General features: G+C 48.3%; 3 protein-coding genes across 4 annotated transcripts; 1 reads left to right on the top strand and 2 right to left on the bottom strand.

Annotated features, from left to right (window-relative positions):
• Positions 1-13879: 13879 nt before the first annotated feature.
• On the top strand, positions 13880-28950 carry sqstm1 (sequestosome 1). The gene is made up of 8 exons (XM_067995966.1): positions 13880-14454; positions 18561-18656; positions 20237-20451; positions 21695-21839; positions 22468-22557; positions 24405-24661; positions 26116-26329; positions 27698-28950. Exons 1-8 carry the CDS (start codon positions 14286-14288, stop codon positions 27853-27855), a joined length of 1344 nt encoding a protein of 447 aa, XP_067852067.1. The 5' UTR covers positions 13880-14285; the 3' UTR covers positions 27856-28950.
• On the bottom strand, positions 28726-52658 carry mrnip (MRN complex interacting protein). The gene is made up of 7 exons (XM_067995967.1): positions 52550-52658; positions 43053-43112; positions 36503-36600; positions 35235-35304; positions 33908-34059; positions 32307-32415; positions 28726-30880 (listed from the first exon to the last, which is right to left on the bottom strand). The coding sequence occupies exons 1-7, from the start codon at positions 52607-52609 to the stop codon at positions 30146-30148; spliced, it is 1284 nt and encodes a 427-aa protein (XP_067852068.1). The 5' UTR covers positions 52610-52658; the 3' UTR covers positions 28726-30145.
• Positions 52659-54617: 1959 nt separating this feature from the next.
• On the bottom strand, positions 54618-137138 carry LOC137332259 (TBC1 domain family member 9B-like). Of its 2 annotated transcripts, XM_067995957.1 has the most exons (22): positions 136862-137138; positions 123982-124092; positions 120460-120578; positions 118606-118834; positions 114535-114793; positions 111302-111509; positions 108930-109139; positions 108129-108299; positions 105513-105663; positions 102391-102605; positions 101350-101467; positions 97210-97495; positions 96232-96361; positions 95025-95123; positions 91979-92047; positions 89014-89254; positions 85632-85697; positions 84275-84352; positions 78335-78385; positions 66821-66898; positions 61816-61919; positions 54618-60417 (listed from the first exon to the last, which is right to left on the bottom strand). In XM_067995957.1, the coding sequence occupies exons 1-22, from the start codon at positions 136977-136979 to the stop codon at positions 59707-59709; spliced, it is 3822 nt and encodes a 1273-aa protein (XP_067852058.1). In that variant the 5' UTR covers positions 136980-137138; the 3' UTR covers positions 54618-59706. The 2 variants fall into 2 exon arrangements, with proteins under 2 accessions (XP_067852058.1, XP_067852059.1); XM_067995958.1 differs by lacking the exon at positions 78335-78385.
• Positions 137139-143587: the final 6449 nt, after the last annotated feature.

The following is a 143587-nucleotide window of genomic DNA, read 5'->3' as shown; positions in this document are numbered from 1 at the left end:
CCTTTGACCTCAACTCCACTTTCCCGCCCGATCCCCATTCCCCTAGAATCCAAAAATTTATCTATCTCAGCCTTGAACATATTCGAAGAATGAGCATCCACAGACTTCTGGGGCAGAGCATTCCAAAGATTCACAACCCTCTGATTGAAGAAATTCCTCCTCATCTCAGTCCTAAATAGCTGACCCCTTATCCTGAGACTATGCCCTCTAGTTCTAGACTCTCCAGCCAGGGGAAACAACCTCTCAGCATCTACTCTGTCAAGCCCCCTCAGAATCATTGTATGTTTCAATGAGATCACCTCTCATTCTTCTAAACTCCAGAGAGTATAGGCCCATTCTACTCAATCTTTCCTCATAGGACAACCCTCTCATCCCAGGAATCAATCTAATGAACCTTCATTGCACCGCCTCTAAGGCAAGTATATCCTTGCTTAGATAAGGAGACCAAAACTGTACCCAGTACTCTAGGTGAGGTCCCACCAAAGCCCTGTACAACTGTAGTAAGACTTCCTTACTCTGGTACTCCAACCCCCTTGCAATAAAGGCCAACATGCCATTTGCCTTCCTAATTGCTTGCTGTACCTGCATGTTACCTTTTTGTGTTTCTTGTAAGAGGACACCCAAATCTCTCTGAACACCAACATTTTCTCACCATTTAAAAAATATTCTGTTTTTCTATTCTTCCTACCAAAGTGAATAACCTCATATTTCCCCACATTATACTCCATCTGCCACCTTCTTGCCCACTCACTTAACCTGTCTATAACCCTTTGCAGACTGTTTGTGTCCTCCTCACAGCTTACTTTCCCACCTAGCTTTGTATCGTCAACAAACTTGGATACATTACACTCGGTCCCTTCATTTAAGTCATTAATATAGATTGTAAATAGTTGAGGCCCAAGCTCTGATCTTTGCGGCACCCCACTAGTTACAGCCTGCCAACCTGAAAATGACCCGTTTATCCCTACTCTCTGTTTTCTGTCCATTGACCAATCCTCTATCCATGCTAATGTATAACGCTCAACCCCATGAGCTCTTTCTTGCATCACAGTGTCTCTCTTGATTACAGTATAGCAAAGTTATGTGCAAAGTCCAAAGTTATTTAGCAAGTTTATGCTTACAGTTCAATGCTGTTGACAAGTTAACAACATAAAATACGGGTGTCCAGCCCACAATTTGCAGATGACACAAAACTTGGAAGTGTAGTAAACAGTGAGGAGGATAGTGATAGATTTCTAGAGGGTATAGACAGGCTGGTGGCATGGGCGGACATGTGGCAGATGAAATTTAACACAGAAAACTGCAAAGTGATTCATTTCGGTAGGAAGAACGAGGAGAGGCAATATAAACTAGAGGGCATAATTCTAAAAGGGGTACAGGAACAGAGAGATCTGGGGTATATGTGCACAAATCATTGAAGGTGGCAGGGCAGGTTGAGAAAGTGGTTAAAAAAGCATACGGGATCCTGGGCTTTATAAATAGAGGCATAGAGTACAAAAGTAAGGAAGTCATGATGAACCTTTATAAAACACTGGTTTGGCCACAACTGGAGTATTGTGTCCAGTTCTGGGCACCGCACTTTAGGAAAGATATGAAGGCCTTAGAGAGGGTGCAGAAGAGATTTACTAGAATGATTCCAGGGATGAGGGACTTTAGTTACGTGGATAGACTGGAGAAGCTGGGGTTGTTCTCCTTGGAACAGAGACGGTTGTGAGGAGATTTGATAGAGGTATTCAAAATCATGAAGGGTCTGGACAGAGTAGATAGAGAGAAACTGTTCCCATTGGCGGAAGGGTCAAGAACCAGAGGACACAGATTTAAGGTGATTGGCAAAAGAACCAAAGGTGACATGAGGAAAAACTTTTTCACACAGCAAGTGGTTAGGATCTGGAATGCACTGCCTGAGGGAGTGGTGGAGGCAGATTCAATCATGGCCTTCAAAAGGGAACTGGATAAGTACTTGAAAGTAAAAAATTTGCAGGGCTACGGGGATGGAGCAGGGGATGGGACTAGCTGGATTGCTCTTGCATGCTGGCCGAGCAGACGCAGGACGTCCCTCCCAGCTGGACCGTCCCCCACCCCCCCCCCCCCACCTGTCCCAGGTGGAGAAGTTCCTGAGGAGGAACCCTTTCGACCACAAGGCCGTCAGACAGTGGTCGACACAAAACGTTCTGAGAGTCCTGCAAGGAAAGGAGAGGGTGGACTCGATCGATCTTTTCCCCGACCAGACGGTGGACGACATTTGGCAGACTGTCTTGCCCCCAGAACTGACAAACAGGCACCAGCATGTAGCCTGGATTGTGGTGAGAAAGGCCCTCCCAGTGCGGTCCTTCCAACGCGCACGAAATCTCTGCGCCACCGCGAGCTGCCCTCGAGGCTGCGGCAGAGAGGAGACCGCCGTCCACGTCCTGAAGGGCTGCCCCTTCGTGCAGAGGGTGTGGAGAGAGATGCGTTGGTATCTGTCCCGGTTCATCCCAACAGTTCGGTAACACAGGACGCTGTGCTCTACGGGCTGTTCCCTGGGACGCGCACCGAGACGGATATCACCTACGGCTGGAAGATCATCAACTCGGTGAAGGAGGCCCTTTGGTCCGCCTGAAACCTGCTAGTCTTCCAGCTGAAGGAGCTGTCCATGACCGAGCGCTGCCGACTGGCACACTCCAAGGTCCAGGAGTACATGGTGCGGGACGCACTGGAGCGAGGTGCGACCTACACAAAGGCTCTATGGGGAAAGGTCACTGTGTAAGGCCACCCCACCTGGTATTGTACAGAATGAGTCATAAAAGATGTACTGTGTTTGAAGTGTAATATTGGGATCGCATTGTGTACGATCTGTATTGTATTGGTTTGAATTGTATTGGTTGGAATTGTGATATTTACATTGTACTGTGTGTATCTTTAAATTCAATGAAATAAAGTATATTTTGAAATTTAAAAAAATTCTTGTCAGACCAGTGGACTGTCTCTTTAAATTTTACTTCTAAAAAAGCACGTGCTGTGTGAAAGCTCCCTGCTCTTTGTTTTGTGTAGATCCGCCCTTGTTTACAGACTGAAGTTGCTAGAAGCTTCGTCTTTGTCCTTATCATTCAGGTCTTTTCACTTAACTGGAACTCCAACACATTGGCAAATACAAAGTTACAGTTTACCATTTATATACTGCAGTCTTTGATTTCCTGACAAGAATTCAAGTTCTCTCAGTTGTGCTTTATGAAATATCGATATTAAATGTGTTCATTTGGCTCGTACTTAATAGTGGCATCCAATCCATGCCTCTATCGTCTTTCTCCCAGTTTTTAATGACTCGAGAAGTGTTGAGAGAGTCAAATTCTGTCTTAAATGGCCTCTGCCTATAAGGTGTCAGTGATCTTACTGTCTAGTTACCATCTCACCGACTTGTGGAAGTAGTTTTTCCTTATTTACCTTAACAAAACCTTTATCATAACTTTGAACAACTCTATCAGATCTGCCCTTGACTTTCTCGGCTCTAATGAAAAGAACCCCATTTTCTTTTGTCTCTCCTCACAATAAAGCCTCTGATCCCTGGCGTCATCCTCGTAACCCAGAGGGCTGCTGGCGATTTGAAATTAAACCCCAGCAAGAGTTAGCGCTTTCAGCAGAGGAAGGGAGAAAGTTGGAAGAACTATTTTATTTTAGCAGAAATCGTAGGCATTACGTTGCAGGTAAATAAAAACAAAAATTAGGCCTGTAGTGATTCAGCAATTTGGTCTCTCAACAATGATTCAGAAAATACAATAATCCAGAGCCCTGAATACCCCCTGACAGCTCCCCATCACATCATCCATTCCCAGAAAGCTACCGTATCACCTGACTCTGAGTCACATGATCATGTGACTAAAGTACATATTGGGGTTAATTACCTTCATTATGTCATTTCTGGATTCTCACTGAATATGCAGTTACGTAAAGAAAGTGATTCAGAAACATCAGGAAAGTACTAGAAAATGTCTTCATAAACAACAGGACAATTCAGCATTATGTAACATTCATTTGAATGTATTTCAGCCATTTTGATATACGGCATATTAATGACCTGGACTTGGGTATAGAGGGCATGATTTCAAAGTTTGCAGATGACACAAAACTCGGAAATGTAGTGAACAGTGAGGAGGATAGTAACAGACTTCAAGAGGACAGAGAGAGTCTTTTGAAATGGACAGACACGTGGTAGATGAAATTTAACACAGAGAAGTGTGAAGTGATTAATTTTATTAGGAAGAATGGGGAGAGGCACTATAAACTACATGGTACAATTTTAAAAGGGGTGCAGGAACAGAGAGACTTGGGGGTATATGTACACAAGTCTTTGAAGGTAGCAAGACAAGTTGAGAAGGCTGTTAAAAAGCATACGGGAACTTTGGCTTTATAAATCAATTGTAAACAATTTTACAACACCAAGTTATAGTCCAGCAATTTTATTTTAAATTCACAAGCTTTCGGAGGCTTCCTCCTTCCTCAGGTGAACGTTTTTCGGAAGCCTCCGAAAGCTTGTGAATTTAAAATAAAATTGCTGGACTATAACTTGGTGTTGTAAAATTGTTTACAATTGTCAACCCCAGTCCATCACCGGCATCTCCACATCATTTATAAATCAAGGCATAGAGTACAAAAGCAAAGAAGTTATGCTAAACCTTTATAAAATACTGCTTAGGCCTCAGCTGGAGTATTGTGGCCAATTCTGAGCAGCACACTTTAGGAAGGATATCAAGGTCTTAGAGAGGGTGCAGAGGAGATTTACTAGAATAGTACCAGGGATGAGGGACTTCGGTTATGTGGAGACACTGGACAATCTGGGATTGTTCTCCTTAGAGCAGAAAAGGTTAAGGGGAGATTTGATAGAGGCATTAAGAACATAAGAAATAGGAGCAGGAGTAGGCCATACAGCCCCTCGAGCCTGCTCCACCATTCAGTCAGATCATGGCTGATCTTTAACCTCAACTCCACTTTCCTGCTCGATCCCCATATCCCTTGATTCCCCTAGAGTCCAAAAATCGATCTATCTCAGCCTTGAATATACTCAATGACTCAGCATCCACAGCCCTCTGAGGTAGAGAATTCCAAAGATTCACAACCCTCTGAGTGAAGAAACTCCTCCTCATCTCAGTCTTGAATGGCCAACCCCTACTCCTACAAATATGCCCCTCTAATTCTAGACTCCCCAGCCGGGGGAAACAAGCTCTCAGCATCTACCCTGTCAAGCCCCCTCATAATCTTATATGTTTCAATGAGATCACCTCTCATTCTTCTAAACTCCAGAGAATATAGGCCCATTCTACTCAACATCCATTTGTTCAGAATCATGAGGGGTTTTGATAGAGTAAATAAGGAGAAACTGTTTCCAGTGGCAGAAGGGTTGGTAACCAGAGGACACAGATTTAAGGTGATCGGCAAAAGAACCAGAGGAGACATGAGGAAAAGAAAATTATGCAGCGAGTTGTGATGATCTGGAATGCGCTGCCTGAAAGGGCGGTGGAAGCAGATTCAATAATAACTTTCAAAAAGGAATTGGATAAATAGTTGAAGGGAAAAATTTTGCAGGTCTATGGGGAAAGAGTGGGGGGAGTGGGACTAATTGGATAGCTCTTTCAAAGAGCCGGCACAGGCATGATGGGCTGATTGGCCTCCTTCTGTGCTGTATCATTCTTTGATTCTGTGAAAAGAGTTGAGAGTGTAGTTTCTTTTAAGCATTTACAATATTTATATTTGAACATTTTTTCCGCTTCTGAAGTCACTGACTCTTGCTGGGTTACAGTTCCTTGGTTCCAGCAATCTGCCAGTATCTCACTCAAGAGGCCATTCTCCATGTGTGAGCTAGGGTTGCCAATTCTGGTTGGACCGTATTCCTGGAACATGATCTCCCATGTCCAACCATTGCACTCTCGCCATTGATAGCCCGACATGGTGATCGGTCAATAATGGCGGCTACGATACCCACAGTCCTCTGCGCTCCAGAAACTGCTGTATCCATCCTAGGCGCATTGCGTCTCTGCTGTTTGTTCTGAGTCCGGCCGGAGTGAAATAGGAGAAGAAAATGTCCCCTAGGATCCTGCGGGCTGCTCGCAGGTGTGTCCGGGAGATTCGTCGTTAACTCTGGAAGATTCAGGACAGTCCAGGAGGGTTGGCAACCCTAGTGTGAGCCCAGAGGAGCTATTCAATGGGGGCAGGGAAGGATTGGAGTCGAACCTGATCTTGTTCAACAACAACTTGCATTTATATAGCGCCTTTAAGGTAGTGAAACGTCCCAAGGTGCTTCACAGGAGATCAATCGGACACATAAGGAGCTATTAGGACGGGTAACCAAAAGCTTGGTCAAAAAGATAGGTTTTATGGAGCGTCTTAAAGGAGGAGAGAGAGGTGAAGAGGCAGAGAGGTTTAGGGAGGGAATTCCAAAGCTTGAGACCTAGGCAGCTGAAAGCACGGCCGCCAATGGTGGGGCGAAGGAAACTGGGAATGTGCAAGAGGCCAGAATTGGAGGAGTGCAGAGATCTCGGAGGGTTGTAGGGCTGAGGGAGGTTCAGCCGGAGTGAAACAGGATTGTCCGGGAGATTCATCTAGAACTCTGGGAGACTCCAGGACACTCCAGGAGGGTTGGCAACCCTAGTGTGAGCCCAGAGGTGCTATTCAATGGGGCAGGAAGGATTGCAGTCCCGTTCTAACCCTGATGTGGAGATGCTGGTGATGGACTGGGGTTGACAAATGTAAAGAATCTTACAACACCAGGTTATAGTCCAACAATTTTATTTGAAAATCACAAGCTTTCGGAGGCTGCATTCACCTGACGAAGGAGAAAGCCTCCGAAAGCATGTGATTTTCAAATAAAATTGTTGGACTATAACCTGGTGTTGTAAGATTCTTTACCGTTCTAACCCAGCATTACTCGCATGCACTTTTCAGCAGGAATCGCTGCATGGCAATCAGGAGCGGGAATCCTGGGAAAATTTTCCCCTCTCTAGCCCGTCACACCTGAGATCAGGTAACTGAACACCAGATCAACCTGGGTCATTCCTGGTTTTAACATAACATCCAACAGTGGATTTACCCACTGAATCACAGTGGGAGCTCTGGAGCTTGGTGTCAGCTGTGGCTCAGTGAGTTGCTCTCTTGCTTCTGAGTCAGAAGGTCATGGGTTCAAGCTCCATTCCAGAGACTTGATAATCCATGATGTGAAGATGCCGGTGATGGACTGGGGTGGACAAATGTAAGGAATCTTACAACACCAGGTTATAGTCCAACAAATTTATTTTAAAATCACAAGCTTTCGGAGATTATCCCTTTCGTCAGCTGAATGAGTGAAAAGGTTCTCAAATCGCATATCTTATACTAGGCTGGGACAGCATCACACCAATCAAAAGGTGTCGTTGTTATTCAAACAGGCCAGTCACGGAGAACAGCACGTCCCAGTACACTGGATATACATTGTGTCAATTACACAGACAGGCAGAAAGAAACCCAAAATGGCAGAGAGAGAGAGAATATTAAAAAACATAATTTTTTTCCCTTTTTTGCTGGTGGGGTTACGCTCAGCGTGACATGAACCCAAGATCCCGGCCGGGTTCCGCACCCATGAGGACGGCCTCAGCCGGGATCTTGGGTTCATGTCACGCTGCGCGTAACCCCACCAGCAAAAAAGGGAAAAAAATTATGTTTTTTAATATTCTCTCTCTCTCTGCCATTTTGGGTTTCTTTCTGCCTGTCTGTGTAATTGACACAATGTATATCCAGTGTACTGGGACGTGCTGTTCTCCGTGACTGGCCTGTTTGAATAACAACGACACCTTTTGATTGGTGTGATGCTGTCCCAGCCTAGTATAAGATATGCGATTTGAGAACCTTTTCACTCATTCATCTGACGAAGGGGATAATCTCCGAAAGCTTGTGATTTTAAAATAAATTTGTTGGACTATAACCTGGTGTTGTAAGATTCCTTACATTTGATAATCCAGGCCAACACTCCGAGTGCTGCGCTGTTGGAGGTGCCATCTTTTGGATGAGACGTTAAACTGAGGCCCTGTCTGCCCTTTGAGGTAGATGTAAAAGATCCCACAGCACTATTTCAAAGAAAAGCAGGAGAGTTCTCGCTGGTATCCTGGCCAATATTTATCCCTCAACCAACATCACTAAAAAAAAACAGATTATCTGGTCATTATTACATTGCTGTTTGTGGGATCTTGCTGTGCACAAACTGGCTGCCGCGTTTCCTACATTACAATGGTGATTACACTTTAAAAGTACTTAATTGTCTTTTGGGACATCCTGAGGTTGTGAAAGGTACTATATAAATGCAAGTTCTTTCTTTTTCTTTTTTCTTAAGCAAGCTCAGAGTGTGTTGTGTTGACTGTCTGGCCTGTGATATGCCCCAGTTGTTTTACAGTAGTCCGATTTTGCAAATGTGCTTAAGTACACAAGAACTAATCATATAGTCAAAAACTAATCCTGCAGCAAACTTCACTCTACAGCATTGAGAACTTCTTAAGAATCCTAAACCTCTTGGTAGAACAAAGTCTGTAACCCCACCCTGTACAGTTTGACTTGTACAGTGAAACAATGATGAAAGTGAGTGCAATATTCTACAGCTGTTCACATGGCCTGCAGTCAGATGATTCTTTTCAGGCCAGAACTGGAGGGGACGGATCCTCTGTTAAGACACAAGAGTTCTTAAAACCCTCTTGTGCTTTAAATATTTTTGTACTGCGTGCATAAAGGATTCGATTATCAAACTCGGGACCCTGGACTCGAGGAGTCATCTGTCAGTCATCAGCAAATTTCTGTTTTTTTTTGTGTATTTGTTAACTTGCCAACATGTTATTTCTGTTGCTGTAATGAAAGCACTGGTTTCCTTTGGGTGGCTGGAAGTTAGGACATGGGAATCCTGGAGTGCGTCAATATTTGAAATTGATCCTTCATCACAGTTAAGTTTAAAAAACCATTGGTGCATGGCATGTAATTATAAATTAAACTATCTTTTTAGTAATATGTAAAGTCCTAAACCCCAATAAATTGTTCAACGCAACCACAATGTCTAACTAGGAGGCACAGACACAAGCTCAGAGTAGAGGAACAGGAGGAGGCCATGCAGCCTGTTCCGCCAATCGATTAGATCATTGGTTAATCTGTCCCTCAACTCCATTTACCTGCCTTTGCTCCATATCCCTCGATACCCTTATCCAACAAGAATTTATCGATTTCAGTCTTTGAAATTTTCAATTGATCCCCAGCAGCAACAGCCTTTTGGGGGGAGAGAGTTCCAAATTTCCACTACCCTTTGTGTGAAAATGTGCTTCCTATAGAGAGAAAATGAACATGCAACTTAGATGCAACTACTTCACAGAGAATATGTGGAACACACTGCCCAGGGAGACTGTGGAGACCAATTGTGAGTAAATTCAAAAGGGAGCTGGATAGTTTCTTGGTGAAAGAAGTGATTGGGGGGTCTAAGAGATGAAGTTTGTTATAACAGGAATATTCCAGCTTTTTGTCCTCACAGGCCGCTCAAACACACACTGCGTTTGTTTTCATATCTTCCTGCTCTTCCCTTGGAGAACAGTGTGAGGATTCGCAGGCTGATTAACAGTCTGACAGGCTGTGACGTGAACACTTCTTCCATGGCCGTAACCATCCTTATATCCCAATAGGAGAGTTAGCCCTGTACGGGGGGGTGGTTTTATAGACTCCCACAACCCGAAAGATGAGGGGGGGCCACCCACATCCACAGGACACGAGAATCCTGCTGGATGCCAACCCAGAATTCAGAGCCAGAGCTCCGGTCTCCGCTCCCCGGGGCCGTCTGGAGCTCCGGTCTCCGCTCCCCGGGGCCGTCTGGAGCTCCGGTCTCCGCTCCCCGGGGCCGTCTGGAGCTCCGGTCTCCGCTCCCCGGGGCCGTCTGGAGCTCCGGTCTCCGCTCCCCGGGGCCGTCTGGAGCTCCGGTCTCCGCTCCCCGGGGCCGTCTGGAGCTCCGGTCTCCGCTCCCCGGGGCCGTCTGGAGCTCCGGTCTCCGCTCCCCGGGGCCGTCTGGAGCTCCGGTCTCCGCTCCCCGGGGCCGTCTGGAGCTCCGGTCTCCGCTCGGCGGGACTGTCTGGGGTGGGGTTTGAACCCTGCACCTTCTGACTCAGAGGCAGGAATGCTCCCATTCGGCCAAAGGCCGGCTCCTACATCACGTTGAGCCACATGTAGAGTTTAAATCAACACTCCCTTGATTTGCAGATATCTCAAAACTGCCTTCACAAATAGGTCTTGGTGTTCTGATTTAGGATTTATCCATCACTGTAAGAACAGTCCTTTACAAACCTTCCAGGCCCACAACATTCAAACTGGACAGGCCAGTGAGTCAGAAATAGAATTGAGTTGCCACGGCTTTGCGGGTCAGACCACCAGATCCTGTGGGCTCCGTTTGCCCATCAGGCCACTGTTTGGACACCTCTAAGCTGTGGTGTGTTTTTGAACTTTGGGACTAAACAGGTGACTGTCAGTAGACTTTCTGACCCTATATATTATCCATAAGCTGCAATCTAGAATACTCTGTGATGCATTTTACTACAAAATATCTACTCATTTATTTATTTAGACCGTTAGAATATTAACAAAGGTCCCATTCTTATCAGGAAAGGCTGAACAGGCTGGGGCTCCTTTCCCTAGAAAAGAGAAGGCTGAGGGGTGACCTTTGATGGAGGTCTTTAAAATTATGAAGGGGTTTGAAAGGGTAGACCTTCTGGAGAGTGCTACCCACTGAGGCACGGCTGACACAGACAAGCCTCTGTAACAGAGATGACGATCTAATTCTTGGGCCAGACAAAGCTGCAATACTCCAGATAATTGGCCAGTCAGCCTAGCTCATCATAATCATAGAATCATACAGCACAGAACGAGGCCATTCAGCCCATCGAGCCTGTGCCGGCTCTTTGAAAGAGCTATCCAATTAGTCCCATTCCCCTGCTCTTTCCCCATGGCCCTGTAAATTTTTCCCCTTCAAGTATTTATCCAATTCCATTTTTGAAAGTTATTACTGAATCTGCTTCCACCGCCCTTTCAGGCAGCACATTCCAGATCATCACAACTCAATGCGTAAATATTTTTTCCTCATGTCGCCTCTGGTTCTTTTGCCAATCACCTTAAATCTGATTACCAACCATTCTGCCACTGGAAGCAGTTTCTCCTTATTTACTCTATCAAAACCGTTCATGATTTTGAACACCTCTATCACATCTCCCCTTAACCTTCTCTGCTCTAAGGAGAACAATCCCAGCTTCTCCAGTCTCTCCACATAACTGAAGTCCCTCATCCCTGGTAGCATTCTGATAAATCTCCTCTGCACCCTCTCCAAGGCCTTGACATCCTTCCTAAAGTGTGGTGCCCAGAATTGGAGATGTAATATTCCAGCTGGGGCCTAACCAGTGATTGAAAAAAGGTACATTAGTGTAGTGCTTATAATGGTGGACCAGCAACCTAGAGATTGAGAATTCAAATCATTACATGGGAATTGGAATTCAACAAATGTTGTAATTTGTGGGCTGGCACCAGGGGGAAAAATAAGAACATAAGAAATAGGAGCAGGAGTAGGCCAATCGGCCCCTCGAGCCTGCTCCGCCATTCAATAAGATCATGGCTGATCTGATGCTAACCTCAAATCTAAAATTCATGTCCAATTTCCTGCCCGCTCCCCGTAACCCCTAATTCCCTTTACTTCTAGAAAATTACCATGAAAAGTTGCCAAACTGGTTCAGGGAAGGAAACCTGCCTCTCCGGCCTGACCTACATAATGACTCCGTGCCCACACCGTGTGGGTGCCTCTTAATGCCCAGTTGATAAAAATAGCTATGGGATGGGGAAGTAAATGCGGCCTTGGTACAATTTCTCATATCCTGTGAACAAGTAGAAAAACACTAATGGATCTCCTGTGGCTTTATTGGACCATGTGGATTTCCTCCAGAGTGCATGAGTGATGCTGTGGGTGTAGCATTGGGAGGGTCTGTGGCTTCCAAGTTTCTATCGTCGCAGTAAGGAGTGTGCGGCTGTGGGCGCGACAATGAGCCTCAGAATAGTGACAACAATTACTACACTTCAAAAGTAATTAATTCACTCTGAAGTGCCTAAAAACATTTCTGCCGGTTATACAAGATGCCATACAGATGCAAGTATCATGGAATGATAGGCCATTCGGCCCATCGTGCCTGTGCCGGCACTTTGAAAGAGCTATCCAATTAGTCCCACTCCCCCGTTCTTTCCCCGTGGCCCTGTAATTTTTTTTTTCCCTTCAGGTATTTATCTAATTCCCTTTTGAAAGTTATTATTGAATCTGCTTCCACCGCCCTTTCAAGCAGCGCATTCCAGATCAGAACAACTCGCTGCCTAAAAAAATGTTTCCTCATGTCGCCTCTGGCTCTTTTGCCGATCACCTTAAATCTGTGTCCTCTGGTTACCGACCCTTCTGCCACTGGAAACAGTTTCTCCTTATTTACTCTATCAAAACCGTTCATGATTTTGAACACCTCTATTAAATCGCCCCTTAACCTCGTCTGCTCTAAGGAGAACAACCCCAGCTTCTCCACATAACTGAAGCCCCTCGTCCCTGGAACCATTCTAGTAAATCTCTTCTGCACTCTCTCCAAGGCCTTCACATCTTTCCCAAAGTGTGGAGCCCAAAATTGAACACAATACTCCAGCTGCAGCCTAACCCGTGTTTTATAAAGGTTTAGAATAACTTCCTTGCTTTTGTACTCTATGCCTCTATTAATAAAGCCCAGGATCCCATATGCTTGTTTTTTTAAAAACAGCCTTCTCAACTTGTCCTGCCACTTTCAAAGATTTGTGTACATACACCCCCAGGTCTCTCTGTTCCTGCACCCTCTTTAAAATTGTACCATTTAGTTTATATTGCCTCTCCTCATTCTCCCTACCAAAATGTATCACTTCACACTTCTCTGTGTTTTTTTATTTTTTTCTCCTTTTTTTGAAGGCATCCAATTGTTTCAAAACAGTGACTTTTTTTTGTTTTTAGGCCCCCCTTTTATAAGAAGGGGGGGTTAGGGTGTGTTTATGTGCAAAAAAAACCCCAAAGAAAACCAAAAACCAGTGTCAAATTAAGCTTTTATTATTTTTGTCCAGGATGCACTCCAGCCCCTGCAATGTCCACTGGTCGCGAAAAACCTCAAGCATTCTGGCAGACACCGCGTGCTCCATCTCCAGGGCCACCCGGGCGCGGCAAATTCCGCGGAAGAGAGGCAGACAGTCGGAGCGACCGCCCCCGCGGGCCACGACCAACCTGGACCTGTGGATAGCCACCTTGGACAGGCCCAGGAGCAGGCCCACGAGGACGTCCACCGACCTGCCCGCCCCCCTCCTCACCGGGCGGCCAAAGATCAGGAGCGTGGGACCGAAGTGCAGCCAGAACTTGAGGAGCAGCCCCCCCCCCAAATAATCAAACAGGGGCTGCACATGTCTCTGTGTTAAATTTCATCTGTCATGTGTCTGACCATTTCATCAGTCTGTCTCTGTCCTCCTGAAGTCTGTTCCCATCCTCCTCACTGTTTACTGCAAGTCTTTAATATTGTGGTAGAAATTAATATGTTCAATTAGAAATGAATTTATTGTATTGGTAAATAATTTAATCTACTTATTTTCCCCTCCTTGGATGCATTTTTGAGCATTACGTTCTGGAAAGTAAGATAATAGCAACCATTTTGAAACACAGTTTAAACATTAAGTGTAGTTGTGCAGAGATCTCCGGGGTGACGGGACGGCCTGAAGGGAAGGCGGGTCTTGTTGTGCAGGCGGCGCTGCGCCGAGTCCCTGTCGGTGCTCGGAGTCCCCCCTCGATGGGTTGGAGCAATAAGAAGCAACGTCACCTTCGCGCAGGAAAGGAGGCAGGAAATCTCGGAGAAAGTGTAAGGAAAAAAGGAAGGGGGTTGGATTTGTGCTGAGTAACAGCCGGATCCAGGGGAGGAGGGGGAGGAGGTGAGTATATAAAGCCGGCGCCGAGCAGTCCGGCTTCACTCCGCCTTTAACAGTGAGGAGCCGAGTCTCGCAGTCTGGGTCCTGGGCAATTTCTTGCTGCGCAACTGACGCCATCGATACAAAGTAGCGACATTTCCGCCACAAAGTAGCGAAAGCTCCTCCGGAAAGTAGCAGAATTTTCGCCACAAAGTAGCGAAGGCTCCTCCGTGAAGTAGCGAAATTTTCGCAACAAAGTAGCGAAGGCTCCTCCGTAAAGTAGCGAAATTTTCGCCACGAAGTAGCGAGCGGCGATTACACGCCATTCGGTCCGGGGTCCGAGCATGGCTTTCAATGTGAAGGCTTACCTGCTGGGGAAAGAGGAGATCAACCGGGAGATCCGCCGCTTCACCGTCGATCACAGCGTCTCCACCAACTTCGACCATCTCTACAAGAAGGTGGCCGGGGTCTTCCAGTCCCTCCGGTCTGAGAACTTTCAGATGTATTACAAAGGTAAGGGCTCGAAACTCCCCCCACCCACCCCGGGGGAGAGTTGATGCAATAAACTCTCGGGGTCATGTTTGTTTTGGGTTCGTTTTCCGCCTCCAAATTCGTACTTTTATTGCCGGGTGGGTAAAGCCTATGTTTGTCTAAATGCAACTCTTTTTTAAAAATATAATTTGCAAATCGTTTAATTGGTAAATTGAGACTGTTGTCTGGGGAGTATCGACTCTTACCGCCGTGTTTACCCGGCCTCCGCCCAGTAATAGCCACTGACCTTCGGAACTGGAGCGGGGACTGATCGTGAGAATTCCGTGCCGATCGGGATCACTTCCAGACCAGGTTTTTTTTAATCAGGCTCCTGGAATCCGAATTAAAACGAGGCAAACCCTCTGTCGGGTTGCCAGTTGTTCCGTTGCCCCACTTTTACCTGTCTGCTGGCCTTATCCCTGCTGTAGAATGCGGAAACCCGCTGACCACAATATTGTCAACACAAGAATCTCCACCCCTGGTAATCCCTTCTGCTCAAATTCTTGCTTTAAGACAGATCTGTGACTAGTTTTTTTTAAACTGTGAAACTGTCTTTTCCACACTTGACCTGTTCCAGAACATGAGTGAGTGCACTCTCCACTGACTGGCAGCGTCTAAAGTTACTTTAACACTTTTATGTTAACACTCGAGCCTGTTCACCATTCAATTCGATCATGGCTGATCTGTAACTCAACTCCATTCACTTCCTACTCTTGCCCAACAAAAAAGTGTCGATCTTAATCTTGACAATTTTAATTGACCCCCCCCCTTTTTTTGGTTTTGGGGGGGGGGAGGGGAAGAAAGATTTCCAGATTTCTACTACCCTTTGAGTGTGGGGGAAAAAAATGCTTCCTGATTTCCCTCCTGAATTTTTTAAGATTATGCCCCTTGTTCTAGATTCACTCATTAGAATCATAGAAGTTTACAACATGGAAACAGGCCCTTCAGCCCAACATGTCCATGTCGCCCAGTTTATACCACTAAGCTAGTCCCAATTGCCTGCAATAGAATCATAGATTAGAGGAAATAGTTTCTGTCCAAGTGGCCAGTGGTATTGTGTGGAGCCAATGAGACGAGTGGATAGTATTAAATGAGCCAAATCAAAAAACGTGACAGACTTGTGTTATGAGCACGTTTAAAGTGTGACTTACGATGCACGCACGTTCAAAAATTGGAATACAAAAGTTACTGCATGAAGCTCTTCCCCCTCCAAAGCAGCAGCTTATAGCCTTTGTCAGATTGAGACCTTGAATTGCTCGTCAAAGTGTAGGTTTCTACAGATTCTCTGCACAAACAAAAAAACGGCCAGCAGTCATCTGGGCAGCCATCCAGAAAGTTTCATGTTTTAAGTATGTGACTTAAAAACAAACATTTATCTTGTTCCAGCTGCTCAGAGGATTGTGGCTAGAGCATAGGAACAGGAGGAGGCCATTCAGCCCCTAGAGGCTGTTCTGTTTGAATCAGATCATGGCTGATCTGAGCTGACATTTTGCTTGAGTTCTAATTTCTTCCCTCACCTTTACTGCCCCCTGCTATTTTTTTTGTGTGTGTGTGTTTCCAATAATCCCCTGCAACCAAAAGTGAGTTCCCAAGTAATGTACAACCACTTTGTCTTATTCTGGGAGCCATGCATGTCAGCAACAGTGACTTGCATTTATATAGCGCCTTTAACATAGTAAAATGTCCCCAAGAGATTAATCAGACAAAATTTGACACCGAGTCACATGAGCTATTATCATAGAATCATAGAATCATAGAAGTTACAACATGGAAACAGGCCCTTCGGCCCAACATGTCCATGTCGCCCAGTTTATACCACTAAGCTAGTCCCAATTGCCTGCACTTGGCCCATATCCCTCGATACCCATCTTCCCCATGTAACTGTCCAAATGCTTTTTAAAAGACAAAATTGTACCCGCCTCTACTACTGCCTCTGGCAGCTCGTTCCAGACACTCACCACCCTTTGAGTGAAAAAATTGCCCCTCTGGATCCTTTTGTATCTCTCCCCTCTCACCTTAAATCTGTGCCCCCTCGTTATAGACTCCCCTACCTTTGGGAAAAGATTTTGACTATCGACCTTATCTATGCCCCTCATTATTTTATAGACTTCTATAAGATCACCCCTTAACCTCCTACTCTCCAGGAAATAAAGTCCCAGTCTGTCTAACCTCTCCCTGTAAGTCAAACCATCAAGTCCCGGTAGCATCCTAGTAAATCTTTTCTGCACTCTTTCTAGTTTAATAATATCCTTTCTATAATAGGGTGACCAGAACTGTACACAGTACTCCAAGTGTGGCCTCACCAATGCCCTGTACAACTTCAACAAGACATCCCAACTCCTGCATTCAATGTTCTGACCAATGAAACCAAGCATGCTGAATGCCTTCTTCACCACCCTATCCACCTGTGACTCCACTTTCAAGGAGCTATGAATCTGTACTCCTAGATCTCTTTGTTCTATAACTCTCCCCAACGCCCTACCATTAACGGAGTAGGTCCTGGCCTGATTCGATCTACCAAAATGCATCACCTCACATTTATCTAAATTAAACTCCATCTGCCATTCATCGGCCCACTGGCCCAATTTATCAAGATCCCGTTGCAATCCTAGATAACCTTCTTCACTGTCCACAATGCCACCAATCTTGGTGTCATCTGCAAACTTACTAACCATGCCTCCTAAATTCTCATCCAAATCATTAATATAAATAACAAATAACAGCGGACCCAGCACCGATCCCTGAGGCACACCGCTGGACACAGGCATCCAGTTTGAAAAACAACCCTCGACAACCACCCTCTGTCTTCTGTCGTCAAGCCAATTTTGTATCCAATTGGCTACCTCACCTTGGATCCCATGAGATTTAACCTTATGTAACAACCTACCATGCGGTACCTTGTCAAATGCTTTGCTGAAGTCCATGTAGACCACGTCTACTGCACAGCCCTCATCTATCTTCTTGGTTACCCCTTCAAAAAACTCAATCAAATTCGTGAGACATGATTTTCCTCTCACAAAACCATGCTGACTGTTCCTAATTAGTCCCTGCCTCTCCAAATGCCTGTAGATTCTGTCCCTCAGAATACCCTCTAACAACTTACCCACTACAGATGTCAGGCTCACTGGTCTGTAGTTCCCAGGCTTTTCCCTGCCGCCCTTCTTAAACAAAGGCACAACATTTGCTACCCTCCAATCTTCAGGCACCTCACCTGTAGCGGTGGATGATTCAAATATCTCTGCTAGGGGACCCGCAATTTCCTCCCTAGGACAGGTGACCAAAAACTTGATCAGAGGTAGGTTTTAAGGAGCGTCTTAAAGGAGGAGCCAGAGGCGGAGAGGTTTAGGGAGGGAATTCCAGAGCTTAGGGCCTAGGCAGCTGCAGGCACGGCCGCCAATGGTGGAGCGAAGGAATTGGGGGATGCACAAGAGGCCAGAATTGGAGAAGCGCAGAGATCTGAGGGTTGTAGGACTGGAGGAGGTTACAGATAGGGAAGGGTGAGGCAGTGGAGGAATTTGAAAACAAGGATGAGAATTTTAAATTTGAAGGGTTGCTGGACCTGGGAGCCAATGTAGGTCAGCGAGCACAGCGGGTGATGGGTGAACGGGACTTGGTACAAGTTAGCAGCTGGCCTCTGGCTCCTGGAATCAGACTTAGTCTCTGTGGCCATGAGTTTTGTCACATAAAGAAGAACATAAGAAATAGGAGCAGAAGTAGGCCATACGGCCCCTCGAGCCTGCTCCACCATTCAATAAGATCATGGCTGATCTTTGACCTCCTCTCCACTTTCCTGCCCAACCCCCATATCCCTTCACTCCCCAAGAGTCCAAAAATCTATCGATCTCCATCTTGAATATTCTCAACTGTCCCATCAGAATGGCCTTTGTCTAACTCTTGGGACCGACTGACCTGTGTTCAACCACAGCTCGGGTTGGCTGCTTTATATTTTCCCCATCCTTTGTCCCTTTTTACCCCATGCCCTTGAAGTGCAGTGAGTTTTGGCCTGATGTGGGGTGGGGTGCGAGTATTAATTTTGAACATTGTATGGTTCGAGTTGAATCTACAGGCTGAGTATCCTGTCTTTTCAGATGAGGAAGGAGACATGATTGCGTTCTCCAGTGATGATGAGCTGATGATGGCCCTGTCGTTCCTTCAGGAGGGAACCTTTCGCATCTACATCAAAGGTAAGATTTCCTGTCGCTCTTTGCTAAAATCAGACCGTTAGTCGTTCACGTTGTCACTGAGATCTGTGGGTGCAAAAATTTTTTTGAAAAACAATATCATCGTAAACTATCCAAACGTGGGCTGCACCTGGATCTGAGGGCTGAATATCATAGGAACAGGAGTAGGCCATTCAGCCCCTCGTGCCTGCTCCGCCATTTGATAAGATCATGGCTGATCTGTGATCTAACTCCATATACCTGCCTTTGGCCCATATCCCTTAATACCCTTGGCTGCCAAAAAGCTATCTATCTCACATTTAAATTTAGCAATTGAGCTAGTATCAATTGCCATTTGCGGAAGAGAGTTCCAAACTTCTACCACCCTTTGTGTGTAGAAATGTTTTCTAATCTCACTCCTGAAAGGTCTGGCTCTAATTTTTAGACTGTGCCCCCTACTCCTAGAATCCCCAACCAGCGGAAATAGTTTCTCCCTATCCACCCTATCTGTTCCCCTTAATATCTTTTAAACTTTGATCAGATCACCCCTTAACCTTCTAAACTCCAGAGAATACAACCCCAATTTGTGTAATCTCTCCTCGTAACTTAACCCTTGAAGTCCGGTCAAGCAACACTGAAGTTTGCCGTGTGTTGGTTTAAACGTTTTTCTTCCCTGCTACTTTCTTGTGTATTGGTAACAATTTCATCACTTTAACCTGGGGTAAGATGCCTCGATAAATGCTGCTCTCATTTTGCATCGGCTTGTATGGTTTTTGCCACGTTCTCCCACCTCCGTTAACAACACAATCCAGAACAATGAACTGAAGTGTTTTACAGGCCAGTAATCTTTCTAAAGGGTTTAAATGAGGTTTCAAAAGGCCCTTAAATTTTAGGAAGTCCTGGACTATACCTGTTACTTGGAGTTGAAATTGTCTCTTGTAGGATAGTAATGCAATTAGCCAATTAATCTTCTAAATCATTTTTAAAATTAAGTCTTTATGTGGGCATCGCTGGCATTAAAATCCTTAGTTGCCCTGAGCAGGTGGTGGTGGGCTGCCTTCTTGAATCACTGATGGTGGTTTGCTACAACTGAGGTGCTTGCTGGACCACTTCAGAGGGCCATTAAGGGTCAACCACATTGATGTGGGGACTGGAGTCACATATAGGCCCAGACCGGGTAAGGACGGAAGGTTTCCTTCCCTGAAGGTAATCACTGAACCAGTTGGGTTTTTATGACAATCCGACAGCTTCACGGTCACTTTTACTGAAACCAGTTTTTAAACTTTTTTTTTAAAACTACACTGAATTCACTATGCTATGTACCTGCACTGTTTGTCCTCCAACATTTCTGATTTAGATTTTGGGAAGGGAGGGAAAGAAAAATCACGGTGTTTTAAATAAGTGATATCCTTTGTCAGGGTCGAGGGACAAAGATGCACTGTTGCTAACCCATCCCTGATCCTCAACTCCTCGCTGATCTGTAACCATTAAATCATTGCATCAGTCGCCCATGCTGTTCCCAAAAGGACTATTTAACAGGCTATCGACCGAGCAATCTACACACTCGCAAATACTCACTCCTCCTCCTAATTTTTCAAATCTAGAAAAGAAGGAATGCAAACACGGACAAGAGAAGGCTGCTGGGCCGATTCATCCAAATGTCATCTGTGACGTCTGCAATGGCCCAGTGGTGGGTCCTCGCTACAAGTGCACGGTGTGTCCTGACTACGATCTGTGTGGCACCTGCAAGGGGAAAGGATTCCACAAGGAACACGAGATGATGCTCCTGCAGGCCCCTCAATTTTTCCATCCATTTGAGGTGAGACTGTCTGTTTTTCTGTGACGTAGTTTACAGTGAACAAATCTGTCTGTTTCATAAAACCAGACCAGTAATAATCCGCCTCCATTGGTGGGCGGTGCCATGGACTGTGGGCACTTCCGACAATGATTTGGTTGAGATCCACGAGAATTGGTTCTATTCTTGCGTAACGTCAGAGTCTATAATCACTTGTCCCCTCTGTTGGTTCAGTGGGTACAAATATACTGTTGTGTTACTGAGCCATGTGGACCAGGAAGGTCCAAGTTCAGTTCCTGGGTTAAGCTAGCTCATCTTGTCTATGGAGGGGGGAGTGGGGAAAAGATGGGCTGCAGTTGGTCTCCCTGTCTCTGGGCTAGAGATCCTACTCCTGCTACGTATTTAGGGACCCTGGGTGGATATCGGGTGAGAATATGGTTGGTTGGCATTAGCGATGTTGACCCTCCAAGGATTACACTGGTACCTGCTGACCAAACGGCCACAGAAATTACCACTTGAGTGAGGCCTGATGCCACCTGTGGAATCAGAACACAGTTGGACTTGTCACTATAAGTGTACCTGGCAGTATGCTTCTCATTGGCTAAGTACAGAGCCTTGGTAATAATGGCTTGACTCATCTTCTGCTCAGCATCATCTCCCCAGTTAAGTAGTATGGCCTGGGGGGAAGGTGAATCATAGAATCTTACAGTGCAGAAGGAGGCCATTCGGCCCATCGTGTCTGTGCCGGCTCTTTGAAAGAGCTATCCAATTAGTCCCACTCCCCCTGCTCTTTCCTCATAGCCCTGCAAATTTTTTTCCCTTCAAGTATTTATCCAATGAAAGTTATTATTGAATCTGCTTCCACTGCCCTTTCAGGCAGCGCATTCCAGATCATAACAACTCGCTGCATTTATATATTTTTTTTAAAATCTCATCTCCCCCTTCCTGGTTCTTTTGCCAATTATCTTAAATCTATATCCTCTGGTTACTGACAGTTGCTCTGAAATGCCCAAGAAGATTGAACCTCTGACCGTTCTCAATCTAAAACCCTGCACTTGGCCAAACCTCCTTGTATAACTTGTCATCTGACTACAGTGATTTATGTCCTGCCATTCCCAATTATAAGTATCGAAATCAGCAAAGTGGGTCACGTTACAATTAGCCTAAGGGCTCGTTTACAGTTAGTCGTCTCCCATCGGGGATGCACAAGTGTGTGTATATTTTATATACATACTCGGTTTAACTTTGTTTCTCTTGTCCCGAACAGCGGTTTCCCCGAGGGATGTGGTTCCACAAGAAGCGAAACGGAGGTCTGTGTCACTGGGCTATGGCACAGCAGGAGTCCTTTGCTCAGGCTGCAGCTTCCAGTAAACAGCAGCCACCAGCTGCAGACCAGACTCCGGCTAAGCAGGGTAAGTTGGTTAACATGTGTGTTGTGTGTCAGCCAAGGTGAGGCATGTTAGTGCTGAGGAATACTTTGTACATTAGGAACCCACCTGCTGTAGCATGGGTTAAGTGCCGATTAAAACTACTTTTTTTTTTACTAGATAGTACTGAAGCTAGATTTACTAGAATGGGACCAGGGATGAGGGACTTCAGTTATGTGGAGAGATTGGAGAAGCTGGGATTGTTCTCCTTTAGAGCAGAGAAGGTTAAGGGGAGATTTAATAGAGGGGTTCAAAATTATGGAGTAAACAGGGAGGAACTGTTTCCAGTGGCAGGAGGGTCGGTAACCAGAGGACACCGATTTAAGGTAAATGGCAAAAGAACCAGAGGGGAGAGGAGGAGACTTTTTTTTTTGTTTTATGCAACGATGGCCTCTTAAACCTCACTCACCCCTTCGAGTGAGATTCCTGTCTCGACAGGGTACTGAATTGTTCATAAGGTTTCTCTCAATTTTAGAGAGGGGTGGGTAAGAAAACAAAAGTAAATATTTTGTAGTTAAGTATTTGGACTGAAAGTGCTCAGATTGGAACAGGAGGAAACGCGATTGCTTGAAGTGTAAGGTAATGAATTGTCTGTTTTTGAATCTTTCTGCAGCCGCACCTTCTGGGAGCCAGAAACAAGACCCCAATGTGAACTATCTGAAGAATGTGGGACGAAATGTCGCTGCCATGCTCAGCCCACTGGGTAAGTTTGGAAGCTCCCAGACCCTACAGTTTCTCAGGTCATGACCTTGGTGGGTTTTGTGGCGATTGCTGCCTCCAGTGTTGACCCCTGCTCTTGCCCCATCGGCCCCCTGATCAAGCTGGGTGTGGGGGGGGACACGTATGTCCCTTTTGTAGATGTGTGTGTCTGCCATCTGCCGCCAGTCACCACTGACACTGGGACCCCCTTTCCAGGCTTGGGGAGCTGGAACTCCCAGCTTAGGGAGCACACCCCCCGCCCCACCCCACTCCAATCACCCTGGGTATCATTTTACTTTGCGAGGGGCAGACTGAAGATCCGATCCATGCAAGGCAAAGGGGCAACACCTACACTTGGCGGAGACCCATCACCATTTTCCCACGCATCTGCCCTGACTTCTGAAGACCCCTCCCCCTGGGGGAAAAGGCCACTTGTCTGGGGATTCCTTGGCCGTTCCGTCGAAGTTAAGGCGTCGGAGTGGGAAAATCCTCATGAAAATTCCCCCATCTCTTGTTAGAATCGTAGAAATTTACGGCAGAGAAGGAGGCCATTCGGCCCATCGTGTCCATGCTGGCCAATTTAAAAAGCTATCCAGCATAATTCCACTTTCCAGCTCTTGGTCTGTAGTCTTGTAGGTTACGGCACTTCAAGTGCATATCCAAGTAATTTTTAAATGCGATGGGTGTTTTTGCCTCTACCACCCACTCATGCAGTGAGTTCCAGACCCCCACCACTCTCTGGGTGAAAACATTTCTCCTCCGCTCCCCTCTAATCTTTCTACCAATTACTTTAAATCTATGCCCCTGGTTATTGACCTTGCTTCTAAGGGAATTAGGCCCTTCCTATCCTCTCTAGGCCCTGCATAATTTTGTACACCTCAATTGAATCTCCCCTCAGCCTCCTCTGTTCCAAAGAAAACAATCCCAGCCTATCCAATCTTTCATCATAGCTAAAATTCTCCAGTCCTGGCAACATCCTCGTAAATCTCCTCTGTACCCTCTCTAGTGCAATTACATCCTTCCTGTAATGTGACCAGAACTATACACAGTACTCAAGCTGTGGCCTAACCAGTGTTTTATACAATTCCAGCATTGCCTCCCTACTCTGATATTCTATGCCTCGGCTAATAAAGGAAAGTATCCCGTATGCCTTCTTAACCACCTTATCTACCTGTCCTGCTACCTTCAGGGATCTGTGGGCATGCACTCCAAGGTCCCTCACTTCCTCTACACCTTTCAGTATCCTCCTGTTTATTGTGTAATCCCTTGCCTTGTTTGCTCTCCCCAAATGCATTACCTCACACTTCTCTGGATTGAACTCCATTTGCCACTTTTCTGCCCACCTGACCAGTCCATTGATCTCTTCCTGCAGTCTACAGCTTTCCTCCTCACTATCTACCACAGGGCCAATTTTTGTATCATCTGCAAACTTCTTAATAATGTCCCCTACATTTAAGTCCAAATCATTCATATATACCACAAAAAGCAAGGGACCTAGTACTGAGCCCTGTGGAACCCCACTGGAAACAGCCTTCCAGTCACAAGAACACCTGTTGATCATTACCCTTTGCTTCCTGCCACTGAGCCAATTTCCCTTGGATCCCATGGGCTTTTACTTTTCTGACCAGTCTGCCATGTGGGACCTTGTCATCTTGCTAAAATCCACGTGCACTACATCAAATGCGCTACCCTCATCGACCCTCCTTGTTACCTCCTCAAAAAAAAATGTAATTGAGTTAGTTAGACACAACCTTCCCTTAACAAATTCATGCTGACTCCTTGTTGTGGAGTTCTAAGGGTTTGTCTACAGAGTCTGTCCGTGCTCAGGCTTGTTCTCACTTTGTGTTGCAGGTATCGATGTCGACATTGATGTGGAACACGAGGGGTGTCGTTTTAAAGCAGCCGAGTGCTCCAAAGACGGACAGCCTCAATCCGGTTCCGTGGTACCCGACACACATCCTGGTCCGTCATCTGCCGACCAGAGTGAGGGGAGAGCAAAGGCCAGCTCCAATCAGCAAAGAAGTGAGGCGGTGCTAATGGACGTGGAACAGTCAGCCGCAAACCAGAATTCCTTTGAGACTTTCAACCCCATCGGTGTGGGGTCCGAGGTAAAGGCAATACTTTGCACTGACTCCACTCGGCTACAGAGCACGGATCAAAAATTCAACCCATAACTGCTCAACAGATAGAGGCGTCTACCCCTGCACACTTAAGATTTGTTTAATATTCATTTTCGGGATGTGGGTGTTGCTGGCAAGGCTGGAATTTATTGCCCATCCCTTGTTGCCCTGAGAAGGCTGCTGCCTTGAACGGCTGGTAATGTTTTGATACAACTGAGTGGTTTGAGAGGCCACTTCAGAGAGCAGTTAAGAGTCAACCATGCTGATGTGGGTCTGGAGTCACCATATAGGCCCAGGCCGGGTAAGGACGGCAGGTTTCCTTCCCTAAAGGACATTTGGTGAACCAGTTGGGTTTTTAGGACAATCTGACAGTTTCATGGTCACTTTTATAGATACCAGCTTTTTATTTCCAGATTTTCAAAATCTCAAACTTTCCACAGTGGGATTTGAACTCTCATTATTGAATTATTAGTCTAGGCCTCTGGAATACTAGTCCAATAACATAACCACTACACTACTGTACCCAGAATCTGCATGTGCCAAGAGCAGTGAGCACAAAAGTGGTGAGAGGGTAGGAAGGGGGAGATGAGACAAATGGCCTCCTTCTGTGCTGTATCCTGCTATGACTTAGAATGGTGCAGACAATTCTACCCATCTCAAAACAAAGGGTCATGTACAATAAAATAAATATTGTCCTTACCCTGCAGGACAAGGGGACATAACCTTAAAATCAAAGATAGGCCATTCAATCACACAAAGGGTGGTAGAAGCGTGGAATTCTCTCCCAGTGGATGGTAGCCCAATTAATAATTTTAAATCTGAGATCGATAGATTTTTGCTAGCCGAGGGCACTAAGGGTTATGGAGCCAAGGCGGGTGGATGGAGTTAGGGTACAGATTAGCCCTGGTCAGTATTTATCCCTCACTAAAACCGATTATCTGGTCGTTATCATTTTGCTGTTTTGTGGGATCTTGCTGTGCACAAATTGGCTGCCGCATCTTTTACATTACAACAGTGACTATTCTTCAAAAGTAGTTCATTGGCCGTAAAGTGCTTTGAGATGTCTTTCGTTCAGTAGGGGTCACTGGTGATCAAGGTCAGAGATTCTACCCCTGCTCCAGGGCCACTATTATCACTTGCAGTGACCCTAATGCTGCCTTGGTTAAGGTCAACTGAATCCACACAATCCTGGGCCCTCCCTAAGCTGTATGACAGAGCATGAGATCAGCCATTGAGCAATGTGGAAGGGTCATTATCTGCCATCTGTTTCAGACTAATGTGTATTAATGTTTTTAAAAACAAATGCTCTTGAGAGTAAGCAAGTTAATTTGCAAAATTCAGTCGGAAGAGTAGAAAACTATTAATTTATTAACCCCCCCCCGCCCAGGTTGAATTGTATAATGTTGCCCTTTTTAAAATGAATTGCATTCCCTTCCCGTCAGGCACCCAGTGTTGACAGTAACAGTGAAGAGGAATGGACTCACCTATCACCAAAAGGGGTCGATCCATCGACTGGGGAACTGCAGTCAATGCAGCAGCTTCACCTGCAGGAGAATGAAGAGCTGCACTCTTCAAACCAGCAGCAAGGCTCCGGCTCCTATCACCTGGGACCCACCGGACTGAGAGAGGCAGCTCTGTACCCGCACCTTCCACAGGGTAAGTGGGGCTTTACCCACCAAGCAATTCGTGAAATAATATTGGTTGGAGGGTGATTTTTAAACTGTAGGTTGCGCACTGCCCATGGACCTGGCTTTCTGTGCAGTCCAAAGGGAGCTTGTGTAGGCTGCACATTGCCTTTTGATCCCTGGGTTCTGGTTTTCAGTGTGGTCCAGACAAAGGGAGCTTAGGCCTTGCAGCCAACACGGACGTGTGAATTCTCTTTTCTAATGAGTTGTGGTGCCAAGACTGTACTTTATTGGCCATCCCTAGAAATGAGTGGGTGTCTCAGACCAGTACTTGCTGGGGAAAGATTCTACTGCCTTTCTCCTGGCGTTGTCTGGTCACAAGATGGCTGATGTGGGAAATGGTAGGAGATTCTCTTGGACAAAGCCAAAGCACATTGTTGGGTCTGAGTAAAGGGAACTTTTGTGACCTGCATATTTCCAACTGGTTCATTTAGATAGCGAGTAAGAGTGGGAACTCTTGCTTTGCTTCCTACATTATGACAGTGACTGCACGTCCAAAGTACTTCATTGGCTATAAAGCAATTTGGGATTGCCTGAGGTCATGAAAGCTCTCCATTCCCTAGCTTGGGGACTGATTCCAGTTGTATCACTCTTCACTTGGTTGAGGCCTGTGAACTCCACACATCCCAGGGTTGAAACCTGGGATCTTTCTGGTCTGTGTGGCTGTTTTTTTTAATTATAAAGCAAATAAGACCAGACACCACCTTATGTTTTACGTAGTGTCTTTAAAGCAGGAAAACATCACAAGGAGCGTAATCAGATATATACCAACGAGCCTTTCCAAAAATATTATGCCATTTGTTGATGTTTTCATGGATTTCCTTACTCATATACCCCAGAACAGAGTCATTTAAATTTTTTTTATTTGTTCATGGGATGTGGGTGTCGCTGGCGAGGCCGGCATTTATTGCCCATCCCTAATTGCCCTTGAGAAGGTGGTGATGAGCCGCCTTCATGAACCGCTGCAGTCCGTGTGGTGAAGGTTCTCCCACAGTGCTGTTAGGAAGGGAGTTCCGGGATTTCGACCCAGCGTTCATGAAGAAACGGCGATATATGTCTAAGTCAGAATGGTGTCTTGATGGGGAACGTGGTGTTTCCATGCACCTGCCCCTGTCCTTCTAGGTGGTGGAGGGCATGTGTTTAGGAGGTGCATTCGAATAGTTTGCACCAGTTTTATTTTAAATGGGTTCACCCCTCTAATATAACAAAGGAATCTCCATAAGTAAGAGCCCACGGACTAATTTCCTCCTACGAGTGCTGGCTAACACTTGGCCTCTTGCTAGAATTTTGCAGCGGTGTAATTCTGAGATGAGCTTGCGTAATGAGTGTTCTCTTCCAGATGCAGAGCCCTGCCTGATAGAAGCCCTGTCCCAGATGCTGTCGATGGGATTCCACGATGAAGGAGGGTGGTTGACCAGACTCTTGCAGACCAAGGAGTGCGACATTGGATCAGCACTGGACGCCATGCAGCCTGCGAAGGGACCGGCTCGCAGATAATCGCTTTTGAAGAAGAAAAGATCCAGCAGCAACACCTATATCCTAATTTTGCAAGATTATCGGGCTGCTACGCTTCTGTTAAGGGATTGTAACCTTCTCATGTATGCACTCTTATGCTTAAACAATTCTACTTTCAGAAAGGTTCTCTGTGACCCCATTTTAATTAGTGGCTACAGGTTTTCCAAGGTGACCGGCTTAGTCAGAGTGTTGACAGAGCTTCCACGGGTTTGATTCTGTTTGCTAGTTGTTTTTTTAAAAAAAAATTACTTAAATCCCTTTTCTGCCCCCCCACCCCCAGCCATCCTGCACATGTGGAGTTGAATTTGTTTTGTTGTTTGCTGTCCTAATTCACAGTGGGTGGGTTGTGGTGATTAATTCACCAAATCACTGCACTTTTAAAATACTGTGTTGGTGTTCAGTTGGTCCATCCGCTCACCAGTGTGAACTAGGGGAAGTGTGCTATTGAAGTAACACAATTCACTACTGGGTAATTGATGGAAGTTACTGTTTGCCATTATTTACAATGGTTCAATTACATTTTTATTCACTGTTATTAATACTTCTGTTACTAATAGGCACAGGCCTGTCTTCTAGCAAGGGAGGGTATTTTTGCACACAGCAACTTTAAAAAAAAATCTTTGTTCCATTTGTAGTAGGAACTGTATCTTTAGAATAAATGAGGGACCAAAAATGTTTGGAGTGGGGTGGAAGTGGAGAGAGAGCAAGAAATAAAACAATTACTACTAAAGCTTCAGGGGAAACTCTTTGGGATCGATCTTGGTGAAGAGACAGCTGTGGTTTTGACAACAAATGAAAGGAGGACGACTGTCCTCTCACTCGCTGTAGTGTTTGACATTAAGACTGCTTGAATTTGAACTTTGGGCCTTTGTCTCTCTCTCTCTCTCTCTCTCTCTCTCCCCCTCCTTCCCACCTGCTCCATGTGATAGTTTCCCAGTATTGTGCAAACAGATATTCAGCTCCGGTGAAGCCCCAGCCCTCCATGTGATTGCACTTTAAAATGTTATAATTTAGCATTACAACTTGTCTGTACTTTTTAAACTTTTTCCCTTACAATAAAAGCTGCATTTAAAAACATGATGGGAATTAGTTACTGAAAAACAGTGAAACAAACCCACTTCAACTCACTCACTTGTTACAGGAATGCTTTTAAATAGGTAGTAAAGTGGCTAATATAATAACTATTCAATGTTTGAGATAGCAAGCTCACTGATGGAGACACATGTGTTCAAGGCCATTCAGCCCAACAGGTCCATGCTGCACCAAGCCTCTCACCCTATCAGCATATCCTTCTATTCCTTTCTCCCTCATGTTTATCTAGCTTCCCCTTAAATGTGTCTGTGCTCGTCACCTCCACATTCTAACCATTGAAGGAAAAGAAGTTTCTCCTAAATTCCCTATTGGATTTATTAGTGACTATCTTATATTGATGAGGAACCTCATTGAACCATATTGAATTCCTAGCTCAGTACCAACATTTTCACAACACTTAGAGGCACATCCTGGATCTTGTGCCCTATAATCGGACTAACATAGTGCCACCAACTTTAACATAGCACAGTGAAGTGTTTTAATGTAGGAAACACAGCAGCCAATTTGTACAAAGCAAGAGCCCTCAAAAAGCAATGTTGGTTGAGGGATAAATATTGGCCAGTACACTGGGATGAACTTTTCCCCCTGCTCTTTGAAATAGGTGGGTGTAAAAGATCCCACGACCACTGAGGGGGCAGACAGGGCCTCAGATTAGCATCTCCTCAGTACTGGGAGTGTCAGCCTGGATTATGTGCTTAAGTCTCTGGAGTGGGACTTGAACCCACAACCTTCTGCCTATCCACTACCACAGCTGACACCCAAACCCCACTATCAGCAACAAGTCAAAGTGAATCAACCTGACCTTTATCCAGAGTGCATAATCCTAGAATTCATTCTCCATTTTGCTCCCCACACTTGAGAAAGAGATGAGTTGGGTATGAATTTGACCTCATTTCAAGGCTGGGGAAAATAGGATATTTTGCATCTGTCTCTTGCTGTTTAACTACATCCCAGTAGCTAAGCCACTTCTATAGAAGTGAGTGCACCCTGAAGAAATGGCTGGGGCAGCAGGGAAGGACAGTTGCTGCTGCTTCATTGTCTGAAATAATCTCTCTGCCCCACCTTTCATTTTAAGAACTCATTTCAGATTAACACCAGTATTAAAAATGCACAGGTAGATTGGCTTGAAGATTGTATCACCGGGTGCCTTTTGTTTCTTGCTGCGAAACCCTGGGAAAAATCACAGATCGTCAAAATCCTCGTCGGTCTGGAAGAGCGACAGGAAGTAGCCGGGAGCTGCGGCGGGCAATGGCTGGGCTGGGCATCGACTAGGTGGTGGAGCGAGCGGGGGAGAGAGGGGCCACGATTTAGGGATGTGGGAAACTCGGTCAGCATCACACGCCGGGATATCCGTCATCGCTCCGCCTGCTTTACTCGACGGTCCGTGACTGTCACTGGCAAGCTCAGGCAAACCGACCAAAACTGTGGCTTCTTCGACAAGTTCCAGAGAATTGGTACCAAGTGGCACAGTCACGTCCCCCTCGGTAGCTCCTCCAGTGGTGCACGGTAAACATGGCCAACCGTCACCGGCCAGCACCAAACCTGCAGCAAGATCAGTTCTCTTAATATCTACTTTACCATCCACATAATCTTCATGATCTTCGAGTACAGAATGTGCCCAGGGCTGTTCAGTGGATGTAGGATCTCTCTTCCAGGTTGGATAGCCCTTGGGCCCACAGCTAATGGCGTCTTGATCCAAGAATTTATTGCCACGTGGTAGGAATCTCTCCCACCTAGAGGGCTGTGCACCCGGCGGTTTGGCTGGGAAAGCAGCTCTGCCATTCTGGCTCTCCATCCCCAGCCCTGCCCTTGGGTTGGATTCTAATTTGGACTGGTTTAAAACATCACTCCTTTGTGTTTCTCCAATCTCTGGGTTCCCGTAGCTGATCTCATTTGGTGTAGTATTCACGTACTTCTGCAACACAGAGAAATAAATAACTGCATAAACTTAATGATAAAAGAACACAAGAAAAGACAAGGACGAAAAATGCCCATTTGGTTGATTGAAACCCATCCCTCTGGTACCCCGACTCCCCCATCAAAGCCCATCCCTCGTACCCCGACTCCCCCATCAAAGCCCATCCCTCTGGTACCCCGACTCCCCCATCAAAGCCCATCCCTCTGGTACCCCGACTCCCCCATCAAAGCCCATCCCTCTCGTACCCCGACTCCCCCATCAAAGCCCATCCCTCTGGTACCCCGACTCCCCCATCAAAGCCCATCCCTCTGGTACCCCGACTCCCCCATCAAAGCCCATCCCTCTGGTACCCCGACTCCCCCATCAAAGCCCATCCCTCTGGTACCCCGACTCCCCCATCAAAGCCCATCCCTCTGGTACCCCGACTCCCCCATCAAAGCCCATCCCTCTCGTACCCCGACTCCCCCATCAAAGCCCATCCCTCTGTGCCCTAACCCTATCATAGTACCCAGTTGTGAACGTCTCACCTCTTGTTTGTTTACTAATCCATGTAGCAGATTATTCTTAACATTCATCAATTTTTGAGGAAAGCAGATTTTCCAACTATTAGTTTTCAATTAACCTTTCATGGATTTAAATGGACGTTCCATGGTGCCACTTGGTCGACTTATTTGGAATATTTTGGGATTGCCTTATCTAAAGCATTTGTTATTTTATACACCTCAGTGAGGACCCCTGGTTGGGGAGTCAAGGACGAGAGTCATCAATTTAAAATTGTCACTAAGAGAGTGAGATGATAGCAGAAACTTCTTTACACAGAGGACTGTTAAGAGCACGGAATGTCTTGTTACGGGGAGTGATTGAGACAGAGACCATTGCATTTTTTTTTTAAGGGAAAGCTGGATAAATATTTGAAGCAGAGAAAAACAGAAGATCATGAGGAGAGCGCAGGGACAATGTGATTAGCTTTAGATTGCTCTAGCAAAGGGACAGCACAAACAAGGTGGGCCAAATGGCCTCCTCCAGTGCTGTAAACTTCTCTGGTTCTGAAAATCACTGCAAAAGGTGAAGTCGGCCCTTTGGTCTCATCAGTCCAGAACACCGAGCCCAACAACTTCCTTTTGCAGCATCCAGATGTTGAGTTCTGGGCCTTACATAGTTCCTGCGAGAGGCTAAGTTCCCTCCCTGTGGGTAGGTCAGGACTTTTCCTCCGCGGTGGGAGAATGTCGGGCTGTTGACAGATGTCCCATGTAGTGGAACAGCTGAGCAATGACTGTGCTTGTTCCTTGCTTTGACTGAGAGCACCAACTGGAAATGGGGATGGGAAAAGAGAGAGGGGACCCGACTTCTTTAAACAAGCAAGCAGCAGAGGCTTCCCAGGGATGATCACTTGGTTCCCAGTCACTGGCAGCGGAGTTCTCACCAGGTAACTTCTCTTTTTATTTCGCGCAGACTCCCTTTCGTCGTTATCAGTGCAGTATCTATATGGATCCAGGGGCTCGGACTCAGGGTGTAATCCTCTTTTACGTTTACTAGGGACGAAAAGAGAAAAGACACCGACACAAAGATACATTTAATTTTCCTCACTGGAGTCTTCGAACTGGGTGTCTCCTCATCCTCGGTCACACCCCCTTCCTCTGATTTCCCTACCCTCATTCAGTATCTCTCTCTCTCTCTCTCCCACATATCCCGAAGGCATCCCTCAATCTCTCCACTGCCATGGTCTCTATTGCTGACAAAGCCACTTGGACCCACTTCCTCGTTTCTCTTGCTAACCGTGGCCTCTGCCTTCCCCCAAACCCTCGACAATGTGCCCCTGTAAAAAAAAACAATCCTTAGCTCCCACTTCTACTCCCAAAACTCCCTATTTTCCGGCCCTCCATCTGCCGCTGTCTCCATCAATCGACTCCATGGTTTCTTTACCTCGACCTTTGGAGCCTTTGTCCCCACGAGAATCTTCGTTCTCCCACTGACAGCCACCTTGGCTCTCTGTCCCCAAAATATTAACTTGAAACTCCTCGTAAATGTCTAACTCCCTCCATGGCCTTGCCCCTCGGCAGCCTCCTCTGCCCTTAAATCATCCCCAGAACACGCTTTTTCTCTGACTCATCTTGCACCTCCTCCTTCATTTCTCACCATCATTGGCAGCATCTTCACCCAACTTCAATGGGGGGAAGGGGGGAGGCAGAGCGGGGAGGGGGGAAAACAGAAAATGAATGGTGGGGCATCACTCTGCCAGTGCTCGAGAATCTGGCCCAATTTGTTTTTTCAGATTTCTCCCCTCCTGTACTGACGGTGAGCCTCCCCCTACAGTGGGCCTGACCCTGATCCAAAGGCCACTCTTTGCGCGAGCATGAGCAAGACCACCTCAATAGTGGGGACATTACAAACAAGTCAGGTCGCATCCTGTCCGAGTCAGCTCGGGCTCACTGCATAGTTCTCAGGAGCAGGGACCAGCTGATTTCCCCTCACCCTCCTTCCTACCCAAGACAGTTAGTGTCCCCCGCTAACCCCCAGGACAGTTAGTGTCGTCGTCCCCCAACCCCCAGGACAGTTAGTGTCCCCCCCCCCCCCCAGGACAGTTAGTGTTCCCCCCCCACCCCCCAAGACAATTAGTGTCTTCCCCCCCCCTCCCCAGGACAATTAGTGTCTTCCCCCCCCTCCCCAGGACAGTTAGTGTCTCATCCCCCTCCACCCCTCCCCCACATACCCAGGACAGTTAGTGTGTCTCCACAACCCCCCCCCTTCATGACAGCTAATGTCTCTCTCCACGCATCCCCCAGGACAGCTAGTGTCTCTCTCATCTCCCCCCCTCCTCCAACAAGGACAGTTAGTGTTTTCCCCCCCCACCCACCCCACCCATGACAGTTTGGAGAGACCACACCACCCTCCCCCCACCCACCCCGCCACCCCCAGGGCTGTTCGTGTCCCGATCTGACCTGCATGGCTAAGCACCACACCATGTGACTTATTACCCACTGACCTAACAGGACTGTCGTGACATTGCACCCCGTGACCTCTGACCTTCGACCCCTGCTGGCATTCCTTCCATCTGCCTGGAACTGCTGCCGGTCTGTGTATACAATCTCTCCCTCTCCTCCCTGCCCCTCCGCCGCTTCTTCCACAGGTTTCTGCTCCAGGTAAACACTCCAGCGGCTGCTTGCTGGGCTCTCAACCTGAGTCAGAGGACAGTTTGCAAGAGACAAAATTAGAAGAGTAACATTAAACTAGTGCTGGATTTCCTTAATGCAAATACTTTCACTTTCGAATGTAACACTTCAATTTACATCGTACCATAGTGCCTGACACAAATTGCTTCAAAGGTCAGATTTGTTTTTCGGAGTGCACTGGTTGTTGATCAAAAACAGCAGCCCTTTGCACTCAGCAGCGTCCCGCCAACAGCAATGGCCAGGGGTATGGTAGTAGGTCACGAGTTCAAATCCCTCGCATGGCAAGTTGTGAAATTGAATTAAAAAACCTGATAATATATGGATAGATTGTCATAAAATCCCAACCGGTTCACTAATGTCCCTTTAGGGAAGGAAACCTGCTGTCCTTACCCGGTCTGGGCCTGTGTGTGATTTCAGTCCCCACACCAACATGATTGATTCAATGCCCTTCAGGGTAACGAGGGATGAGCAGTAAACACTGCCCTGCCAGTGTTGTCCACTTCCCAAGAACAAACAAAATTTGTTTTCTGAGAGGAATATTGGCCAGGACACCGAGGAGAACTCCCTGCTCTTCTTCAAATAGTGCCATGGGATCTTTTACGTCCACCAGAACAGACAGGACTATGGTTTAGCATCTCATTTGAAACATGGCACCTCCGGCAATGCAACGCTCCCTCAGTACTGCACTAGAGAGTTGGATTATGAGCTCAAGCTCTGGCTCAGAAGCGGGAATTCTACCAACTGAGCCCAGCGGACAAACCTGATCCCTTCAATAAAACTGAACTAAGTTTCAGGACTTTACCATAACGCAATGATAATCACACAATACATGACCTCCAAGAGAATGGTCTACATTTCCTTCTAGTGTGGCTGATTTATCCTTTCAGTAAAACGCAGGGGCACGGAGGCTAATTGTAACATTCATGCAGGTAAATGTCATTGCAGATACTAGAGATTGGACCTGGGACCCTCTGATGTGTATAGCTCAGTGCTACAATGAAGACCAATTTTACCAGCTGAGACATCAAGGGAAGACACCTCCAACTGAGATTCAAAGTGTTGGGCTCCCAATATTAAATACAAGTGTGGGTTTGGTGAAACTCCAATACCACCGTACGCTCAATTGGATGGAGAGCTGATGTGATAATGAGAAATCTACCCACCATTTTGATCTCTCTCACCTGCTCACTCTCCGTACCAAGCCTTCGGGAATGGCCGCCATCGTTGGAAAATGTTGGCTCCTCAATGGAACTATCCAAAAAAGAAAAGAAAATCCCAATAATGCAAGGAAAGGTACAGATGATGTGGAAGTAAAGAAGAGTAACCCGGACATCGCCTGTATAAATCCCACCAGGGCAAGTTGTGAAAGTAAACTCAAAAAGATCTGGTGATTTGTGAAGTGGCACCAGAAAAATTGACTGAAAATTGCCGGATTGTTGTAAAAACCCAACTGGTTCACTCATGTCCTTCAAGGAAGGGAACCTGTCGGCCTTACCCGGTCTGGGCCTACGTGTGATTCTAGTTCACACACTGCCCTCTGAAATGTCCTAACACGCCGCACTGCTAACAAGCAGTTGTACAAACGGATCACCGAATGGAAAATCGCTGGTTCCTTGCCCGCGATTTCCCTGCGTTAGTGGAGTTTGCGGATTCACCCCATTAATTAAAATTCTTTTACAATCTCTCGGAGTCCTGCAACTGATCGTTTAACCTACTAATCCCCCAGAGGAAAAAACTCGCACCCCGGCAGCATCTGGTTTGCCCGCCAGTTGTTAAGTAAAAGAGAGAAAATATGGAGGGCCCGGGAGTTAGCCAGGAAACAAGGTCCATTGTTTTTTGTAATGAAAAACTTGGTGAGAATATCTTCAAATCAGGCAAAATAAACTAAAATGGCACAATTTAGTTTATACAGGAACAGAGAAACCTAGGGGTGAATGTACACAAATCTTTGACGGTGGCAGGACAAGTTGAGAAGGCTGTTAAAAAAAAGCACATGGGACCTTTGGCTTTATAAAGGGAGGCTTGGAGTACAAATCACTAGGGAGATCCCGGCCGGAGTATTGAGTTCAATTCTGGGCACCACACTTTAGGAAGGATGTCAAGGACTTGGAGAGAGTGCCTGGTCCCAAATGCTATTCACTGACCTTTGCTAGAATGCAGTGCAGGTGTGTGGATATTTGGTGAGTCAGAAGCAGGCTCTGCTCTCCATGGTCAAATCAATTCACTCGTAGCAAATGATGAAGTGGGAGGGGATGCCCATGCCTGTGGAGTCATACCTCAGCATGTCTTTAAAAGGTCGATAAGGAAAAGATTAATGCTGCCAATGTTAACAAAGGCAAAAAAAAACCCTGAATCATTAAAACTGCACATCAATCGGCCTGCTCCACTCCTGTTAACTAGCAATTAAGTAATTAGCCCGTAGGACAGACTGTACAGATCGAGGGGTTACCAAGCGGCTATTTCCATCGCCTGCATCCTCTCCCCCTGCAGCATGTTCAGCTTCTGTACATGTTGTCTACAGTCAGCCCCCGAGCCCTGGCCATGTACCTAGAGAGAATGTAATGTAAAATCATTAATCGTACGAAACGACGAGAGAGAGAAACTGCATTTATATAGCACCTTTCATTGCCTCGGGACGTCCCAAAGTGCTTAACAGCCAATGAAGTACTTTTGAAGCGTAGTCACTGTTGTAATGTAGGAAACGCGGCAGCCCATTTGCGCACAGCAAGATCCCACAAACAGCAATGACATAGATGATCAGACAATCTGCTTTTTGGTGAAGTTGGTAGAGGGATAAATATTGGCCAGGACACAGGGAGAACACCCGTGCTCTTCTTCAAAATAGTGGCCATGGGAGCTGTTACATCCACCTGAGAGGGTAGATGGGGGCCTCGGTTTCACATCTCATCCGAAAGATGGCTCCTCCGGCAGTGCAGCACCCCCTCGGGACCGCCCCTCCGGCAGTGCAGCACCCCCTCGGGACCGCTCCTCCGGCAGTGCAGCACCCCCTCGGGACCGCCCCTCCGGCAGTGCAGCACCCCCTCGGGACCGCCCCTCCGGCAGTGCAGCACCCCCTCGGGACCGCCCCTCCGGCAGTGCAGCACCCCCTCGGGACCGCCCCTCCGGCAGTGCAGCAACCCCCTCGGGACCGCCCCTCCGGCAGTGCAGCAACCCCCTCGGGACCGCCCCTCCGGCAGTGCAGCAACCCCCTCGGGACCGCCCCTCCGGCAGTGCAGCACCCCCTCGGGACCGCCCCTCCGGCAGTGCAGCACCCCCTCGGGACCGCCCCTCCGACAGTGCAGCAACCCCTCGGGACCGCCCCTCCGGCAGTGCAGCAACCCCCTCGGGACCGCCCCTCCGGCAGTGCAGCACCCCCTCGGGACCGCCCCTCCGGCAGTGCAGCACCCCCTCGGGACCGCCCCTCCGGCAGTGCAGCAACCCCCTCGGGACCGCCCCTCCGGCAGTGCAGCAACCCCCTCGGGACCGCCCCTCCGGCAGTGCAGCACCCCCTCGGGACCGCCCCTCCGGCAGTGCAGCACCCCCTCGGGACCGCCCCTCCGGCAGTGCAGCACCCCCTCGGGACCGCCCCTCCGGCAGTGCAGCACCCCCTCGGGACTGCACTAGTGTCAACTCGGTATAAGGGCATACCGAATAAGGATAAAAAGTCTAGAACATAGTTCAGAGTCTCAAGACAAATATTGTGCACTCAACGGGATTATGGAATTTTTTCATCACTTATACTAGTTGACAGGCTCGTGAGTTCTTTGAGAAGTATTCAAGGAATATTATTCCTACTGTGAACTGCACATCTTTTTGTACATCTCCCTTAGTCCCACTAGTGAAATCACATTCAATGAAACATGTTGAGTGATTTCAGTTACGTGGAGACTAGAGAAGCTGGGATTGTTCTCCAAGCAGAGAAGGTTAAGGGGAGATTTCATCGAGGTGTTCAAAATTATGAAAGGTTTTGATAGAGTTTATAGGGAGGATCTGTTTCCACCGGCAGGAGGGTCGGTAACCAGAGGACACAGATTTAAGATAATTGGCAAAAGAATCAGAGGGTTGTTTGAATACTTTGCGTCTGTCTTCACAAAAGAGAGGGACGAGGCAGACATTGTAGTTAAGGAGGAGGAGTGTGAAATATTGGATGGGATAAACATAGTGAGAGGGGAAATATTAAGGGATTAGCATCTTTGAAAGTAGATAAATCAGCAGGCCCGGATGAAATGTATCCCAGGCTGTTAAGAGAAGCAAGGGAGGAAATAGCGGAGGCTCTGACCATCATTTTCCAATCCTACCTGGCTATAGGCATGGTGCCGGAGGACTGGAGGACTGCTAATGTTGTACCGTCGTATAAAAAAGAACAGAGGGATAGACCGAGTAATTATAGGCCAGTCAGTCTAATCTCAGTGGTGGGGAAATTATTGGAATCAATTCTGAGGGACAGGATAAACCGTCACTTAGAAAGGCACGGAGTAACCAAGCACAGTCATCATGGATTTGTTAAGGGAAGGTCGTGTCTGACTAACTTGACTGAATTTTTTGAGAAGGTAACAAGGAGGGTCAATGAGGGCAATGCGTTTGATGTAGTGTACATGGATTTTAGCAAGGCTTTTGACAAGGTCCCACATGGCAGACTGGTCAAAAATGTACAAGCCCGTGGGATCCAAGGGGAAGTGGCAAGTTGGATTCAAAATTGGCTCAGTGGTAGGAAGTAAAGGGTAATGGTCGACGGGTGTTTTTGTGATTGGAAGGCTGTTTCCAGTGGGGTTCCGCAGGGCTCAGTACTAGGTCCCTTGCTTTTTGCGGTATATATTAACGATTTGGATTTAAATGTAGGGGGTATGATTAAGAAGTTTGCAGATGATACAATAAATTGGCTTTGTGGTTGAGTGAGGAGGAAAGTTGTAGACTGCAGGAAGATATCAACGGACTGGTTAAGTAGGCAGAAAAGTGGCAAATGGAAATCAGTCCGGAGAAGTGTGAGGTAATGCCTTTGGGGAGGGCAAACAGGGCAAGGGAGTACACACGAAATGGGAGGATACTGTGAGGTGTAGAGGAAGTGAGGGACCTTGGAGTGCATGACTACAGATCCCTGTAGGTAGCAGGACAGGTAGATAAGGTGGTTAAGGCGGCATATGGAATACTTTCCTTTATTAGCCGAGGCACAGAATATAAGAGCAGGGAGGTTATGCTGGAACTGTATCAAACACTAGTTAGACCACAGCTTGAATACTGTGTACAGTTCCACATTACAGGAAGGATGTAATTCCACTAGAGGGGGTACAGAGGAGATTTACAAGGATATTGCTAAGACTGGAGAATTTTAGCTATGAGGAAAGATCGGATAAGAACATAAGAACATAAGAAATAGGAGCAGGAGTAGGCCAATCATGGCTTATCTGATCCTAACCTCAAATCTAAATTCATGTCCAATTTCCTGCCCGCTCCCCGTAACCCCTAATTCCCTTTACTTCTAGGAAACTGTCATAAGAACATAAGAAATAGGAGCAGGAGTAGGCCAATCGGCCCCTCGAGCCTGCTCCGCCATTCAATAAGATCATGGCTGATCTGATCCCAACCACAAAACTAAAGAACACACGAAGTAGGAGCAGGACCCGGCCACACAGCCCCTGGGCCCTCTCCGCCACCCACAGGGCATTGACCGATCCGAACTCAGCTTCATGTCCAATTTCCTGCCCGCTCCCCGTAACCCCTAATTCCCTTTACTTCTAGGAAACTGTCTATTTCTGTTTTAAATTTATCTAGTGATGTAGCTTCCACAGCTTCCTGGGGCAGAAAATTCCACAGACCTACTACCCTCTGAGTGAAGAAGTTTCTCCTCATCTCAGTTTTGAAAGAGCAGCCCCTTATTCTAAGATTATGCCCCCTAGTTCTAGTTTCACCCATCTTTGGGAACATCCTTACTGCATCCACCCGATCAAGCCCCTTCACAATCTTATATGTTTCAATAAGATCGCCTCTCATTCTTCTGAACTCCAATGAGTAGAGTCCCAATCTACTCAACCTCTCCTCATATGTCCACCCCCTCATCCCCGGGATTAACCGAGTGAACCTTCTTTGTACTGCCTCGAGAGCAAGTATGTCTTTTCTTAAGTGTGGACACCAAAACTGTATGCAGTATTCCAGGTGCGGTCTCACCAATACCTTATATAACTGCAGCAATACCTCCCTGTTTTTATATTCTATCCCCCAGCAATAAAAGCCAACATTCCGTTGGCCTTCTTGATCACCTGCTGCACCTGCATACCAACTTTTTGATTTTCTTGCACTAGGACCCCCAGATCCCTTTGTACTGCAGTACTTTCCAGTCTCTCGCCATTAAGAAAATAACTTGCTCTCTGATTTTTCCTGCCAAAGTGCATAACCTCACATTTTCCAATATTATATTGCATCTGCCAAATCTCCGCCCACTCACCCAGCCTGTCTATATCCCCTTGCAGGTTTTTTATGTCCGCCTCACTCTCTACTTTCCCTCCCATCTTTGTATCATCTGCAAATTTTGATATGTTGCACTCGGTCCCCTCCTCCAAATCGTTAATATAGATTGTAAAGAGTTGGGGACCCAGCACCGACCCCTGTGGAACACCACTGTTTACTGGTTGCCAGTCCGAGAATGAACCATTTATCCCAACTCTCTGCCTCCTGTTCGATAACCAATCCTCCACCCATGCCAGAATATTACCCCCAATCCCGTGATTTTTTATCTTAAGTAATAATCTTTTATGTGGCACCTTGTCGAATGCCTTCTGGAAGTCTAAATATACTACGTCCACTGGTTCCCCTTTATCCACCCTGTACGTTATATCCTCAAAGAACTCAAGCAAATTTGTCAGACATGACTTCCCCTTCATAAAGCCATGCTGACTTTGTCCTATTAAATTATGCTTATCTAAATGTTCCGTTACTGTCTCCTTAATAATAGACTCCAAAATTTTACCCACCACAGATGTTAGGCTAACTGGCCTATAATTTCCAGCCTTCTGCCTACTACCCTTTTTAAATAACGGTGTTACATTAGCAGTTTTCCAATCTGCCGGGACCTCTCCTGAGTCCAGGGAATTTTGGAAAACTATCACCAAAGCATCCACAATCCCTACTGCCACTTCCCTCAAGACCCTAGGATGGAAGCCATCAGGTCCAGGGGATTTATCCGCTTTGAGTCCCATTATTTTACTGAGTACCATCTCCTGAGTGATTTTAATCGTATTTAGCTCCTCCCCCCGTAGAGCCCCCTGTTTGTCCAGTGTTGGGATATTCTTGGTGTCCTCTACCGTAAATACTGAAACAAAATATTTGTTCAGCATTTTTGCCATCTCCATGTTTCCCACCATTAATTTCCCTGTCTCATCCTCTAAGGGACCTACGTTTGCCTTAGCCACCCTTTTTCTTTTTATATAACTATAGAAACTCTTGCTATCTGTTTTTATATTTTTTATATCTGTTTTTATATGTCGATTTCTGTTTTAAATTTATCTAATGATGTAGCTTCCACAGCTTCCTGGGGCAGCAAATTCCACAGACCTACCACCCTCTGAGTGAAGAAGTTTCTCCTCATCTCAGTTTTGAAGGAGCAACCCCTTATTCTAAGATTATGCCCCCTAGTTCTAGTTTCACCCATCCTTGGGAACATCCTCACCGCATCCACCCGATCAAGCCCCTTCACAATCTTATATGTTTCAATAAGATCGCCGTTCATTCTTCTGAACTCCAATGAGTAGAGTCCCAATCTACTCAACCTCTCCTCATATGTCCGCCCCCTCATCCCCAGGATTAACCGAGTGAACCTTCTTTGTACTGCCTCGAGAGCAAGTATGTCTTTTCTTAAGTATGGGCACCAAAACTGTATGCAGTATTCCAGGTGCGGTCTCACCAATACCTTATATAACTGCAGCAATACCTCCCTGTTTTTATATTTTATCCCCCTAGCAATAAACGCCAACATTCCGTTGGCCTTCTTGATCACCCGCTGCACCTGCATGCTAACTTTTTGATTTTCTTGCACTAGGACCCCCAGATCCCTTTGTACTGCAGTACTTTCCAGTCTCTTGCCATCAAGATAATAACTTGCTCTCTGATTTTTCCTGCCAAAGTGCATAACCTCACATTTTCCAATATTGTATTGCATCTGCCAAATCTACGCCCACTCACCCAGCCTGTCTATATCCCCTTGTAGGTTTTATATGTCCTTCTCACTCTCTACTTTCCCTAGGCTGTGGTTGTTTTCTTTGGAGAGGGGAGGCTGAGGGGTGGTTTAATTGAGGTGTACAAAATGATGAGGGGTCTAGATAGAGTGGATTGGAAGGATCTATTTCCCTTAGCGGAGGGGTCAATACCAGGGGGCAGAGATTTAAAGTAATTGGTAGAAGGACTAGAGGGGAGCAAAGATTTTTTCACCCAGAGGGTGGGGGTCTGGAACTCACTGCCTGAAAGGGTGGTAGAGGCAGAAACCCTCAACTCATTTAAAAAGTACCTGGATGTGCCGTAACCTACAGGGCCACGGACCAAGTGCTCGAAAGTGGGATTAGGCTGGGTGGCTCATTTTCGGCTGGCGTGGACACGATGGGCCAAATGGTCTCCTTCTATGCCGTAAATTTTCTATATTTCTATGATTCTAGGGGAGATGAGGTGAATCTTTTTTTCCTCAGCGAGTTACGCTGATCTGGAATGCGCTGCCTGAAAGGGTGGTGGAAGCAGTTTCAATAGTTTCTTTCAAAAGGGAATTGGATAAATACTTGAAAAGGAGAAATTTGCAGGGCTATGAGGAAAGAGCAGGGGAGTGGGACTAATCAGATAGCTCTTTCAAAGAGCCAGCACAGGCACGATGGGCTGAATGGCCCCCTTCTGTGCCGTAATATTCTATCATTCAAAACCAGGCATTCCTGCCATTTTGTTAGCAGACCTGTCCCCTCCCCATGTCAACAATACTCTGGTACAAAGAAAGTTCTTACTTCACGCTGTGATTTAGTGGATCTCACCTTCAGCACTGACTGTTTCTCTCCACATAATTTGCAGTTCCACTTCTTGCTCTTTTTAACCTAAAATGGGTAATACCAATTAAAAGTGTCAGTAAAACGCACATTAAACAAAAGCAAGGCATGCCTGAAAGGGCGGTGGAAGCAGATTCAAAAGTAACTCTCAAAAGGGAATTGGTTAAATACTTGAAAAAATTAAAATTTGCAGGAATATGGGGAAAGAGCAGGGGAGTGGGACTAATTGGCTAGCTCTTTCAAAGAGCCGGCACGGGTTCCATAGAAAAGATACAGCACAGAAGGGACCCATTCGGCCCATCGTGTCCGTGCCGGCTCGAAGACCAGCGGGTGCCCATTCCAATCCCACCTTCCAGCACCCGGTCCGTAGCCCTGCAGCTTACAGCACTTTAGGTGCAGGTCCAGGTACTTTTTAAAGAGAGTTGAGGGCCCCTGCCTCTACCACCAATTCGGGCAGCGAATTCCATACTCCCACCACCCTCTGGGTAAAAAAGATTTTCCTCATGTCCCCTCTAATCCTTCCGCCAATCAGCTTAAATCTATGTCCTCTAGTTCTTGAACTCTCTGCTAGGGGAAACAGGTACTTCCTGTCTACTCTATCTGGGCCCCTCAATTTTGTACACCTCAATCAAGTCTCCCCTCAGCCTCCTCTGCTCCAAGGAAAACAACCCCAGCCTATCCAATCTCTCCTCGAAGCTGCAATTTTCAAGCCCTGGCAACATTCTTGTAAATCTTCTCTGCACTCTCTCCAGAACAATTAAGTCCTTCCTGTAATGTGGTGACCAGAACTGCGCACAATACTCCAGCTGTGGCCTCACCAGCGTTTTATACAGTTCCATCATTACATCCCTGCTTTTGTATTCTATACCTCGGCTAATAACGGAGAGCATTCCGTATGCCTTCTTCACAACCTTATCTACCTGTACTGCCACCTTCAGGGACCTGTGCACATGCACTCCAAGGTCTCTCACTTCCTCTACCCCTCTCAATATATTCCCGTTTACTGTGTATTCCCTTTTACTGTTTGCCCTCCCTAAGTGCATTACCTCACACTTCACCGGGTTGATCTCCATTTGCCACTTTTCCGCCCACTCCACCAATCCATTGATATCTTCTTGGAGTCTACAGCTATCCTCTTCACTATCAACTAGACGGCCAATTTTTGTGTCGTCTGCAAATTTGCGAATCATGCCGCCTACATTCAAGTCCAAATCATTAATATATACTACAAACAGCAAGGGACCCAACACTGAGCCCTGTGGCACACCACTGGAAACGGATTTCCATTTGCAAAGACATCCATCGACTTTTACCCTTTGTTGCCTGTTACTGAGCCAATTTTGGATCCAATTCACCACATTCCCCTGTATCCCATGGGCTTTTACCTTTCTGACCAGTTTGCCATGTGGGACCTTGTCAAATGCCTTACTAAAATCCATGTAGACAACATCCACATCAATCCGCATCAATCCTCCTGGTCACTTCCTCAAAGAATTTAATCAGATTTGTAAGGTATGACCTTCCCTGAACAAATCCATGCTGACTATCCCTGATTAAACCATGCCTTTCCAAGTGACAGTTTATCCTGTCTCTCAGTATTGATTCTAATAGTTTGCTCACCATCGAGGTAAGACTGACCGGCCTATAATTGTTCCGCCTTTCCCTCGTAACCTTTTTAAACAATGGTACTACGTTTGCAGTCTTTTAGTCCTCCGGTACCTCCCCTGTATCTAGTGAGGATTGGAAAATGATCCTCAGAGCATCAGCTATTTCCTCCCTGGCTTCCTTCAATAGCCTAGGAAACAATCCATCCCGCCCTGGTGACTTATCAACTTTCAAGGATTCCAGTCCCTCTAGTACTTCCTCTCTCGTTATGTTTACCTTATTCAATATTTCACACCTCTCCTCTTTAACTACTATGTCCAGATCATCCCTTTCCTTTGTGAATACGGAGACAAAATATTCATTTAAAACCCTACCCACATCCTCTGCTTCTACACACAAGTTACCCTTATCATCCCCGATAGGTCCCACCTTTTCCTTAGCTATCCTCTTGTTCTTAATGTACTGATAAAAACATCTTTGGGTTTTCTTTAATCTTACTAGCTAATATCTTTTTTTCATGCGCTCTCTTTGCTTTCCTTATTTCCTTTTTTACATCATCCCTGTACTTTCTATACTCCTCTTGGCTTTCTGCAGTATTTAGTTTTCTGTGACAGTCATAAGCTTTCTTTTTCTGCTTTATCTTGCCCCGTATACTTCTAGACAACCAGGGGGCTCTAAATTTGGCAGTGCTACCCTTTTTCTTTGAGGGGACATTTCTGCATTGTACCCGTAGAATTTCACTTTTTAGTGCCTCCCACTGGCTTGCCACTGATTTCTCCTCAAGTAGTTGTGTCCAGTCCACTTCTGCCAAATCACCTCTTCGTTCTGTAAAATTTGCCTTCCCCCAATTTAAAACATTTACTCCTGATTTAACTCTGGGTTCGATGGGCCGAAAGGCCTCCTTCGGTGCTGTGTGATTCTATGAAATATTTTGGGAACAATGTCAATATTTTCCTGATATTTATGCCTGTTGCTCAAAGGAATAGGCCAAAAAAAAACATTCAATTAGATCGTGGCTGATCTGTAAATCAAATCAATTTATCTGCCTTTGATCTGTATCTCTTGACACCCTTAGCTAATAAAAATTTGTCAATCTCAGTCTTGAAAATTTGAATTGTCCTCCAGAATCCACAGCATTTTGGGGGAAAGTGAATTCCAGACTTCTCCTACCTTTGTGTGAAGAAGTGCTTCCTGACATCACCCCTGAACGGCCTAGCTTTAATTTTAAGATTGTTCCCCCCACACCCTTGTTCTGGGCTCCCCCCCCCCCATCAGAGGAAATAGTTTCTCTGTATCTAACCTAGCAAATTCTTTTTTCATTTTAAACCCCTCAACCTTCTAAACTCAAGAGAATACAAGCCTAGTCTACGCAACCTGTCCTCATAATTTAACCCTTTTAGCCCTGGTATCATTCTGGTGAATCTGCACCACACCCACTCAAGGCCAATGTATCCTTCCTGAGGTGCAGTGCCCAGAACTGAACGCAGTATCTCCAGATGGGGTCTGACCAGGGCTTTGTGCAATTGTAGCCTCGCTTCCTTACTTTTGAATTCCAACCCCCTTGAGATAAAGGCCAACATTCCACTAGCTTTTACTGATTTGTGTACACGGACTCCTAAATGTCTCTGCTCCTCCACAACTCCTAGTCTCTCATCATTAAGAAAATATTCCAATTTGTCTTGTTTTGGATCGAAGGTGGATAACCTCACATTGAACTCCATCTGCCATAGTTTTGCCCACTCACTTAATCTGTCTACGTCCCTTTGTAACTTCCTGCTCTCATCTACACAACTTACTGTGCCTCCTAACTCTTCAAACCTGAATATGGAACTCTATTCCTTCGTCCAAGTCATTAATTAATATGGTGAAAAGCTGAGGTCCCAGTACAGATCCCTGGTGAAAACCACTTGTCACATCCCGCCAATCAGAGAACGAACCCATTATCCCTACTCTCTGTCTCCAACCTCCCAACCGATTCCCAAGGTCGAGGATTTGCAATACAGTTTTGAAATTTAAGGATTTTTGACCAGGTTGTCCCGAACGCCCTTTTGCCTTATTGTTTACATCGAGTCTACTGCACAGAAACAGGCCATTCGGCCCAACTGGTCTATACCAGTGTTTATACTCTACATGAGCCTCTTCCCTCCCTACTTCATCTAACCCTATCACCGTATCCTTCTATTCCTTTCTCCCTCATGTGTTTATCGAGCTTCCCTTTAAATGTATCTACACTATTCGCCTCAACTACTCCTTGTGGTAGCGAGTTCCACATTCTCACCACTCTCTGGGTAAAGAAGTTTCGCCTGAATTCCCTATTGGATTTATTAGTGACTATCTTATATTTATGACCTCTAGTTTTGGACTCCCCCACAAGTGGAATCATTTTCTCTATGTCTACCCTATCAAACCCTTTCATAATCTTAAAGACCTCTATCAGATCTATATCAGGTCACCCCTCAGTCTTCTCTTTTCTAGACAAAAGAGCCCCAGCCTGTTCAGCCTTTCTTGATAAGTATAGCCTCTCAGTTCTGGTATCATCGTTATGTGAATCTTTTTTGCATCTTCTCCAAATGCTTCTATATCCTTTTTATAATATGGAGTCCAGACCGGTTCACAATACACCAAATGTGGTCTAACCAAGGTTCTATACAATAACTTCTCTGCTTTGGTTTGAGCCCCCACAAGTGATGATCAATCTCTACAGGTTACCCCACCCAAAGGAAGCTGTGATCCCTCCCCCTGCTACAGCAGAGGCTGATGAGGCAAAGAGCTGATGCTGTGATGCACACAGGGTGGGGCAGGTCTGGGACCTACCAGGGGTTGGTTCTGTGCTTCCATACACGCCAAGAGATCGCTGAGCGAGCAAAGGCAATTTGGCCCATCAGAATTTTTTTTGATTCGTTCATGGGATGTGGGCGTCACTGGCGAGGCCGGCATTTATTGCCCATCCCTAATTGCCCTTGAGAAGGTGGCGGTGAGGAAGGGAGTTCCAGGATTTTGACCCAGCGACGATATATTTCCAAGTCGGGATGGTGTGTGGCTTGGAGGGGAACGTGCAGGTGGTGTTGTTCCCACGTGCCTGCTGCTCATGTCCTTCTAGGTGGTAGAGGTCGCAGGTTTGGGAGGTGCTGTCGAAGAAGCGTTGGCGAGGAGCTGCAGTGCATCCTGTGGATGGTACACACTGCAGCCAGAGTGCGCCGGTGGTGAAGGGAGTGCCAATCAAGCGGGCTGCTTTGTCCTGGATAGTGTCGAGCTTCTTGAGTGTTGTTGGAGCTGCACTCATCCAGGCAAGTGGAGAGTATTCCATCATATTCCTGACTTGTGCCTTGTAGATGGTGGAAAGGCTTTGGGGAGTCAGGAGGTGAGTCACTCGCCGCAGAATACCCAGCCTCTGACCTGCTCTTGTAGCCACAGTATTTATATGGCTGGTCCAGTTAAGTTTCTGGTCAATGGTGGCCCCCAGGATATTGATGGTGGGGGATTTGGCGATGGTAATGCCGTCGAATGTCAAGGGGAGGTGGTTAGATTCTCTCTTGTTGGAGATGGTCAATGCCTTGCACTTGTCTGGCTTGAATGTTACTTGCCACTTATCAGCCCAAGCCTCCAACATCACCAACTGAACCATTATTTTAAGGAATACTATGTTCCTTCCTCTACCTGGGTTAAAATACTGGAACTCCTGACCTAACAGCACTGTGGGAACACATACACCACACGGACTGCAGCAGTTCAAGAAGAAGGCCCACCACCACCTTCTCAGGGCAACAAGGGATGGGCAATAAATGCCGGCCTCGCCAGCGACGTCCACATTCCAAGAATGAATAAAAACCTTTTCTGAAGCCATATAAAGCAGTGTTAGTAACATCTCCACAATCAGCCTGTTATGGTTGGGGATTTTCTCTCAACATTTCCTTCTTGTATTCACAGCAAAAAGGCATTTTCCATAAGTAGACAGAGCCTCCTATGAACTGAAATGTGTGGCCTTGTACCTGGGATAGAAACTAGAGTAACTTGCTTTTATATACAACTTTTAACATAAAGAACGGCCCAAGGAACTTCATAGGTAATTGTAAGGAAATTGAATGTTGAGCCAGGAAGGGAGAGATTAGAAGGATGATCGAAGGTTTGCTAAAGAAATGGGTTTTGAAATTTTTTTTGCAAGGTGACAGAGAGTAGGAACCATGGAGTGAAGGTCAGGGGTCACAAAAGTCCAGAGACAGAGAAAGGATCTCTATCCACCGTCACCCTAGAGCCTTGGTACCTCCCCACAGCCCTGTTCTCACCCCATTGCCTCCTCGCTGCCCCCCCCTAGAGCTCCGGACCCTCACGCTGCCCCCCTAGAGCCCCGGACCCTCCTCGCTGCCCCCGACCCTCCTCGCTGCCCCCCTAGAGCCCCGGACCCTCCTCGCTGCCCCCCCTAGAGCCCCCCTCCTCGCTGCCCCCCTAGAGCCCCGGACCCTCCTCGCTGCCCCCCCCCCAGAGCCCCGGACCCGCCTCGCTGCCCCCCCACTAGAGCCCCGGACCCGCCTCGCTGCCCCCCTAGAGCCCCGGACCCTCCTCGCTGCCCCCCACCCCAGAGCCCCGGACCCTCCTCGCTGCCCCCCCTAGAGCCCCGGACCCTCCTCGCTGCCCCCCCCCTAGAGCCCCGGACCCTCCTCGCTGCCCCCCCCCTAGAGCCCCGGACCCTCCTCGCTGCCCCCCCCCAGAGCCCCGGACCCTCCTCGCTGCCCCCCCCCAGAGCCCCGGACCCTCCTCGCTGCCCCCCCCAGAGCCCCGGACCCTCCTCGCTGCCCCCCCCTAGAGCCCCGGACCCTCCTCGCTGCCCCCCCTAGAGCCCCGGACCCTCCTCGCTGTCCCCCTAGAGCCCCGGACCCTCCTCGCTGCCCCGCCTAGAGCCCCGGACCCTCCCGCTGTCCCCCTAGAGCCCCAGACCCTCCTCGCTGCCCCCCCCCCCTAGAGCCCCGGACCCTCCTCGCTGCCCCCCTAGAGCCCCAGACCCTCCTCGCTGTCCCCCTAGAGCCCCGGACCCTCCTCGCTGCCCCCCCCTAGAGCCCCGGACCCTCCTCGCTGCCCCCCCCTAGAGCCCCGGACCCTCCTCGCTGCCCCCCCTAGAGCCCTGCACTCTCCCCCACCCACCGTGTATTTTGCTCCGCTTCAAATGTCCACCTCACAAAGACTGAGACATAGTTGGGAAAATGGGACTGCAATTAGACGCACTTTTGCCTTATCTCAGGAACCTGGGGGCCGGGCTCTCCTGGAAGGACCGGGCCCCTTTTAATGGGAGTTACAGGCACAGGGTCACTTTTCTGAAGTTCTGGTGATTTACCGCAGGGACTCACTCCCCCCCGGGACTCTCTCACACTCCCCCCCACCCCACTCCCCCCCGGGACTCTCTCACACTCCCCCCCCCCCCCCCCCCGGGACTCTCTCACACTCCCCCACCCCCCCCCCCCGGGGACTCCCTCACACTCCCCCACCCCCCCCGGGGACTCTCTCACACTCCCCCACCCCCCCCCCCCCGGGGACTCCCTCACGCTCCCCCACCCCCCCCGGGACTCTCTCACACTCCCCCCCCACCCCCCCCCCCCCGGGGACTCTCTCTCACTCCCCCCCACCCCCCCCCCCCCCCCCCGGGACTCTCTCACACTCCCCCCCCACCCCCCCGGGACTCTCTCACACTCCCCCCTACCCCCCCCCCCGGGACTCTCTCACACTCCCCCCCACCCCCCCGGGACTCTCTCACACTCCCCCCCACCCCCCCCCCGGGACTCTCTCACACTCCCCCCCACCCCGGGACTCTCTCACACTCCCCCCCACCCCCACCCCGGGACTCTCTCACACTCCCCACCCCGGGACTCTCTCACACAACCCCCCCCCCCCCGGGACTCTCTCACACCCCCCCCCCCCCCCCGGGACTCTCTCACACCCCCCCCCCCCGGGACTCTCTCACACTCCCCCCCCCCCCCCCCCCCCCCCCCGGACTCTCTCACACTCCCCCACCCCCCCCCCCCCCGGGGACTCCCTCACACTCCCCCACCCCCCCCGGGGACTCTCTCACACTCCCCCACCCCCCCCCGGGACTCTCTCACACTCCCCCCCCACCCCCCCCACCCCCCGGGACTCTCTCACACTCCCCCCCCACCCCCCCCCCGGGACTCTCTCACACTCCCCCCCACCCCCGGGACTCTCTCACACTCCCCCCCACCCCCCCCCCGGGACTCTCTCACACTCCCCCCCCCACCCCCCCCCCGGGACTCTCTCACACTCCCCCCCCACCCCCCCCCGGGACTCTCTCACACTCCCCCCCACCCCCCCCCCCCCCCCCCCCCCCGGGACTCTCTCACACTCCCCCCCACCCCCCCGGGACTCTCTCACACTCCCCCCCACCCCCCCCCCCCCCCGGGACTCTCTCACACTCCCCCCCACCCCGGGACTCTCTCACACTCCCCCCCACCCCCACCCCGGGACTCTCTCACACTCCCCACCCCGGGACTCTCTCACACCCCCCCCCCCCGGGACTCTCTCACACTCCCCCCCACCCCCCCCCCCCCCCCGGGACTCTCTCACACTCCCCCCCACCCCCCCGGGACTCTCTCACACTCCCCCCCACCCCCCCCCCCCCCGGGACTCTCTCACACTCCCCCCCACCCCGGGACTCTCTCACACTCCCCCCCACCCCCACCCCGGGACTCTCTCACACTCCCCACCCCGGGACTCTCTCACACCCCCCCCCCCCCCGGGACTCTCTCACACCCCCCCCCCCCCCCGGGACTCTCTCACACCCCCCCCCCCCCCCCGGGACTCTCTCACACTCCCCCCCCCCCCCCCCCCCCCGGGACTCTCTCACACTCCCCCACCCCCCCCCCCCGGGGACTCCCTCACACTCCCCCACCCCCCCCGGGGACTCTCTCACACTCCCCCACCCCCCCCCGGGGACTCTCTCACACTCCCCCCCACCCCCCCCCCCCCCCCCGGGGACTCTCTCACACTCCCCCCCACCCCCCCGGGACTCTCTCACACTCCCCCCCACCCCCCCCGGGACTCTCTCACACTCCCCCCCACCCCCCCCCCCCGGGACTCTCTCACACTCCCCCCCACCCCACCCCCCCCCACCCCACCCCACCCCCCCCCCACCCCACCCCCCCCCACCCCACCCCCCCCGGGACTCTCTCACACTCCCCCCCCCACCCCGGGACTCTCTCACACTCCCCACCCCGGGACTCTCTCACACTCCCCCCCCCCGGGACTCTCTCACACCCCCCCCCCCCCGGGACTCTCTCTCACACCCCCCCCCCCCCGGGACTCTCTCACACCCCCCCCCCCCCGGGACTCTCTCACACTCCCCCCCCACCCCCCCCCCCCCGGGACTCTCTCACACTCCCCCCCCACCCCCCCCGGGACTCTCTCACACTCCCCCCCCACCCCCCCCCCCCCGGGACTCTCTCACACTCCCCCCCACCCCCGGGACTCTCTCACACTCCCCCCCCACCCCCCCCCCGGGACTCTCTCACACTCCCCCCCACCGGGACTCTCTCACACTCCCCCCCCCCCCCCCCCGGGACTCTCTCACACTCCCCCCCCACCCCCCCCCGGGACTCTCTCACACTCCCCCCCCACCCCCCCCCGGGACTCTCTCACACTCCCCCCCCACCCCCCCCCGGGACTCTCTCACACTCCCCCCCACCCCCCCCCGGGACTCTCTCACACTCCCCCCCCCAGGGACTCTCTCACACTCCCCCCCACCCCCCCCCCGGGACTCTCTCACACTCCCCCCCACCCCCCCGGGACTCTCTCACTGCACCCCACTCCGGGGGCCCCGGGGCTCTCTCACACGCCCCGCCCCGCCCCGCCTCATCCCAATCCAATCCAATCCCATTTACCTGCTGGACCTGGAAGGTTTTACAGAGGTAGCATCTCAGCGCCTGGAATTGCTGAGCCATTCCCGGGACCTCGGGCTCTCACTCAGAGGCCCGGCGCCGAACTCCAGGCCGAGGCCGTCTCCATGGAGACGCTGCAACTTCCCGCCAAAAGGATCCTCGCCCGCAGCGCCCCCTGCCGGCGGGAGGCCAGGCACCAGCCACAGCGCCCCCTGCCGGCGGGAGGCCAGGCACCAGCCACAGCGCCCCCTGCCGGCGGGAGGTCTGTAAATGCCATTACCCAGATGCTGTTGTGGATCATTCATCACAGGTGTACATTTATTTTTAAAAATAAATCAATATTCAGATTTAGTTACTCAGACTGGTGAAAGGTGGGAAGTGGTGTTCCACAGGGATCGGTGCTGGGACCACTGTTGTTCACAATTTACAGAAACAATTTGGTCTCGGGAATCAGAAGTACAATTTCAAAATTTGCGGAAGACACCAAATTGGGAGGTGTAGTTAATACAAAGGAAGAAGGCGAGAAAATAAGGAAGACATTAATAAACTTGCAGAATGGGCGTGTAATTGGCCAATGAATTTCAATATAGTTAAGTGTGAGGTGGTACATTTTGGTAGGAAGAATAAGGAGGCCACACACTGCTTGGATAATAAGAGTCTAAATGGGATAGAGGAGCAGAGGGATCTGGGGGAACAGATACACAAATCACTAAAAGTAGCGACGCAGGTTAATAAGGCCATAAAAAAAGCAAATCAAGCACTGGGGTTCATTTCTAGAGGGATAGGATTGAAAAGCAGAGAAGTTATGTTAAACTTGTATTGAACCTTGGTTAGACCACACTTGGAGTATTGTGAACAGTTCTGGTCTCCATATTATAGAAAGGATATAGAGGCACTGGAGAAGGTGCAAAAAAGATTCACAAGGATGATACCAGAACTGAGAGGATATAATCATCAGGAAAGGCTGAACAGGCTGGGGCTCTTTTCTCTAGAAAAGAGAAGACTGAGGGGTGACCTGATAGAGGACTTTAAGATTATGAAGGAGTTTGATATGATAGACGTAGAGAAAATGTTTCCACTTGTGGGAGAGACCAGAACTAGAGGTCATAAATATAAAATAGTCGCTAATAAATCCAAAAGGGAATTCAGGAGAAACTTCTTTACCCAGAGAGTGGTGAGAATGTGGAACTCACTCCCACAAGGAGTAGTTCAGGCGAGTAGTGTAGATACATTTAAGGGGAAGCTGGATAAACACATGAGGGAGAAAGGAATAGAAGGATATGCTGATAGGGTGAAATGAAGTAGGGAGTGAGGAGGCTCGGTTGGACCATAACTGGCAAAGACATGTTGGGCCGAATGGCCTGTTTCTGTGCTGTAATTTCTATGCAATTCCATTATTTGGCCTTCACTCCACTTTTAGTTTTTATTCCTGTTTTTCTTCATCCACTTGGTCTGACTCTGACAGCTGAGGGTGGGTCCACAGTAACTAGAGGAGCTGCCAGGGCAGGAGGGAAGCCAGGCCCCAACTCTCCTGTCAATCCGTCACACTCTGTCACCTGTGGCTCACTGGGCAGCCTTTTGCACCTCTCAGTCAGAAGGTTGTGGGTTCAAGTCCTACTCTGGAGAATTGAGCACATAATCCAGGCCGACACTCCCAGTGCAGCACTGGGAGAGTGCTGCACTGTCGGAGGTGCCGTCTTTCGAATGAGGCGTTAAACCGAGGTCCCGTCTGCCCCCTCGGGTGGACGTAAAAGATCCCACAGGCACGATTTCGATCGAAGAAGAGCAGGCGAGTTCTCCCTGGTGTCCTGACCAATGTCAGTAAAAAAAGATTATCTGGTCATTATCACCTTGCTGTTCGCAAATTGGCTGCTGCATTTCCACAGTGACAACACTTCAATGATATAAAGCGCTTTCGGGTGTCGAGGAAGGTGTTGGATAAATGTAAGTCTTTTTCCTCCCCCCCCACCCCACATCTGGTTGAGTTGCCTCGGCCCCGAGATGTAAACAGCTGGTGCATATTGAAGGGGGGGGGGGGGTTGAAAAGAACAGACAAAGAGGAGACACCAAGTTAAGGTGCTAAACTTCAATTTTATTTCAGTCCTGGTCCGTTGATCAGACCAATACACTAACACCAACAGGCAAGGACAATTAAAAAAATTGCAATTACATCTCCTTTCCATTCAAAATAAATTAATTTGCAGCCAAGGATGCGATTAAGACTGCCCAGTCAATCATCGTAACTAGGGGACGCTTATTAACGATGCACAGACCCAGAATTCCAGGGGTGCAGCTGGGTTTGTATGTGCCGATAATTAAAAGCGAAAGGAACCTTCCAGAATTGCGCCGGCGGGTCTCTGCTTCCACCGTTGGACTGCAGCGTTAACACCGGCGTAAACCGACATTTTGCAAAAACGGTTCGAAGGTGGACCTTGCTCCTAAGCCCCTCAAGAGCCTCATCGATAAGAGCATATAAGAGCAAACCAAACCTGCATCCGCTCCGCTCACTTGGAAAGAAATCAAAGCTTTCCTGATCGGTGCCTGTCCTGTGATCCTGGGCCACAACAGCCAGCAAGGTGACAGGTTCGATCCCGGGTCCGTGCCAGTGTTGGCGACATTGTTGCTATGGTCGATCTAAGCTTCGAGTGCGAAACACGGCGCCCGCAGGCACGGCCCCGTGTCGGTTGTGGTTCGTGCACTGCCCCCCTCCCCCCCCCCCTCTCCCCTCCTACGTCGAATCGAGCTGCCCAAACGCTCGGTCTTGGCCTCGCACATCTAGAATTGAGCCACTCGAGTGAAGCGTTGGGAGGTTGAGGGGGAGGGGGAGGGTGGGAGGCCAAAAGACAACACTGGAAACAACCGTGCTCGCGTCATTTTCAGCAAACTGCAGCTCCTTTTTGAGAAATTATTGCACCAAAATCAACAAAAAAAAAAGGATCCGGGTACAAATGTAATTTTATCCCAACCGTTCCCATGGAAAGTGAAGGTCGTCAGCTGGTTTGGAAATTTGAGCATAAATGCAAAAACCATTAAGGTGGAGCAAGATCCCAGTGTAATCCGGAGGATTGGGTAAATCTAGGTGAACTTCCCATTGCAACCTTTTTTTTTAAACTTAAATGAAAAGTTCAAGCAGATGCAACGAACTGGACGAGTTCCCATTTGGGCAGCGACACAGAACCAGAGGTTCCAGGATTTACGTCATCACTCGGGGTTGCCAACCCTCCAGGGATTGCCCTGGAGTCTCCAGGAATTAAAAGATTCATCTCCAGGACACTGCTGGGAGCAAAAACCCCCAGGGAGAAAAATCACAGGGGGCAATTAAAAAAAAAATTGTGCGTTTTTCATTTTCTTCGAACGCTTTCGTTTATTAATTAAAAAAATCGGAGATGGGGGGGCGGGTGGGGGGAGAAAAAAGGCTGTTTGACCGACGGTCACGAATCATCCAATCGGGTGACCAATAGTCTGTCTGCTTTCCGATTGGGCCGTGGGAAGGCGGGGCACCGTGAGGATGGACGTGTTGGGTGACCAATGGCAGGAGGGGGGGAGCGGCTGGAGGTCATGTGATGACACCTCCAGGAACATGTCCAGCCAGAGTTGGCAACCCTCTAGTCTGTAACGCAAATTACACCAGGCTGCTGCCAGGTTGGAAAAGATCAGAAGGTTCCACGATGCTGTGGTCTCAAAGAGCGCAGGTTGGAGACGAGACGAGGCCCTAATACTCTGACCCATAAAACCCCCGGAGCAGCACCGAATAATTCTCCCAACGGTTTCTCTCCGACAACAGGATGTAAAGTTGACTTTTTATTTTTTTTAAAAATGGGGACACGACCAAAAAAAAAAACCGAAAAAGGAATCCGTACGACTCCTGACATCACATTACGACACAAACAGTTTTAAACTTTGCTCCCCTCTTAATGTTTCGAACCACGATCAAGTATTGGAATGAATTTCAACCTCACTCAGGTACTTTTTAAAATCATGCGTTTATCTGTTTTTTTTGGAACCCACAGACTGTACAATCAGGCGAGCGAGAGGCGCTGCAGAGAACTTTCCTTCCTGCACTTTCAAAAGTTTTACCCCGCGCGACATTTTAGATTTCTTGCTCCGTGTGAGCGTCGTCCGCCGAACAATTCGAAGAACAGGTAGATAATCTGCAACGTTACTTTTTAATATATAACCTAACCCTAGTGTTTATATCAAAGTGCAAAGAAGTATTTGACAAATAAAAAGCCGGTTGGCTCATCTCTGGTTTAGTCAGAGGCTCGGGGGCCAATGGACCAGCTCCCTTGGGAAGAAAGTGCAGATGCTCAGTGATGGGGCTACGGAACCTCCAAAGCAAGAACTGCCGTCACATGCATTCAATCAGGAACAGGAGAGAGACAGCGGGATAAGCTCACCTTCTGAAATAACCCCCAAAACGATGAAACCCCCCCCCCGCCAACGTTAGGACAAACTGCAAAATGCGGGAAGTACCGAGCCTACAGCCCAAACTGGAACCCGTCATTACCTCTTCACAGATGGTGAAAGGACCTGTGTATTTTCCAGCATTATCCGGATCAGGGAACTGCTACAATTGCGTTGTCGTTAGGGAGTAAAATAGAAGGGGGGGTTAAAGTGCTCCCACTTCTGTATCCGCCCCCCCATTCCACTGCCTCAACACCGCGACTGACGGCTGCACGAAACAGGATCTGTGCATTTAAGGGTCCGCTTAGAGAGAGGGAGAGCGAACTATCAAGAAAAGGAATGGTATTAAGAGAGAAATAGCTTAATTTAGTCGGAGGCTAATTTAGAATGGGGCACCGCTCAGGGAGGACGTTTTAAATAGATCAGCCCGTGAATATTAATTTGTGAATATATTTACAGATTAAAAGGAATCGTTCGCTCTTGGATAATTCTTTCAAAGAGCCGGCACAGGCACGATGGGCCAAATGGCCTCCTTCTATGCTGTAAGATTCCATGAGTAGAGACAACATCAAGTTCAGGGTCAAAACGGCGGATACTCAGATTATAGTTAACGGAGCAGGCGATGAGGAGGAGGTTGAAGCCTCTGGATAGTTTTGAGTAACGTAATGCATCGAGAAACAAATCGTCCGAAGAAAGTGGTTGCTAAAAACACACCCCCCCCAACCCAGCTCTAAAACGTGCCTCAGCGTGCCTGGGCTGGGCCTGGTTAAAAATAAAAACCAGAACCAGGATCCATACTCCTGATCATTATACAGTGACCCCCGCTGGAAACTGCATGCGCGTGTGTGTCTGTGTGTCTGCATGCATGTCTGTGTGTGTGCGTCTGTGTGTCTGCATGCATGTCTGTGTGTGCATGCGTCTGCGTGCGTGTCTGAGCACGAGGCTCTGTGTGTGGATGTTGGATGTGGACGAAACTGGGCTTGGCTCTGATGTCCCCTCATCTCCCCCCCCCCCCCCCCCCCCGCCCCCCCAGCACCCCAGTCAAGTACCCCCTGCTGACACTCTCTGCCTAGTCTCACACAGAGAACAGTCACTTGGACAAGTTACCGGAAAGCCCCTGAACTAAAGGGCGTATCTCATTCCGACCGACCCCGGTTAATGTCTTTCATTCATCACATCAGGGGGGGGGTTTTGACAGAGTAAATAAGGAGAAACTGTTTCCAGTGGCAGGAGGGTCGGTAACCAGAGGACACAGATTTAAAATAATTGGCAAAAGAACCAGAGGGGAGATGAGGAGAATTGTTTTTTTACGCAGCGAGTTGTTCTGATCTGGAATGCGCTGCCTGAAAGGGCGGTGGAAGCAGATTCAATAATAACTTTCAAAAGGGGAATTGGATAAATACCTGAAGGGAAAATATTGCAGGGCTACAGGGAAAGAGCGGGGGAGTGGGACTAATTGTATAGATGTATTCATAGAGCCAGCACAGGCATGATGGGCCAAATGGCCTCCTCCTGTGCTTTATGACTCTAAGATTTAAACTTCAATAATCGCTGTTCATGATTCACCAAACTCTGATTTCCATCCCTTGCGATTGTCAGTACACATCTAGACCGTCTCAAATAAATTAAACAGGGTAAAATCAAAGGCTTTGCTCGCCTGAACTCCCAGAGATTCACACCCTGTGTTAAAGGCCCCACTGATTAAATCCAAAAAGGGCTAAAATGAGCAAATATTCAGGTCACTTCCTTCCCCTGCAGTGAGAGGAAGTTAGTTTTACCCTCTCTGACCGCGCCCCCCCCCCGGTGTTTGAATGAAACGCTCAGGGATATCCTGAAGTTGACTTTGTTTAATTAATGCTCGGCCCAATCTCACAACTGCTGCAAGGTCGAGGTTCAAATACTGTTGCTCCCGCCCCCCTCATCAAAATACTGATACGGTCATTTCTTCACAGTTCTGTTAAAGCTCAGCTATTTTCAACGCACCTCTCTTTCTCTCCTCTCTCCCCACTCCTGGATACGCCCTGAGTAATTTCGTCCTACCGTAAAATCTGTGTATATATTCGCACCAACGTGCAAGTTTCTATCACCTCTGGCTACGGGAAAGGCAACTTATACACCAGTCTGACTTAAACGGTACTGTTAAAATAGTGATATATATCGGTGTAAACACTTTTTACAACAATAATCAGCTCCACCAAGTGGATCCATGGAAAGGAGCAACTTTGGGGGAGTTTTGAGAACGGCTATAATTGGGGGGGTGGGGGAGGTTATAAAACTTAATACAAAAATTGTTTTCACATTCTGTTTTGTCGCTTGCAGACACGATATTTGCCTTTAAGCATAAGAATGTGAAATCACACCACGAACCCCTGACGATCACTCCTCCTCCTCCTCTCCGCCCCCCACCCCCCCACCCGCGGCTCGGTTAACGGTTAAAGGTGCATTTTAGGGTTCTTTGCCCCGGGTTAGGTGAATCGAGAGGGGGCGCCTCGCTGAAAACAGAGACCAGCCCGATTCGTGTCAGGGTTAAGGGTCGAGCCCCTGGCAGGACTTACACTCCGAATCGGAGGGGCAAGAGGCCGGCTAGTCTTGCCAACAGGCCAGTGGAAAACTGGTAATCTGTGCGGAAATCTCTCTCTCTCTCTCTCTCCCCCCTAGAGTAAATATAAACTTTTAGCACATGATGCTACGCGGGTTTAAAATACAGCCCAGCTCCGACAAGTCGGGTCGACACTCGAGCTCGGGCTGGGGTGAAGTCAGCCGGACGATGGCGATAGCTCCTGGTCACTGGACGAGCTGACCTGCCGCTCCATCGCCCTTTGACTCTTGCACTTTGCGACCTTGGGCCCGACCTCCTCTCGTTTCTCGAAGAAGCTGACCAGGGCGGGCTCGGTCAGCACGGAGGCCAGGATCTGCTCGAAGGAGATGGACCAGTCTGCGTCGATGTTGCTGGCCCGCCTTTGGACGGCCGCCGCCGGGTCGCAACCGACCAGGACGGTGTCCTCGGAGATGTCCTCGCACGGGAGGGAGCCTGAGCTCACCATGGAGTACGAGGACATTGAGGTGTCGTCCTTCACCTCCTCATCAGATAACAACTGGGCTGGCAGGACCTCCCTCTCCTTCGCCAAGCAGTCAGTCAGCTTCATGCGCTCCACCTGGGCCTTCAAAGCGTCACTTAAAACGTCCGGCGACTCACCGCCTGCTTTGGGCTCAGGCTGTGCTGCTTCAGTCTTTGCCAGTTCCAGCAGGGCGGAGGCACAGGCCCCCTCCTTACCCTGGACTCCCCTGCCCTTGTCGTCCCCGTTACCGTTCCCCCTCCTCGCCGACTGGCTCGAAAACTGTTTGCCGACCTCTCCGATCTGGAGCAGTAGCGTGGCGACGGTTGCTATGGCGTGGTAGAGCTCTCCCTCGTCGGGGTCCTCGCTGAACATGTTGTACAGGGTTTTGCACATCTCTATAAACTGCTCCTGTGGACAGACGGCAGAGCAAAAATGAAACAGCGTGAATCCTCCGGAAAGATTTGCAAAAAAAAAAAGATATGGAGAAAGGACATTAGGAAGATTAAAAAAGGGGAAAAAAAATTACAGGGCTCTGGGGAAAGAGCAGGAGAGTGGGACTAATTGGATAGCTCTTTCAAAGAGCCGGCACAGAAGCGATGGGCTGAATGGCCTCCTTCTATGCTGTATCATTCTAGGATAACATTAGAAACAGGAGTAGGCCATTCAGCCCCTCGAGCCTGTTCCGCCATTCAATTAGATCATGGCTCATCTGCACCTCAACTCCATTTACCCGCCTTTGCTCCAATGGCCTTTGATATCCACCAAAAATGTTGAGCAGCATCGGGGTCAATTCAAGCAACCAGCCAGGAAGGGGAACAGATTTACAACTCGCATTTATATAGCCTTTAACGTAGTGTCATGAACAAGTGCAGAAAATAATCAATAAGGCGAATGGAATGCTGGCCTTTATATCTAGAGGACTAGAGTACAAGGGGGCAGAAGTTATGCTGCAGCTATACAAAACCCTGGTTAGACCGCACCTGGAGTACTGTGAGCAGTTCTGGGCACCGCACCTTCGGAAGGACATATTGGCCTTGGAGGGAGTGCAGCGTAGGTTTACTAGAATGATACCCGGACTTCAAGGGTTAAGTTACGAGGAGAGATTACACAAATTGGGGTTGTATTCTCTGGAGTTTCAAAGGTTAAGGGGTGATCTGATCGAAGTTTATAAGATATTAAGGGGAACAGATAGGGTGGATAGAGAGAAACTATTTCCGCTGGTTGGGGATTTTAGGAGTAGGGGGCACAGTCTAAAAATAAGAGCCAGATCTTTCAGGAGCGAGATTAGAAAACATTTCTACACACAAAGGGTGGTAGAAGTTTGGAACTCTCTTCCGCAAATGGCAATTGATACTAGCTCAATTGCTAAATTTAAATGTGAGATAGATAGCTTTTTGGAAACCAAAGGTATTAAGGGATATGGGCCAAAGGCAGGTATATGGAGTTAGATCACAGATCAGCCATGATCTTATCAAATGGCGGAGCAGGCACGAGGGGCTGAATGGCCTACTCCTGTTCCTATGTTCCTATGTTCCTTGCTATTGCTAGAGTCAAATTTTGTCTGATTTACGCTCCTGAGAAGCGCCTTGGGACGTTTTACTACATTAAAGGTGCTGTATAAATGCAAGTTGTTGTTGGTGGGATCTTGCTGTGTGAAATTTGGCTGCTGCGTTTGCCCATTTAACAACAGTGACTACGTTTCAAAAATAATCAATTGGCCGTGAAACACTCTGGGACACGCAGAGGGTATGAAAGGCACTGTGTAAATACAGGTCTTTCTTTTAACCATATGATTGGACCTGGTACCTGGTTCATTTTGGTCAACTCTTTGATATTCTCCTTGCGGTTTTCTTTCTCCCGTGCCCACATCCTCAGGTGGTATTTGTAATCCTGGGAACCACTCTTCTCATCTACACAGAGATAAGGTTGCTTAGTAAGAGACTAGACTTTGACCACAACAGCCCGTCCACAATGAACCTTGAAGCCTTCCGTCCACAGGCCCAGGAACTAGTTTATTTTTTTCCAATATTTCCCAAGCTGGCTTGGGACCACAATTAAGCGTCACCGCAATAAAACAGAGTCAGCAACAAACACGGCCCAAAATCTCAAACTGGAGAAATGGTTTTCCCGAGATGCGTAATTTGAGGCGAGTTAGGATACGGGCAGCAGAGTTTTGGAAGAGCTCAAGTTTATGGAGGGTGGAAAATGGGAGGCCGGCCAGGAGAGCATTGGAATTGTGCAGTCTAGAGGTAACAAAGGCATGGGTGAGGGTTTCAGCAGCAGATGAGCTGAGGCAGGGGGTGGAGACGGGCGATGTTACGGAGGTGGAAGTAGGCGGTCTTGCAGAAGGTGCAAAAAATGATGACACCAGAACCGAGAGGTTACACCTTTCAGGAGAGATTGAACAGGCTGGGACTATTTCTCTTTTTAAAAAAAAAGAGAAGGCTGAGGGGTGACCTGATAGAGGTCTTTAAAATTATGAAAGGGTTTGATAGGGTAGACAACAACAACAAAAACAATTTGCATTTATATAGCGCCTTTAACGGAGTGAAACGTCCCAAGGCGCTTCACAGGAGCGATTTTTAAACAAAATTTGACACCGAGCCACATAAGGAGATATTAGGACAGGTGACCAAAAGCTTGGTCAAAGAGGTAGGTTTTAAGGAGTGTCTTAAAGGAGGAGAGAGAGGCGGAGAGGTTTAGGGAGGGAATTCCAGAGCTCAGGGTCTGGACAGCTGAAGGCACGGCCGCCAATGGTGGAGCGATGAAAATCGGGGATGTGCAAGAGGCCAGAATTGGAGGAGCGCAGAGATCTCGGAGGGTTGTAGGGCTGGAGGAGGTTACAGAGATAGGGAGGGGGCGAGGGCCATGGAGGGATTTGAAAACAAGGATGAGAATTTTAAAATTGAGGCGTTCCTGGACCAGAAGCCAATGTAGGTCAGCGAGCACAGGGGGCGATGGGTGAACGGGACTTGGTGCGAGTTAGGATACGGGCAGCAGAGTTTTGGAAGAGCTCAAGTTTATGGAGGGTGGAAGATGGGAGGCCGGCCAGGAGAGCATTGGAATTGTGCAGTCTGGAGGTAACAAAGGCATGGGTGAGGGTTTCAGCAGCAGATGAGCTGAGGCAGGGGGTGGAGACGGGCGATGTTACGGAGGTGGAAGTAGGCGGTCTTGGTGATGGAGAGGATATGTGGTCAGAAGCTCATCTCAGGGTCAAATAGGACGCCAGGGTTACGAACGGTCTGGTTCAGCCTCAGACAGTGGCCAGGGAGAGGGATGGAGTCGGTGGTGAGGGAACGGAGTTTGTGGCAGGGACCAAAGACAATGGCTTCAGTCTACCCAATATTTAGTTGGAGGAAATTTTTGCTCATCCAGTACTGGATGTCAGACAAGCGGTGTGACAAATGAGAGATAGTGGAGGGGTTGAGGGAGGTGGTGGTGAGGTAGAGCTGGGTGTTGTCAGCGTACATGTGGAGCCTGATGTATTTTTGGATGATGTCGCTGAGGGGCGGCACGTAGATGAGAAATAGGAAGGGGCCAAGGATGGATCTTTGGGGAACTCCAGAGGTAACGGTACGGGAGTGGGAAGAGAAGCCATTGCAGGAGATTCTCTGGCTACGACTGGATAGATAGGAATGGAACCAGGTGAGCGCAGTCCCACCCAGCTGGACAACGGAGGAGAGGCGTTGGAGGAGGATGGTGTGGTCAACCATGTCAAAGGGTGCAGACAGGTCGGGAAGGATGAGGAGGGATAATTTACCTCGGTCCCAGTCACGTAGGACGTAATCTGTGATTTTGATAAGGGTCGTTCCAGTACTGTGACGGGGCGGAAACCTGATTGGAGGGATTCAAATATGGAATTGCGGGAAAGACGGGCACGGATCTGGGAAGCGACAAGACGTTCAAGGACTTGAGAGAGGAAAGGGAGGTTGGAGATGAGGCAGTAGTTTGCAAGGTCAGAGGGGCAAGGGTGGGTTTTTTGAGGAGGGGGGTGATGATGGCAGATTTGAAGGGGAGGGGGACAGTACCTGAGGAAAAGGAAACCATTAACAATATCAGCTAACCTGGGGGCTAGGAAGGGAAGTTGGGTGGTCAGCAGTTTGGTGGGAGTAGGGTCGAGGGATCAGGAGGTGGGTCTCATGGTCAAGATGAGCTCGGAGAGGGCATGAGGGGAGACAGGTGGGAATCTAGAGAAAGATGTGAGTTCGGGGCTTGGGCAGGGGGGAACCTCGGGGGAAGTTTGGCTCGGTGAGCTAGGGGAAGGGAGGGAAACGGCAGAGGCAGCTGAACGGATGGTCTCAATCTTAGTGACGAAGTCCATAAGCTCCTCGCACTTGTTGCTGGAGGTGAGGGTGGAGGAGGCAGGGGAGAGGGGTTTAAGAAGACGGTTTGTAGTGAAGAGAAGCCGGGGGTTATCGTTGCATTCCAGGGTGAACCCTTGGAGTTAAGGGAGCGGAGATGAGGGCCGTACAGGGGGAGGTGACCAGGGTGAGAGAGAGTAATGGTTTTAATGGGGACAAGGGCATCAAAGGTGGAGGTGAGGGTGTGATTGAGCAGATCGGTAGCTGCAGAAATGTCGTGATGAACGGAGGGCCAAAGGCTAGAGAGTTGGGAATTTGAAAGTGCCGTTGTAAGTGACTTGGGGGAAGAGTTTTTTCCAGGGGCGAACACAGAAAGAAGTGGGGTTGGGAGGGGGGATGTGGGTGGAGAGGGCTACAAGGAAATGATCAGAGATGGCCTTATCCGTGGTTGACACGATGGGAGTAGAGAGGCCACGTGAGATGGCAAGTTCGAGGGGGTGGCTGTGAATGTGGGTAGGGGAGTTTATATGGAGGGAGAGATTAAGGGAGGGCAGGAGGGCAGTGAACTCAGAGGAGAGAGAGCACGATGAGTTGAGACGGAGGTTGAAGTCACCGAGGATGAGAAGTCGCTCGGTGCAGAGGCTGAGGGAGGAAAGCGGTGAAGATATCTCGGTGAGAAACTTGGCGTGGTACTTGGGTGGGCGGTGGAGAACGAGGACTTTAAAGGAGAGGCGAGATGCTCAAGGAAAGAGAAGGTGCCAGAGGAGTAGGGGGACAGACCAAGGTGCGATTCGGTGATAAGGGCCTCACCGCCACCGCGGCGGTGTGGGCGGAGCAAGTGGTGGAAGGTATGGCCAGGCAGGGAGGCTCCATTGAGGGGGGAAGGTGTCATCACCCGTCAGCCAGGATTCCTTCAAGGCCGTGATGTCGATGCAATCATCCACAATAAGCTCACGGATGGCAAGGGCCTTGTTTACAAGTGAACGGGACATTCTGGAGGGAGATGCGGAGCGGGGCGGGGAGAGCTGATCCGCTGGCAGAGACCACAGGGTCAGCCCTGGGAGGTGTAGGCTTAGAGAAAATGTTTCCACTTGTGGGGGAGACCAGAACTAGGGGGCCATAAATATAAGATAGTCACTAATAAATCGAATAGGGAATTCAGGAGAAACTTCTTTACCCAGAGAGTGGTGAGAATGTGGAACTCGCTCCCACAAGGAGTGGTTGAGGTGAATAGCGTAGATACATTTAAGGGGAAACTAGATAAACACATGAGGGAGAAAGGGATAGAAGGATATGCTGATAGGGTGAGATGAAGTAGGGAGGGAGGAGGCTCGTGTGGAGCATAAACACCGGCACAGACCAGTTGGGCCGAATGGCCTGTTTCTGTGCTGTACATTCTGTGTAATTCCCTCCCTGCACAACCGTTATGTTTTTTTTAAACTGTAAGATTGGACGCGATATAATTTCAGTGACCTTCGTAGCAGATGACGAACCATCCAAGACTGTGGAATCAGTGACGCAATTCCCTTACGTGGGTGGTATGATTCCCTCCAATGGGGAATCTCTTGTTGGCTGCTGTAGGGACTTTACACTTGGGAGCTCCGCAATGAACTTTCACTCCCATATATGGAGGTCGAACACAAGTCACAATCTCAAAGGACGTATCTACAAAGCATTAATAATATCCAGGTATAAACATGGCCTGGAAACGTGGGTAACGAACAAGCGAATCGGTGGATTCGATTCTGGATCGCCTCGCACACCACTAAAGGTGAGGCCTCAGGACAATATCTCAAGTGAGACCCACCCCACCCAACAACACAATCCGACCGATCGACCACCGCTGTCCCAGGGCTGGGGGGGGGGGGGTCTCGTCAGCGACCCTTCCGGTACAGACACCTCGTACATTGCCCCGAGTCCGACCCCGTCACAGCCTTCACCACCAAACCATCGCCAACACGGGAGAGGCCATGAGGCAGACCCAGAACAAGATGGGGTGGCAGCATTGACGTGCCCCTCAACCGCCTGGGCCTTGCTGCCAATGGGGCACAAGTGAGAACCCATGGACCGGAACGGTAGGAAGAAGCTCGTAGCAGCAACGCCCTCTCGTGGATAAGACCCTGGACACTCAATTTGTATTTTTTTTAACTAAAAGATTAGAAGAGTGGACAATAAAACTTTGTTCATCCAACTTTCTTTCAAGTCCAACCAACTTTCAAGTTCAACCAACTTTCAAGTTCAACTAACATTGAGATGGATTATTGTATTTTGGACCAGGTACAATCAACACCTCTTCTGGATTTGGTACTTCTCAGTGAGAGGGGGTTTAATGGTGGGGAATGGAACACTTTCCACTTCACTCACTCCGTGTCAGCGTTGGTCAGAGTCAAGGCAGTCTATAAACCCTTTCTTCCTTTCAAAAGTAAATCATTGCTTGTTGTTAAGTGGCTGAGGGATGTCCTGCGGATGCAACAAGGTGAGATATAAACGCAAGTCCTTTCTTCCAGTACCTTTCTTTGGCTTCGGCTTCCCGTTCCCGGCCCCCTCTTGAATCTGTTGTCCACTCGCTTCACCTGCTGCAGTCACATCTGGAACAAATCAGAACCGGTAATAAGTACAGCAATAAAATTACTGGTTGGGCCCCAGCTGGGGTGTTGTGTTCAATTCTGGGCACCACGATTTAGGGAGGATGTCAAGGCCTCGGAGAGGGTGCAGAGGAGATTTACTAGAATGGTACCAGGGATGAGGGACTTCAGTTATGTGGAGAGACTGGAGAAGCTGGGATTGTTCTCCTTGGAGCAGAGAAGGTTAAGGGGGAGATTTAATAGAGGGGTTCAAAATTAATTGGATGGCTCTTTCAAAGAGCTGGCACAGGCACGATGGGCCGAATGGCCTCCTTCTGTGCTGTACCATTCCATGAAGTAACGAAGCTTTTCAAAGCCGAAATGCACCGCAGGCAAATATTACCCGTTTCAGATTTACCTTTAAACAAACGTCACGCAGGAAACAGTGAGGTACAAATTCATCTCGAGCAATAGTGCAAAAAGGGCAACAGCAAATCAGCCGCCCGTTATTACACTCCGTCCGATTTTCCTTTCTCCTTGAACTCAATTCCCTATCGCCCGTTTTGCAATACTGCCCAAGACGGGTTTACAGCCCCGACTGTGTTTGAAATGGAATGGATCTGGGAGAGTTGAATTAAAGCCCAAGGTCCAGAGACTGGGGTTTAGTTTACAGGTGCCGCTGATCTCGATCAGTATCCAGCTCGCTGATGTGCTCTGGAGCCCCGGATCTTCCAAATTGCGGCAATGTTTTGCTTCCTCCTCCTCCTCCGCTTCGTGCAGCGCCAACTCATGCTGGTCACCCTCCATTAACAACAGCTTGCATTTATATAGTGCCTTTAACGTAGTAAAACGTCCCAAGGCGCTTCACAGGAGCGATTATCAGACAAAATTTGACACCGAGCCACATGAGGAGATATTAGGACAGGTGACCAAAAGCTTGGTCAAAGAGGTAGGTTTTAAGGAGCATCTTGAAGGAGGAGAGAGAGGCGGAGAGGTTTAAGGAGGGAATTCCAGAGCTTAGGGCCCAGGCAGCCGAAGGCACGGCCGCCAACGATGGAGCGATGAAAATTGGGGATGCGCAAGAGGCCAGAATTGGAGGAGCGCAGAGATCTCGGAGGGTTGTAGGGCTGGAGGAGGTTACAGAGATAGGGAGGGGCGAGGCCATGGACAGATTTGAAAACACGGATGAGAATTTTAAAATCAAGGCATTCCCAGACCAGGAGTCAATGTAGGTCAGCGAGCACAGGGGTGAGGGGTGAACGGGACTTGGAGTGAGTGAGGATACGGGGCAGCAGAGTTTCGGATGAGCTTAAGTCCACGGAGGGTGGGAGACGGGAGGCTGGTCAGGAGAGCATTGGAATAGTCGAGTCTGGAGGTAACAAAAGCACGAATGAGGGTTTCAGCAGCAGATGAGCTGAGGCAGGGGGTGGAGTCGGGCGATGTTACGGAGGTGGAAGTAGGCGGCCTTGGTGATGGAGCGGATATGGGGTCGGAAGCTCATCTCAGGGTCAAATACGACGGCGAGGTTGTGAACAGTCTGGTTGAGCCTCAGACAAACACCCAACTGGCCTTTCATCGTGTGTCTGTCTAGATTAGCAGTTGGCAGGAGATCACAGCTTAGACCAGACCCATGGGAAAATGGATAAAAACACCACCCACAGCGATACCTAGCCACACAGTGCAGGAATGCCTGAACATTAACTACAGTAACTTTGCTGTGTCTTCCTGGGTTGTTTACAGCTAGGAGTGCTGGAATGTAGGGTGGGAGTCCATCAGCATCCAGGCTGGGGCAGAAAGGGAGATGGGCTGACATCTCCAGTGTAGACCCTGAGACTGAAAGTAGTTTCCCTGGGAAACGGGAATCTGAGCCCAGGGTGTCACATAGAATTTTACAGCACGTAAACAGGCCATTCGGCCCAACTGGTCTATGCCGGTATTTAAGTTCCACACGAGCCTCCTCCCTCCCTACTTCATCGCACCCTATCAGCATATCCTTCTATTCCTTTCTCCCTCATGTGTTTATCGAGCTTCCGCTGAAATGCATCTACACTATTCACCTCAACTACTCCTTGTGGTAGCGAGTTCCACATTCTCACCACTCTCCGGGTAAAGAAGTTTCTCCTGAATTCCTTATTGGATTTACTAGTGACTATCATATTTATCATAAGAAATAGGAGCAGGAGTAGGCCACAAGGCCCCTGGAGCCAGCTCTGCCATTCAATTAGATTATGGGTGATCTTCAACCTCAACTCCACTTTCCTGACCGATTAATTCCTGGGATGAGAGGGTTGTCCTATGAGGAGAGATTGAGTAGAATGGGCCTATACTCTCTGGAGTTTAGAAGATGATGTGGAGATGCCGGTGATGGACTGGGGTTGACAATTGTAAACAATTTTACAACACCAAGTTATAGTCCAGCAATTTTATTTTAAATTCACAAGCTTTCGGAGGCTTCCTCCTTCGTCAGGTGAACGATGTGAAAATGAAATCCTTTAGAAGAATGAGAGGTGATCTCATTGAAACATATAAGATTCTGAGGTGGCTCGACAGGGTAGATGCTGAGAGGTTGTTTCCCCTGGCTGGAGAGTCTAGAACTAGGGGGCATAGTCTCAGGATAAGGGGTCGGACATTTAAGACTGAGTTGAAGAGGAATTTCTTCACTGAGGGTTGTGAATCTTTGGAATTCTCTACCCCAGAGGGCTGTGGATGCTGAGTCGTTGAGTATATTCAAGGCTGAGATCGATAGATTTTTGGACTCTAGGGGAATCAAGGGATATGGGGATTGGACGGGAAAGTGGAGTTGAGGTCGAAGATCAGCCATGATCCGATTGAATGGCGGAGCGGGCTCGAGGGGCCGAATGGCCTACTCCTGCTCCTATTTCTTATGACCCCTAGTTTTGGTTTCACCCACAAGTGGAAACAACAGTTAGGTTCAATTTAACATTCAAGAAACTAAAGTAGAGCTGCAAGCAAAGGCACGGGAACTGGGATTCAGTGGAGTGGAGGGACCAACTAGTTTGTGCAGGTTTGAAATCCATTTCTATTTTTAATACTGCAGTAAAACTCCTTCTACCATAATTTGGCTGGCTGCTGATTTCTTTATTCATTAGATACCCATTTACATTGTCTATCAAAGTATGAGTCATAGAAATCAGCATTCCAGCCTGCTTTTATATTCTACAGTAATTACCTATTTCATTTCAGCACTTATTTTCTATCTTAATATAGAGTCCTTGCCATTTTTTTTCTTAAGAACATAAGAAATAGGACCATTCGGCCCCTCGAGCCTGCTCTGCCATTCAATCAGATCATGACTGACCTTCGACCTCAACTCCACTTTCCCGCCCGATCCCCATATCCCTCGATTCCCTTAGAGTCCAAAAGTCTATCGATCTCAGCCTTGGAAATACTCAACGACTGAGCATCCACAGCCCTCTGGGGTAGAGAATTCCAAAGATTCACAACCCTCTGAAGAAATTCCTCCTCATCTCAGTCCTATATCACCAACCCCTTATCCTGAGACTATGCCCCCTAGTTCTAGACTCTCCAGCCATGAGAAACTACCTCTCAGCATCTACCCTGTCAAGCCCCCTCATAATCTCATATGTTTCAATGAGATCACCCCTCATTCTTCTAAACTCCAGAGAATATAGGCCCATTCTACTCAACCTCTCCTCATAGGACAACCCTCTCATCCCAGGAATCAATCCAGTGAACCTTCGTTGCACCGCCTCTAAGGCAAGTATATCCTTCCTTAGGTAAGGAGACCAAAACTGTACACAGTACTCCAGGTGAGGTCTCACCACAACTGTAGTAAGGCTTCCTTACTCTTGTACTCCAGTCCCTTTGAAATAAAGGCAAACATGACATTTGCTTTCCTAATTGCCGGCTGTACCTGCATGTTAACTTTCTGTGTTTCGTGGACAAGGACATCCAAATCTCTCTCAACACCAACATTTAATAGTGTCTCACTATTTAAAAAATATTGGTTTTTCTATTCTTCCTGTCAAAGTGAATAACCTCACATTTTCCCACATTATACTCCATCTGCCACCTTCTTGCCCACTCACTTAACCTGTCCAAATCCCTTTGCGGACTCTTTGTGTCCTCCTCACTGCTTACTTTACCACCTAGCTTTGTATCGTCAACAAACTTGGATACACTACACTCGGTCCCTTCATCTGAGTCATTAATATAGATTGTAAATAGCTGAGGCCCGAGCACCGATTCCCGATCCCTGCGGCACCCCACTAGTTACAGCCTGCCAACCTGAAAATGACCCGTTTATCCCCACTCTCTGTTTTCTGTCCGTTAACCAATCCTCTATCCATGCTAATATATTACCCCCAACCCCATTAGCCCTTATCTTGTGTAACAACCTTTTGTGTGGCACGTTAACGAATGCCTTTTGAAAATCGAAATATACTCCATCCACTGGTTCCCCTTTATCTACCCTGCTAGCTTTTGAGACGAGATAGAGAAGGGGATAAAAAAGGGAGGGAGGGAGGGTGGCAATTTTGGTTAAAGAAACAATTACAGCTGTGAGGAGGGATGATATGTTAGAAGGATCATCAAATGAGGCCATATGGGTTCAGGTAAGGAACAAAAAAGGGGCAGCCACACCACTGGGAGTGTACTATAGACCCCCAAACAGTCAGAGGGAGATAGAAGAGCAAATATGTAGGCAAATTTCTGAGACGTTCAAAAACAGTAGGGCAGTAATAGTAGGGGATTTCAACTACCCTATATTAACTGGGACACAAACAGTGCGAAGGGTATAGAGGGCACAAAATTCTTAAATTGCATTCAGGAGAACTTTTTTAGCCAGTACGCAGCAAGCCCAACAAGAGAGGGGGCATTATTTTTGGGAAATGAGGCTGGGCAGGTGGAAGGAGTATCATTTTGGAGGGAGACCATTTTGGTGGCAGTGATCATAATTCAGTTAGATTTAGCATAGTTATGGAAAAGGACAAAGATAGAACAGGAGTAAAAGTTCTCAATTGGGGAAAGGCCGATTTTACTAAGCTGAGGAGTGATTTAGCAAAAGTGGACTGGAAACAGCTACTTGAAGGTAAATCAGTGTCTGAGCAGTGGGAGGCATTCAAGGGGGAGATTCAAGGGGTTCAGAGTAAACATGTTCCCACAAAGAAAAAGGGTGGGACTGCCAAATCGAGAGACCCCTGGATGACAAGGAGCATACAGGGTAAGATAAGGCAAAAAAGGGAAGCTTCTGTCAGAGACCGAGAGCTCAATACTACAGAAAGCCGAGAGGAGTATAGAAAGTGCAGGGGTGGAATTAAAAAGGAAATCAGGAAAGCAAAGAGAGGGCATGAAAAAATACTGGCAAGTAAAATCAAGGAAAACCCAAAGATGTTTTATAAATACATTAAAAGCAAGAGGATAACTAAAGAAAGAGTAGGGCCTATTAGAGACCTATGTGTGGAAGCAGAAGATGTTGCTTTGGTTCTTAATGAATACTTTGCATCTGTCTTCACAAAAGGGACGATGCAGTGATTGTAGTTAAGGAGGAGTGTGAAATATTGAATGGGATAAACATAGTGAGAGGGGAAGTATTAAGGGGATTAGCATCTTTGAAAGTAGATAAATCACCAGGGCTAGATGAAATGTATCCCAGGCTGTTAAAAGAAGCAAGGGAGGAAATAGCGGAGGCTCTGACCATCATTTTCCAATCCTCACTGGATACAGGCGCGGAGCCGGGGGATTGAAGGACTGCTTACTTGTACTGTTGTTTAAAAAGGACAGAGGGATAGACCGAGTAATTACAGGCCAGTCAGCCTGACCCTGTGGTGGGTTAATTATTGGAATCAATTCTGAGGGACAGGATAAACCATCACTTAGAAAGGCACGGAGTAATCAAGGACAGTCAGCATGGATTTGTTAAGGGAAAGTAGTGTCTGACTAACTTGATTGAATTTTTTGAGACGGTAACGAAGAGAATCGAGGATGGTGTGCGTTTGATGCAGTCTACATGGATTTTAGCAAGGCTTTTGATGAGGTCCCACATGGCAGACTGGTCAAAAAAGTACAAGCCCATGGGATCCAAGGGAGAGTAGCAAGTTGGATCCAAAATTGGGTCATTGGCAGGAAGCAAAGGGTAATGGTCAACGGGTATTTTTGTGACTGGAAGGCTGTTTCCAGTGGGGTTCCGCAGGGCTCAGTACCAGGTCCCTTGCTTTTTGTGATATATATTAATGATTTGGACTTAAATGTAGGGGGTATGATTAAGAAGTTGCAGATGATACAAAAATTAGCCGTGTGGTTGATAGTGAGGAGGAAAGCTGTAGACTGCAGGAAGAGATCAATGGACTGGTCAGGTGGGCAGAAAAGTGGCAAATGGAATTCAATCCAGAGAAGTGTGAGGCAATGCATTTGGGGAGGGCAAACAAGGCAAGGGAATTCACAATAAATGGGAGGATACTGAGAGGAGTAGAGGAAGTGAAGGACCTTGGAGTGCATGTCCACAAATCCCTGAAGGTAGCAGGACAGGTAGACAAGGTGGTTAAGGCAGCATACGGGATACTTTCCTTTATTAGCCAAGGCATAGAATATAAGAGCAGGGAGGTTATGCTAGAACTGTATAAAACACTGGTTAGGCCACAGCTTGAGTACTGCGTACAGTTCTGGTCACCACAATACAGGAAGGATGTAATTGCACTAGAGAGAGTACAGAGGAGATTTACGAGGATGTTGCCAGGACTGGAGAATTTTAGCTATGAGGAAAGATTGGATAGACTGGGGTTGTTCTCTTCGGAACAAAGGAGGCTGAGTGGTGATTTAATTGAAGTGTATAAAATTATGAGGGGCCTAGATAGAGTGGATAGGAAGGACCTATTTCCCTTAGCAGGGAGGTCAATAACCAGGGGGCATAGATTTAAAGTGATTGGTAGAAGGATTAGAGGGGAGCTGAGGAAAATCTTTTTCATCCAGAGGGTGGTGGGGGTCTGGAACTCACTGCCTGAGAGGGTGGTAGAGGCAGAAACCCTCACGCATTTAAAAAGTACCTGGATGTGCCGTAACCTACAGGGCTACGGACCAAGTGCTGGAAAGTGGGGCTAGGCTAGGTGGCTCATTTTTGGCCGGCGCAGAAACGATGGGCCGAATGGCCTCCTTAATAAATATTGTGAATAATTGAGGCCCCAAGACACATCCCTGCGGGACTCCACTAGTCACATCCTGCCAATGTGAGTACCTACCCATTATCCCTACTCTGTCACCTTTCACTCAGCCAACTTCCTAACCAAGTCCGTACTTTTCCCTCGATTCCATGGGCTTCTATCTTAGCTAACAGTCTCTTATGTGGGACTTTATCAAATGCCTTCTGGAAGTCCATATAAATAACATCCATTGACATTCCCCAAACCACTACTTTAGTCACCTCTTCAAAAAAGTTGATGCAACGCAGAGATCTCGGAGGGTTGTAGGGCTGTAGGAGGTTACAAAGATAAGGAGGGGGGAGGCCGTGGACAAGGACAAGAATTTTAAATTTGAGGCTTTGCCGGACCGGGAGCCAGTGTAGGTCAGCGAGCACAGTGGGTGAAGGGTGTGTCGGGCGTGTGCAGTTAGCTAAGGAGGTGCAAACGGGCTAAGAGGTTACAACCTGCAGGTGCAAGTGGTCTGAGATGAAAACAGAAAATGCTGGACACCCCACCCCACCCCAAATGAATTTGCAGACACTTCTGTCCTTCCATCGGGAATAAAGTAAGAAAAAGACAGGGTTAACAGAGTTTTAGAAACCAGCAAAGGATGACCAAGAAATTGATAGAGGGAGAAAACAGAATATGACAGTAAACTAGCAAGAAATATGAAAACAGATTATAAGAGCTTCTTCAAGTATGTAAAAAGGAAGAGAGTAGCAAAAGTAAACGTGGGTGACTCAGAGTCTGAGACAGGAGAAATTATAATGGGGAATAAAGAAATGGCAGAGATGTTAAACAAATATTTTGTATCTGTCTTCACAGTAGAAGACACAAAAAACATACCAGAAATAGTGGGGAACCAAGGGGCTAATGAAAGTGAGGAACTCAAAGTAATTATTATCAGCAGAGAAAAAGTACTTGAGAAACTAATGGGACTAAAAGCCAATAAATCCCCTGGACCTGATGGCCTACATCCGAGGGTTCTAAAAGAGGTGGCTGCAGAGATAGTGGATGCATTGGTTATGATCTTCCAAAATTCCCTAGATTCTAGAATGGTCCCCGTGGATTGGAAGGCAGCAAATGTAACCCCGCTATTCAAGAAAGGAGGGAGAGAGAAAACAGGGAACGACAGGCCAGTTAGCCTGACATCGGTCGTCAGGAAAATGCTAGAATCTATTATTAAGGACATAGTAACAGGGCACTTAGAAAATCATAATATGATCAGGCAGAGTAAACATGGTTTTATGAAAGGGAAATAGTGTTTGACAAATGTATTAAGAGTTTTTTGAGGATGTAGAATCATAGAAAATTTACGGCACCCTTCACCCACTGTGCTCGCTGACCTACACTGGCTCCCAGTCCGGCAAAGCCTCAAATTTAAAATTCTTGTCCTTGTCCACGGCCTCCCCACTCCTTATCTTTGTAACCTCCTACAGCCCTACAACCCTCCCAGATCTCTGCGTTGCATCAACTTTTTTGAAGAGGTGACTAAAGTAGTGGTTTGGGGAATGTCAATGGATGTTATTTATATGGACTTCCAGAAGGCATTTGATAAAGTCCCACATAAGAGACTGTTAGCTAAGATAGAAGCCCATGGAATCGAGGGAAAAGTACGGACTTGGTTAGGAAGTTGGCTGAGTGAAAGGCGACAGAGAGTAGGGATAATGGGTAGGTACTCACATTGGCAGGATGTGACTAGTGGAGTCCCGCAGGGATGTGTCTTGGGGCCTCAATTATTCACAATATTTATTAACGACTTAGATGAAGGCATAGAAAGTCTCATATCTAAGTTTGCCGATGACACAAAGATTGGTGGCATTGTAAGCAGTGTAGATGAAAACATAAAATTACAAAGGGATATTCATAGATTAGCTGAATGGGAAAAATGGGGCAAATGGAATTCAATGTAGACAAATGTGAGGTCATCCACTTTGGATCAAAAAAGGATAGAACAGGGTACTTTCTAAATGGTAAAAAGTTAAAAACAGTGGATGTCCAAAGGGACTTCGGGGTTCAGGTACATAGATCATTGAAGTGTCATGAACAGGTGCAGAAAATAATCAGTAAGGCTAATGGAATGCTGGCCTTTATATCTAGAGGACTAGAGTACAAGGGGGCAGAAGTTATGCTGCAGCTATACAAAACCCTGGTTAGACCGCACCTGGAGCACTGTGAGCAGTTCTGGGCACCGCACCTTCGGAAGGACATATTGGCCTTGGAGGGAGTGCAGCGTAGGTTTACTAGAATGATACCCAGACTTCAAGGGTTAAGTTACGAGGAGAGATTACACAAATTGGGGTTGTATTCTCTAGAGTTTAGAAGGTTAAGGGGTGATCTGATCGAAGTTTATAAGATATTAAGGGGAACGGATAGGGTGGATAGAGAGAAACTATTTCCGCTGGTTGGGGATTCTAGGAGTAGGGGCACAGTCTAAAAATTAGAGCCAGACCTTTCAGGAGTGAGATTAGAAAACATTTCTACACACAAAGGGCGGTAGAAGTTTGGAACTCTCTTCCGCAAACGGCAATTGATACTAGCTCAATTGCTAAATTTAAATCTGAGATAGATAGCTTTTTGCCAACCAAAGGTATTAAGGGATATGGGCCAAAGGCAGGTATATGGAGTTAGATCACAGATCAGCCATGATCTTATCAAATGGCGGAGCGGGCTCGAGGGGCTGAATGGCCTACTCCTGTTCCTATGTTCCTAACTCTGGCCTCTTCTGCACCCCCCCACCTCTTCTCTCAATCATTGGCGGCCGTGCCTTCAGCTATCTGGACCCTAAGCTCTGGAATTCCCTTCCTAAAACTCCCCGCCTCCCTGCTCCTTTACAATCCTCTTAAAACCTACCTCTACGACTAAGCTTTTAGTCGCCCCTCCTAACATTCTCCTTCTTTGACAGGGTGTCCAACTTTGTCCGATTACCCTTCTGTGCAGCGCCTCGGGATGGATTTCGACATTGTTGTTTTTATTTTGTTCTTTTAGTGCCTTTCCTTGGTCTTAAGTCAGATGACCATTTGCAACATCTAATAGCACCTGCCTGTCTATTAAGCAGTTTGCTGGTCAGCCCAACTATTAATGGAATACCTGTGGTTTCTCCCCCCTCTCCCAGTTCCCTACCTCCGCCCCCCTCCAGTTTATCTTTTGGGCGGTATGACAGAAGTGTTTAAAATGATGAAAGGATGCGCCAGGCGTAGATAGGATCAGATTGTTCCCGCAGGGGTCAAGAACCAGGGCCCAGAAATACAAGATTAAACGCAAGAGATTTGGAACAGAGGGCAGGAGAGAAGTCTTCACACAGAGAGAGTTGGGAGGCTGTGGGAGTCACTTCCAGGGTTAGTGGCTGAGGCAGAAACTACTGTCAATATTCAAGATCGGATTGGATAGATGGATGAAGGGAAAGGGGTTGAAGGGGATGGGAAACAGGCAGGGTAAATGTGATCAGGACTATTTGCTTGTGTGGAGGGTGAACGCTGACACAGACTGGATGGGCCGAATGACCTGTTTCCATGTTGTAACTTCTCAAAGTATTTCAGCTTTGACAAAGAATTACACCTGAACTTTTAATCTGTATTTTCTCTTGGCCAATGCTGATGGACCAGCTGGGAATTTCCAGCAGCCATTTAGTTTCACATTCCACACTGTAGGTGCCGGCCGTGGCTCAGCGGGCAGCACTCTCTCGCCTCGGAGTCAGAAGGTTATGGGTTCGAGCCCCACTCCAGAGATTTGAGCACATAATCCAGGCCGACACTCCCTGTGCATTACTGAGGGAGTGCTGCACTGTCGGAGGTGCCGTCTTTCGGATGAGACGTTAAACCGAGGCTCCGTCTGCCCTCTCAGGTGGATGCAAAAGATCCCACGGCCACTATTTCCAAGAGCAAGGGGAGTTCTCCCCGGTTTCCTGGGTCAATATTCATCCCTCAACCAACATCACTAAAACCGATTATCTGGTCATTTTCACATTGCTGTTTGTGGGATCTTGCTATGTGCAAACTGGCTGCCGCGTTTGCCTACGGAGATTCGTCACTCGTTGGCTGTAAAGCACTTTGGGACGTCCTGAGTTTGTGAAAGGCGCTCTTATAAATGCAAATCCTTTAATAAAGGTTTTCAGTGAATTAAAACTCCAGGAACTTTCGCACCACGGTAACTGATCCACCGAAACAAACCCAACAGAACGTCTCAACGAGAAACGAGATCTACGACACGGCGGGGGGGGGGGGGGGGGAAAAAGTTCGAGAAATAGGCTAGATTGAAAAATAAATAAAAAACGCAGGGAAGAAGTAAAATTCTACTGTTCACAAACCTGAGGCCCCATAGCTGAGGAGGAAGTCCATTTCTGGAAAGAGGTATGTCGCTATATTGTGAAAAGAGGAAAAGAACTAGAGATGAGACAGTCGAGACAAGCGACAGAGAGTTACAAGGGTCAACCGTCAGTCCTGGACAGGGTTAAGAATCTTATTTCACTAACGATCGCTCTTCGTACAATAAATCACCGCAATCCCACACATCATTTCCAGTTACACAGTAAACGGGGACTCGCACAACAGGCCAGTGAGCGTTTGAAAGAGACATGTTGAGCTATCGAGGTGTGGGCTCTTCCTCAGAACTCGTTTCAAAACACTAACCTGCCTTTCCTCTGACGGACCTGTTGTGCATTTACTGGCATTTTTTTTAGGTTCAGATTTCTAGCATTCCCAGTTTTTTTTTTCCCATTTATCCTCAAAATGGTGTAAAGGATGAAACCCTTGGAAGCTGCACAGTACGCTACAGTCCACGTTCCTCTCTTGCTTGTCTTTCCGTTTGCAAGCAGAAAATACATGTCAGGAAACCGCGTAACTGAAGCACAACGAGAACGAGTTACTGCAGTAAATGTACTGTCACCACTTCCTGCTGTCTCCCGGTCACCACTCGAGTGATTGTTCACTCTGAGGACCTGAAAGGCACTTTTATCTGAAAGTCTTGGAAAATTAGATGCAAATTGGGAACAGCATCGAAGTGAGAAGCCAGCAAGGGGGGAGTGAAACTATTTGGATCACTCTTTCGAAGAGCCGGCACCAAGCACAATGGGCCGAATGGCCTTCTTTTGTGCTGTAAGATTCTATGATTCTAATTCTTCAGTTGGGCCCCAGGTACACAAACTGCACCTCACAGTTAGAAAACAAATGTTCTGTGCAAGCTTATTTTTTGGGGGGAAAAATATTGAACGTAAATTTAAGTTCTCCCCCCGTGCCCCCATAACTTTCAGATATTTGCTTCAACAAAACCACTGTAGCAGCAGATGAAACTACTTCCTGGGATGAGAGGGTTGTCCTATGAGGAGAGGTTGAGTAGAATGGGCCTATATTCTCTGGAATGTAGAAGAATGAGAGGTGATCTCATTGAAACATATAAGATTCTGAGGAGGCTTGACAGGGTAGATGCTGAGAGGCTGTTTCCCCTGGCTGGAGAGTCCAGAACTAGGGGGCATAGTCTCAGGATAAGGGGTCGGCCATTTAGGACTGAGATGGAGAAAAATTTCTTCACTCAAAGGGTTGTGAATCTTTGGAATTCTCTACCCCAGAGGGCTGTGGATGCTGAGTCGTTGATTCTATTCAAGACTGAGATAGATAGATTTTTGGACTCTAAGGGAATCAAGGGATATGGGGATAGGGCGAGAAAGTGGAGTTAAGGTCGAAGATCAGCCATGATCTTATTGAATGGCGGAGCAGGTTCGAGGGGCCGAATGGCCTACTCCTGTTCCTATTTCTTATGTTCTTACTGAACAGAAACGCGCTCAGAGGAACTGATACCGAGGCATCTCTCCGATTTGTTCTTTTTTTTTATTCGTTCACGGGATGTGGGCGTCGCTGGCAAGGCCGGCATTTATTGCCCATCCCTAATTGCCCTCGAGAAGGTGGTGGTGAGCCGCCTTCTTGAACCGCTGCAGTCCATGTGGTGACGGTTCTCCCACAGTGCTGTTAGGAAGGGAGTTCCAGGATTTTGACCCAGCGACGATGAAGGAACGGCGATATATTTCCAACTCGGGATGGTGTGTGACTTGGAGGGGAACGTGCAGGTGGTGTTGTTCCCATGCGCCTGCTGCTCTTGTCCTTCTAGGTGGTAGAGGTCGCGGGTTTGGGAGGTGCTGTCGAAGAAGCCTTGGCGAGTTGCTGCAGTGCATCCTGTGGATGGTGCACACTGCAGCCACAGTGCGCCGGTGGTGAAGGGAGTGAATGTTTAGGGTGGTGGATGGGGTGCCAATCAAGCGGGCTGCTTTATCTTGGATGGTGTCGAGCTTCTTGAGTGTTGTTGGAGCTGCACTCATCCAGGCAAATGGAGAGTATTCCATCACACTCCTGACTTGTGCCTTGTAGATGGTGGAAAGGCTTTGGGGAGTCAGGAGGTGAGTCACTCGCCGCAGAATACCCAGCCTCTGACCTGCTCTCGTAGCCACAGTATTTATATGGCTGGTCCAGTTAAGTTTCTGGTCAATGGTGACCCCCAGGATGTTGATGGTGGGGGATTCGGCGATGGTAATGCCGTTGAATGTCAAGGGGAGGTGGTTAGACTCTCTCTTGTTGGAGATGGTCATTGCCTGGCACTTATCTGGCGCGAATGTTACTTGCCACTTATGAGCCCAAGCCTGGATGTTGTCCAGGTCTTGCTGCATGCGGGCTCGGACTGCTTCATTATCTGAGGGGTTGCGAATGGAACTGAACACTGTGCAGTCATCAGCGAACATCCCCATTTCTGACCTTATGATGGAGGGAAGGTCATTGATGAAGCAGCTGAAGATGGTTGGGCCTAGGACACTGCCCTGAGGAACTCCTGCAGCAATGCCCTGGGGCTGAGATGATTGGTCTTCAACAACCACTACCATCTTCCTTTGTGCTAGGTATGACTCCAGCCACTGGAGAGTTTTCCCCCTGATTCCCACTGACTTCAATTTTACTAGGGCTCCTTGGTGCCACACTCGGTCAAATGCTGTCTTGATGTCAAGGGCAGTCACTCTCACCTCACCTCTGGAATTCAGCTCTTTTGTCCATGTTTGGACCAAGGCTGTAATGAGGTCTGGAGCTGAGTGGTCCTGGTGGAACCCAAACTGAGCATCGGTGAGCAGGTTATTGGTGAGTAAGTGCCGCTTGATAGCACTGTCGACGACACCTTCCATCACTTTGCTGATGATTGAGAGTAGACTGATGGGGCGGTAATTGGCCGGATTGGATTTGTCCTGCTTTTTGTGGACAGGACATACCTGGGCAATTTTCCACATTGTCGGGTAGATGCCAGTGTTGTAGCTGTACTGGAACAGCTTGGCGAGAGGCGCAGCTAGTTCTGGAGCACAAGTCTTCAGCACTACAGCTGAGATGTTGTCGGGGCCCATAGCCTTTGCTGTATCCAGTGCACTCAGCCGTTTCTTGATATCACGTGGAGTGAATCGAATTGGCCGAAGACTGGCTTCCGTGATGGTGGGGATATCGGGAGGAGGCTGAGATGGATCATCCACTCGGCACTTCTGGCTGAAGATGGTTGCAAACGCTTCAGCCTTGTCTTTTGCACTCACGTGCTGGACTCCGCCATCATTGAGAATGGGGATGTTTGCAGAGCCTCCTCCTCCCGTTAGCTGTTTAATTGTCCACCACCATTCACGACTGGATGTGGCAGGACTGCAGAGCTTTGATCTGATCCCTTGGTTGTGGAATCGCTTCGCTCTGTCTATAGCATGTTGTTTCCGCTGTTTAGCATGCATGTAGTCCTGAGTTGTAGCTTCACCAGGTTGGCACCTCATTTTTAGGTACGCCTGGTGCTGCTCCTGGCATGCTCTTCTACACTCCTCATTGAACCAGGGTTGATCCCCTGGCTTGTTGGTAATGGTAGAGTGAGGAATATGCTGGACCATGAGGTTACAGATTGTGCTGGAATACAATTCTGCTGCTGCTGATGGCCCACAGCGCCTCATGGATGCCCAGTTTTGAGCTGCTAGATCTGTTCTGAATCTATCCCATTTAGCACGGTGGTCGTGCCACACAACACGTTGGATGGTGTCCTCAGTGCGAGGACGGGACTTCATCTCCACGAGGACTGTGCGGTGGTCACTCCTACCAATACTGTCATGGACAGATGCATTTGCGACTGGTAGATTGGTGAGGACGAGGTCAAGTAAGTTTTTCCCTCGTGTTGGTTCGCTCACCACCTGCCGCAGGCCCAGTCTAGCAGCTATGTCCTTCAGGACTTGGCCAGCTCGGTCAGTAGTGGTGCTACCGAGCCACTCTTGGTGATGGACATTGAAGTCCCCCACCCAGAGTACATTCTGTGCCCTTGCTACCCTCAGTGCTTCCTCCAAGTGGTGTTCAACATGGAGGAGGACTGATTCATCAGCTGAGGGAGGACGGTAGGTGGTAATCAGCAGGAGGTTTCCTTGCCCATGTTTGACCTGATGCCATGAGATTTCATGGGGTCCAGAGTCAATGTTGAGGACTCCCAGGGCCACTCCCTCCTGACTGTATATCACTGTACCGCCACCTCTGGTGGGTCTGTCCTGCCGGTGGGACAGGACATACCCAGGGATGGTGATGGAAGAGTCTGGGACGTTGGCTGAAAGATATGATTCTGTAAGTATGGCCTTGTCAGGCTGTTGCTTGACTAGTCTGTGGGACAGCTCTCCCAATTTTGGCACAAGTCCCCAAATGTTAGTAAGGAGGACCTTGCAGGGTCGACTGGGCTTGGTGTTTTGCCGTTGTCGTGTCCGGTGCCTAGTGGTCCGATGCCGGGTGGTCCGTCCGGTTTTATTCTTATTATGACTTTTCGTAGCGAGATTTTACAACTGAGTGGCTTGCTCGGCCATTTCAGAGGGCAATTAAGAATCAACCACCTTACCCGGTCTGGAGTCACATATAGGCCAGACCGGGTAAGGACGGCAGGTTTCCTTCCCTAAAGGACATTAGTGAACCAGATGGGTTTTTACGACAATCCGGTAGTTTCATGGCCATCATTACTGATACTAGTATTTTAATTCCAGATTTTTATTTAATTAATTGAATTTAAACTCGCCAGCTGCCTTGGCGGGATTTGAACTCATGACTCTGGATTTTAGTCCAGGCCTCTGGATTACTAGCCCAGTAACATAACCACTATGCTACCGTACCCTTCAGGCACAATTCAGTCTAGTCGGTCAATACCTTTTTCCCCCCAAAAGTATCTCCCTCTCGTCCAGTCTTACCACCAAGTTTATAACATTTTAGAACCTCAAAGCTGTTGGAAAAACAGCACATCTTTTAATGCTACTGGGGGGTGTGGAGGGAGGGAGGAAGTTTTTAGTTACGAAGCTCCAGCCATCGTGGTGTGGGGCAGGCTCGATGGACCAGTTGGTCTTTTCCTGCCCATCAATTCCATATGTTCGAACGCGATCTCAATTCATCCCTTCAGAGCGTAAAGGGTTAAATTCCGAGGGCAGGTTGCGTCGACTAGGCTTGTATTCCCTTCAGTTTAGAAGGCTGGGGGGTGATCTAATTGAGGTGTTTAAGATGATTAAAGGATTTGATAGGGTAGATAGAGAGAAACTATTTCCTCTGGTGGGGGAGTCCAGAACAAGGGGGCAGAACCTTAAAATTAGAGCCAGGCCGTTCAGGGGTGATGTCAGGAAGCATTTCTTCACACAAAGGGGAGTGGAAATCTGGAACTCTCTCCCCCAAAAAAAGTCTGTGGATGCTGGGGGTCAATTGGAGTTTTCAAGACTGAAGCCGTTAGATTTTTGTTGGGTGAGGGTAACGAGGGATATGGAGCTAAGGCGGGTAAATGGAGTTAAGATACAGATCAGCCATGATCTAACTGAATGGCAGAACAGGCTAGAGGGGCTGAATGGCCTCCTCCCATTCCTCTGATCCTATGCTCCCACCGCCAGTAACAGACTCGCCACCACAGCTCAGACACAACTGAAATTAAGGAGGACAGAATCCGTGTCTCTCGTTGGGAGTTTCCCACAGTTTAAGTGGATGTAAAATGAAAATTTCAAGCACACGACATTTTACTGAAGTTCTGAAGCACAAGCTGCAGTCACTGGTCTGCTCTTGTAGAAGGGGTGTTACTAAAACAGTCACAAACTTTCTTGCACAGCTCGTCGAATATCCACTTTTGGGCACAATGTACTTATGTCCAATCCCAAGAACCACTTTTGCTTGTGTGAACGACCAGTCGATCTCTCAGGGGATAAAAGGTAGAAATAGTGAGAAGTGTTTTAAAAAAAAAAAGTGCTTTACACACTTACCGTGCGACACGTCAGCCAAGGCATCTTCAGTGAAGTACCGAGCAGCTTCCAGTGCTGACTCTTCCTCTGGCCAAAGAGCTGGGAAAGAAAACGGGATCGTGAAACAGGGTCGCGGCTGTGCACTGGAGACTTCCACCCTGTGCAGCAAAGGGTTGTATCACACGGCTCCCGGGACTCCTTAAAATATATATATTTGCCCCCGGAATGTGGAGAACTTTGAAGGTGCCCATTCCTAGTTGCACTGAAGGCATCAAGTCAACTGGGTAACATGTGACCGGAGTCACGTGTATGCCGAACTGTGTCGGGGAGTCACGTTCCCCACCCTGATGGACATGAGAGGACTTGTTGGGTTCTCCAGGAAGGGTCCTTAGACTTTTCCCCATCTTAGCTGAGGTGCTGTGAGAGCAGCTGTAGCTCGCTCGAGAGTCAGGAGGGAAAGAGTTCGCTCAGCGCTTCCTTTACTGATCGCTATCCCGCGACTCCTGCTGGAAGGTGCACGTCGGGAACAGACAGGAACAGGAACCGCCATGAGGAGACACGAGGAAACGTTTTTTTTTACGCAGTGAGTTGTTACGATCTGGAATGCGCTGCCTGAAAGGGCGGTGGGAGCAGATTCAATTATAACTGTCAAAAGGGAATTGGATAAATACTTGGAAGGGAAAAAATTTGCAGGGCTCTGGGGAAAGAGCAGGGGAATGGGACTAATTGGATAGCTCTTTCAAAGATGATGGGCCGAATGGCCTCCTTCTATGCTGTATCATTCTATGATTCTATGTCTGCCACAGTTGAATATCCTGTCTGACGCTCATTGCCCAGGCTTGCATCCGGATAATATCTACTTAGGCGAAGCACATGAGGGCACTTGTACCTGTGGGGCAAAGTACTGGGGTCAATCCAGTGCCTGTCGAACCGTACCCCAACAGTGGGGCAAAGTACTGGGGTCAATCCAGTGCCTGTCGAACCGTACCCCAACAGTGGGGCAAAGTACTGGGGTCTGTCCTGTGCCTGTCGAACCGTACCCCAACAGTGGGGCAAAGTACTGGGGTCAATCCAGTGCCTGTCGAACCGTACCCCAACAGTGGGGCAAAGTACTGGGGTCTGTCCTGTGCCTGTCGAACCGTACCCCAACAGTGGGGCAAAGTACTGGGGTCAATCCAGTGCCTGTCGAACCGTACCCCAACAGTGGGGCAAAGTACTGGGGTCTGTCCAGTGCCTGTGGAACTGAGCTCAAACATGAGTCAGTATATTGCAGAGGGGAAGTGAAAAAATATAGCCTTGTAAGGAAAAAGGAATGTGGAGCAGGAAGGGTGAATATAGTAGAAGAGTGAACCAGGAGGTCCACTGATCTTGATCTTACCTGGCGGCAGGTGAAGCTTGTACATCATCTTCAGCTTCTCTATGAGGTCCCCATGGTACATTCCACCTATCGGACAAAACGCCAAGTTACAAGTAAACAGACACTCCACTGGACATCAATGCCCATCACTGCCTTTCATCTCACATTTCACTTGGCCGCCAATTAACTAGAGACTTGAGCCCATAATCCAGGCTGACACTCCCCGCGCAGAGGTGCCGTCTTTCGGATGAGATGTTAAACCGAGGCCCCATGTGCCCTCTCAGGTGGACGTAAAACATCCCACGGTACCACTTGAAGAGCAGGAGAGTTCTCCCCAGTGTCCTGGCCAATATTTATCCATCAACTAACATTACTAAAGCAGATTATCTGGTCATTTATCTCATTGCTGTTTGTGGGATCTTGCTGTGCGCAAATTGGCTGCCATGTTTCCTACATTACAACAGTGACCACACTTCAAAAGTACTTGTGTTGTGGAGTTCACCACCACATGGAGTGGTTGAGGCGACTAGCGTAGAGGCAGTTGAAGGGAAGCTAGATTAACACATGAGGGAGAAAGGAATAGAAGATTATGTTGATAGGGTGAGATGAAGTAAATAGAGTTGGGAAGAGGCTCGTGTGGAGCAAAAAAAAACTGGGCCAAATGGCCTCCTTCAGTGCTGAAAACTCTATGTAATTCTATGTACTTTATTGGTTGTAAGTAATTTGGGACGTCCTGAGTCATGAAAGGTGCTGTATGAACGCAAGCTCTCCTTACAATAAAAGGTATGAGCTGATGGGTCACTGGGCTCGATGATGGTGTGTTGGTGAACCACGCCAACTGGCTTCAGTCTTTAGTCCGTGCAGCGTTACCCGAGCTCAGCCTTGGAGTAATGGACTGCAATTGGTTCCAGTGCTCTCTGGATTGACGAAGATGTCTATATAATAATAAGCTGTACTTATTCCGCACCTGTAACGTAGTAAAACGGCCCGAGGGGCTTCACAGGAGCGTTCGAACAAAATTTGACACCGAGCCACACAAGGGGATATTAGGACAGGTGACCAAAAGCTTAGTCAAAGAGGTAGGTTTTAAGGAGCGTCTTAAAAGAGAGAGAGGCGGAGAGGTTTAGGGAGGGAATTCCAGAGCTTAGGGCCTAGGCAGCTGAAGGCACGGCCGCCAATGGTGGAGCGATTAAAATCGGGGATGGACAAGAGGCCAGAATTGGAGGAGTGCAGAGATCTCGGAGGGTTGTAGGGCTGGAGGAGGTTACAGAGATAGGGAGGGGCGAGGCCATGGAGGGATTTGAAAACAAGGGTGAGAATTTTAAAATTGAGGGGTTACTGGACCGGGAGCCAATGTAGGTCAGAGAGCACAGGGGTGAGAAAAATTATAATGGAACTAGATATATATCTGGTTGGAGACTGATAAAGAGGGAGAAAATTGAATATGAGAGTAAACTAGCAAGAAATATAAAAACAGGTTGTAAGAGCTTCTACAAGTATGTAAAAAGGAAGAGAGTAGCAAAAGTAAACGTTGGTCCCCTAGAGGCTGAGGAAATGTCAGAGACGACAAATACTTTGTATCTGTCTTCACAGTAGAAGATACAAAAAACTTACCAGAAATAGTGGGAGTGAGGAGCTTAAAGCAATTAAGATTAGTAAAGAAAAAGTACTGGAGAAATTATTGGGACTAAAAGCCGACAAACCCCCTGAATCTGATGATCTACATCCTATGGCTTTAGAAGAAGTGGTTGCAGAGATAGTGGATGCATTGGTTTTGATCTTCCAGAATTTCCTAAAGGTGGGTAGAGTCCATGATAGGGGAAGAGTGTACAGGGGTTAATATATTAGCATGGATAGAGGATTGGTTAACGGACAGAAAACAGAGAGTAGGGATAAACGAGTCATTTTCAGGTTGGCAGGCTGTAAATAATGGAGTGCAGCAGGGACTGGTGCTTGGGCCTCAGCCATTTACAATCTATATTAATGACTTAGATGAAGGGACCGAGTGTAATGTATCCAAGTTTGCTGATGATACAAAGCTAGGTGGGAAAGTAAGCTGTGAGGAGGACACAAAGAGTCTGCAAAGGGATACAGACAGGTTAAGTGAGTGGGTGAGAAGGTGGCAGATGGAGTATAATGTGGGGAAATGTGAAATTATCCACTTTGGTAGGAAGAATAGAAAAGCAGAATATTTTTTAAAAAGATGAGAGACTAAGAAATGTTGGTGTTCAGAGAGACATGAATCACTGAAAGTTAATACGCAGGTAGAGTTTATGATAGGGGAGAGTGTACATGGACTATGGGAGGAGATTAAATGGGAGAGACTATGATAGGGGAAAGTGTACATGGACTATGGGAGGAGATTAAATGGGAGAGACTATGATAGGGGAGAGTGTACATGGACTATGGGAGGAGATTAAATGGGAGAGACTATGGTAGGGGAGAGTGCACAGAGTGTTGGTAATAAAATGTTGAGTCTGCAAATATTGGGGGCAAAGACAGACACCAGCTCGATCCACTTGAATCACATCACTGGCCACAGAGAGCTGGGAGTTACTGCGAATGAACCAGTGCCCAGAATCTGCTTATGGAATTGGGAAGAAAATAAAAGTTCATTGTGAGATAGATCAGGAATATCAAAATAAAATTCCTTGTGGTTCCCCAGCCCCAAATGGTAAAGGGCTATCCTGCATGGTACTGAGTCATACAGAGCAGGAAAGCCCCAAGTCTGATCTGGTCTCGAGCAAGGATGGTGGGATGTTACAACTGAGGTCAGTGCTCGAGGTTGAAAACTAACGAGTGACTGTCGCGGGGAAGTGTCCTTGTGTAGACATTGGTTGGATTGCATTGCCTCTCCATCCATCACCCAACCCCCCTCCATCACCCACCAACCCCCCCGCTCCATCACCACCCCCCCCATCACCCAGCACCCCCCCTCCATCACCCAGCACCCCCCCTCCATCACCCAGCACCCCCTCCTCCATCACCCAGCACCCCCTCCTCCATCACCCACCACCCCCTCCTCCATCACCCACCACCCCCTCCTCCATCACCCACCCCCCCCCCCTCCATCACCCACCCCCCCCCCCCCATCATCACCCACCACCCCCCGCTCCATCACCCAACCACCCCCCCGGCTCCATCACCCAACCCCCCCCCCCCCCCCCCCCCCGCTCCATCACCCAACCACCCCCCCGCTCCATCACCCAACCCCCAACCCCCCCCCCCCCCGCTCCATCCTCCTCTCCCCCCACCACAGCCACCCAACATTCGCAGTCGGGCTCACACATGAAGAATGTTCACTGGGTGAGGTATGGAGGGGGGGGCGGGGGGTGGGTCCGTTCCCCGAGACACGTTCAGGAGGAGAGTGGAGGGGACAAAGAAAAAAAGAATGAACACGTACTCAGCCCAGTCACGAATTCCTTGAAGCTGATGAGCGAGTCCTTGTTTTGGTCCAAGAGTCGGAACATGCGCCCAGCGAGGACCTGGGAGTGAATGCCGCAGGTCCAGGGTGAGAGAGACATGAAGAGCTCCGTGAACTGCTCCGAGTCGATGCGGTACTGCTCCAGGTAGGGCTGGCTGAGGTCGTGTCTCTCCGCTGCACTGCTGCTCCCACCCCAGTAACAGCTCATCATGTGTTTGGCCTAAGGGAGAGAGAAAGAAAAAATAACATAGATATAACAACCTGCATTCATATAGCGCCTTTAACATAGTAAAACGTCCCAAGGCGCTTCACAGGGGCGTAATCAAACAAAAATAGACACCGAGCCACATAAGGAGATATTTGGACAGGTGACCAAAAGCTTGGTCAATGAGGTAGGTTTTAAGCAGCGTCTTAAAGGAGGAGAGAAAGGCGGAGAGGTGGAGGGGTTTAGGGAGGGAATTCCAGAGCTTAGAGCCCAGGCAGCTGAAGGCACGGCCGCCAATGGTGGAGCGATGGAAATCGGGGATGCGCAAGAGGCCAGAATTGGAGGAGCGCAGAGATCTCGGAGGTTTGTAGGGCTGGAGGAGGTTAGAGATAGGGAGGGGGAGGCCATGGAAAGATTTGAAAACAAGGATGGGAAACAAAAAGGAGCATCAGCCCCAATCCCCATCCCCAAATCGATAAAATAATGAGCTGATTTTTTTACTGGGTTTTCCAGTGTCTGGCACAATTACTTTCCCCTTTAATCGATATCCCAGTCCAAATCCAATTCGAAGAATCTATGAACTGAGAATTTTAAAAATCCGGCATGGACACGATGGGCCGAATGGCCTCCTTCTGCGCTGTAACTTTCTATGATTCACGGGATGTGGGCGCGTTGGCGAGGCCGGCATTTATTGCCCATCCCTAGTTGCCCTGAGAAGGTGGTGGTGAGCCGCCTTCTTGAATCGTGTGGCGAAGGTCCTATCCATTCTTTGAGCAGCGTCTTGCTCGGCCCACTTCAGAGGGCTGTAAAGAGTCAACCACATTGACTCCAGTCCCCACACCATGTATAGGCCCAGACCGGGTAAAGGCGGCAGGTTTCCTTCCCTAAATGGACATTAATGAACTAGATGGGTTTTTATGGACAATCCGACAGCTTCATGGTCACTTTTACTGATACCAGCTTTTTATTTCCAGATTTAAGTTAGTTTTTAAAAAAAAAAATTAAATCAAATTCACAATCTGGCCATGGTGGGATTTGAACTCATGTCCAGTAACATAACCACGACACTACAGTACCCTTTGCAATCCAGAGCATGTGAATAGAGGAACACTAAGTTAACAGTACGTCTCCGCCTCTCTCTCTCTTTCCCTTCCTTTAAGACCCTCCTTAAAATCTATCTCTTTGACCAAGTTTTTGGCCACTCCTTCTGATATTTCCTCTTTTGGTTCGGCCTCCATTTTTGTCTGATTGTGCCTCTCTGAAGCGCCTTAGGACGTTTTTCAACATTAAAAGCACTATGTAAGTGCAATCTTCCTCAGAGGAGATGATGTGTGAAATATGAATGCAGAAACTGGGTTTAACACACATGAAAGGACATCGCAGAGAGAATTAACCTGCATCTAACCCACTCCAGAGACTTGAGCACATAAGAATAGAAGATAAGAAATAGGAATAGGAGCAGGAATAGGCCATTCGGCCCCTCGAGCCTGCTCCGTCATTCAACAAGATCATGGCTGATCTTCTACCTCAACTCCACCTTCCCACCCAATCCCCATAACCCTTCATAATCCAGGCTGACACTCCCAGTGCAATACTAAGGGAGTGCTGCACTGTTGGAGGGGCAGTACTGAGGGAGTGCTGCACTGTCGGAGGGGCAGTACTGAAGGAGTGCTGCACTGTCGGAGGGACAGTACTGAAGGAGTCCTGCACTGTCGGAGGGACAGTACTGAAGGAGTGCTGCACTGTCGGAGGGGCAGTACTGAGGGAGTGCTGCACTGTCGGAGGGTCAGTACTGAGGGAGTGCTGCACTGTCGGAGGGGCAGTACTGAGGGAGCGCTGCACTGTCGGAGGGGCAGTACTGAAGGAGTGCTGCACTGTCGGAGGGGCAGTACTGAAGGAGTGCTGCACTGTCGGAGGGGCAGTACTGAAGGAGTGCTGCACTGTCGGAGGGGCAGTACTGAGGGAGCGCTGCACTGTCGGAGGGGCAGTACTGAGGGAGCGCTGCACTGTCGGAGGGGCAGTACTGAGGGAGCGCTGCACTGTCGGAGGGGCAGTACTGAGGGAGCGCTGCACTGTCGGAGGGGCAGTACCGAGGCAGTGCTATGTAGTCGGAGGTGCCGCCCTTTCGGATGAGACTTTAAACTGAGGCCCCGCCTTCCCTCTCGGGTGGACTCAAAAGAGCCCACGGCCTCTATTGGCTGCCGCGTTTCCTGCATTACAACAGTGACTACACTCCAAAAAAGTACTTCATTAGCTGTAAAGCATTTCGGGACGCCCTGAAGATGGAGTTGTATAAATGCAGGTTCTCTTTGTTCTCCCATGCCACTGGATAATGGAAACCGGCAGTAACTGAGAGATGACAAACTTAGATCTCGCACCAAATCCCCAGACACAAGAATGAAACAACACAAAAGATTTTATAGCTTCGATATTTCGTGCCCGATTTTCTCCCGGTTTGATGGATAATCGAGGACATAAAACTACATCGAGTCTACAGCACGGAAACAGGCCATACGGCCCAACTGGTCTATGCTGGTGTTTGTGCTTCAGCACGAGCATTAAGATAAAAATAAAATTAGCGAATGCTGGAAATCTGATAAAAACGGAAAACGCTGGATATAAGCAGCAGGTTCAGAAAAAGGACAGGATCGCGTTTTGGGGGCGGGGGGGTGGGAGAACTTGTTTTTAAATTGACCGTTAAATGGGTGTTTGATTTATCGCGTCACACAGGCCGCTGACCTTGAAAAGTACGTAAAGTTCCTCCAGGTCCTCGATGCTGAACGCAGTGTCGGTCAGGATAGCTCGCACCTGGAAACACACACACAGCCAAACAAATAAAGAACTGGTCAGTGAAGAAGAGGAACAGCCTCACACTTGGGTTTGCACAGATTTCCACTAAAAGCCCTACCAGTTGTTTTTGTAACTTGTTAATCTCTCTCGGAGGAGATGGTGTGTGAAATAGGGATGCAGAAATTGAGATTAAGACACATGAATGGACAGTGCAGAGGGAGTTAACCTGCGTCTAACACAAGTTATTTCACTATGGGGTCAGTCTTGGCTCAGTGGGCAGCACTCTGACCTCTGAGTCAGAAGGTCGTGGGTTCGAGCCCCACTCCAGAGGCTCAAGCACGTAATCCAGGCCGACCCTCCCAGTGCAGTACTGAGGGAGTGCTGCACTGTCGAAGGCGCCGTCTTTCGGATGAGACATTGAACCGAGGCCTCGTCTGAACTCTCGGGAGAATGTAAAAAATCCCACGGCCGCTATTTCGAAGAAGAGCAGGGGAGTTCTCCCCGGTGTCCTGGCCAATATTTATCCCTCAACCAAATGATGATCTGGTCTTTATCGCGTTGCTGTTTGTGGGATCTTGCTGTGCGCAAAACTGGCTGCCACATTTCCAACATTACAACAGTGACTACACTTCAAAGGTATTTCATTGGCAGTAAAGCACTTTGGGACGTCCTGAGATCAGGAAAGGTGCTATAGAAATCTCTCTCTCTCTCTCCTTGGTAGCTTTTAGCAGCAGCGTTAAAATCAGGCCTCAATATCTGGTTTATTGATGTTCCCTTTCTGTGGATGGGGACACTGCTTTTCTAGCGACATTAAACTAACTTTAAACCTGTAATAAAAATGGAGCATGTGCACAATCAAACATAGAATCATAGAAGTTTACAACATGGAAACAGGCCCTTCGGCCCAACATGTCCATGTCGCCCAGTTTATACCACTAAGCTAGTCCCAATTGCCTGCACTTGGCCCATATCCCTCTATACCCATCTTACCCATGTAACTGTCCAAATGCTTTTTAAAAGACAAAATTGTACCCGCCTCTACTACTGCCTCTGGCAGCTCGTTCCAGACACTCACCACCCTTTGAGTGAAAAAATTGCCCCTCTGGACCCTTTTGTATCTCTCCCCTCTCACCTTAAATCTATGCCCCCTCGTTATAGAAAAGATTTTGACTATCTACCTTATCTATGCCCCTCATTATTTTATAGACGATCCAACAAACCGCGCAAGTTTGACACTGGTCTGTGTCGAGTCAGTGAGTGTCCCTCCTGCTTCCTACCCGAGGTGCCCCTCGGGTAGGAAGCAGGAGGGAAAAATAAACACTGTCCTCACGGCAATTCACCACCACCCCCCCACCCCGCGGTCGAATAATCCGCTGACTGTCAAAGTGTAGACTCAGAAAAGTGCAGTCATTTGGCTGAGATATGAGAAGGCAAACAGTGAAGTGGGGGGAAAGACACTGTCGGCAGAATTACATTTTTACTGCACAGCAGGGATTTTAGCTCAACCGGTCTTAAAATTTCATTAAAGTTCCCACAATATTAACCTTTAGTGACATCTGAATTGTAGTTTTGAATATGGCTGACTAAGCTTCTCAATTTTCTTTCTTTTAAAACAAAAGGGCATATAACCAGGAACTGTAAAAACTGTAAAAACAGTAAAAATTCTTTCTCAACACTATGAAATATCTGGTGTGCAAATCTCCTTCTGCACGGATGGAAATGATAATAATAATAATAATTTTTAAAAAGTAATCGAGTTGAGGGCTGCATGAACTATTCCTTCAGGTCAGACAGACAAGTTGTTCACCAGCAGATTCCCAACCAGAGTGCAGGTTCCAGGTCTGGCTGTGACTCAGACGCGTTTGGAACATCGGGATGTTCCATCAGGTCTCCTCTTCTCCAGAGGAAAAAATCCTCAGCCTGCTAAAACCTCTCCCGATAGTTGCATCCTCTCAATTCCGGTAACATCCTGGTAAATCTTTTTCCGCACTTTCTCCAGTGCTTCAGTGTCCCTTTTGAGGTATGGAGGCACATGACTGACCAGCTGTTTTACACAGAATGTACAGCACAGAAACAGGCCATTCGGCCCAACAGGTCTATGCCGGTGTTTATGCTCCACACGAGCCTCCTCCCTCCCTACTTCATCTCACCCTATCAGCATATCCTTCTATTCCTTTCTCCCTCATGTGTTTATCTAGTTTCCCCTTAAATGCATCGATTTTATTTGCCTCAACTACTCCTTGTGGGAGCGAGTTCCACATTCTCACCACTCTCTGGGTAAAGAAGTCTCTCCTGAATTCCCTATTGGATTTATTAGTGACTATTTTATATTTATGGCCCCTAGTTCTGGTCTCCCCCACAAGTGGAAACATTTTCTCTACGTCTACCCTATCGAACCCTTTCATAATTTTAAAGACCTCTATCAGGTCACCCCTCAGTCTTCTCTTTTCTGGAGACAAGAGCCCCCAGCCTGTTCAATCCTTCCTGATAGGTATAACCTCTCAGTTCTGGTGTCACCTAGTAAATCTTTTTTGCACCTTCTCCAATGCCTCTATATCCTTTTCATAATATGGAGACCAGAACTGTTCACAATACTCCAAGTGTGGTCCAACCAAGCTTCGATACAAGTTTAACACAACTTCTCTGCTTTTCAATTCTATCCCTCTAGAAATGAACCCCAGTGTTTGGTTTGCTTTTTTTTATGGCCTTATTAACCTGCGTCGCTACTTTTCGTGATTTATGTATCTGTACCTCGATATCCCTCTGTTCGCCACACCATGGAGACTCTTATTACCCGAGCAGTATGTGGCCTCTTTATTCTTCTTACAAAAATGCACCACCTCACATTTTTCTACACTGTAATTCATTTGCCAATTACACGCCCATTCTGCAAGGTTACTAATGTCTTTCTGTATTTTGTCGCAGCCCTCCTCAGTATTAACTATACAAGATAAGATTTTTCAAGGTAAGATTGTGAAATGACCGTTTCCCTTACCACACTCCGTTTGGCCGAGTCCTCCAGGGTCTGAATCACCTTCAGTCTCTGTTTGAATCGCATCTGCTCGATCACATCTGCCCTGATCGTCCCAAATTTCTAAACACAGAAGAACAAAGTAGCTCCTGAGAAAGGTGATCTCATCCCCTGTTATTCCCCCCACCAAGTCTCCTCCCTTCTTTCCTGTGGGTGTTAACTCGCACCAAGTCCCGCTCACCCATCACCCCCTGCGCTCGCTGACCTACATTGGCTCCCAGTCCGGGAACGCCTCAATTTTAAAATTCTCATCCTTGTTTTCAAATCCCTCCATGGCCTCGCCCCTCTCCCTATCTCTGTAACCTCCTCCAGCCCTACAACCCTCCGAGATCTCTGCGCTCCTCCAATTCTGGCCTCTTGCGCATCCCCGATTTTCATCGCTCCACCATTGGCGGCCGTGCCTTCAGCTGCCTGGGCCCTAAGCTCTGGAATTCCCTCCCTAAACCTCTCCGCCTCTCTCTCCTCCTTTAAAACGTTCCTTAAAACCTACCTCTTTGACCAAGCTTTTGGTCACCTGTCCTAATATCTCCTTATGTGGCTCGGTGTCAAATTTTGTTTGATAATCGCTCATGTGAAGCGCCCTGGGCCGTTTTACTACATTGAGGACGCTATATAAATGCAGGTTGTTGCTGCCTCTTGCTGCAGTACCACTCCCAAGGCAGGCAGCAGACCCTTTGGTATCTCAAACAAAGGGGGCAAAAGTCTTCAAAGCAAACCCAGGCCCTGAATTTCCTGGGGTTGGATTGTGCGGAAGCAAGATTTCCAGCCAGGGAAGCGGAGGAACTTGTGGGGGTGGGGGACCTGGTTACGACAGGATTCCTCCCTCCTTGCACCGGCCCCTTTAAATTCCAATGGTGTGGGGGAGCGGAACCGGCTGTGGGCAGAGCTACCTCTCCAGCACACTTCACACGAGCACGGCAACTTCCGACAAACTTTGGGGCCTGTGTGTTCGCAGATCACTTAACAGGCCGGGGGGTGGGGTGGGGGGGCAGGGGCCGGGGTAAGGGGAGGGAGATGGGGAAATGGGTATCCCATTTCCCCCCTCTGGTCAATTGGCCCATCGCATCGAGTCGCAGAACAAGTCACCACCTTCAGGAGAAAAACTGAACCGTCCAAACAGACTAAACAATGTCATTCCCAGGGAGGCCCTCATTATAAGGTGCTCACTCACCTCGTACGATGACTTAATCAGTTCAAAGATGTCGATCTGTGGCGGGAGCTCATTTCCATTGGTGAGTAGAGCATGCAGGTGTGGAATTGGGGGCGATATACTCTGCTTGTTGCACACATTGTCCAAGTACCTGAATTAGATTAAAAATTAAATCTTAGAAGGATATATTTTAAGGATCAATTATTGCACAGGTACAGGAACCAATATTTAGAGAGTCTTTTTTGGGGCGAATATTAAGCCCATCAAGGTTTGCACTAAGAGATGGAATAATTCCTAATTTTGGGCAGCTAGATCCAACATCAAGATACAGAGCACATCTCCCTCTACACTGTCCCATCAAACACTCCCAGGGCAGGTACAGCACGGGTTAGATGCAGAGTAAAGCTCCCTCTACACTGTCCCATCAAACACTCCCAGGACAGGTACAGCACGGGTTAGATACAGAGTAAAGCTCCCTCTACACTGTCCCATCAAACGCTCCCAGGTCAGGTACAGCACGGGTTAGATACAGAGTAAAGCTCCCTCTCCACTGTCCCATCAAACGCTCCCAGGTCAGGTACAGCACAGGTTAAATACAGAGTAAAGCTCCCTCTACACCGTCCCATCAAACACTCCCACACAAAACAAAAATAATAAAAGGACACCCAAAAATCTAACAGCCAAGTTTGTTTAATGATTTGGAATGCGCTGCCTGAAAGGGCGGTGGAAGCAGATTCAATAATAACTTTCAAAAGGGAATTGGATAAATACTTGAAAGGGAGAAAATTTGCAGGACTATGGAGAAAGAACAGGGGGAGTGTGGGACTAATTGGGTGGCTCTTGCAAAAGAGCTGGCACAGGCACGATGGGCTGAATGGCCTCCTTCTGTGCTGTAAGATTCTACGAAAAGGCCAACATTTCCTCCATCGCAGCACGCGACCTAGTTCGATCAGCTTGGCCCTGCCGAACCGGGGGAGAGTCAGTGGGTCAGTCAGTCACCTGCCCAGAATGGTCATGGCCTCCCCCTCATCCGAGCAATTCAGCAGCTTCTCCATGTTGGCCTCCAGCACGGCCAGGGACACCTGGAAGATGACCTTGATCCCTTCGTAGAAGAAGCAGTCGACGACCACCACGGCGCTCTCGAAAGGCATGACGCTGAGGAAGAGGGTCAGGAACCAGGAGAGGGAGATGGTGCTGATGACCCCCAGCTCCTGCATCCACTCGTACAGCAGGGGAAGGTGGTCCCTGGTCAGGTCTTCAAACACACCCTGGTCCACCAGGGCACCTGTAAGAAAAAAACAAACCACAGGAGATAAATCATCCCCGTCACCCGTCCCTTTAATCGTGCCATTGTGCAGGATCTCTCGACAGATGGCCTTATTCTGCTATTCCAACGCCACTCTTCCCAACTGTTTCACTCACAGGGCTGTGAATCTTTGGAATTCTCTACCCCAGAGGGCTGTGGATGCTCAGTCGTTGAGTCTATTCAAGACTGAGTCGTGTCTGACTAACTTGATTGAATTTCTTGAGGGGGTAACAAGGAGGGTCGATGAGGGTAGTGCGTTTGATTTAGTCTACATGGATTTTAGCAAGGCTTTTGACAAGGTCCCACACGGCAGACTGATCAGAAAATTACAAGCCCATGGGATCCAAGGGAGAGTGGCTAGTTGGATCCAAAATAGGCTCAGTGGCAGGAAGCAAAGGATAATGGTCGACAGATGTTTTTTGTGACTGAAAGGCCGTTTCCAGTGGGGTTCTGCAAGGCTCAGTACTAGGTCCCTTGTTTTTTGTGATATATATTAATGATTTGGACTTGAATGTAGGGGGCATGATTAAGAAGTTTGCAGATGATACAAAAATTGGCCATGTGGTTGATAGTGAGGAGGAAAGCTGTAGACTGCAGGAAGATATCAATGGACTGGTCAGGTGGGCAGAAAAGTGGCAAATGGAATTCAATCAAGTGTGAGGTAATGCATTTGGGGAGGGCAAACAAGGCAAGGGAGTACACAATAAATGGGAGATACTGAGAGGTGTAGAGGAAGTGAGGGACCTTGGAGTGCATGTCCACAGATCCCTGAAGGTAGCAGGACAGGTAGACAAGGTGGTTAAAAAGGCATACGGGATACTTTCCTTTATTATCTAAGGCATAGAATATAAAAGCAGGGATGTTATGTTGGAACTGTATAAAACACTGGTTAGGCCACAGCTAGAGTACTGCGTACAGCTCTGGTCACCACATTACAGGAAGGATGTGACTGCACTAGAGAGGGTGCAGAGGAGATTTACGAGGATGTTAGGATCATAGAATCATAGAAAGGTTACAACACGGAAGGAGGCCATTCGGCCCATCGAGTCCGTGCCGGCTCTATGCAAGAGAAACCCGGCTCGACCCACTCCCCCGCCCTATCCCTGTTGCCATGCAAATTTTTTCCCCTTCAAGTACTTATCCAGTTCCCTTTTGAAAGCCATGATTGAATCTGCCTCCACCACCCCCTCGGGCAGTGCATTCCAGATCATAACAACGCGCTGTGTAAAAACGTTTTTTCTCATGTTGCCTTTGGTTCTTTTGCCAATCACATTAAATCTTGGTCCTCTGGTTCTTGACCCTTCCGCCAATGGGAACAGTTTCTCTCTCTCTACTCTGTCTAGACCCTTCATGATTTTGAATACCTCCATCAAATCTCCTCGCAACCGTCTCTGTTCCAAGGAGAACAACCCCAGCTTCTCCAGTCTATCCAAGTAACTAAAGTCCCTCATCCCTGGAATCATTCTAGTAAATCTCTTCTGCACCCTCTCTAAGGCCTTCACATCTTTCCTATGTTGCCAGGACTGGAGAATTTTAGCTATGAGGAAAGATTGGATAGGCTGGGGTTGTTCTCTTTTGAACAGCGGAGGCTGAGGGGTGATTTAATTGAGGTGTACAAAATTCTGAGGGGCTGAGATAAAGTGGATGGGAAGGACCTATTTCCCTTAGCAGAGAGGTCAATAACCAGGGGGCATAGATTTAAAGTGATTGGTAGAAGGATTAGAGGGGAGCTGAGGAAATTTTTTTTCACCCAGAGGGTGGTGGAGGTCTGGAACTCACTGCCTGAGAGGGTGGTAGAGGCAGAAACCCTCAACTCATTTAAAAAGTACCTGGATGTGCACCTGAAGTGTTGTAACCTACAGGGCTACGGACCAAGTGCTGGAAAGTGGGATTAGGCCGGGTGGCTCATTTTCGGCCGGCATGGACACGATGGGCCAAATGGCCTCCTTCTGTGCCGTAAATTTTCTATGATTGTATGATAGATTTTTGGACTCTAGGGGAATCAAGGGACATGGGGATCGGGCGGGAAAGTGGAGTTGAGGTAGAAGATCAGCCATGATCTGATTGAATGGTGGAGCAGGCTCGAGGGGCCGAATGGCCTACTCCTGGCTCCTATTCCTTAGGTGAATAAATCCACGGGCTCTACTGCAAGTCCATTGGCGTCAGCGCGAAGGATCGGTGATGTAGTGGAAACAGTTTGGGTTCTGTGGCATCCATTAGCACCTCTCCCCCCCCCCCCCCCCTCCCCCCTGGATTTCCTCCGCCCTGCCCCCTCCAATCTGAGATCGGTTAACTCACCACATGCCACGGCCTTGTGCACACCCTATTTTGGTCAATCAGCTTCAGCCACACGCCCACTTTACGCCTGCCCCGCCCTCCCTCCCGATTCTGCCCTTGTCCCCGTAAAGTTTCTGTACTCTGCTGCTCGACGCCGATCTCTCGTGAAACACTCAGGAATTCGCGACGGTAGCGCTGCGCGAGATCGTCCTCAGCCTCTCCTCGCTGTTCCAGTTTCGTTTCCCTTCCCACCAATTCTCCTTTCACCCTCCCCGGTGGTTACACCAGCAACGACTCACCAGTCACGCGGTGTGAAGCGACACGGACAGGGTTTATTTCTTGCCGATAAAATCTCAGGGCCAGCTCGGTATTCCGAGTCACCTCTCCATCAAGAACAGTAGAAACTCGCGCGCGCGGAACTCGAAATAAACAGGCCGGAAAACCCAAACCAACATGGCAAACCACTCAAGACTGCCATTAATTTAAGACATTTTAGTTTGGCATATCTCCAAAATGAAGACACCGTTCTTTCTTGTAAGAATATACTTTTCTTTTAAAAACCAATTTAATCGCGCGTAATTAGAATAAATTGAGCTGGAGTCAATTAAACACAAAAATAAACGTCTTTCAGCAACAAAAATTAAAACTCCTTCCTGATTGAACAGCTGCTTAAGCTCAGAGACCAGAATGACCCAGATTCCATCCCTGGTCTGTGCCAAGTCACCAGAATGATACCGGGGCTTAAAGGGTTAAATCATGAGGTCAGGTTCCACAGACTGGGCTTGTATTCCCTCGAGTATAGAAGATTAAGGGGTGATCTAATTGAGGTGTTTAAGATGATTAAAGGATTTGATAGGGTAGATAGAGAGAAACTATTTCCTCTGGTGGGGGGAGTCCAGAACAAGGGGGCAGAACCTTAAAATTAGAGCCAGGCCGTTCAGGGGTGATGTCAGGAAGCACTTCTTCACACAAAGGGTAGTGGCCTCCTCCTTTACACTGACTCCCGGTCCGGCAACATCTCCATTTTAAAATTCTCATCCTCATGTTCAAATCCCTCCATGGCCCTCGCCCCCTCCCTATCTCTGTAACCTCCTCCAGCCCCACAACCCTCCGAGATCTCTGCGCTCCTCCAATTCTGGCCTCTTGCACATCCCCGATTTTAATCGCTCCGCCATTGGCGGCCGTGCCTTCAGCTGCCCGGGCCCTAAGCTCTGGAATTCCCTCCCTAAACCTCTCCGCCTCTCTCTCCTCCTTTGAGACGCTCCTTAAAACCCACCTCTCTGACCAAGCTTTTGGACACCTGTCCAAATATCTCCTTATGTGGATCGGTGTCAAATTTATGTCTAATAATCGCTCCTGTGAAGCGCCTTGGGACGTTTTACTACGTTAAAGGCGCTATATGAATGCAAGTTGTTATGGTTTAGCCTCACACATTAAGAATGGCAACTGCTCCCCACAGAGCCTTATTTGAAGGTGAGTCAGTGCCTTTGGGGATCGGGAGGGACAGAAAAACAAGAAACGCAGACACAGGAGAACAAAGGATGGCTTTTACTCACCGACCACTCTGGTATTGTAGTAATCGGGCAGCATTCGCTCACAGAGTGCAACCAGGAGCCAGAAAGCCTCTTCCTCGTTGCTGTAGAGTAACAGGACCGAGGTTACGATATTCATGGCCTGCAAGGGCGAGGAGACAAGGGGGTCAGACTCTGGTCCATCAGAGGAACTCGCAACGCACAGAGAAAGAGAGCGGTCGCCAAGAAATGAAGAACCGGACAGTAGGAAATGGCTCAGCTGGTTACAGCTCTGAGTTACTAAGCCGTTTGACCCAGGTTCAATTCACAGTCTACCATCAGTCGGCTGATCTCAGCTGAGCTGCTAGTAGGGGCATCACAATTCGCCTCAGATCTCCTGGGATAGGGAAAAGGAGTTGTGGGGGGGGAAGCAGGGAATAGATCAGCCGGGTTTCCTGCTCATGATCACGATCCAGTGACCTCTGCTGGGAAACGCTGTGTGTGTGTGTGTGTGTGTGTGTGTGTGTGTGTATTGGGCAAGGACAGGATCAGATATGGGATGTGATGCCCTCTCCAGTCCAATAGCTTACCGGCACGAGAGAGCGAGAGAAGAGCGGGTTATGACCCGCCAATCAACACTCTCTCAACCGGATAAAGACAGGGCAGCCCCCTTGAAATGACCTCGTCCAAATACCGATCCCCAGCTCAAGGACAGCGTACACGATGACCCTTAAGAATAGAACATCACCAAGCCAAAGGCAGACAACACTTTGGTAAAAGCACTTGAGCAGAAGCTGCTATAAGTCGGGATGTATTTAAACTGCCGTAAAACTAACACAGACCCTGTACCTTCAGTTTATCTTCTGCAATACCGGGCCAGGCGGAGGCAGCCACGCCGGGCCAGGCGGAGGGACCAATATTGGAAGGGGAAGCTGTTCCTCGGCCAGAACAACGTTTCGCACGGATACAGGGAGCGCCACCTGGCGCCCGAGAATTATCCGGCAAGCCGAGTGGAACAGTTCTGAAATACGAGCTCCCAGCAGAGAGGGGGGGGGGGTGCTGCTGCTGCTGGCGGGGGGTAATCACCTGGCAGTACCCAATGTTGGGGTTGCGGAATGCGTAGGCGGTCAGCACCCTCCGTAGGGCGGCGATGCCCATTTCGTTCTGAAAGGCCGGGTGCTCGGGCATGGAGCGGTGAAGGTCCCTCTCGATCTCCTCGGTGGCCAGGTTACACTTCCCCATGGACTTCTGCACCAAGTCGGAGTAATACCCGGGGTGCGTCACCATCTCATTCAGAGCACCTAACGGGGGCCAAGGAAGAACAAACACAATGAAGGAAGGTGACAAAATTATTCCAGAAAATACGCGCGCTGCGTGAATTTATTTTTGATTTTTGAAGGCTGGATGTGCAGAGAGGAGGGATGGAGCCTCGGTACTCTAGGTGGGGGAGAGAGACGGCAGGTCTTTAAATGAAAAAGACTTGCATTTATATAGAGCCTTTCACGACCTCAGGGTGAAAGCCAATGAAGTGTGGTCAATATTGTGATGTAGAAAACGTAGCAGCCAATTTGCGCACAGCAAGCTCCCACAAACAGCAATGAGATAAATGACCAGATAATCTGTTTTAGTGGTGTTAGTTGAGGGATAAACATCGGGGAGAACTCCCCTGCTCTTCTTTGAAATAGTGCCCGTGAGATCTTTTACATCATCCCGAGAAGGCAGATGGGGCCTCGGTTTAACGTCTCACCCAAAAGACGGCGCCTCTGACAGTGCAGCACTCCCTCAGTACTGCACTGGGAGGGTCACCCCGGATAATGTGCTCAAGTCTCTGGAGTAGGCAGAAGGCATCAAGGGGTATGGGGAGAGAGCGGGAATATGGTATTGAGATAAAGGATCAGCCATGACCATATTGAATGGCGGAGCAGGCTCGAAGGGCCGAATGGCCTCCTCCTGCTCCTATTTTCTATGTTTCTATGTAAACCAACGACCTTCTGACTCAGAGGCCAGAGTGCTACTCACTGAGTCACTGTCGCACTTTCGGGTCGGATGAAGGCTGTTCATTGTAACGAGAGGAGAGGCATCTAGTTACATAAAACAGATCAAAACCGGTCTATTTTCACAATGAGGGCAATTCATTTTCAATCTGCTTCCCTCTCATTAGAGGATAAGTCGGTTGGAAATGTTATCAGGGATCAGGAGCTGAGTCGTGTTAAATGAAGGCTTGAGTGAAAAAAATTTCCAGACAGTCAAATTGGCTAAGGAATCAACACACACACGGTCACACGCACACACACACACACACACACACACACACAGTCACACATCCCCACGCACGCACGGTCACACACCGTTACACACCCGCACGCACGGTCACGCACCCCCACGCACACACCCACATGCACCCCCACGCACACACCCACATAGTTACACTAACATCCCCACATCCCCCACGCAGTTACACTAACATCCCCCACCCCCACGCAGTTACACATACACACACACCCCCACGCAGTTACACACACACACACACACACACACACACCCATGCAGTTACACAAACACACACACCCCCCCACATAGTTATACACACACACACACACACACCCCCACGCAGTTACACACACACACACACACACCCATGCAGTTACACAAACACACACACCCCCCCACATAGTTATACACACACACACACACCCACGCACAAAATTACACACACACACACCCACGCACAAAATTACACACACAAACACACGCACGCACAGTTACACACGCAGTTACACACGCACAGTTACACACGCACAGCCCCGTACATGAGGGAAGCATGTGATCTGAATCTTGTGATTGATCAGCACTCTTAACCAGTGAGGGATCAGCCAGTGGGATATAATCCAGACGGGTCAGACAGAGTGTAGACAACCGGCTCCGCAGATGGTGAAAGTGAACATGACCCCCAGTAATTCGAATCCAATGCACCATCTGTCAAATAAAGTCTGTCAATTAACATATCAAAGTTTGCAGATGATACAAAGATGGGAGGGAAAGTAGAGAGTGAGGAGGACATAAAAAACCTACAAGGGGATATAGACAGGCTGGGTGAGTGGGCGGAGATTTGGCAGATGCAATACAATATTGGAAAATGTGAGGTTATGCACTTTGGCAGGAAAAATCGGAGAGCAAGTTATTATCTTAAAGGCGAGAAACTGGAAAGTACTGCAGTACGAAGGGATCTGGGGGTCCTAGTGCAAGAAAATCAAAAAGTTAGTTTGCAGGTGCAGCAGGTGATCAAGAAGGCCAACGGAATGTTGGCTTTTATAGCTAGGGGGATAGAATATAAAAACAGGGAGGTATTGCTGCAGTTATATAAGGTATTGGTGAGACCGCACCTGGAATACTGCATACAGTTTTGGTGTCCATACTTAAGAAAAGACATACTTGCTCTCGAGGCAGTACAAAGAAGGTTCACTCGGTTAATCCCGGGGATGAGGGGGTGGACATATGAGGAGAGGTTGAGTAGATTGGGACTCTACTCATTGGAGTTCAGAAGAATGAGAGGCGATCTTATTGAAACATATAAGATTGTGAAGAGGCTTGATCGGGTGGATGCGGTAAGGATGTTCCCAAGGATGGGTGAAACTAGAACGAGGGGGCATAATCTTAGAATAAGGGGCTGCTCTTTCAAAACTGAGATGAGGAGAAACTTCTTCACTCAGAGGGTAGTAGGTCTGTGGAATTTGCTGCCCCAGGAAGCTGTGGAAGCTACATCATTAAATAAATTTAAAACAGAAATAGACAGTTTCCTAGAAGTAAAGGGAATTAGGGGTTACGGGGAGCGGGCAGGAAATTGGACATGAATTTAGATTTGAGGTTAGGATCAGATCAGCCATGATCTTATTGAATGGCGGAGCAGGCTCGAGGGGCCGATTGGCCTACTCCTGCTCCTATTTCTTATGTTAAGCCCAGTCCCAGTAGATTACTGCTCACTTAAATATCTACAACAGGGTCAGTTTTACATTAAACAGTCTGTTCTTTGTGAGCGGGCTTTCTGTAAACATCTTATTTAAGTTGTTTATGCACTCGTGCATCACTTTGTCAAAATGTCTCAATGACTTTAATGCAATGACCATTATGCAGACAAACGGGGCAGCCTTTACTGGGCTCAGCCACGTACCACAAACAGGATTTCCTCCCTCCCCCCCAGTGTTACATACCTGAAAACAGCAGCCAGAGTTCCCCCCTCAGGGATTCCGGCATCCCCTTCAGCACGAGATCGCGGGTCTTTGACGTGCGATACATACACACCCCACGGCCAAATTCGAAGAAGTGAATATTCCAGGATTCTTCCTTCATCTTCTCCTTAGCCTGTCCGAGCAAAAAAAACAGAGACTGCGGTAAGAAACACTGAGGTGCATCATTAATCCTTCAATCTCCACAGGAGTTAAAGACAACGGCCCGGAATTTCCTGGGGAATTTCAGTGTAATTGCAGCGCAAGAACACAGGAACAGGAGTAGGCCATTCAGCCCCTTAAACCCGTTCCATCACTCAATTAGATCATGGCTGTCTCAGAGACGAGAGTGCTACTCACCGAGCCACGGGCGATCCATGTGCAACGCAGCAATTAAACAAAAAACCTTGCATATCCGAAAAGCGGAAAACGCTGGAATTGAACAGCGGGTCTCTGAGAAAGAGAGCCGGAAAGCTTAGTGTTTCGGGTCGAGACTCTTCATCGGGATAGACAGATTCCGTGACCTGCTGTGCATCTCCTGCTTTTAATGCAATTAATTTTCCTCTTAGTTTAACACAGCACAGTTAATTAAAAAAAGCAATCTATCGCAGAGGCTGAAACTACAAATCAGAATGCAATGGCCTCCTGCCAAATAATTAAGCCGTTAACATTACGCCAATTTTCAAACTTATGAATTTTTTTTTGACCTAATAAGTGTTCTGATTTTTTTTTACATGTGAGCATCAATAGGACACAGTGCACACACCACTCCCTCTTTGTTGGTTACATCATTGCAAGGTTGTACTTTAGTGCAGATTGGAACATAGGAACAGGAGGAGGCCATTCAGCCCCTCGAGCCTGTTCCGCCATTCAATTAGATCATGGCTGATCTGTATCTTAACTCCATTTACCCGTCTTGGTTCCGTAACCCTTAATAACCTCACCCAACAAAAATCTACCAATCTCAGTTTTGAAATTTTTAATTGACCCCCAGTCTGAACAGCTTTTGGGGGAGAGAGTTCCAGATTTCCACTCCCCTTTGTGTGAAGAAGTGCTTCCTGACATCACCCCTGAACGGCTGAGCTCTGATTTTAAGGTTCTGCCCCCTTGTTCTGGACTCCCCCCACCAGAGGAAATAGTTTCTCTCTATCGACCCTATCAAATCCTTTAATCATCTTAAACACCTCGATTTGATCACCCCTTAATCTTCTATACTCGAGGGAATACAAGCCCAGTCTGTGCAACCTGTCCTCGTGATTTAACCCTTTTAGCCCCGGAATCATTCTGGTGATTGAGATGTTTTTCTCCCTCCTCACCCCACCCCATAGCAAATGCTAACCCTTCTTTATTTTGAACACCTCCGTCAAATCACCCCTTAACCTTCTCTGCTCTGAGGAGAACAACCCCAGCTTCTCCAGTCTCTCCACGTAACTGAAGTCCCTCATCCCTGGTACCATTCTAGTAAATCTCCTCTGCACCCTCTCGAAGGCCTTCACATCCTTCCTAAAGTGTGGTGCCCAGAATTGGACACAAGACTCCAGCTGAGGCCGAACCCATGATCCTAAGCTTCTATGATCAGAATCAGGAACACAGGAATTGGTGGATGAAAAAAACCCAAGGTCCATCTAGTTCACCTTCTCCCACCCTGGGAGTCGCATGATACAAGAATAATGGAGTTGGTGACTAATCATTGCAATCAATCTCTATCAACTAGTCTACAACAGACCGACGTGACACAAGAGAATCCCCAGTGGGGAGAGTTTTGGGAACCATAGGTCCAAAGTCACCTGTTTCTCCCGAGCCTGTTACACGCACCACGTCATGTCTCAAATTACTCATATACTATATCCCAAAATATTATTTTCTGAAAGAAATCTCACTTGCATTTATAGTATCATAGAACATGGAAGGAGGCTATTTGGCCCATCGTGCCTGCGTTGGCTCTTTGAACGAGCTATCCAATTAGTCCCATTCCCCTGCTCTTTCCCGTAGTTCTGTAAATTTCACCTCTTCACGTTTTTGAAAGTTATTATTGAATCTACTTCCACCGCCCTTTCAGGCAGCACATTCCAGATCATAACTCGCTGCGTAAAAAATATTCTCCTCATCTCCCCTCTGGTTCTTCTGCCAATTATCTTAAATCTGTGTCCTCTGGTTACCGACCCTCCTGCCACTGGAAACAGTTTCTCCTTATTTACTCTATCAAAACCGTTCATAATTTTGAACACCTCGATTAAGTCTCCTCTTAACCTTCTCTGGTCAGAGAACAATCTCAGCTTCTGCAGTCTCTTTTCTTGAATGAATTTTTAAATGAATCAGCACACTGATTCCACTGTCTCCCTGGAGAGCCTGTTCCACAGACTGACCACTCACTCACTGAAATATTGTTTCCACAGATTAGTTTTGAGTTTATCCTCCTTCGAGCACAGGCCGTGTCCTCTGGTTTTACTGCTCTGGACAAGGTGAAACAGCTGGTCATGGTCGACATTATCTAGTCCCTTTAGAAATATATAATAATGATATTTTATTTTGTCTCCAATCCCCTCTACTGTATCCGAATGGGTTGTCCCAGCATTAAACGGACACACAAAACAATCGTACCATCTTCGGGCTAAGCTCCTCTGGCGACTCTCTGCGGAAGATGGTCATTAGCGCCCGAGTGGCGGTCAGCGCGGTTTCATCGGTGAAGGTGGACGGTCTGTTGTCCGAGCCGGACTCTGAACTTGGTGTAGAAGGAGTCAGTGAGGGCACTTCATTCAGTCCCGGGAAAACCTGAATCATTATATATTAAAGAAAACACAACAAGCTCATCAGAAATCGGCGAAGCTGCCTTCTTGGTAAACTCCTCACCGATCCATTTGTGTTCGGTGCAGAAATCGTGAAAGTTCTCTTCAAAGGTTAGTTACGTGTTAATTACGTTGGTTAAATACATTCCACACATGACCGCGGGGCTCGGGCGCCACCGACCGCGCGGCCCGGGCGCCAGTCACCGGAGTAGTGCAGCAGCTCGCAGCAGATTTGTACGGTCATCGCCTGTCCGTCTCTGAGCCGGGGATAAAAGGAAGAAATAAAGAACGAGAACAAAAGAAAGAAAAAAAGAAAAGAACAAGATAGAAAGAAAAAGGGAAAAATATGGGAAAACGGAGTAGCTGATTTGCACACTGCAAGGTCCTACAAACAACAATGAGGTTCCACTTCCTCCTGTGTCAACTCCCCCAACATAGTTATTGAAGTTCTTAATGAATTTTCATCAGCAACAGAACTTGAGCCAACACAGGCCAGTCTTGGTTAAAGAAAGGCACTGATGGATACTTGGCAGACAGTTGCCGGAGGAATGGTGTAAGGCTCTGGGAGAGGGGCAGCACCGCGAGGGGAAATAAAAGGAGGAAGACCGTGAGGTACCTCATCCTCCATGCTGTTCTGCCTCCGGAGCACTTCCTTGCTGCTGTAGCGTTTCCTGGAGGGCGTGCGTTGGAGGAAGTCCGAGATCTTCTGCACCAAGAAATCCCTGTCCTTTAGGTTGGCGAAAAGGAAAGTCATTTTGTTCTTGGTACTGATCGACAGAGGACTGGGCAGAACACTGGAGCTGTCTGCTTTCTCCACAATAGTCACCTAACCAAACGGAGAAAATAATAAATCAACACTCATACTCGCCACCTGACCGAGACTCGGGCATCTTCCACTCCCAAGTTATCCTTTCCCATAAACTTTTCAACTCCCTCAACAGTCCCTTCCTCACAATCTACGAGCTTCTGAAGCCCAATTCTGGTTTCATTAAATCACTACTTCACGTCTTTAAAAAGAAAAATCATTCTGGGGAGGTGGGCGTCGCTGGCAAGGCCGGCATTTATCGCCCATCCCTAAGTTGCCCTCAGAAAGTGCCTTCTTGAACCACCGGTAGCGGGTTTGATACACACTGAGTTTCTCGCTGGGCCACTTCAGAGGGCAGTTAAGAGTCAATCACGTTGGTGTGAGACTGGAGTCACTTATAGGCCCAGACCGGGTAAGGACGGCAGGTTTCCTTCCCTAAAGGACATTAGTGAACCAGTTGGGTTTTTACGATAATCCGACAGTTTCATAGACTTTTAAAAAAAACGAATCCAAATTCTGTGGTGGGATTTGAACTCACGTTCCGTGGATTATTCGTCCAGGCCGCTGGATTACTAGTCCACTAACATAACCTTTCTTGGTAGTGTCCTGGATTCTGGGCCTTGGATCCTGAATTTTAAATAAAATCCTCTTTTTATTAGGACAGAGGCTGGTTAATAGTACTTTATTCAAAGTATTTAATGAAACTGGTTTTCTAAACCAGTCCTACATGGAATGAGGTCAGGCAGTCTCAATCCAGATCCTAATGTGTGAGCCCACAGCACAAACAGGGCCATGGGACGGGCTTCGTGAAAACTGGAAAAACTAGTGGGGGGAGTCCAGAACAAGGGGGCATGACCTTAAAATTAGAGCTCGGCCGTTCAAGGGTGATGTCAGGAAGCACTTCTTCACACAAAGGGGAGTGGAAATCTGGAACTCTCTCCCCCCAAAAAAGCCATTGAGGCTGGGGGTCAATTGGAAATTTCAAAACTGAGATTGATAGATTTTTGTTGGGTGAGGGTATTAAGGGTTACAGAACCAAGGGGGGGTAGATGGAGTTAAGATACAGATCTTAGCCATGATCTCATTGAATGGCGGAACAGGCTCGAGGGGCTGAATGGCCTCCTCCTGTTCCTATGTTTCTATCACACTGACGCCATAGGGAGATGGTCTTCCAAGGTGGGAATGAGGCGTGTCGATGGGGCAGAGCAGAGGGGGCTTTACTCTGCATCGCACTCCAACTAGCCCGGACCTAAATTCATTTTAGCTCACAACTCGGACCACTTTGTGGAAGCAGTTCGGGGAAGAGTCACGCTGCTGATCCCCAGGGTCCACACTTCAAGGTGTGAGGACGGATTGGAGAAACTTGGGACTTTTCAGCCCGGAATAGAAGCGATCCTACTGAGGTTATAAAAGATAAATTAAGGAAACAGGAAAGGTTAACCCTGAATATTACATTAATTTAAATTATTGATTCATTCAAATGGAAGTGAGATAGATTTCTTTCAGAAAACAGCAGGGGAACCAGGGGACACGGCCTGCGCTTGATGTTAATGCAACCTGTCCTCATAATCTAACCCTCGAAGGGTTTCCGGCATTTCTGTTCATCTGACCGCAGGGTGGATATTATTGCCTTCGAGAGGGGACACAGATATTTTTGAGTATCAGGAATGAATTTGGAGCTGGCTTTCTTAGGGGGAAAAAAAAAGGGGACACTTTAAGGCGAAGTTTATTTCTCCTTCGAACGCGGATCGAGCTCCTGCACTTTCATCATTTTGCTTTTATTTCAGATTTAGGAACATCAGGAACAGAAGGAGACCATTCGGCCCCTCGAGCCTGCTCCGCAGATCAATCAGATCACGGCTGATCCGCACCTTTACTCCGTTTACCCGCCTTAGTTCCATACCCCTCGATACACCCAACAAAAATCTATCGATCTTAGTCCTGAAAACTCCAATTGACCCCCAGCATCCACAGCCTTTTGGGGGAAGAGAGTTCCAGATTTCCACTCCCCTTTGTGTGAAAAATTTCTTCCTGACTTCACCCCTGAACGGCCGAGCTCTGATTTTAAGGTTGTGCCCTCCTTGTTCTGGACTCTCCCCACCAGAGGAAATAGTTTCTCTCTATCTACCTTGTCGAATCCCTTAATCGTTGGGGTTACCCGGGGAACACTGTGTTCTACTCACTTCACGCAGTGGTATAATTAGGTTGCAGACGTCCTCCTCTTTACTGGCAAAGCAGATGTAATTGTTGGAGACGAACATCTGTCCCATGATGTGCATCTTATTGAAGGGGGTCCAGAGAGTGCAGTCCGTGTGTCCGTCCAACCTCTCGTCCTTTGGGAGCTGGAACGTGGATCTGTAGCGCTCGTTCTTGGCTCGAGCATCCAGATCCCTACAGGTGAAGGACAGAAAGAACCAAACTAGTGAAGGGAGTCGGTGAGGTGGGAAATCTTTTTACCAAACCAGATACTAAAGAGATGCACACAGGGAAGATTGAAAAAATGGTTTAAAAAAAAACCAAACAATATCTTCGGTTCCAAAAACCGAAACAAATAAGAACGGTCTAAGCTTATCTCACCACCAACTCCCTCCACGTGACCTCGAACATAGAAAGAATTTGCATTTATATAGCGCCTTTCACAACCTTTACGAGGATGTTGCCAGGGCTGGAGAATTTTAGCTCTGAGAAAAGATTGGATAGGCTGGGGATGTTTTCTTTGGAAGAAAGGAGGCTGAGGGGAGATTTAATTGAGATAAATAAAATTATGACAGGACTAGATAGAGTGGATAGAGAGGACCTATTTCCCATAGCAGAGGGGTCAGTGACCAGGGGGCATTGATTTAAAGTGATTGGTAGAAGGATTAGAGGGGAGCTGAGGAGTAATTTTTTCACCCAGAGGGCTGAAAGGGTGCCTTCACTGCCTGAGAGGGTGGTAGAGGCAGAAACCCTCAACTCATTTAAAAAGCACTTGGATGTGCATTTGAAGTGCTGTAACCTACTGGGCTACGGACCAAGTGCTGGAAAGTGGGATTAAGTTGGACAGCTCTTTATCGGCCGACACGGACACGATGGGCCGAATGGCCTCCTTCTGTGCCGTAACTTTCTATGAACCTCAGGAGATCCCAAAGCACGTTACAGCCAATGAAGTATTTTGAAGTGTAGTCACTGTTGTAATGTAGGAAACGCAGCAACCAATTTGCGCACAGCAAGGTCCCACAAACAGCAATGTTATAATCATAGTAGGTACAGCACAGGGGGAGGCCATTCTGCCCATCATGCCTGTGCCGGATCTTTGAAAGGACTGTCCAACTAGTCCCATTCCCCTGCTCTTTCCCCATAGCCCTGTAAATTTTTTCCATTCAAGTATTTATCCAATTCCCTTTTGAAAGTTACTATTCAATCTGCTTCCACCGCCCTTTCAGGCAGCGCATTCCAGAACATAACAATTTGTTGCATAAAAAAAGTTTCCTCATGTTGTCTCTGGTTCTTTTGCCGATCACCTTAAATCTGTGTCCTCTGGTTACCGACCCTCCTGCCACTGGAAACAGTTTCTCCTTATTTACTCTACCAAAACCCTTCATGATTTTGAACACCCCTATCAAATCTCCCCTTAACCTACTCTGTTCTAAGGAGAACAATCCCAGCTTCTCCAGTCTCTCCACATAACTGAAGTCCCTCATCCCTGGAACCATTCTAGTAAATCTCCTCTGCACCCTCTCTAAGGCCTTGACATCTTTCCCAAAGTGCGGAGCCCAGAATTGGACACAATACTCCAGCTGAGGCCTAACCCGTGTTTTATAAAGGGTTCAGCATAACTTCCTTGCTTTTGTACTCTATGCCTCTGTTTATAAAGCCCAGGATCCCATTTGCTTTTTTAACAGCCTTCTCAACTTGTTCTGCCACCTTCAAAGATTTGTGTACATTCACCCCCAGGTCTCTCTGTTCCTGTACCCCCTTTAAAATTGTACCATTTAGTTTATTTTGCCTCTCCTCATTCTTCCTACCAAAATGCATCACTTCACACTTCTCCGAGTTAAAATTTCATCTGCCGTGTGTCTGCCCAGATAATCTGTTCTTTTTGAGTGATGTTGGTTGAAGGATAAATGTTGGCCAGGACACCGGGGAGAACTCCCCTGCTCTTCTTCGAAATAGCGCCGTCCACCTGAGGGGGCCAGACGGGGCCTCGGTTTAAGGTCTCATCCGAAAGACGGCACCTCCGACCGTGCAGCACTCCCTCAGTCCTGGCACTGGGAGTGGGGCTTGAACCCACGATCTTCTGACTCAGAGGCACGAGCAGGCCCACCGAGCCACGGCTGACACCGTCTACCGCAGAGAAGGACAACAGCAGCAACGTCACGAGATCATCATCGCCTCTAAGTCACAGACCCTCCCGACTTGGACGTGTCTCACTGTCCCTTCATCGTCGCTGGGTTAATATTCTGGAACTGCCTACCACGGTGTGGGAGCAGCATCACCACACGGGCCGCAGCGGTTGAAGGAGGCCCAACGCCACCTTCTCACAGCCTCTCGGGATGGGCAAAAAACGCGGCCCCGAGAACAAATAATAAAGAAAGAAACGGGCCCGTTTGAAGATGGCAGGACAAGTCGAGACGGCTGTTAAAAAAAGCATACCGGATCCTGGGTTTTATAAATAGAGGCACAAAAGCAAGGAAGTTATGCTAAACCTTTATAAATCACTGGTTCCCCCTCAGCTGGAGTATTGTGTCCAATTCTGGGCACCGCACTTTAGGAAGGAAGTTCAGGTCTTGGAGAGGGTGCAGAGGAGATTTTACTAGAACGGTACCAGGGAAGAGGAACTTCAGTTATGTGGAGAGACTGGAGAAGCTGGGGTTGTTCCCCTTAGAGCAGCGAAGGTTAAGGGGAGATTTAATAGAGGTGTTCAAAATCATGAGGGGTTTTGATAGAGTAAATAAGGAGAAACTGTTTCCAGTGGCAGGAGGGTCGTTAACCAGAGGACACAGAATTAAGATTGTTGGCAAAAGAGCCAGAGGGGGAAGATGAGGATAATTTTATTTACGTGGTGCTCAATGCTTGCACCCAAAATGGGACGTGTTCCAATCCCCAATCCCTTAACTTGATGAGCACTAGTTTCATCAATAGGCAATAGAGGATGAATACTTTACGGCCAACAGCATCTAATAAGTCTGATCATCTGCGACACCAGGTTCTGACAGCCAGCCTTGGTGGTCAGGTCAGCCATCCGATGGGCTAATGAAGTGTTAACCTCAGAACTGTCAGCCTCAGCTCAGAGCGAGACTAACGTACCAATTCTATTACGACCACAGGCCGATGTGAGAGAGACGTCACTTCTGCAACGGAGACACAGCTGAAGGTCGGCTGTGGTGCTCAAACCACACAAAGATCATCAGAAGAGGAGCAGAAATTCAAAACAAACCGTTTAAGCGCAGAGACGTTTTTGAGCGACTTCTTGGTTTTGGGCAAGCACTTGTCTTCGGAGAAGCCCTCGTTGTCCAGCAGTTGCCGCATGGCTATGTTGGCCAGCTGTTCCATTAGCTTGAAGGTCTCGCTGATGTTGAGGAACATGGACAGGTAGTGCTCGCAGTCTCTGGTGCTCACTTTGACGCATTCGGGGAAGAGCAGGGTGGCGTTCCTCTCCAGCTGGGTCACGTCCACCCATCGAATCACCAGTTTCACTGGAACGAGAGCAGCACAACTCATTCATTCCTCAATTAGTTGGTTTATATCCTTCCCCCCACCTCCCAATCTGGGCACCGCACCTCTGGAAGGACATATTGGCCTTGGAGGGGGCGCAGCGCAGATTCACCAGAACGATACCGGGGCTTAAAGGGTTAAATTACGAGGACAGGTTGCAGAGACTAGGCCTGTATTCCCTCGAGTATCGAAGATTAAGGGGTGATATAATCGAGGTGTTTACGATGATTAAAGGATTTGATAGGGTCGATAGAGAGAAACTATTTCCTCTGGTGGGGGGAGTCCAGAACAAGGGGGCAGAACCTTAAAATTAGAGCCAGGCCGTTCATGGGTGATGTCAGGAAGCACTTCATCACACAAAGGGGAGTGGAAATCTGGAACTCTCTCCCCCAAAAAGCTGTTGAGACTGGAGAGTCAACTGAAAATTTCAAAACTGAGATTGATAGATTTTTGTTGGGTGAGGTTATTAAGAGTTACGGAATCAAGACGGGTAAATGGAATAAAGATACAGATCAGCCATGATCTAATTGGATGGCGGAACAGGCTCGAGGGGCTGAATGGCCTCCTCCTGTTCCTATGTTCCAATCTGCACTAAAGTACAACCTTGCAATGATGTAACCAACAAAGAGGGAGTGGTGTGTGCACTGTGTCCTATTGATGCTCACATGTAAAAAAAAATCAGAACACTTATAGGTCAAAAGAACAACAAACTTTCATAAGTTTGAAAATTGACGTAATGTTAACGGCTTAATTATTTGGCAGGAGGCCACTGCATTCTGATTTGTAGTTTCAGCCTCTGCGATAGATTGCTTTTTTTTATTAACTGTGCTGTGTTAAACTAAGAGCAAAATGAATTGCATTAAAAGCAGGAGATGCACAGCAGGTCACGGAATCTGTCTATCCCGATGAAGAGTCTCGACCCGAAACACTAAGCTTTCCGGGCTCTCTTTCTCAGAGACCCGCTGCTCAATTCCAGCGTTTTCCACGTTTCGGATATGCAAGATTTTTTGTTTAATTGCTGCGTTGCACATGGGTCGCCCGTGGCTCGGTGAGTAGCACTCTCGTCTCTGAGACAGAAGGCCATGGGTGCAGGGCTCACTTCAGAGAGGTTGACCCTCCCAGTGTAGTGATGAGGGAGTGCTGCACTGTCGGAGGTGCCGTCTTTCGGGCGAGACGTTAAACCGAGGCTCCGTCTGCCCCTCTCAGGGTGGACGTAAAAGATCCCACGGCCACTATTTCGAAGAAGAGCAGGGGGAGTTCTCCCCGGTGTCCTGGGCCAATATTTATCCCTCAAGCAACATCACTAAAAACAAATTATCTGGTCATTTTCGCATTGCTGTTTGTGGGATCTTGCTTTGCGCAAATTGTCTGCCACGTTTCCGATATTACAACAGTGACTACACTTCAAAAAGTACTTCATTGTCTTGTAAAGCGTTTTGGGACGTTTTGAGGTTGTGAAAGGCGCTATATAAATGCAGTTAGTGGATCATGAATGTTACAGCGAGTGCTGGATGTAATGGACCAGACACGTCGAGCAGAGCTGATTTACGATCAACACACTATGGGTCAGGAGTCAGTCTCCTCACCAGGATGTGGCTACGCTCTCACTTTCAGTTCCCAACGCAACGGTGAATCTATAATCCGGGAGTCAAGTCCGAATCTGACACTGCAACACTTGGTGAGGATGCTTCATACTCTTTGGACTCGAGTCTCCAGGGTGGGTTTAAAAAAAAATGCTCAGGGTCCTTTTCTTTTTTTAAAAAAAAGACAAAATTTGTTTTCAGCAAGGCCGGCATTTATTGCCCATCCCTTGTTGCCCCTGAGAAGGTGGTGATGGGCTTTGTTCTCGAGTGGCGTTGAGTATGGAACCTAATGTACATTTTATAAATCATAGAATGGTTACAGCACAGAAGGAGGCCATTCGGCCCATCGAGTCCATGCTGTCTCTTTGTAAGAGCAGTCCAGTTAGTCTCATTCCCCTGCTCTTTACCTGTAGCCCTGCAAATTTTTTCCCTTCAAGTATTTATCCAATTCTTTCTGTGAAAGCCACGACTGAATCTGCTTCCAGCACCCTTTCAGGCAGCGCATTCTAGATCATAACCACTCGCTGCGTAAAATGGTTTCTCCTCATGTTGCCTCTGGTTCTTTTGCCAATCACCTTAAATCTGTGTCCTCTGCTTCTCGACCCTTCCGCCAATGGGAACAGTTTCTCTTTATTTACTTTATCTAAACCCTTCATGATTTTAAACACTTCTATCAAATCTCCTCTTAACCTTCTCTGCTCTAAGGAGACTGGAACCATTCTATAAGCAGAGTACTTTTTTTGATGTTTTGAGAACGCAGAAACTCCATCATGCTCTCAAAACATTTACCAACTGGGAGACTGGCCTGCTCCTTGCTGCTACAGTGCAGTTCACAACCTGCAGTATAACTTAGGGAATGCTGGCTGCAAATCGCACTTTGTGGCTATAAGAAAGGAAGGAAGGAAAAAAAGAACAAAGGGAGGAAGGAAAGAAAGGAGGAAGGAAAGAAAAAAAGGAAAGAAAAAGTACCTGTGAAGTGCAGTCACTGATGTAATATAGGAAACACTTTGCAGCTATCAGACTCATGTGGCCAGCACAGTACAGCCACAGCCTAAACACATTCATGGACATTAGATACACTAGTCTGGAAGTCCAAGCCTCTTTTGTGCAATAAACATAACTACGTCAAATAGAGCAGACTCGCAGGAAACTATAAATGAGACAGATGTACCACAATTTCAAATTTATAATAAACACATTCTTATTTAATAGGGAAGAGCAAAATTTGAATAGGAAAGAACTTTACAGCCAATAAAGTATTTTTGAAGTGTAGTCACTGTTGTAATGTGGGAAATGCGGCAGCCCATTTACGCACAGCAAGGTCCCACAAACAGCAACGTGATAATGACCAGATAAGAACACAGGAACATAGAAATAGGAGCAGGGGTAGGCCATATGGCCCCTCGAGCCTGCTCCGCCATTCAATCAGATCATGGCTGATCTTCGACCTCAACTCCACTTTCCTGCCCGATCCCCATTCTTAACCTGTCCCATTCCCACTCTCCTTGCCTTGCACCATCATCCCTTTTGTCATTTCATCACTCCCGCCCTCTACCCTATCACAGATCTTCCCTTTTGTTCTTTCCTCCCCTCCCTCCCTGGCTCCCTGGCTCTGTACTTGCTCAAAAACTTTAACTCTCTTAACATCTTCCAGTTCTGATGAAACGTTAACTCTGTTTCTTTCTCCACAGATGCTGCCTGACTTGATGAGCTTCTCCAGCATTTCCTGTTTTTACCCCATTTTCTTTGATTTCCCCTAGAGTCCAAAAATCTATCTACCTCAGCCTTGAATATACTCAACGATCATCTGTCTTTTTTTTTTAGATGTTGGTTGAGGGATAAATATTGGCCAGGACACAGGAGAGAATTCCCCTGTTCGTCTTCGAAATCACGCCATGGGATCTTTTACGTCCACCTGAGAGGGCAGACAGAGCCTCGGTTTAATGTCTCATCCGAAAGACGGCACCTCCGACAGTGCAGCACTCCCCTCAGTACTGGCACCGGGAGTGTCGGTCTGGATTAAGTGCTCAAGTCTCTGGAGTGGGGATTTAAACCCACGACCTCGTGACTCAAGAGACGAGAGAGAGAGAGTGCTGCCCACTGAGCCATGGCTGGCGCTCAAGAGGTATTCAGTGAGCACAATCGCTAGGCCTCAGCTTTAAAATCTGCCGGACTGGTCCAGAGCGAGTGACGTTCACCGGATCGCTCACCTTCCTTCCCCAGCAGGAACGAGTAGAAGCAGAGGTGATTGACGCTGAGGTAAACCCAGCCTTGGCGGGGGACTCTCCCCTTCCAGTAGCTGCAGGAGTAATAGTTCACCAACTTTTCCACTTCAGGCATCCCGAAGAGCTTCCCCATTTTCAACTCTGCTTCCTTGAACTTGCTGCAATCCTCATCTTCCTTTGCCTCCTTGTTTTTGTTTTCCTCTGCAAGGATACCCTGAAATTGAAGATTAGTATCGAAGATTAAGGGGTGATCTGATTGAGGTGTTTAAAGGATTTGATAGGGTCGATAGAGAGAAACTATTTCCTCTGGTGGGAAAAGTCCAGAACGAGGGGGCAGAACCTTAAAATTAGAGCCAGGCCGTTCAGGGGTGATGTCAGGAAGCACTTCTTCACACAAAGGGGAGTGGAAATCTGGAACTCTCTCCCCCAAAAAGCTGTTGAGGCTGGGGGTCAATTGAAAATATCAAAACTGAGATTGATGGATTTTTGTTGGGTGAGGGTATTAAGGGTTATGGAACGAAGGCAGGTAGATGGAGTTAAGATACAGATCAGCCATGATCTCATTGAATGGCGGAACAGGCTTGAGGGGCTGAATGGCCTCCTCCTGTTCCTTTGTTCATAGGACAGCCACCATTAAACTCGCAACAGTGAGCCAGTGAGACAAGAGCAACTTGGAAGCTCCAAGTTCAACTTCCCCCACTGAGGAGCCCAAACTCGCAATCCAATTCTGTCTGTGGGAAGACTGACCAAATCACCCCACGTGTACAGGTCTGTGAGGCAGTCCCTCTCTCACTGGCCTACGTACACCACTCCCCAGCACTGGGAACATAGGAACAGGAGGAGGCCATTCAGCCCCTCGAACCTTGTTCCGCCATTCAATTAGCTCATGGCTAATCTGTATCTTAACTCCATTTGCATTTGCTCCACATCCCTCAATACCCTCACCCAACAAAAATCTGAACAGCCATAAATAAGTACCGTCTGCATACATCGAATCATATAGCACAGAAGGAGGCCATTCGGCCCAGCATGCCAGTGCCGGCTCTTTGAAGGAGCTATCCAATTAGTCCCACACCCCCTGCTCTTTCTCCATAGCCCTGCAAATTTTTCCTTTTCAAGTATATATTCAAATTCTTTTTGAAAGTTACTACTGCTTCCTTTCAGGCAGCGCATTCCAGATCATAACATACAATGGTTTCTCTTTTATTTCCCTGTGCTCGGTGACCTACATCGACTCCTGGTCCAACAACGCCTCGATTTTAAAATTCTCATCCTCGTTTTTCAAATCCCTCCATGGCCTCGCCCACTACCTATCTCTGTAACCTCCTCCAGCCCTACAACCCTCCGAGATCTCTGCGCTCCTCCAATTCCTGCCTCTTGCGCATCCCAGATTTTCATCGCTCCACCGTTGGCGGCCGTGCCTTCAGCTGCCTAGGCTCTAAGCTCTGGAAATCCCTCCCTCAACCTCTCCTCCTCTCTTTCTCTCTCTCTCTCTCTCTCCCCTCCGTTAAACCTACCTCCTTGACCAAGCCTGTCCTAATATCTCCTTATGTGGCTCGGTGTCAAATTTTGTCTGATAATCGCTCCTGTGAAGCGCCCGGGGACGTTTTACGACATTAAAGGCGCTATATAAATGCACGTTGTTTTTTGTTGTTGTTGCTGAGCACTCAATGTAAATAGGGGGATGTTCCACTTCACCCTGGCTGCACGTCTGTAGCAGTTCTGGAGTACGGTGAGATGAGTTTGATTCTGTCAGCCCATAGTTGGGTTCCCAAATACCACACTGGACAGTGCATGTTCCCACTGAGCCACAAGAGAAGCCAAAGCCAAACCACTTACCTGCACTTTCCCCTTGACAAACGTAGTCACGTCCTCGTCATTCTCAAAGACCGACAGCGTCTGCAGGAGGTTGTTCTCCAGCCATTCCCAGTGTCCTGTGATCTCCTTCCTGGAGGTACCTAAACCATTGGGATACACAAGAGGGAAGCATTCAAATCACTCATCTCGATCGATAACCAAAAAAAAACAAACTACAGGAAAAGAACCAGAGGTGGGGGGGGATGAGGAGAATTTTTATTTATGCAGCGATCTGGAATGCGCTGCCTGAAAGGGCGGAGGAAGCAGTGTGGGGCTGAAACCCGTTCCGAAGAAGAGGGGCTGCCCACAGATAAGAAGGGGCCGATGCATTACAATGGTCTGAGATAATTGCACCTGGTTTTAACTGAGGCAACTGTCCATCATGGAGGCCTAGTAATGAACGAAGCCGAGCAAACAGGGGAACGACTGGACAAAAATGACACTTTGCCTAATCCTAACCGGTCAAAAACAACATAGAAAGGTGTGAAACGGACACTGCAGTTGAAGGAGCTCGAAAAAAAAAAACTTTGCTTAGAGGGTGGATGGTCAAAAAGAAAAGACCTCAAGTGCCAAGAGGAGCTGATCACTCAAACTGCCTTGATGCAAAAACCCTTGGTTTTTAAGGTTGAATGTATTGCTCGTTTTGCCTGTGTGAATGGTTTAAATCATTAAATGATCATGTTGCGAAGTGTACGATGGGCATAATAAGGTTGTGCGCATTACTTGATTTGCCTCGTGCTTATATGAATTATATCATTAAATAATCACTTTTGATTAACAAAACTACCATGAGTGTGATTTTCTTTGACTGACTAATGTCCAGGTTCAAGAACCACTGGAAAAATCAGGTTTGTCCTACAGCAGATTCAATACTAACTTTCAAAAGGGAATTGGATAAATACTTGAAGGGGAAAAATTTGCAGGGCTATGGGGAAAGAGCAGGGGAGTGGGACTAATTGGATAGCTCTTTCAAAGAGCCGGCACAGGCACAATGGGCTGAATGGCCTCCTTCTGTGCTGTAAGATTGTGCGAGAACAACCCCAGCTTCTCCGGTCTATTCATGTAACTGAAGTTCCTCATTCCTGGTTCCATTCTGGTAAATCTCCTCTGCACCCTCTCTAAGGCCTTGACATCCTTCCTAAAGTGCGGTGCCCAGAATTGGACACAATACTTCAACTGGGGCCTAACTAGTGTTTTATGAAGGTTTAGCATAATTTCCTTGCTTTTATACTCTATGCCTCTATTAATAAAGCCCAGGATCCCATATGCCTTTTTAATAGTCTTTCAGTCTTTCCCCACAGACTGAAGGAAATGGTGAAGAGCGGTAGATGGGGTTCAAATCAACACCCCCCCCAAAAAGGATGGACTTGTTGGGCCTGGAGATCTTTTCCTGTTGCTAAAAATTGTTATGGTTTTTATAACTGACCAAGAGAAAATGAATGAGCATCCAATTTAATCCGAATATCGCACAGAGCAGTGCAGATGTTACAATGTTCAGTCCCCACCACTGAAACCGGCCCAAAACACCACTAACTATTCGCCATTTCCATGACAGTCAATTCCAAAGTTGCCGCTCACAGCAGGTTAAATGCACCGGGTGTTCACTGAGTCGGTCGCGCATCGCTACGGTGCAGCTACTCAGCACCGGCTGCACTAAGTAGCACCTCGCTACGGTGCAGCTACTCAGCACCGGCTGCACTAAGTAGGACCTCGCTACGGTGAAGCTACTCAGCACCGGCTGCACTAAGTAGCACCTCGCTACGGTGCAGTTACTCAGCACCGGCTGCACTAAGTAGGACCTCACCACGGTGCAGCTACTCAGCACCGACTGCACTAAGTAGGACCTCGCTACGGTGCAGCTACTCAGCACCGGCTGCACTAAGTAGCACCTCGCTACGGTGCAGCTACTCAGCACCAGCTGCACTAAGTAGCACCTCGCTACGGTGCAGCTACTCAGCACCGACTGCACTAAGTAGGACCTCACTATGGTGCAGTTACTCAGCACCAGCTGCACTAAGTAGCACCTCGCTACGGTGCAGCTACTCAGCACTGGCTGCACTAAGTAGGACCTCACTACGGTGCAGTTACTCAGCACCGGCTACACTAAGTAGCACCTCGCTACGGTGCAGTTACTCAGCACCAACTGCACTAAGTAGGACCTCACTACGGTGCAGTTACTCAGCACCGACTGCAGTAGGTAGGACCTCACTACGGTGCAGTTACTCAGCACCGACTGCACTAAGTAGGACCTCATTACGGTGCAGTTACTCAGCACCGACTGCACTAACAAAGTAAGTATGACCTTGTTAAGATCCAAACTACAAAGTAGCCAGCAGATAATTATTCATCTCCGTTATGGTACGGACACCAACCCCTGATCCTTACAACTGGCCTTAATTTAGTGACTATACCCACCTACATCAAATCCATTTCACCGATATCTCAGATCTTCCTTCTGAGTCTCATGAGCGTTGCAGATGGAAAAGATAAACCATCCATTGGAACAGGAGGAGGCCATTCAGCCCCTCGAGCCTGTTCCATCATTCAACTAGATCATGACTGATCTGAACCTTAACTCCATTTACCCGCCTTTTCTCCGTAACCCTCACCCAACAAAAATCTATCGCTCTCAGTCTTGAAATTTTCAACTGACCCCCAGTATCCACAGCCTTCTGGGGGAGAGAGTTCCAGATTTCCACTCCCCTTTGTGTGAAGAAATGCTTCCTGATTTCACCCCTGAACGGCCTAGTTCTAATTTTAAGGTTATGCCCCCTTGTTCTGGACTCTCCCGCCAGAGGAAATAGTTTCTCTCTATCTACCCTATCAACTCCTTTAATCATCTCAATTAGCACCCCATCCACCACCCTAAACATTCACTCCCTTCACCACCGGCGCGCTGTGGCTGCAATGTGTACCATCCACAGGATGCACTGCAGCAACTCGCCAAGGCTTCTTCGACAGCACCTCCCAAACCCGCAACCTCCACCACCTAGAAGGACAAGGGCAGCAGGCACATGGGAACAACACCACCTGCACGTTCCCCTCCAAGTCACACACCATCCCGACTTGGAAATATATCGGCCGTTCCTTCATCGTCACTGGGTCAAAATCCTGGAACTCCCTTCCTAACAGCACTGCGGGAGAACCTTCACCACACGGACTGCAGCGGTTCAAGAAGGCGGCTCACCACCACCTTCTCAAGGGCAATTAGGGATGGGCAATAAATGCTGGCCTTGCCAGCGACGCCCACACCCCATGAATGAATTAAAAAAAAAAGGAATCACCGCTTAATCTTCTATACTCAAGGGAACACAAGCCTAGTCCAACACAGGCAAATCGCATCAACACCAACACGCCTGTTATAAGCGGTGGGGAGTGCGTCAGATCCCCAGTTGGGCATCTAGATAACGCATTTGGCCAATCTACAACGCTAACGGATCCTTTATTTTGGGTGCTGCTCTACACCAGGTCTGGAGAGGGCCTCCGTTCACACTTGGCGCTTACCGCACGCAATGGTCCAGTACACCTGGGAGTCCTGGGTCTGATGGAGGATCCTATAAGGAGCGACTCGTGCACTCGAGTCCAGCACAACATCCAGGGTCCCCACGAGCAGCCCTGCCAAAGAGAGAAAAAAAGAGGGGGTAAAATAATCCAAAACAGACAGGCGTCAGTCTTAAAGAACTCCCCGTAACAACATTACCCACTTGTACCAACAGGACCTGAACTTCAAGACATCCAACACAAAAAGCGGTTATGTAGCATAACCAATCGGGGAGACGGTGGTGGAGCGGTTATATCATTGGACCGGTAATCCAGAGAACAAGAGTTCAAATCCCATCATGGGCAGTTTGAGAATTTGAATTCAGTTTTAAAAAGTCTGGAAATAAAAAGCCGGTTATCAGTAAAAGTGACCATAAAGCTGTTGGCTTGTTGGAATAACCCAACTGGTTCATTAATGTCCTTTAGGGAAGGAAACCTGCCGTCCTTACCCGGTCTGGGCCTATAGGTGACTCCAGTCCCACACCAATGTGGTTCATTCTTAATGGCCCTCTGAAGTGGCCCAGCGAGAAACTCAGTTTGTTTCAAACCACTACAGGTGGCTCAAGAAGACGGCCCAGCATCACCTTCTCAGGGCAACTAGGGATGGGCAATAAATGCCAACCTTGCCAGTGATGCCCACATCCCCAGAATGAATGTGAGTTCAAGTCCCACTCCAGAGACTTGAGCACCTAATCCAGGCATGCTACATCACCACAGTGACTACATTTCAAAAAAGTTCATTGCTGTAAAGCTCTTTGGGACGTCCTGAGCTAGATAAATGCAAATTCTTTCTTTCCTTCCCATCAAAAACACTCCCAAAAAAAAATAACCCAGTCATTCATCTCATGACTGCTGCTGACACAGAATGACTCATGTGTTTGCCCCCATGACGACACAGCAAAGTAATTCATTGTGTGAAGCTCTTCAGCGAAGGGAAGATGCACTATATCAATGAAAGTATAGTTTTCATTTTAGTTTGGTTTGTTGAAGAATCACTGAAATCATGACATAAAGAGCGGAGATTTAAACCAGGTCAAACTCTTCATTCCTCAAGCTACCAACAGGCTAAATAGAATTACATAGAATGTACAGCACAGAAACAGGCCGTTCGGCCCAACTGGTCCATGCCGGTGTTTATGCTCCACACGAGCCTCCTCCCACCCTACTTCATCTCAACCTATCAGCATATCCTTCTATTCCTTTCTCCCTCATGTGTTTATCCAGCTTCCCCTTAAATGCATCTCTGATATTCGCCTCAACTACTCCTTGCCACATTATAACCACTCTCTGGGCAAAGAAGTTTCTCCTGAATTCCCTATTGGATTTATTAGTGAATCTTATATTTATGGCCCCTAGTTCTGGTCTCCCCCACAAGTGGAAACATCTTCTCTACGTCCACCCTATCAAGCCTCTTCGCAATCTTAAAGACCTCTATCAGGTCACCCCCTCAGCCTTCTCTTTTCGAGAGAAAAGAGCCCCAGCCTGTTCAATCTTTCCTGATAGGTATAACCTCTCGGTTCTGGTGTCAACCCTGTAAATCTTTTTTTGCACCATCTCCAGTGCCTCTATATCCTTCTTGTAATATGGAGACCAGAACTGTGTACAGTCAGAACAAGCTAATCACTACATCATCACTGTACACTGAAATTAGGGAGATTTCTCGGCCAGTGTTATCCAATATGTTAACCACATGTGGCTTATTGGGAATCCAGATGTGGCTAATTGCAGCTCTGATTAGTAAATATAAAATGAGTAATAGACTCTGTCATTGGTCATGTGATCTCAATACTCATATTCGCACAGTGTGGCTATTCAAAACCCTGGTTAGACCGCACCTGGAGTACTGTGAGCAGTTCTGGGCACCGCACCTTCGGAAGGACATATTGGCCTTGGAGGGAGTGCAGCGTAGGTTTACTAGAATGATACCCGGACTTCAAGGGTTAAGTTACGAGGAGAGATTACACAAATTGGGGTTGTATTCTCTGGAGTTTAGAAGGTTAAGGGGTGATCTGATCGAAGTTTATAAGATATTAAGGGGAACAGATAGGGTGGATAGAGAGAAACTATTTCCCCTGGTTGGGGATTCTAGGAGTAGGGGGCACAGTCTAAAAATTAGAGCCAGACCTTTCAGGAGCGAGATTAGAAAACATTTCTACACACAAAGAGTGGTAGAAGTTTGGAACTCTCTTCCGCAAACGGCAATTGATACTAGCTCAATTGCTAAATTTAAATCTGAGATGGATAGCTTTTTGGCAACCAAAGGTATTATGGGATATGGGCCAAAGGCAGGTATATGGAGTTAGATCACAGATCAGCCATGATCTTATCAAATGGCGGAGCAGGCACGAGGGGCTGAATGGCCTACTCCTGTTCCTACGTGTGTAAACTTTAACCTTTTTGTGCTTTGTTGGTAAAACGATAAGTTGGAAAGCGGGAGTGTGCGAGTGTTTTTAATCGTTGTTACTGCTTTATTTCCTAGGTCACTGCGTGGTGGGAGATGTTTGTCCAGTAAATATCCCCGTGTGAAGTACATTTACCTGGATTGTATGTAAGGGGTTTTCTTCTAAAGTTAGTGGATGTGGCTAAAATGTGTTGCCCTAGTCACACCTGTGGTTGGTCAGTGATTTTTATTGGACAACACTGGCATACTGGAATACTGCTCTCTCTTTTGAAAATTATTAAGCTTAATTGACTACAAGATGTGAGCAGACAGTCCCGTCACCTCTGGGTGCTGGGCTACAATCCAGCCAGACTTTTTGAATGAAAGTCATAGAATCAAACAACAACAACTTGCAATTAAATAGCGCCTTTAACGTAGTAAAACTTCCCAAGGCGCATCACAGGATCGACTGTCAATCAGAATTTGACACCGAGCCACATAAGGAGATATTGGGACAGGTGACCAAAAGCTTGGTCAAAGAGGTAGGTTTTAAGGAGCGTCTTGAAGGAGGAGAGAGGCAGAGAGGTTTAGGGAGGGAATTCCAAAGCTTCGGGCCCAGGCAGCAGAAGGCACGGCCGCCAATGGTGGAGCGATTAAAATCGGGGATGAGCAAGAGGCCAGAATTGGAGGAGCGCAGGGATCTCGGAGGGTTGTAGGGCTGGAGGAGGTTACAGAGATAGGGAGGGGCGAGACCATGGAAGGATTTAAAAACAAGGATGAGAATTTTAAAACTGAGGCGCTGCCGGACTGGGAGCCAATGCAGGTCAGCGAGCAGAGGGGTGATGGGCGTGCCAGCTCTTTGAAAGAACTGTCCAATCGGTCCCACCGCCCTGCTCGTTCCCCAGAGCCCTGCACATTTTTTTCTCTTGATTTTTTTGGGTTCCTTACGAAATTGGTTTGAGCAGCTTCAACCCACGGTTCACACTGACCACAAAACCGCCTAACAATTGACCATCTCACTCAGGGAAACTAGTTATTAGTCTGCTGTTGCCATTTACAGCTACTCCTGATCGATCTTTTATTTCTTAACCTGTCCCATATCCACTCTCCTTGCCTTGCACCATCATCCTTTTTGTCATTTAATCACTTCTGCCTTCTACCCTATCACAGACCCTCCCTTTTGTTCTTTCCTTCCCCCCCACCCCCCAACTTTCCCTGACTCTGTACTTGCTCAAAAACTTTTAACTCTTTTAACATCTTCCAGTTCTGACGAAAGGTCTTCGACCTGAATCGTTAACTCTGTTTCTTTCTCCACAGATGCTGCCTCATTTGCTGAGCTTCTCCAGCATTTTCTGTTTTTATTTCAGATTTCCAGCATCCGCAGTATTTTGCTGTTAAAACTAGTTATTAGGGTCAGCCATGGCTCAGTGGGTAGCACTCTCACCTCTCAATCAGAGGGTCGTGTGTTCAAATCCCACTCCAGGGATTTGAACGCATAACCCAGGCTGACATATTCCAGTGCATTACTGAGGGAGTGCCGCACTGTCGGAGGTGCCGTCTTTCGGGTGAGACGTTAAACAGAGGCCCCGTCTGCCCTCTCAGGTGGACATAAAAGATCCCATGGGCTATTTGTAGAACAGCAGGGGATCCTGGCCAATATTTATCCCTCAACCAAGGTCGTTAAGAAAAGGATGGTCAGGTCATCATCACATTGCTCTTTGCGGGATCTTGCTGTGTACAAATTGGCTGGAGTGGGGCTTGAAACTACAACCTTCTGACTCAGAGGCGTTGAGTGCCACCCACTGAGCCACAGCTGACACCAGCTTACAAATGGTCTGAAAAATCCAGATGGTGCAGAAACCAGATCCAGTAACAGGAAGTGATGTGGAAACTGCTGAAAGAGTAATAATTAGGAGAAAATTAAAATCTGAAAATAATGACGGCAGGGAATGTCACTGCTTGTATATCATAGAATCATACAGCACAAAAGGCCATTCAGCCCATCGTGCCTGTGCCGGATATACTGTTTCCAGTTAATTATTGAGTCATGCGTTCTGTCTGTAAAAGCAAAGGCATCTTTTTTTAAATTCCCATTGAAATACAGCAATGATGTGAATCATCGACACCCAATAGTTTTACTGAGCCAGCTGACAGGAAACCCAGTTAGCAGGAGGTATATTTACTCAGTGTCCGGGAATGCCATGATTTTTAAATTCTCATCCTTGTGTTCAAATCCCTCCATGGCCCTCGCCCCCTCCCTATCTCTGTAACCTCCTCCAGCCCTACAACCCTCCGAGATCTCTGCGCTCCTCCAATTCTGGCTTCTTGCACATCCCCGATTTTAATCGCTCCACCATTGGCGGCCGTGCCTTCAGCTGCCTAGGCTCTAAGCTCTGGAATTCCCTCCCTAAACCTCTCCGCCTCTCTCTCCTCCTTAAAACCTATCTCATTGACCAAGCTTTTGGTCACCTGTCCTAATATCTCCTTATGTGGCTCGGTGTCAAATTTTGTTTGATAATCGCTCCTGTGAAGCGTCTCGGGACATTTTACTACGTTAAAGGCGCAATATAAATTCAAGTTGCTGTTGTAGTAAACCCCGAACGCCAGGACTACAGCTCAATTGGAGAGGGCACGGGGACAGAGCTGGGCAGGTCCAGTTTAAGACAGGCATCAGGCAGCGTTTGGTTACACAGAGGGTGATGTGACAGCTGCGCAGGGTTATGGTCAGAACACTGGAGTCGTTCGAGAAACAGCAGGAGGGGCTAGAAAGGAAGACAGTCGGCTGGTCTTCGGGAAAGGATGGGGTTAAAACTGCCTGAAGTGCCTTCTACAGCCCGCGTGAGCTGCTGAAGGAACTTGTGCCGAATTAGGATGTAACTTTATAGACAGGGAATCGTAGACTCTTACAGCACAGAAGGGGGCCATTCGGCCCAACTGGTCCATGCTGGCGTTTATGCTCCACACGAGCCTCCTCCCTCCCTACTTCATCTCACCCTATCAGCATATCCTTCTATTCCTTTCTCCCTCATGTGTTTCTCTAGCTTCCCCTTAAATGCATCTGTTGTAGTTACCTCAACTACTCCTTGTGGTAGCGAGTTCCACATTCTAACCACTCTCTGGGTAAAGAAGTTTCTCCTGAATTCACTATTGGATTTATTAGTGACTATCTTATATTTATGGCCTCGAGTTCTGGTCTCCCCCACAAGTGGAAACATCTTCTCTACGTCTACCCTATCAAACCTCTTCATAATTTTAAAGACCTCCATCAGGTCACCCCTCAGCCTTCTCTTTTGTAGAGAAAAGAGCCCCAGCCTGTTCAATCTTTCCTGATAGGTATAACCTCTCAGTTCTGGTATCATCCTAGTAAATCTTTTTTGCACCTTCTCCAGTGCCTCTATATCCTTTCTATAATATGGAGACCAGAACTGTGCACAATACTCCAAGTGTGGTCTAACCAAGGTTCTACACAAGTTTAACATAACTTCCCTGCTTTTCAATTCTATCCCTCTAGAAATGAAGCCCAGTGCTTGGTTTGCTTTTTTATGGTCTTATTAACCTGCGTCGCTACTGCCTGTGCTGGCTCTTTGGAAGAGCCAGCCAATTAGTCCCACTCCCCCTGCTCTTTCCCCATAGCCCTGCAAATGTTTCCGTTAAAGTATTTATCCAATTCCCTTTTGAAAGTTACCAATGAATCTGCTTCCACCGCCCTTTCAGGCAGCGCGTTCCAGATCATAACAACTCGCTGCGTAAAAAAATTGCTCCTCGTCTCCTCTCTGGTTCTTTTGGCAATTACCTTAAATCAGTGACCTCTGGTTACTGACACTCACGCGCTCGCCAACACGCGCTCAAGTGCTGGGTGGATACGGCTTAGAAAACTACCCTCTCGCTTCAGGGATTTGGGTGTAAATCCGGCCCAGATCGGGTATAAGTCACCCGTTAACTGGTTGTCAGAGTCCTCGGAGAAGGGGTCTTGGAGAGACCGCCCAGGTGTCTGGGAAATGTTCACATTCACTAGTACAACTGGGGATGACCTCAGTTAAATGCCTTTCTTCCTTGCTGCATTTTCTTATGTTCTTAACTTACAACATCCAACATGGATGAGCTGCTCACGGCCATAAGTACTCTCGCTGTAACTGTCTCTCTACTTGTGTCCGCCTCTCTATTTATGTTTAGATGCTTCTTCCAAGTTCTTCCAAGACACCGCCCGAGAGGGTGGTAGAGGCAGAAACCCTCAACTCATTTAAAATACCTGGATGTGCACCTGAAGAGCCGTGCCCTGCAGGGCTACGGACCAAATGCCGGAAAGCGGGATTAGGCTGGGTGGCTCGTTTCTCAGCCGGCGCGGACACGATGGGCTGAATGGCCTCCTTCTGTGCCGTAAATTTTATATGATTCCACCATCTACCTGTTCAGTTGGATGGTGAAAATCCCATGATACTCTCCGAAGAAGAGCAGGGAGAGTTCTCCCCGGTGTCCTGGGCCAATATTCCCCTCTCAACTAACATCACTAAAAATCAGATTAACTGGGCATTCACCTCTTTGCTGTGTGTGGGATCTTGCTGTGTCCAAAATGGCTGGCACATTTTCCTAAATAACGGCAGTAACTGCTCTTTAAAGTAATTCCTTGTATGTAAAGTACTTTAGCACGTTTCTAGTAATGTGACAGCATGATATAAATGAGTCTCATTCTCACTGGCTCTCAGATCTCATCTTCTTTGTGTGTCTTCAATTCTTTTAGCCACTATTTCAGTCTTCCTCTGAGCAGATTCTCTCCTTCCCTTTGTCTTGTCTCTCTCCGCAATGCCTCATTCTCCATATACTCTCCCACAGATTCTCCCACAGATTGCTTTACTAATTCCCTTCACTTTTAACTTTTACCTTATTTTTTTTTTAAGAAGATTCGGGCACATGGCAAAATGGCATGTCGGAGTCCGGTTAACTGGACCAGTGGGGAGGGGGGGAACATGTCGGAGTCTGGTTACCCGGACCAGTGGGGGGTGGGGGGGACATGTCGGAGTCTGGTTATCGAGACCAGTGGGGGGTGGGGGGACATGTCAGAGTCTGGTTACCCGGACTAGTGGGGGGTGGGGGGACATGTCGGAGTCTGGTTACCTGGACCAGTGGGGGGTGGGGGGACATGTCAGAGTCTGGTTACCCGGACCAGTGGGGGGTGGGGGAACATGTCGGAGTCTGGTTACCCGGACCAATGGGGAGGGGGGACATGTCAGAGTCTGGTTACCCGGACCAGTGGGGGGTGGGGGGACATGTCGGAGTCTGGTTACCCGGACCAATGGGGAGGGGGGACATGTCGGAGTCTGGTTACCTGGACCAGTGGGGGGGGGGACATGTCGGAGTCTGGTTACCCGGACCAGTGGGGAGGGGGGACATGTCGGAGTCTGGTTACCACGACCAGTTGGGGGGGGACATGTCGGAGTCTGGTTACCCGGACCAGTGGGGAGGGGGGACATGTCGGAGTCTGGTTACCTGGACCAGTGGGGAGGGGGGACATGTCGGAGTCTGGTTACCCGGACCAGTGGGGAGGGGGGACATGTCGGAGTCTGGTTACCCGGACCAGTGGGGAGGGGGGCACATGTCAGAGTCTGGTTACCTGGACCAGTGGGGAGGGGGGCACATGTCAGAGTCTGGTTACCCGGACCAGTGGGCAGGGGGCAACTGGAAAAAGCAGGCAAGAGAGAAGCTGAGGGGCCAAGCTTCGGTTGGCAGGGAATGGAGGTGGGGTCAGGAGGCTGGGCCAGGGTTCAGGGTGGGTCAGAGAGGAAGCAGCAAGGGGGAAGATTGGATTGATAGGGGCTGGAGCACGAAATCACTGAGGTCTTCCTGTCGATGGCACGACAGATCCAGACACGGAGCCTCCCCCCAGGAACCACTGCCGAGTCACCAATATTACCATCAGCAACAATAGCAACAACTTGCATTTATATAGTGCCTTTAACATAGTAAAACGGCCCAAGGTGATTCACAGGAGCGATTATGAAACAAAATTCGACACCGAGCCACATAAGGAGATATTAGGACAGGTGACCAAAAGCTTGGTCAAAGAGGTAGGTTTTAAGGAGCGTCTTAAAGGAGGAGAGAGAGAAGGAGAGGTTTAGGGAGGGAATTCCAGAGCTTAGGGCCCAGGCAGCTGAAGGCACGGCCGCCAATGGTGGAGTGATGAAAATCGGGGATGTGCAAGAGGCTGGAATTGGAGGAGCGCAGAGCTGATCTCCAACCTCAACTCCACTTTCCCGCCCGATCCCCATATCCCTGGATTCCCCAAAAATCTATCGATCTCAGTCTTGTATATACTCAACGACTGAGGGTAGAGAATTCCAAAGATTCACAACCCTCTGAATGAAGAAATTCCTCCTCATCTCAGTCTTAAATGGCTGACCCCTTATCCTGAGACTATGCCCCCTAGTTCTAGACTCTCCAGCCAGGGGAAACAAGTCCTCAGCATCTACTCTGTCAAGCCCCCTCAGAATCTTATATGTTTCAATGAGATCACCTCTCATTCTTCTAAACTCCAGAGTGTATAGGCCCATTCTACTCAATCTCTCCTCATAGGACAACCCTCTCATCCCAGGAATTAATCTAATGAACCTTCATTGCACCGCCTCTAAGGCAAGTATATCCTTCCTTAGATAAGGAGACCAAAACTGTACACAGCACTCTAGGTGAGGTCTCACCAAGACCCTGTACAATTGTAGTAAGACTTCCTTACTCTTGTACTCCAACCCCCTTGCAATAAAGGCCAACTTGCCATCTGCCTTCCTAATTGCTTGCTGTACCTGTATGTTAACTTTCTGTGTTTCTTGTACCCAAATCCCTCTCAACACCAACATTTAATATTTTCTCACCATTTAAAAAATATTCTGTTTTTCTATTCTTCCTACCAAAGTGAATAACCTCATATTTCCCCACATTATACTCCATCTGCCACCTTCTTGCCCTCTCACTTAACCTGTCTATATCCCTTTGCAGACTCTTTGTGTCCTCCTCACAGCTTACTTTCCCACCTAGCTTTGTATCGTCAGCAAACTTGGATACTTTACACTTGGTCCCTTCATCCAAGTCATTAATATAGATTGTAAATAGCTGAGGCCCGAGCACTGATCCCTGCGGCACCCCACTAGTTACAGCCTGCCAACCTGAAAATGACCCGCTCATCCCTACTCTCTGTTTTCTGTCCGTCAACCAATCCTCGATCCAGGGTAATATATTACCCCCAACCCCATGAGCCCCTATCTTGTGTAACAACCTTTTATGTTGTGGAGATGCCGGTGATGGACTGGGGTTGACAATTGTAAACAATTTTACAACACCAAGTTATAGTCCAGCAATTTTATTTTAAATTCACAAGCTTTCGGAGGCTTCCTCCTTCCTCAGGTGAACGATGTGGAAATCTTTTATGTGGCACCTTATCGAATGCCTTTTGAAAATAAACCGGGAGCCAATGTCGGTCAGCGAGCACAAGGGTGATGGGTGGACTTGGTGTGAGTTAGGATACGGGCAGCAGAGTTTTGGATGAGCTGAAGTTTATGGATGTTGAAAGATGGGAGGCCGGCCAGGAGAGCATTGGAATAGTCAAGTCTAGAAGTGACATTCACTACTCCCGTTATCATAAAATAACATATTATCAGATTCACCATCAGCAATGCTACGGGGGGTATTATGGTATACATGTTTAAATAAAAACAAAGCCCCATCACCCAACTTTGATGAAGGGTTTCTACCCAAAAACACTTTTCTCTTTTCAGATTGCTGGGAGTAGAATGTAAATGTGTCGGCATTTCCTGTATTTTTTTTTAAAAAACATGCCAAACTTCCTGGATTTGCAGCTATTTCTATTCAACTAAGTTTCATCATTCACCGTTGCTCCTCCCCGCCCCCCACAACAATCGCCCCCTCCCCCCCCCGTTGCCCACCCTCCTCCTCGCTCCCCCTCCCCCCATTGCTCATCCTTCCCCCCTCCCTCCACTGTTGCCCTCCCTCCTCCTCGCTCCCCCTCCCCCCATTGCCCATCCTTCCCACCCTCCCCCCCCGGTTGCCCTCCCTCATCCTCGCTCCCCCTCCCCCTGTTGCCCATCCTTCCCCCATCCCCCCGTTGCCCACCCTCCTCCTCACTCCCCCTCCCCCCGTTGCCCACCCTCCTCCTCGCTCACCCTCCCCCCGTTGCCCATCCTTCCCCCCCTGTTTCCCACCCTCCCCCCGTTGCCCACCCTTCCGTTCCCCTCCCCCTCAATCAGAACCCTTTCTTTCACTGACTGCGCTGTTCAATATTCACAAGGCATGTTACGTCCCTGCATTACTCAGTCAGTGAGCATCCATTTAACTGCAGTTTCAATCACCTGCTAATTTTGTTAACAGTATAAAGTGCATTTCACATGTCCTTCACAACCAGGTTCTTAACCATCATCCAACTGTTACTAATTGGTCACACCTTTTTTTTTGCCACTCCCCCAAGGGGGTGTCTCCATTGCACCCTCCGGTATTCTGTGAGGCTAGACAGGGAGTGCTTGCCTGCTATTCGACTGTCTGGGGCATCGCATCTGAATCCGATCACCCCCTCACGCAATGCCCACGTGCACGCACGGAGCAGCAGAGAATCCCAAATAATTTCCCCTCCCAGACGAGGAGGAAAGGGGGAAGTGTCAAAGTGAACCGTACCCACAAACACGCCGTCTGGGAGCAGCTAAATTCAACACAGGCCCGAATTTGAACCTGAGACCCTTTTCCCAGTCTGTACAGCTCAGTTCCGCACCGCGCCCATACACTTACACGATGCTATTTGCAACTTATGCCACACGATAGAGAAGTGACAGGCACCAAGTCATCCAGAACATGCTCAGAGGGCAAAAATAGAACCCAGGAATAGGAAGGAGGTAACAAATCACAATTGAACGGCTTAAAGTGCAATTAAGGAAACACAGCCTAGAGTTTCAGCCACACCACTAAACTGAAAGGATGGCATTCGAACGTCAACAATGTCCCAAGCCCTTGATACATTAACCCCCCCCCCCGCCTCGAATGTGTTAGGACACAGTGTGAGAATATTCACACTTGTATTTCTCAAACACAATAAAAGAATGTGTTTGCCTCACATTTGCCTGAGGAAGGAGGAAATCTCCGAAAGCTTGTGAATTTAAAATAAAATTGCTGGACTATAACTTGGTGTTGTAAAATTGTTTACAACAATAAAAGAAAGAAAAGAACTTGAATTCCAAAGCGCCTTTCACAACCTCAGGCCGTCCCAAAGCGCTTTACAGTCAATGATGTACTTTTGAAGTGTAGTCGCCATTGTAATGTAGGAAAGGTGGCAGCCAATTTGCGCACAGCAAGGTCCCACACACAGCAACGTAACAATGAAATGACCAATATAATCTGTTTTGGTGATGTTGGTTGAGAGATAGATATTGGCCTCAGGACACCAAGGAGAACTCCCCTGCTCTTCTTCGAAATAGTGGCCATGGGATCTTTTACATCCACCCGAGAGGCCAGGTGAGGCCTCGGTTTAATGTCTCATCCAAAAGACGGCACCTCTGACAGCGCAGCACTCCCTCAGTACCGGCACTGGGACTGTCAGCCTGGATTATGTGCTGGAGGCTAATAAATGGCACAACTCAGTACCTAAACTGGTCTATACTGTATTCAAAAGGTGCTTGGATGTGCACTCAAAGTGCCGTAACCTACAAGGCTACGGACCAAGAGCTGGAAAGTGGGATTAGGCTGGATGGCTCTTTCTTGGCCGGCACCAGACACGATGGGACGAACGGCCTCCTTCTGTGCCTTAAATTTCTATGATTCTATCCATGTCGGGTGTAGTGGGTCCTCTCCGGGGCAGCCTGTTCTGTTTGAGGGGTGGGGAGGGAGACAAGTCGCAAACCTCTGGTTGATGCAAACTAGGTGACTCAAAAAAAAACCCAGCACCTCTTAAACGGGAAATGAGGGGGAATTGATTAGTTTGGGGGATTCACTGTGCCAAAAAAAACACACACACACATTGCAATACTGGGGAAATCTATAGGAGAGAGAAGCTGTCAGTGCAGAAAGGCCCTGGTCCAGAATATATTGAAGGGAGCAGGCTGCTGTCACGTTGCAGATCCAGACAAAATAAAAAATCTTAAATCAAAAAGACAATTATTACTGAAGGGGAAAAATTATAAATTTACAGACAGCACCTGCAATAATAATGCAAATTCAAATTCAAAATCATTTCAAGGCAACCCCCAGGCCCCAGGAACAGGAGATGGGGCTGAATTTGCAATAACTTTAATTGTGTTTTTTTAAAATAAACTCAAACATTTTAATCAAACTCAAACATTGGGGAAAATAAACAAACTGGATCAGAATTGACCAGCGCCCGCCCCCTCCGCCTGCGCCCATTGGCCGCGGCCGCTGAACCCGGGGCTGTGATTGGCCGGGAGGAGCCGTCAATCAGAGGCGGAGCGCTACATTCCTTACCCGCCAGGCCGCCGCCGCGGCCGTGACCCTTCCGCCGCTGCAGCACAAAGAAAGGGTTCGCCCGCTCCGTCACCCACAGCGCGTTGGCCAGAAGCACCTCCTCGGGGCTCAGCCACATGGCGCCGGCCCCCGGCTCCCGGCCCCTGGGACAGGCGGACAGCGCAAGCCGGAGAGGAGAGGAGAGGCGAGGAGCGGAGAGGAGAGGAGAGGAGCCGCCACCGCCGCCTGTCTGTGAGTCACTGGGCCGCAGCGGGCTGGGCGGGGACAACACACTGCGCGCGGCGCCGGGAGACCGCCTCAGGGCCGGGGGTCGGTCCCTCCCCTTCCTCACTCCTCCCCTCACTCACTCCTCCCTCCCCTCACTCACTCCTCCCTCCCCTTCCTCCCCTCACTGCTCCCCTCATCATCTCCCTCCACTCACTCCTCCCCTCATCATCTCCCTCACTCACTCCTCCTCTCACTCCTCCCCTCACTCACTCCTCCTCTCACTCCTCCCCTCACTCACTCCTCCTCTCACTCCTCCCCTCACTCACTCACTCCTCCCTCCCCTTCCTCCCCTTACTGCTCCCCTCATCATCTCCCTCACTCACTCCTCCCCTCATCATCTCCCTCACTCACTCCTCCCCTCATCATCTCCCTCACTCACTCCTCCCCTCACATCATCTCCCTCACTCACTCCTCCCCTCACATCATCTCCCTCACTCACTCCTCCCCTCACATCATCTCCCTCACTCACTCCTCCCCTCACCTCATCTCCCTCACTCACTCCTCCCCTCACCTCATCTCCCTCACTCACTCCTCCTCTCACCTCATCTCCCTCACTCACTCCTCCCCTCACCTCATCTCCCTCACTCACTCCTCCCCTCACCTCATCTCCCTCACTCACTCCTCCCCTCACCTCCTTCCCCCCCCCCCCCAAATCCAAGAGTACTAAAGGAAGTGGCCCTGGAAATAGTGGATGCATTGGTGATCATCTTCCAAAATTCTATAGACTCTGGAACAGTTCCTACAGATTGGAGGGTGGCAAATGTAACCCCACTATTTAAAAAAGGAGGGAGAGAAAAAACAGGGAATTACAGACCAGTTAGCACGACATCAGTAGTGGGGAAAATGCTAGAGTCTATTATAAAAGATGTGATAACAGGACACTTGGAGGGCATTAATGGGATTGGACAAAGTCAGCATGGGTTTATGAAAGGGAAATCATGCTTAACAAATCTACTGGAGTTTTTTGAGGATGTAACTAGTAGAATAGATAGGGGAGAACCAGTGGATGTAGTGTATTTGGATTTTCAGAAGGCTTTTGATAAGGTCCCACACAAAAGGTTAGTGTGCAAAATTAAAGCATGTGGGATTGGGGGGAATATACTGGCTTGGATTGAGAATTGGTTGACAGACAGGAAACAGAGAGTAGGAATAAATGGGGCTTTTTCGGGATGGCAGGCAGTGACTAGTGGGGTACCTCAGGGATCAGTGCTTGGGCCCCAGCTATTCACAATATATATCAATGATTTGGATGAGGGAACTAAATGTAACATTTCCAAGTTTGCAGACGACACAAAGCTGGGGTGGAATGTGAGCTGTGAGGAGGATGCAAAGAGGCTCCAATGTGATTTAGACAAGTTGGATGAGTGGGCAAGAACATGGCAGATGCAGTATAACGTGGATAAATGTGAGGTTATCCACTTTGGTTGTAAAAACAGAAAAGGCAGATTATTATCTGAATGGTGATAGATTGGGAAAAGGGGAGGTGCAACGAGACCTGGGTGTCCTTGTACACCAGTCGCTGAAAGCGAGCATTCAGGTGCAGAAAGCAGTTAGGAAGGCGAATGGTATGTTGGCCTTCATTGCACGAGGATTTGAGTACAGGAGCAGGGATGTCTTACAAGACAGGGCCTTGGTGAGACCACATCTGCAGTATTGTGTGCAGTTTTGGTCTCCTTATCTGAGGAAGGATGTCCTTGACAAGGAGGGAGTGCAACGAAGGTTTACCAGACTGATTCCTGGGATGGCAGGACTGACGGATGAGGAGAGATTGGATCGACTAGGCCTATATCCACTCGAGTTTGGAAGAATGAGAGGGGATCTTATTGAAACATATAAAATTTTAACAGGACTAGACAGACTAGATGCAGGGAGGATGTTCCCGATGTCTGGGGAGTCCAGAACCAGGGGTCACAGTCTCAGGATACGGGGTATGCCATTTAGAACCGAGATGAGGAGAAATTTCTTCACTCAGAGGGTGGTGAGCCTGTGGAATTCTCTACCACAGAAGGCAGTGGAGGCCAAGTCATTCGATGTTTTCAAGAAGGAGATAGATATATTTCTTAATGCTAAAGGGATCAAGGGATATGGGGAAAAAGCGGGACCAGGGTACTGAGTTAGACGATCAGCCATGATAATTTTGAATGGCGGAGCAGACCCAAAGGGCCGAATGGCCTACTCTTGCTCCTATTTTCTATGTTTCTAGCGGGCACAACTTTAAAAGGGGTACAGAAACAGAGAGATTCAGGGGTATATGTGCACAAATCGTTGAAGGTGGCAGGGCAGGTTGAGAAAGTGGTTAAAAATGCATACGGGATCCTGGGCTTTATAAATAGAGACATAGGGCCCGATTTTAGCAGGCCTGCGGGTTCTCGGCGGATGGGCTAGCGGGCGCGTGGGTAACGCGTCCGGTGAAATTAGTGGGTTTCTCGCGCGATCGTAGCAGGCAAACCACTAATTGCATTCACTTACCTGCTCCTCCGGGTTCCCCGCTGCTGATCTGCGCGTCGGGCGGGCTGTGCATGCGCAGTAAGATCTGTCAGCTGGAGGCGCTCTATTTAAAGGGGCAGTCCTCCACTGACAGATGCTGCAACCAATAGCAAAGATGACTGCATGGAGCAGACCAGGGGGAAGGCTGCTCCCAGTTTAATGATGCCTCACTCCAGGTATCATTAGATGGGGTGAGGAGGAGGGGGAGGACAGAGATCTTCCCCCCGGCGGGCGGGAGGAAGCGGCCCGCCTCTGCCACCAGGAAGGCCTGGCTCGAGGTGGCAGAGGAGGTCACCGTACAGTGAATTTTTTGAGGGGGTGACTAGGCGTGTGGATGAGGGTAACGCAGTGGATGTGGTATACATGGATTTCAGTAAGGCCTTCGATAAAGTCCCCCACAGGAGAATGGTCAAGAAGGTACGAGCCCATGGAATCCAGGGTGCCTTGGCACTTTGGATACAAAACTGGCTTAGTGGCAGAAGGCAGAGGGTGATGGTCGAAGGTTGTTTTTGTGACTGGAAGCCTGTGGCCAGTGGGGTACCACAGGGATCGGTGCTGGGTCCCTTGCTGTTTGTGGTCTACATTAATGACTTGGATATGAATGTAAAAGGTATGATCAGTAAGTTCGCTGATGATACAAAGATTGGTAGGGTGGTAAATAGCGAGGAGGATAGCCTCAGTCTGCAGGACGATATAGATGGGTTGGTCAGATGGGCGGAACAGTGGCAAATGGAATTTAACCCGGAAAAGTGCGAGGTGATGCACTTTGGAGGGACTAACAAGGCAAGGGAATACACAATGAATGGGAGGACCCTAGGCAAGACAGAGGGTCAGGGATCTTGGTGTGCAAGTTCACAGATCCCTGAAGGCGGCGGAACAGGTAGATAAGGTGGTAAAGAAGGCATATGGGATACTTGCCTTTATTAGCCGAGGCATAGAATATAAGAGCAAGGAGGTTATGATGGAGCTGTATAAAACACTGGTTAGGCCACAGCTGGAGTACTGTGTGCAGTTCTGGTCGCCACACTACAGGAAGGATGTGATCGCTTTGGAGAGGGTGCAGAGGAGATTCACCAGGATGTTACCAGGGCTGGAGCGCTTCAGCTATGAAGAGAGACTGGGAAGATTGGGTTTGTTTTCCTTGGAGCAGAGGAGGCTGAGGGGGGACATGATTGAGGTGTACAAAATTATGAGGGGCACAGATAGGATGGATACTAAGGAGCTTTTTCCCTTCGTTGAGGGTTCTATAACAAGGGGACATAGATTCAAGGTAAAAGGCGGGAGGTTTAGAGGGGATTTGAGAAAGAACTTTTTCACCCAGAGGGTGGTTGGAGTCTGGAACTCACCGCCTGAAAGGGTTGTGGAGGCAGGAACCCTCACAACATTCAAGAAGCATTTGGATGAGCACTTGAAATGCCATAGCATACAAGGCTACGGACCAATTGCTGGAATATGGGATTAGAGTAGACAGGGCTGATGGCCGGCGCGGACACGATGGGCCGAAGGGCCTCTATCCGTGCTGTATAACTCTATGACTCTAAGACTATGACTCTATGACAGTGCAGGAGGCGCTCCAATGACCTCAGTAGGTCAGCCAAAGTGAGTAGATGTAGTCTTCCCCCTACACTCCGTCTGCCACAGCACAGCCCCCACCCCACATCTCATTCGGCACTGCCAACACTACCCTGTCACATCACCCCTCACACCCACTCAAACCTCATCCTCATCTTACCTGCACCTACTCACCTCGCCAGTACTCACCCCAATCCTCATACAATCTCATGGCTCTATCTCATACCCACCCTCTCGTGCATCTCTTTCACGGCCAGCCTCATTCAACCTGCCACTACCTGTGCTGCAGCCACAGGGCATGCATCACATATGTGCATTAGGCAGCGTAAGGCAAACGTGTCGTGAGCATGAAGGGGATGCACAAGGGTGTTTGAGGGTCCGTCATGGGTGTAACTTATATTGAATTTCAGAACAACGCACATTACACATTATATTGGCACCACTACTGCCATGTCTTCACGAATCCTGTCTGGTTTGTGCAATAATGCCCGCTCCTGAGGATCACTATGAGGACCCACCACTGATGCCACCCATTGTGTCACTGCAGAGTGGGTGTAGGTGTATTTGCAGGGCTCTTCTGCGCAGACGACTGAGAGACATCGGCGATGTCCCCGGTTGCACCCTGGAAGGCTGCGGAGGAGAAGTTCGGGAGGGCAGTGGTGACTTTGACAGCGACAGGTAGGAAGATGGTGCACGGGCCAGCCAGGAGCAGCTCGGCATGAAAGAGGCTGCAGATGTCCACGACTACATATCGAGTGACTCTGAGCCTCCGTGTGCACTGCTGCTCAGAGAGGTCCAGGAGGCTGAGCCTCGGTCTGTGGAACCTGTGGCGAGGGTAGTGCCCTCTGCGACGCATCTCTCTCTGCGGTAGCCCTCCCTCCTGCTGTGCAGGTGGATGTGTCACAGCACTGTGTTGTGGAGCTCCATGTGTCAGAGGTGGACGGCGAGGCTGGTGATGCTGTTCGCCCTCCGAGGAGGTCATGACTGCAGCTACGGCGGCCCCCATCTGGAAGATGTACATCTGAGGGGGTCCGCAAGGTAGGTAAATGTGTCTGGACCCCGGGGTAAGTGTGCAGGTTGGTGACTTTGACCGTCAGGAGGAGGGTGGTGGAGGCCAAACTTTGTCCCAAGTGACAGAGTGGCCTCCTGCAATGAGTGAAGGTCTCTTTCCCCCCCCCCCCCCACCTGTCAAATGGACCTTTGCAGCTGCCACAGGCTGACAGCTGCAACACGTCCATTCGAGCTGGGAGTGTTTCCCTCAGTGTGGGAAACAGTCCCATGTTGTTCCAAAATCACACATAGTCCCTTAATCAGGTCAGTTAATGACCTGAAATACCTAACTAAATATTGTCAAGCGGCATCCAGCTGGCTTTAATTGCCTGCGGGATTCCCACCAGCGGGGGCTGCGCGCGCACGCCGGCGCGTCAGCGGGGAACCCGGAAGTGGGCGGGATCGAGACGGGATCCGGTCCCGCTCCGGGATTTCCCGATTTTCGGGGGCTCCCCGCCGAGAACGCACCCAATAGCGGGTGGTAAAATCGAGCCCATAGAGTACAAAAGCAAGGAAGTCATGATGAACCTTTTATAAAACACTGGTTCAGCGCACTTTAGGAAAGATATGAAGGCCTTAGAAAGGGTACAGAAAAGATTTACTAGAATGATTCCAGGGATGAGGGACTTTAGTTACCTGGATAGACTGGAGAAGCTGGGTTGTTCTCTTTGGAACAGGGATGGTTGTGCGGAGATTTGATCGAGGTATTCAAAATCATGAAGGGTCTAGACAGAGAGAAACTGTTCCTATTGGTGGAAGGTTCAAGAACCAGAGGAGATAGATTTAAGGTGATTGGCAAAAGAACCAAAGGTGACCTGAGGAAAACTTTTTTACACAGCAAGTGGTTAGGATCTGGTGGAGGCAGATTCAATCATGGCCTTCAAAAGGGAACTGGATAAGTACTTGAAAGGAAAAAAATTGTAGGGCTACAGGGATGGGCCGTGGGATGGGACTAGCTGGAATGCTCTTGCATAGAGCTGGCATGGACTCAATGGGCCGAATGGCCTCCTTCCATGCTGTAATCTTTCTGTAATTCTTCCTGTCGTTACCCAGAAAGACTTAATCCACTGAGAAAATAAATATTCACTCACATCTAACATGTATGTAACCAACCGACCAGGGAGGGATGTTGGCCAGGATTCTGGTCTTACATCAAAATTTGCCAATAACACCAAATTGGGGAGGGGGGAGTAGCATGACAAATTAGAATGAATGTGAAAGACCAGGTTAGATACAGATAGGCTAGCAGGATGGGCAGATAGGCGGCAGATGCAGATCAGTGTAGAAAATGTGAAGTAGTACGATTTGGAAGAGTAGGGAAAGGAAGTTCACCTTAACTGGCAATTGGAG

Source organism: Heptranchias perlo, chromosome 14, assembly GCF_035084215.1.
Source record: "Heptranchias perlo isolate sHepPer1 chromosome 14, sHepPer1.hap1, whole genome shotgun sequence".
Lineage (NCBI taxonomy): Eukaryota > Metazoa > Chordata > Chondrichthyes > Hexanchiformes > Hexanchidae > Heptranchias > Heptranchias perlo.
This window is presented reverse-complemented; position numbering and strand designations above follow the sequence as displayed.

Coding starts and splice junctions, on each gene's coding strand:
- sqstm1 (XM_067995966.1), top strand. CDS start 14,286: ATGGCTTTCAATGTGAAGGCTTACCTGCTGGGGAAAGAGGAGATCAAC. Junction 21,840..22,467: donor CCAGACTCCGGCTAAGCAGG/GTAAGTTGGTTA, acceptor ATCTTTCTGCAG/CCGCACCTTCTGGGAGCCAG. Junction 26,330..27,697: donor GTACCCGCACCTTCCACAGG/GTAAGTGGGGCT, acceptor GTTCTCTTCCAG/ATGCAGAGCCCTGCCTGATA.
- mrnip (XM_067995967.1), bottom strand. CDS start 52,609: ATGGCTCAGCAATTCCAGGCGCTGAGATGCTACCTCTGTAAAACCTTC. Junction 32,416..33,907: donor AATGCCAGCAGGGGTCGAAG/GTCAGAGGTCAC, acceptor TTTCGTCCCTAG/TAAACGTAAAAGAGGATTAC. Junction 30,881..32,306: donor ATAAAAAGAGAAGTTACCTG/GTGAGAACTCCG, acceptor TCTGTGTTGCAG/AAGTACGTGAATACTACACC.
- LOC137332259 (XM_067995957.1), bottom strand. CDS start 136,979: ATGTGGCTGAGCCCCGAGGAGGTGCTTCTGGCCAACGCGCTGTGGGTG. Junction 108,300..108,929: donor AGAACAGCATGGAGGATGAG/GTACCTCACGGT, acceptor ATAATGATTCAG/GTTTTCCCGGGACTGAATGA. Junction 85,698..89,013: donor GGAATTCGTGACTGGGCTGA/GTACGTGTTCAT, acceptor TTTGTCCGATAG/GTGGAATGTACCATGGGGAC.